The sequence below is a fragment of the Monodon monoceros genome, unplaced genomic scaffold (genome assembly GCF_005190385.1).
Source record: "Monodon monoceros isolate NGI ecotype Baffin Bay Population unplaced genomic scaffold, NGI_Narwhal_1 Super_Scaffold_11, whole genome shotgun sequence".
Taxonomy (NCBI): Eukaryota; Metazoa; Chordata; class Mammalia; order Artiodactyla; family Monodontidae; genus Monodon; species Monodon monoceros.
Genome location: NW_021703767.1, coordinates 49,667,909 through 49,811,166, shown reverse-complemented (window position 1 = coordinate 49,811,166; position 143,258 = coordinate 49,667,909). Strand labels below are relative to the sequence as shown.

At 36.8% G+C, this 143,258-nt stretch overlaps 1 protein-coding gene and 1 pseudogene across 1 annotated transcript; both read right to left on the bottom strand.

Annotated features, from left to right (window-relative positions):
• Nucleotides 1-26,003: 26,003 nt before the first annotated feature.
• On the bottom strand, nt 26,004-30,750 carry LOC114890262 (annotated as a pseudogene).
• Nucleotides 30,751-33,593: 2,843 nt separating this feature from the next.
• On the bottom strand, nt 33,594-72,671 carry ZPLD1 (zona pellucida like domain containing 1). The gene is made up of 10 exons (XM_029215534.1): nt 72,536-72,671; nt 56,588-56,808; nt 53,098-53,279; nt 51,617-51,689; nt 47,115-47,212; nt 44,369-44,449; nt 40,760-40,931; nt 39,594-39,702; nt 34,186-34,215; nt 33,594-33,769 (listed from the first exon to the last, which is right to left on the bottom strand). The coding sequence occupies exons 1-10, from the start codon at nt 72,669-72,671 to the stop codon at nt 33,594-33,596; spliced, it is 1,278 nt and encodes a 425-aa protein (XP_029071367.1).
• Between the last annotated feature and the right edge of the window lie 70,587 nt (nt 72,672-143,258).

Below are 143,258 nucleotides of genomic sequence, written 5' to 3'. Positions count from 1 at the left end.
TAAATGTAAATGGATTAAATGCTCCAACCAAAAGACAAAGACTGGATGAATGGATACAAAAACAAGACCCATATATATGCTGCCTACAAGAGACCTACCTTGGACCTAGGGACACATAAAGACTGAAGTGAGGGGATGGAAAAAGATGTTCCATGCAAGTGGAAATCAAAAGAAAGCCAGCATAGCAATTCTCATATCAGACAAAATAGACTTTAAAATAAAGACTATTACAAGAGTCAAGGAAGGACACATAATGATCAAGCGATCAATCCAAGAAGAAGATATAACAATTGTAAATATTTATACACCCAACATAGGAGCACCTCAATACATAAGTCAAATGCTAACAGCCATAAAGGGGGAATCGACAGTAACACAATAACAGTGGGGGACTATAACACCCCACTTACACCAATGCACAGGTCATCCAGACAGAAAATTAATAAAGAAACACAAGCTTTAAATGACACATTAGACCGGACAGAGTTAACTGATATTTATTAGGACATTCCATCTGCAAGCAGCAGAAAACTTTCTTCTCAAGTGCACATGGAACATTATCTAGGAAAGATCACATCTTGGATCACATAACAAGCCTCAGTTAATTTAAAAAAACTGAAATCATACCAAGCATCTTTGCTGACCACAATGCTATGAGATCAGAAATCAAGATAAAAAACTGTAAAAAACACAAACACATAGAAGTTAAACAATATGTTACTAAATAACCAATGGATCACTGAAGAAATCAAAGAGGAAATCAAAAAATACCTAGAGACAAATAACAAAAATGCAACGATCCAAAAACCTATGGGATGCAGCAAAAGCAATTCTAAGAGGGAAATTTATAGCAATACAATCTTACTTCAAGAAAGAAGAAAAATCTCAAATAAACAACATAACCTTACACCTAAAGCAACTAGAGAAAGAACAAAAACCAGTTAGTAGGAGGAAAGAAATCATAAAGATCAAGAAGAAATAGAAATGAAGAAAACAATAGAAAAGATCAATGACACTAAAAGCTGGTTCTTGGAAAAGATAAACAAAATTGATAAACCTTCAGCCATACTCATCAAGAAAAAAAGGGAAAGGACTCAAATCAATAAAATTAGAAATGAAAAAGGAGAAGTTACAACTGACACCACAGAAACACAAAGTATCATAAGAGACTACTACAAGCACCTATATCCCAATAAAATGGACAACCTAGAAGAAATGGACAAACTATTAGAAAGGTACAACCTTCCAAGACTAAACAAGGAAGAAATAGAAAATATAAACAGACCAATCACAAGTAATGAAATTGAAACTGATTAAAAATCTTCCAACAAACAAAAGTCCAGGACCAGATGGCTTCACAGGTGATTTCTATCAAACATTTAGAGAAGAGTTAACACCTATCCTTCAGAAACTCTTCCAAAAAATTGCAGAGGAAGGAACACTCCCAAACTCATTGTACGAGGCCACCATCACCCTGATACCAAACCCAAACAAAGATATCACAAAAAAAGAAAATTACATGCCAACATCACTGATGAACACAGACAGAAAAATCCTCAACAAAATACTAGCAAACAGAATCCAACAACACATTAAAAGGATCATGCCAAGATCAAGTGGGACTTATCCCAGGAATGCAAGGATTTTTCAATATCCACAAATCAATCAGTGTGATACACCACATCAACAAATTGAAAACTAAAAACCATATGATCATCTCAATAGACGCAGAAGAAACTTTTGACAGAACTCAACACCCATTTATCATAATAACTCTCCAGAAAGTGGGCAAAGAGGGAGCCTACCTCAACAAAATAAAGGTCATATATGACAAACCCACAGCAAACATCATTCTCAATGGTGAAAAATTGAAAGCATTTCTTCTAAGATCAGGAACAAGACAAGGATGTCCACTCTTGCCACTATTATTCAACATAGTTTTTGAAGTCCTAGTCACAGCAATCAGAGAAGAAAAAGAAAATGAATCCAAATTGGAAAAGAAGAAGTAAAACTGTCACTGTTTGCAGATGACATGGTACTATACATAGAAAATCCTAAAGTTGCTACCAGAAACCTACAAGAGCTTATCAATGAATTTGGTAAAGTTGCAGGGCACAAAATTAATACACAGAAATCTCTTGCATTCCTTTACACTAACAATGAAACATCCATAAGCGAAATCAAGGAAACAATCCCATTTACCATCACATCAAAAAGAATAAAATACCTAGGAATAAACCTACCTAAGAAGGTAAGAGACCTGTACTCAGAAAACTATAAGATACTGATGAAAGAAATCAAGGACAACACAAACAGATGGAGAGATATACCATGTTCCTGAATTGGAAAAATCAACATTGTGAAAATGACTATACTACTCCAAGTAATCTACAGATCCAATGCAATCCATATCAAATTACCAATGGTATTTTTCACAGAATCACAACAAAAAATTTTACAATTTGTATGGAAACACAAAAGACCATGAATAGGGCCTCCCTGGTGGGGCAGTGGTTGAGAGTCTGCCTGCCGATGCAGGGGACATGGGTTCGTGCCCTGGTCCGGGAGGATCCCACATGCCGCGGAGCAGCTGGGCCCGTGAGCCATGGCCACTGGGCCTGCGCGTCCGGAGCCTGTGCTCTGCAACAGGAGAGGCCACAACAGTGAGAGGCCCGCGTACACCAAAAAAAAGACCATGAATAGCCAAAGCAATCTCGAGAAAGAAAAATGGAGTAGGTGGAATCAGGCTCCCTGACTTCAGATTATATTACAAAGCTACAGTAATCAAATCAGTATGGTACTGGCACAAAAACTGACATAGATCAATGGAACAGGATAGAAAGTTCAGAGATAAACTCACACACCTATGATCAATTAATCTAAAACAAAGGAGACAAGAATATACAATGGAGAAAGACAGTCTCTTCAATAAGTGGTGCTAGGAATACTGGACAGCTACATGTAAAAGAATGAAATTAGAACACTCCCTAACACCATATAAAAAAATAAACTCAAAGACCTAAATGTAAGACCGGACTGTATAAAAATGTTTTAGAGGAAAACATAGGCAGCAACACTCTGACATAAATCACAGCAAGATCTTTTTCTATCCGCCTCCTAGGGTAATGAAAATAAAATAAACAAATGGGACCTAATTAAACTTCAAAGCTTTTGCACAGCAAAGGAAACCACAAACAAAATGAAAAGACAACCCTCTGAATCGGAAAATATATTTGAAAATGAAGCAACCAACAACGGATTAATCTCCAAAATACACAAACAGCTCATGCAGCTCATGCAGCTCAATATTAAAAAAACAAACAACCCAAACAAAAAATGGGTGGAAGATCTAAATAGACATTTCTCCAAAGAAGACATACAGTTGGCCAAAAAGCACATGAAAAGATGCTCAACATTACTAATTATTAGAGAAATGCAAATCAAAACTACAATGAGGTATCACCTCACACCAGGCAGAATGGCCATCATAAAGAAATCTACAAACAACAAATGCTGGAGAGGGTGTGCAGAAAAGGGAACCCTCTTGCACTGTTGGTGGGAATGTAAACTGGTGCAGCCAATATGGAGAACAGTATGGAGGTTCCCTAAAAAACTAAAAAGAGAGCTACCATATGATCCAGCAATCCCACTCCTGGGCACCTATCCAAAGAAAACCATAATTCGAAAAGATACATTCACCCCAATGTTCATTGCAGCACTATTTACAATAGCCAGGACCTGGAAGCAACCTAAATGTCCATTAACAGAGGAAGATGTGGTACATATATACAATGGAATATAACTGGGCCATAAAAAAGAACAAAATAATGCCATTTGCAGCGACATGGATGGACCTAGAGATTGTCATACTGAGTGAAGTAAGTCAGACAGAGAAAGACAAATATATAATATCGTTTATATGTGGAATTTTTTTTAAAGGTACAAATGAACTAATCTACAAAACAGAAATAGAGTTACGGATATAGATAACAAACTTATGGTTACCAGGAGGTAAGCAGGGGAGGGATAAATTGGAAGATTGGGATTGACATATACACACTACTATGTATAAAACAGATAGCTAATGAGAACCTACTGTATAGCACAGGGAACTCTACTCAATACTCTGTAATGGTCTATATGGGAAAAGAATCTGAAAAATAGTGGATATACGTATAACTGATTCACTTTGTTGTACACCTGAAACTAATACAACATTGCAAATCAACTATACTCTAATAAAAATTAAAAATATATATAAATGTATAAACAAAAACAAAAAAACAATTTTATTCTATAGATCAGCAATTAACATTTGGAATTTAAAATATGAAAAACAATATCAAAATATGAAATATTTGCGGTCATTCCTTTTACTTGAACTATAGATTCAACACAATCCCAAATATAATCCTAATAGGCTCCTTTGGCAGACATTGACAAGTTTATTCTAAAATTAATATAGAACACAGAGACTTAGAATAGAAATAAACAATTTTGAAAAAGAACAAAGTTGAATGACTTATTGGACTTAGTTGACAAAGCTACAGTAATCAGGGAGTGGTTTTAGCATGAAGGTAAGCATACAGATCAAAAAAATACAGTGTCCAATAATAGACCTACACATATAAATCAATTTATTTCAACAAAGGTGCCAGCATAATTTAATAAAATTAATACACTATTAGGAAAATTATATTCATCATTTTCCAAGCAGCAGCAGTTGGAGATGGGAGGTAGAAGAACCCCTCTTACAGACCGACAGATTCTGCCATAAGGACTAAAATAACTGCCAAGAGGTCACAGATAATTGGGCAAGACTGAGATTAGTTTTGCAATCGCCAGCCTTCCTGTACTTGATTCAATTCACTGGGTCACTCTTTCCCTAGATCTGATTTAAAGTAGCATATTAAAGTTTTTCCAACTGACTTGTAGATAATTAGCAGCCAAACTGCAGTTATATTTTTAAAAATACATATATGGGAAGAGCAACATAAAAAGAGGGAGAAATTCTTTTCATTTTAATCAAATGGATTTAGGTTTCACTAATCTACTTCATTGTTTGATAATTGAACTTCCTGGAAGAAAAAAAAAATAATGTACCCATTCATTAGATCTAACCTGCCTCAGTTATGAGTGAAGGCCCCTTAACAGAAAATTGATTTGTTTTATATGATAAATAAGTCCATCTATATATAGAACATATACTTTTGTCAAATACATTATCTCTAATCTAAGTTATTTTTAATTGCACAAGCTCATTTTGGTAGAATCATTTCTTAATGAGACTTGGCTTGAACTGAGTAAGAAAAAAAAATAACTGTATAAATGCCTCATTTGTTCCTGCTCATTTGAATAACAGCCAAAGTAATACTGTCTCAAAGAGATGTTTTTTCCAAATGTGGTTTATGCAGTAGTAAGTTATTATGTTAACACTTCCAGTCATTATTACTACAAAGCTAAATATCACCAAAATCCATTCATTTCTATTTGACACATAGGATATGGGCAAGGTTGGGAGGCCCTACATTGACATATTACATTTCCCTTTATCTCCTCCTCAAGTCCATGCAGTTTAATTTTCATTGCATCAGACTTCGATAGTGTGTCAATTTTTAAAATGCTCTTCTTCCCAAATAACTAAAATACAAAAATAGTGTAAAGAAGGAAAGTTATGTTATTACTGACTGCTTTTTAAATACAAAGGCTGTTATTGCTGACAGATGGATTTTTGTTCTGAAGAGCTTCATCTTCCTCTTCTTTCTCCTGCCAACACAAAATTAAGCTTTGGTAATTAAATATTTCAGTGAATCTGAATTGTGAAAAAAGCCAATTTGGACCTTAGACCATTTAGCATTTACTGCCCATGAGAGATAAAGGTAGATGCTTTAGTCTGAACTATATTAACTGTCTACAAAGCAATTCCAAGATACAATTCTAAATCCTCCAATGTAATTCGTGCCCACTGGATCAGGCAGGAATTCCCTGCTGTATTTATTTATATTATTTCACCAAATATGTAAGCAAAAGCCTTGAACATCTTCATTTTTATTTTCCCCTTTAACTAATTTTATAGGGATCAAATTGAATTTAGTATTCACTGTTCCCATTATTTTACTTTTTTTTTTTTTTTTAGAAATGGGCAGGCTATCATGGAGTAGGGAGAAAACGAAGTACAATGCATAGGAATATATGGAATCCACTGTATACAAAATTTTTTGCATACTGTTGAAATTGAGACATTTTTGAATTGTGTCTCCTGGCTTGCTCTGCCATTATCATCATCACATAAGGGAGATGAGTCATCATTAATGTAACTAACTATTCAAGCGCTAAGGGTGGCAGTAAAGACCTTCCAAGAAAAGGACTCAACTACTGGAGTCACTAAACTCCAAGATTCAAATAACACAAATATGCATTGGCAGAGTAATGTGTACATCACACAGTAGTTTGTACCTTTCTACTGGATTACACTGGCCATTACTTCATATGAATTTCCTAACTAGAGGGAACACATTGTAAGAGAATGCCAGTGGAAATCACATATGTATTTCAGAAAAAAATTCTACCCCAGAGCTTGCTTTTTAAAATGACAAACTAGGACTTCCCTGGTGGCGCAGTGGTTAAGAATCTGCCTGCCAGTGCAGGGAACATGGGTTCAAGCCCTGGTCCAGGAAGATCCCACATGCCGCAGAGCAACCAAGCCCATGCGCCACGACTACTGAGCCTGTGCTCTAGAGCCCACGAGCCACAACTACTGAGCCCACATGCCACAACTACTGAAGCCCACGAACCTAGAGCCTGTGCTCCACAACAAGAGAAGCCACCACAATGAGAAGCCCATGCACCACAACGAAGAGTAGCCCCCACTCACCGCAACTAGAGAAGACCTGCGCGCAGCAACAATGACTCTATGCAGCCAAAAATAAATAAATAGATAAATTTATTTAAAAAATAAAGTGACAAACTACCAGAATCTGAAATCTGTCCTTGCCATGATGATAGAAACCACCACACTGAGATGCTGAAGGGTTCTTCTGTACTGGTGAGACAATCCCCTCAGTTGCCAGTCTTTATAAATGTCTTCTTCTCTCCTCTAATCTGTCTCTGATTCTTCCATCTAGTAAAACTGGAATTGTGCCTGGTTTTGACTGCATTGGGCTTGCTGGGCATTTGAGAAAGCCCTCTCAATTTGAGAGTTCCCTATTACCACCTGGAATAGAACATTATTAATTATAGGTTGCTTATTATGAAGTATATTTTTTCTCCCAGAATTTAATTATCAAAATTGCTTAATCAGCAACCAATATAACATGATGGTTGTTTTATCTTTTATAGCACAATTGAGAGCTCTGGGAATCCATGGATCCTGATGCTTCAAAGGGTTTTGTAAATAGCACCACCTAGGGACTAGGCCACATGCATCATGTCACGTCCAGAGAATTCCTTCAAGGCTGCTCTTTGTTGTACCCAGTATTGGGGTACATTGCTTAATCAATCCTGTGTTACAATGTGGAATGGCTGCTTTTGGCGTTGGGGTCGGGGGAGGGCAGCAAGGATCACCTTCTTATAGGTTAAGAATGAGAAAGTAGCCTTGTCAGAGCAGGAACAGACAGCTATTTGGTACCAGGAGTTAGAATTTGGATATCAGCTGTTTAGAGGGACTGTCTGAGAAAGCTGGCTACCCAACTCCTGGAAGCCTCATGGCCTGTAGGATGCTGTCAAGAGTCCATGGGAAGCTGAGTTTAGATGCAGTCCCTTCCACCAGGAGAGGGGAAATAGGCTCTGGTGTCCCTGCTGCCTTATTGCCCAGGTAACCCACACTGAGCCCGCAGGGACCCCTTTCAGAAAGCCCTGCTCACAGAATGCACATTCTGGTCAGAAGAACAGTCCTAAACAAAGCATTTTATTATGTGGTTTGGGGAAATAAGGCAACAAAGCGCATGTTAATTTCATTTCAAGAGTTGGTTCCAAGACTTACTCATGACTAAACCTTCAATGATAAAAGCAACATTCTGGTAATCCCCAAAACAGACAGGTCCTCAACTACAAATGTTTTACCATCAAAATAATATTGACTTACTACTATCTGCAATATTTACAAAACACAGCAGAAAAATCCATTAAAAGATAATTCTGTCCCCAAAAATACATCCCATTAAATTCTTTAAGAAACGTTGACTACTTTAGAGCAACATGCACTCATTTGAGTTGCCCTTTTGATTCAAGGACCAGAATACTACTTAGTAACAAACTCTTTGCCAGCACCACAGTTGTGACTTAGTCATTTTTTGTTTCATTGTAATTTTCTATTTCTATACTAGTACATGTGTGTCTTTTCACCACTGACAGCTTGAGCAAAGAAAGATGAATTATTTTAGATATGCAGGAATTCTTTGTGGGTATATTGCATACCATTTACTGACATCAGGCAGATTGGAAGATTACTGGTGTAAATGATTTTATGTTTCTCAACACTCATGCATAAGTTCTATTTTATACACATCCATAAGGGAATTTTGAGTCCTACAGGCATTTCCTTTTCTGTGAAAATAATCAATCCAGTAAGGAAATAATTACCACCTAGCCAATTTCTTTTATAAATTTGAAATTGAATTGATAATGTTTTCCAAAGTAAGCATGTATGTCTCATGTCACAAAAAAGGCAAATCATGTCTTTCAAATGGACACATCCAATTTTGAAATAGTATGTACAAAATCTTTCAGAGAGGTAATACAGAAAAAGTGTCAACATATTAGCAGAGTTTATGATGGACGGACAGCCATATTACAAACTATAAATGCATTCTATCTATTTATGTTTGAACCCTTCTGCTCTTAAACCAGCATGTTTCTGTGTCAATACACTGCAGCACAAGGCAGTGCTACATTGATGCAACTGTCTGTTAATGTTCTCAGATTTACTGAGGCATCCTGTTACTGGAGTGATTAGGTTTCATGTACATGATGCCATGGTGTCAGCAATGTTGATGTTGGCTCAGAAGCCATTCAAATTAGCATTGCTCATAGCATTTTTTATATTGTAAGATGTTACTCATAATGGCAATACTGAAGAAAATACTTCTTCCATAGATGACATACAACACCCCCAACTGTCAGAGAAATGATTAAGCAGAGTATAAAGGCAGCATTTGGAAAACAAAGGGATGAAACATTAGGAATTACGCAATCATTTACAAAATTTTGTTCCAAAATTCTTATGTTTATATCTTTATTGCAATTTTAGGCTGTGTTTGCATTACAAAGACATAACTCCTGTGTATGTGTTTTGGTTATTTTTTAACATCTTTATTGGAGTATAATTACTTTACAATGTTGTGTTAGTTTCTGCTGTATAACAAAGTGAATCAGCTATATGTATATATATATCCCCATATCCCCTCCCTCTTGCGTCTCCCTTCTACCCTCTTGCCTTTTGGGAAGTCTGAGGTCTTCTGCCAGCATTTAGTAGGTGTACTGTAGGAGTTGTTCCACATGTAGATGTATTTTTGATGTATTTGTGGGGAGGAAGGTGATCTCCATGTCTTACTCCTCCACCATCTTTACAGTGCCCCCATGTTGGGTTTTATAGAGGCTTCTTTCAGACACTTACATTAGGAATTCAGTTTTGAAATACAAGTCATTCCCAAATTAGGCCGATGTTGTTTATTAAAATGAAATTTGTGCCCAAACCCCCAAATGGCTCTGGTGGTAATTAACCAAAATCAAGTACTGGAATATTGCAATTTTTTAAAACCAAGCTGACAATTAATTTTTAAAAGGAGACAGTCACCCACTACAGATCAAATTTTAATGCATTTACTAAGTCTGCCATCATTTCAAGAGCTTTGTCACAAATCCTATTTTCCTAGTAAAGGAGAACAGTATCACATTGAAAGAAATCTCTTTAGCATGATATTTCTTTGCTGAAACATGTACTCATTTACATTAGCTCTTCAGTTCCAAATGCTCATTGCATTTTATAATATAATCTAATTTTAGTAATCACAGTGTCTCTATAACACTGGTGAGTGGAAATTAGCATTCCCATTTTCCAGCTGAGTAACTGGGAAAAAAAAAAAGGTAACCCTTTTCTAGGGTCACTCAAATGAGAAGGAGCCTAAATACCTAAACAGAATTCATGGCCAAAACACCTGCAATTCCTAGAACACATCACGTGACTCCTTTGAGTTTTTCTTCCATGAACTGTGTGTGAACAAAATCCCACCATTACATAGCACTTAAAGTTTACAGAAAACTTTAACATATATCATTACACATAATCCTCACAACTGTGTGAAGGTGGGTATTTTTATACCATTTTGCTCATGAGAAAAAAATGGAAGCTTGAAAGAGATAAACTGACTTTTCTAGGGTCACAGATATGACAATTGGCAGAGCTGGGCTAGGTCAACTGGATTTCAAAAACAGCATTCTTTCCTCTTCCCCATGACTACAGTTGCCTTGTCCTGAGTCTTCGCTATCTCTGCCTGTAAAAGCGTATTTTACACTTCAAGATCTATCTCAATACCACCTACCACACAAAGCTCCTAATGTTCCAACGTTCCCACAAGAAATCTGTATAAATATCTTACATACAATAATAAGATGTGGCTTATCTCTTTTTCTAGAATGAAGCAGTAAAATGAAAGAACTGGTGAGCCTTGCATATAGCACTTGTTCAAAGGACATAGATTGAACAAATGGATGAATTAATGAATGGTGTCATTAACCAAGGGAAAGAATTTTTTTTTTTTTTTTTTGGTACGCCGGCCTCTCACTGTTGTGGCCTCTCCCGTTGCGGAGCACAGGCTCCGGACACGCAGGCTCAGCGGCCATGGCTCACGGGCCCAGCCACTCCGCGGCATGTGGGATCTTCCCGGACAGGGGCACAAACCCGTGTCCCCTGCATCGGCAGGCGGACTCTCAACCACTGTGCCACCAGGGAAGCCCAAGAATTATTTTTTAATGTTTATATATCAACAGTCATAATAGTTGATAGGATGTTTAGAATATTATCTGCCCTCCCCTCCAGGAAAAAGAATATCTGTGGATCTACTCTGTCCTGAGGAGAGGAGAAGGCAGGCGTGCTCACCTGTGGCAAGGAACAAGGTGGGAACTGAGTCCCAGTGCCAGGTGAGGGTGGTCCAGGATACCTGGCAAGTTCTGAACATTCAAATCTAAGGGAGCAGGCAGGGGTAAATCCTGGATCCTACAAAACTGTATATACTCCTACCATATCAGAAGCTTGGCAACCAAGTATTTTTATGAACCAAGAGATGTTCCTCCTGTCTTCGCAACTTACCCACACAGGGTCCCAGAGCATCTTATACATCTAAATTGTCCTTAGCGTTCACAGTCTCAGTCAGGCAGAAGTTAGGACAGAAGAGGCCTTTCATGCTTGTGATCTCACTAGACCCTAAGGTCTCTGATGGCCAGGACTGTGTCTTGAACACCACTATGTTGCCAGTACAAAGCAAAGTGCCTTTAGGGATACTCAACACCTTTAAAAATAGATAAATAACCAAAGCCCAGATTACCATAGAGGGGGAGGGGTCCCCTGTGGTAAACCAAGTTGTTCTCCTCCCAAAATGCTTTGTGGGAAGAGATTAGCTTAATAATTTTCCCATGGCATCCCCTGGCCCTTCATCTTGAAGAAAGTGAAGCCTTGTTTGTCAGCATGCATACAGTGATCTCTCAGATGCAGACATACATTAACTGAACTCACAAAACTGATAAATAAAACCAGAGTGATAAGTGATTCATTTTAGTATAAAATCTACTTGATTCCGTTTCTCAATTCTAGCTGGCACATTATTTCCCTAAAGACAAAACATATTAGAAGTCCAATTATAATCAAAAGGTTCCTGAACGAGAATACAACTGAAAACTTGTATGTTCATATAAAGCCACCATCTCCTATAAGGAAAGTCTTGACAGAAGGAATAGTCAAAATCATTGGCCAAAGATCTTTTTTCCACTTACCAGACTGTGCCAACATGGATCTAGTCTCCATTTACCTTCCTAAGTCTCCTTTTTCTTTGTCCTGGAGGCTGTTAGTGCCCTCTTGCCATAGATTCATTGTTTTCAATTGGTATTAATATACTTCAATGAGTTATTATCAAGTCTTGGAGACCTAGAAGCTAGTTTGCCTCTTTGGCAGTTTTGTGCGTTTCTCAGCTCAATTGACATTAAAATTTTACTCTGTGAGCAGGGAGGGCAATTAGATTTTCCTCACTTCAAAGTTCCTAAGGGAAGCCCCACTGTATCATGATGTCATAACAACAATTAGATAAAAGAACAACTAATAAGATAAAAAAATGTTTCCCAGCAGGTAGAAAGTCAAACTCACACAATGTCAAGAGAAGCCTAACTGCTCCTGAGCCTTGCCTGAGTAGGTGGTGCTCTCCTGACATCACAGATAAAGCTAGTTGACTCACCCTGCAGGCAGATCCAGTCCACCCAGGTCTGTGATCATAGGCAAAGGAGATCTAAGTTCCTGCCCCACATTATGGGTTTCTGCACCCCTTGTTGTTCAGCTCTCTTTGAACCCTTTCTAGAGTATGAAAACTGGGCATCTCACATTGCTAGACACTGTGTCCCCACGTGCTCTAATATCAGATGCTTGGTGACAAGGGACACAAGCAGCCTGACATGACCCTATAGGGAGGGACCTGGGGGAAAAATACTTTGACCTCACTTTCCTCCCTACTTCTCTCCAACTTCCCTCTATTCTCCTCCTGTCAGTCTCTTAAGGTAAAGATCAAGGTGGAGAAGGATCCAAGAGGCAAATAGAACCTATCTGAAACGGTAGATAAAAACACAAATAAGCAGTGGGACTTTGGACAAGTTCCTTCTCTAGACATCAGTTTCCTTACTTTTAGAAGGAAAATAACAATACCTACAGAATTACTGTAATAAATAAATGAGCTAGTTCACAGAAGAGTGTTTAGCAAAGCACCTGGTATATAGTAAGAGCTTTAACTATGCCTGCTATCATTGCTGCTGGTGTTATTATTATTGCAACCACTACCCCAATCCACTCCTCTGCCCCTTTCACTTTGAACGATCCTGCCAGTTACGCTCCATCTTCCTGAGGCTGGATTCTTGTTCATAAATCCTGGTTCCAGATTCCCCATAGTTGGGGTCCACTAACAATGATCACATCCTTAACTTCCCTGATAAGAACAGCTTTACTAAATTACCCACTGATGAACTGTGCTACACCTGCTGAATATTACAATCTTTTTTATTATAAGGTTAAGTAGGAGGAGTCCCTAGGTTTGGGACTTACCAACCCCATGTCTTTGTCTTAACTGGCTACAGTTGATATAATCATAGCCCAAGATTTAACAAGGACAAGAGTTTTATTTTTAAATCCTTGGTGTTATTCAGAACCATTACCTTATTATTTAAGAGTGACATTTAGAGAATGAAAGGATGCACCATTAGGAATTATGGGTCTGTATACAAATGAACACAAATGCAAACACAAAATGCCTTGGTCACTCCCTGTTTCCTTCCTGAGTCTGTGGTTTATGGGTGAAAGTTTCACTGGCTACAGAAACCATTCTGGAAGGATCATTACCAACTGCATAAAAGTTTGACAGTCAAAACATATTAGGTGATTGTTGGCCATAACTTATTGAAACTATGAGCATAAGTGGAGCAAAACTGAGACCTGAGGATTGTTCTGAGACTGTGTACCAACAATATATTTGAATCCAGTAATTCACTGTTGCCAGCTTAGGATGGCTCTATGAAGCACTTTAAACTCTGTTGCTGGCTAAAATGGTCATTTGATGGGTGAGAGGTTTTTGTTTTATTTTCCAGCAGGTGTATTTGTTTTCTTTCCTTCACAATAAGATTCCACTTTTGCTTTTCTACCCTCAAAGCCATACTCTGCTCAGCTTGGGGTGTTAGTGATATGGAAAATGATTTTATTTTCAGTCTAGGACTGCACCCTCCAAACAAAGCAGAAAGGCTGGCTTTGTTTTCTCAAGGACCAGGAATTTAATAGAAAGCCGAGCTGCCCGTCATAGGGATGAGAAAAGCGTGAACCTGAGAGAAGAAGACATCTATCACTTAAGCTGGGCACCTGAAAGTGCCTAAATGAACATAATTTATACCCCAGGATTTCTCAGCTTGATTTAATTTCTTGTGCTTTAAAAGGCCGGCTTAATGTGATATATTTTCCATGGAAGGTAAAATTACAGAATGGTAATTGGGAGCACATAAATAACAATGTCTATAACAAAGGGTAATCAGAGTATGTGAAATCCTCCAATGCTACTGATTCCTGGCCTAAGGCCTTGCATGTATCTTTGCAAAGCTTCAATGTGTCCCGTGAAATAAACCAAAAAGAAAGAGTAATTATGAATTGTATTGATGCTGTGATTCACAGTAAGATCACATCCTTTGAAAAATGTAAAATGGCATTATAATTTAAAGTTTCTTTAGTGTGTACAAACAACATGGAGGAATATATGAATTTAAGCATTTTTAATCTGGAGAAAAATAGCTATTTCAGCAATCTGTCAGTAACTCAAATGAATTCTGTGGCCCTTGTTTAAGGGTTTTAAGTGGTGAAGTAATCACTCGAAACTAATAGGATTCTCCTGTAAGCATGCAGAAGTGTTGCTCACAGTGTTCTAAAACACAGAATCTAGAGGAGAAATGTTTTCTGTCCCTCATAATGCAGCAGCTAGACACTAATCAGCTGTGTGATCTTGGACCATTCACTTAGCCTATTCTTCAACTGCAAAATAAGAGGTTTGGGTAAGACCATCTTATATTCCCTTATAATTATTAAGTTATAAAATTCTAGGGTACTTATACCTGACTTCCCGTAGAGTGGCAGGACAGCCAAATTAGCTTTTTTTTTTTTTTTGAAGCTATTCTCAATCTCATGCAAACGAAGTTCTAAATTTAACAATTATATGCTGTATTTTTGGTGAACAATTTGGTTGACAATTTCTTTATTAATTACCTAAGTTTTTTCAAAAGCTAAAAAAGAGCTCAAGTGTCTTCTCCATAACCAAAGATGCTCAATTCCAATGCATATACGTCACTATGCTTTGGACCATGTCACCCCAACATCTTTGTTATAGTTGAAAGGCCCCTAAACCAAAGGCACTCAACCTTACAATGACTTACACAGCCTGTGATGTATCCTAGGGTTAAACATCTATTCATTGTAGGTACTCCATGCTGAACCATAATTATCTGTCCTGATTAGATCCCTTCTCCTGAGAAACTTGAATAAAAATAAGAGAGACACAGAAGGTACAGTAGCACAGAAGGAAAGACACATGGAGAGTTTGCAATAAACAGGAGCCATGAGACAGGAGGAACTGTCAGTAAATGAAAGAAGGTACCCTGATGCCAGTTGATAGCAGTAACAGAAGTAGAGAAAGAACTGCAGAAAGTATAAAACTGGGATGGGCATAATTCATTACTAGAATTATTGTTGGACCACTAGAGCAGCTTGAATTCTTACTGAGTTCCAGTTCTCCATGAGGCCTGATTATGTATCTTCTGAGGCTGTTCAACACTTCCTTGACTCCTCTATGTGAATCCAGACCAAAAACTCGTATCGTGAAAAGAAAACTTCATATCTTTCTGCTCCTTGCAACCTGAAAGAGCATAACACAAGTAAGTTTCAATAAGTGAAATAAGTCAGAGAAAGACAAATACTGTATGGTATCACTTATATGTGGAATCTAAAAAAATATAGCAAACTAGTGAATACAACTCAAAAGAAGCAGACTCACAGAGAACAAACTAGTGGTTACCAGAGGGGAGAGGGAACGGGGGAAGGGCAGTTAAGAGGGGGTAGGCTATTAAGAGGTACAAACTATTAGGTATAAAATAAGCTACAAGGATATATTGTACAACACAGGGGATTTAGCCAATATTTTATACCAACTATGAATGGAGTATAACCTTTAAAAACTGACTCATTATATTGTACACCTGTAACATATAATATTGTACATCAACTATACTTCAATAATATATATATATAATGCAAATAAATAAATAAAATCAACCTGTTGTATCTGGTCCAAAATGGGCTTATTCCTGAATATGCAAAAGCCTGGTGTAACTCAGCAACAACAGGCAGAAGGGAGTGACGGTAAAGCCCACATCAGTCCATATTTCAGGTTATAGAAAGCATTTTAGTAAAGGTATAAGAGGTTAAGTAATCTAAAACTGAAAACTAAAAGTTTATATGAGATGAGTATCTATAAATTGCATTTATCCATGCTATTCCTGTTCAGCATTTTCAGGGATATTCACGATTGAGGTTTAATGAAATTATTTTGTAAATGGAGTTTGGCTAATGTTATTATTGCTTTCATGAAAGCCTGGTATCAGCAGTATGGTTTATCATTCCCTACCAGAGAATGTTAGAAGAACTGTATAAATTAAACTGCAGAATGCTTACTCTGTATGCTAGTTGCTGAAGCATTTATCAGCATTCTAATTAGAGTCCTGTTTATGAGGCCGAAAGAGCTCAGGGCCAACTTCTCATGTAGCTCCTGTTGGTGGGCATAGTTTCCAGAAAAGCATGGCTACATCTGGCATGTACCTTGTAGTGCAGGATTGATAAATTTTATTCATTTTATAGCTAGCAGCAATTTTGCAGGCAATATCTTTCTGAAACAGTGGATTCAGTACAAATAGCAATGTAGCTATGATATGGTTGCTCTGTTTTATCAAGTGGAAAACTTTAAAAGGAAAACCTGGGTGATGTGAATATCCCTGTAAACTGTGTTTAATGCACCTTTAAATGAAAGGAGAGGAGTTGGTCACAGAAACAAAAGCACTCAGTACATCTCTCTCCCCAATCTGATGCAAAGCAAGACTCATGTGATATCAGGAGAATGAAAGTCATCATCATAGGGCCATTTCAGGAACCACGGAACTCAGAACAACATTTTGACAAATGGGAAAAAAAAGGCAATGCCTTCTCCACTCCGATTTAGTTTGTCAGTCAGGCAGTCTGCCAACAACAAACTTATTTGTTTTGCCCAGCATAATTGCTAATTTGAGGATGAATGTATTTTCTTTTTCCTTCAGTCCATCTAGTCTTATATTTAAGCTGGGATTTAAAACAGGGGTGATTAAGATCATACATTCCTCACAATAAAAGATGACTAGTTTTTATTGTCCATAAGGTGAGATGCAACTGTAGCTGATGACCAATTTCATTCATGTATTTAGAAAGATGAATGGCTCTGGCTGGATTTTAAAATCCTTAAAGGGACAATGCTATTTATCCAGATAATTACTCTATGAAAGGTACAATGAAAACTTATAACAGTATCTTGCCCACAGCTATCAATACTGTGGTCCCCAAATGACCCTTCCCATTACATCTTCTGCAGAGTTCACAGTGATTTACATGAAGGATCAAAGAAGATTTGAGAAGCCTGAAGCAATCCTCTCAATGTTGCGTAACTGGTAGATGTGGTAAACACTGATGATCCTGCACGTTGGTGGTGTTGGAGGCCAATAAAGTATTTTCTAACTGCATTTTTCTTTTTTTTTTTTTTTTTTTCCCCTGTGGTACGCGGGCCTCTCACTGTTGTGGCCTCTCCCGTTGCGGAGCACAGGCTCCGGACGCGCAGGCTCAGCAGCCATGACTCACGGGCCTAGCCTCTCTGCGGCATGTGGGATCTTCCCGGACCGGGGCACGAACCCGTGTCCCCTGCATCGGCAGGCAGACTCTCAACCACTGCGCCACCAGGGAAGCCCCTAACTGCATTTTTCAATCTTCTCACAAACGTCTCACACAAAAACGTAATTTGGGGCTAAAGAGAACCACAAAATATTGGGGTAGAGATAGGATGCACAAAATGAGGAGAATGGCCATTGATAAAATGCTGTGTTGTTCTGTGATGAATTTTCACCTTACTCTGAATACCAAACTGACCAGGTCAGGCTAATACAAGTCATCATCAAATGGCAAAAAAAATTCAGAGTTATAGAGGGGCTTTTTGTTGTTGCTATATGATGGTGAGGATGGTCAAAGGTCTTAGTAAAACACTTCAGAACAAAGATTCAGTCCACAGTGGAACTTTGGTTTTGGGAGAAACTTTGTTCTCCCTCCATCTTTCATCCATGACCTTTGCCCACCATTTTTATCCTAGTGAATTCCGGTTAAAATAAATATCAAAAGAATGTACAGCCTAAGAGGAGTACATGGAAAAAGAGAAGGAAACATCAAAGCCAATCTCTCTCCCTGCTGGGGGGGCTGGGGGATTTTTTTTAAATTCGGCTGCTGCTCTATCTTTTGTTCCTCTATTCCTTTACTACAACTTAGTATTAGCAAATACATCTATAGAGAAAAAGACAATACTTTTTCTCCTGATTTAGCACCTTCCTTGTGAAAGATGTTCCACAATGTACTGTGGAGGGTTGAGGGAAAAGAGCAACCCAGTCCTTGCCCTCCAGACTTCTCAGATTAAGTTGTAAATGGCAAACTAAGATAAAAGGGTGAACATGAATACAGTCTAGAAAATGGAGAACAGGTTAGGGAGAGGTTGATTCCCACCTGGGAGATCCAAGAAAGCTAAATAAAAAACAACAAACAAATTTTAAGTAGAGCCTCGGAGGATAGGAATTTAAGTAGTCAAAAGAGTAACAGACCATTCAGTACAGAGAGAAAGCATGCAAAAATTTTTTAACCAATATTTATCCAATTAAAGAATTAACTAATATGTATATAATGGAATGTAAATTGGTGCAGCCACTATGGAAAACAGCATGGAGGTTCCTTAAAAAATTTTAAATGTAATTACCATATGATCCAGCTATTCCACTTCTGGGTATTTATTGAAAGAAAATAAAAACACTAACTCAAAAAGATATATGCACCCCCATGTTCACTGAAGCATTATTTACAATAGCCAAGATATGGAAACAACCTAAGTATTCATCAATGAATATAATGTTATATCTCAATTATACCTCAATAAATGTAAATCTTTAAAAATAATTAACTTAATAAAAGTTAACTATTCACATAAGGCAATGTTAGAACAAATTTAGAGGAGGACATCTTCTGAAGTGCTGGCGAGCAGAGTATTAGTAGCATTTTAGGGGAAATGTCTGAAGACAAGGTTATAAAGAGAGACAATGACCCACTTTGGTAGATTGTCGTCCATCACCGCCTATGGGTATAGAAAGTATTTGAGGAAGGGAGTGATCTAAAAAGAAATGCCTTAAAATGTACCTACGGCAGTACTGTTAAGAATGGATTAGTACGTGTAGTGAATTATTATACCAGTTAATAAATTACTATAGTTCTGGTAAGTTTCAGTAAAATATTAAAAATAACCAATAATTCTTTAGTGTGTTAGAATTTACAAAGTTCTTTCACTCTCGCACACATTCTTGTTTGAATACAGACTGATATAGGGCAGAAAGGTAGGACTAAAAATAAAGCACAGATACGAGACAGAGGTTGAACTGAAAGATCTGACTACAGCCTGAATATGGACAATGGGAAAACTATCAAAGGACTTCGGTCTGAATTGAGAGCTATTCACCACCATCACCACCAACAACGTATTGAGGACATCCTAAGTCTTGGATCCTGTGCTAAAAATTTATATTAGATGATCTCATTTAATTCTCACAGTTATACGTGGTCACCCCATTTCACAGATGAGAAAGCTGAGGTTTAGGGAATATTAAGAAGTTTGTCCATCACATAGCTGGCAAGTGGCAGAGCCAAGACTTGTCTGAATCCAAAGCTGTCAACCACTTTAGCTTGTAGTAACTTCCATAATACTGGTCAGTGACAGGCACAGAAGCAAACTCTTTGTTTATATCCGCATGTCCTATGTAAGATATGCAGATCTTATAAAAAACTTAATTTGACTTTTTTTAGGTTATTCATTATTTGATTCAAGAATAAACAGTACTTTCTTTTAAAAATGAGCTGGGAGCCTTGTCAGAATTGATTATAACAGCAACAGATCCCATTTAAAGAAACTGGCAATCTCTTGCCACACTAGATTTTAATTAAAAGGGTGTACAAAAAATGGGAAGCTTTCTGCCAAAATGCTGTAGCATCATAATAGAGTCACCTTCACTCCTGGACATTGTTACACGGAAAATCCTCAAGTGTCAAGGAAAGAAAACCATTTTCCTTTAACCACCTATTCACATATGACAGTATCTGTATTCCCAAAGTTATTATACACAGTCACAAAGTAATTTCCAACATGCCCGACTTTCAGCACTCCTGTATAAACTATTGTGCGGGTTTCTTCTGGAGCCTAACCTAAACCTTTCTGGCCAGTGGGACAACTTAGAAGGTTACTGCTTTAATCCACTATGTGGACTCTGATGGCATGAAGCAATTAATGACTTGTCCAGAAGTACCTGGTGATAGCATCAAGAATAAGAATGAAACTTTCTACTGCTACAACTTTTACAATGTGATTTTTATATAAGTGTATATGTGTACACTTCAGATGGATTCTCTATGATTTTATTCTATGCTGTGCTTGAAATCACAGGCCAGTGAGGATTTATTCTTCTCTATGTATTTCATTTAATTACACAATTACATTCTCTAGAGAGAGGCTGTATTTGAAATGACCTAGGCAAAGGAAGGTTTAAAGGTGGAGAGTCATATTATTATGAGTGTTTACAGTTCCTAGTTAAAATGACAAATCCACTCAGTTACATATATTAAAGAAATGATGAGCATCTTTTTTCACAAAGTAAATATTATCATGTTTCTCATCTTGTCTTTCCTTTGTATGGTGTGTTACTTATTTTATACATAAATTTGTCCTGGAGTAAGAGAGGAAATAAACAGTATGCGTTAAAACGCTTTCTTTCCACAGAAAGAAAGCACTAGCAGCAGGGAAAAGCCTATTTAAAGAGTATTGTCATTTTGGTTGAGCAGGAAATGAATCTGCCACAAAGGGTTGGAACTCACTGTGATAGCATTGAAGGTAATTAAAATCTAATGGTAGAATCTAACCATTTAAATTGCAATTTAAATTGATCAAATAGGATTGAAATCAGAATACCTGACAACCTTAAAATGGGACTATAAGAGATTCACTGTGTGCATGTGAAATGTTTGCTTACTCCGGATTGAAATGAACATAGCATGGATGAAATGAAATAGTTTCTAAATTTATATGACTTTTCAATAGTAGAAAAAGATGGTTGTGAGGATTTGCATCTTACAGTATACAATGATGACAACTGGCATAAAATTAAAAGCTTTCAATTACAAACAAAAGATGATTAGGTATTTTCTGTTTATGAGATCTTATTATTCTAGCATGTATATTTTATTCCATAAAGTCTGAAGATGGGAGTTTTAAAATATCAAATTATATTTATTGCTGGCTTAACCTAAGTCTTCACGGTTAGGCTTAACAGTTACTCTCTCCAAGCACAGACAATTTAAAGTTGCAATGCATATGTTTCCACATGTAATTATACTATTTTTATTAAAATTTTAATATATTAGATTGATGCATGAAGCAGAAAAAATGCCAGTTACATTTCTTATAGGAAATTAATAAAGCACAACAATACAGAATCTAATGGAAGTTTAGAGAGATTACGATTTGCCAAAGTGAATGTCAGTCTCCCAGCTTCTTGTTCAACATTCTTTCTAACATAAAACCAATTTTTACTGCTTTGCATATTACCTGAGACCCTGGGTACAACTTACTTTGTTATTGACCACCAGATGTCCAGTGTTGTTGAGGATATTATGCACTGCAGCTGCATCTGTCAGATTCCATCTTGTTCCAGATGACCAGGGAGAGGGTTTTCAGGCCTCACTGGCCATATAAAATCTAGATCTCTGAACAAGGCTGTGAATTAAAATACACTGAGAGAATAAGTACTAACAATAAAAGACAGATATGGGTTAAATCAACTTTTATTTTCTATTTCAATAGCCTTCTTTTAAATTGAAATTGTTTTCTAATTAAGGATTCTTTTATTGGTTGTATTACATTTATATGTACAGCCCCCCCACTCCTACCCCCACACACTTACATGCATTTTTAAGAACCTTAGTTTCCTGAGAATTTTGTGACTCAAGGAAATGAATGCTTCTCTTATAGTAAAAGGCTCAACCACCACATAGCATAATCACATGACTTGAAGGGAAATCATTATACCAAAGGAAAAAAAGTTCCAACAGAAAGAAGAAAACCTAGGTCTCTGTGCATTAGGTTTACTGAAATTACAGACAAGCAAATGTTCATGAAAGACAGTGTATTTATGTATTTTTCCCATAGAAAAATAATGTTGAAATTGAGAGCTGTGTTCTTGGAAAGAGACTTGGCATAAAAGTAAGGCTAGCTTAGGCCAATGATATCATTTAAAAAAAGCATAAAGTTCTTCCATATATTTAATACTAAAATTCTGCTCAGAGTCCAATAAAATGAGCATAAATATCCTATACACACTGATTATACAAGAGGGCACTCTACTCCATAAAGGCTACACGCTGCACATAAATAAAATTGTGCTATACTATAAATCAAAACTACTTAAAATTAATATGCTAGTTATAATAAAGTTTAAACATTTAATTAACACTATTTTTGCTTGCCTTCTTAGAAATTTTATGATTTGAATGGACTGGGTCACTTAAATTGCTGTCTAGGGAAGTTTGAAATGACTCTTTTTCTCCTCAATAGATTCCCCGTCTTGACCCACATGATCCCGGCTGTAAGATTCTGAGACTGCTCAGCAGACTATAGCGTAAGAGAAGGAAGCATGGTTAAGAATCCACATGCACTGGCTCCCCTGGAGGAGGTCAACCAACTAAAATTAAAAATCAAACCTGGGTCAGACTTAGACATGATCTGGGCTGGTGTAAAATTCCATGGGGAGAAGAGACCCCAAAGAGGAATCTTCCAATACTGGTGACACCTTTGGTCAGGAGCACTGCAGCTCATAATTCTAGTTTATAGCAGGACAGGACCTGGTAGCAACTGATAGGCGTAGAGGCAGAGAAAAGCGCTGTGCAGGCTGTCAGCAAAGTGAAGAACAAGTCAGGGATTAGAACTGAAGTCCAGTCATGAGAGGTGACAAATAACAGGAAAGAGTGCAGCCTGATGGACACACAGATGTCCAGTGAGTTCCCAGAGATCCAGAGGCAATGAGTCTGAGAAGTAGCAAGACAAACATAAGACCCTACCATCATGACCCTGATGGAGAAGGGGTCCCTATTACTGCCAGGTTCCTTGGCTCCAAAATGGATCTGTAGTAACCTGCAGTTCAGCAGCCTGAAACTCTAATGTCATTCAGTGCTCAAAAATCGAGTTCTTGTTTTCAGAGTGTAATCTTGGTGGTAGATAAACATTCTTTCCAACAAATAAATTTGGTAATATACAACACATTTACAGTAGTGTCTAGGGCTTTAAGTTTTTGAAAAAGAGGAAAACCTTCTGAACTTGGTCCTTCTACTTACTTATTTCATACTTGTTAAATAGTTTGTTCTTCTCACTCATCTCATCCTACTAAGAGCATGAAGACTGCTAAAGAAAATACATATAGGAAGCTGGGGGATGTGTTTGGAAAGGAGAAGCAGTAGTCATACTCCTCTACCTTGACTCTATGCTATTTGGGGAGGTGTTTATGGTTTGATTATATGTGTAAGGTCTTGAGGCTTCTCATTTCACTTTTTGGAATCTCATTTACTATCTCATTTTATTTACAACACTCTAACATGGATACAGAAAGAATTATTATTATCCCTGTTTTACAGATTAGGAAACTAACTTGGAGTAGAAGTGGTAAATGAAATCTGTCTTCAAAAATCTGAGGCAGAGATCTACCCGTGCTCAAGTTCTTTCACATAGTAGATCTTCAAACATATTTTCTGAATGAATGGGTGAATAGATGATTTTTTTCCACTAAAGTACTATTTTTAGGGCACAAGTAGGATAAGGAAGAAAAGTGAAGTTACAACAGGGCTGAGGAATGAGGTTAACAGTAATAGCTAACATTAATGGCATGCTTACTCTCTGTCAGTCATTTGAGAAGCACCTTATACTCATTTATTCCTTGGAACAACTTGTGAAGGTAAGTAGTAGTATTTTTCACATTGAACACATGAGGAAAACACAAAATATATTTCAGAGCTGGGATTCAAACCCAGGTATGCTGACCCACAGTCCATGCTCTTAACCTCCCACCACACTATGTAGAAACAAAATTAAGTCAGAAATCACAATGACGGCCAAGAACAGGTGCAACAGTGAGGAAATGAGGATAAGTGGAAGCTCTAATATCTACAAAGTGCCAGGCCTTTCCATAGATTATCCCTAGTCCTCAAATTAACCTGAAAAGTTTGTATGAGAATCTTCACTTCATAGATAAGGAAGCTGAAGTTCAAAGAAGCTAAATGACTTCCTCAAGGTCATACAGCTAAGTGACAACTGATTCAAATCAAGTCTTTTTGATTCCAAAGCACAGGGTCTTCTTCTATATAGAATATTTCTAGAGACCAGATCTACACAATCTAGACCACAGAAATCTTCCATGTCCTGGAGCATTCTCTGTCCTTAAGGAATATGGTACAGAGGAATTCAGGGATGTTCATGTCTTTGACCAAAGAACCATCTTTCTCGATCTGGAACGTTCATCCCTTCACTAAGCATATAAAATACTAAACATAGATAGTAAACAAGGAGAAATGAGGGAGAAAGTACACCACTGCCCAGCCAGGTCAGCTGAATCATCCTTGGTGATCATAAATGATGGATAAGTGTAACCATTTGGGTCAAAGTGCTATACATAATAGAGGATTTCATAATAGAGGTGTACTTCCAGCTCTAGACACTAGGTAGTATGGCTCCTTCTTTCTGTTTGGGGATATACAGATACTTCCATATATCTGTGGTGATCTCTTTTCAGCTTTCTGGAATTGCCTTCAGTCTTATTCCAGAGCAGTGGTTCTCAAACTTTAGCATGCAGCAGAATCAACTGGAGGGCTTGCTAAACAGAAAATAGGGGGCGCCACCCCCAGAGTTTCTGATTGAGTAGATCTGGACTGGGTTCTGAGAAACTGCATTTCTAACAAGTTACTGGGTAAGACTGATGGTGAGGGTCAGGGGATCATACAACCAGGACTAGGGTTCTAGAGTTATTGTAAGTTTCCAATTTATTTCTCTTTACTCCAAACCAATGCCGGCCATAATATATCAGCTCTCAGGAATGAGCAATCTGTTTTACAAACAATGTGCTCAATTCCTTGACTTCAAGGCCCCCAGGAAGCTCTATGTACTGATTTACAGAGCTTCTGCATTTCATAGTCAGTTCCACATTTTCCCAGAGCATAGAAAGCACAAATAAAGATGATATCTAAGATAAAAGTTAAAAACAATAATGCCTATACCTTTGCAATTTATGCACAGGTCCTCAAAACTCAATTTCGTCCTACATGGTTTAGATTCCCCGGGCTAGCCCTGCATAATCGATATAATCTAGAAAGCTTCACCTAATCAATACTGTAGAACGTGTTCATTTTTCTGCCAATATCAGATAGAAATATGGTTTTGCTCACGTTTTACAAGTGAGTTTTTTAAAAAATTATTTTCATAACTTCACTGTGAGCCTTAGACTTCTAGTTGTCAGAGCTCAGTTAGGGAAAGCTGTAACTGTTTCATTTGACAGCTCCTTTGGAACAATTATTTAATGTGAGCATTGTTTAAATGTGAAAGGAGAATGCATATATCTTGGTGTGGTTTTAAAATTTAGCCTCAACATCTTATCTTCCATTTACATTTAAAACAGCACATTATTCTTTGCTTCTTGGCTTCCATTTAGAGTTAGCACAGAGTTCAGATATTGGGGGAAGTCATTTAAACTGAAGAGCGAAAGATAACACATTTTTCTTTCTTCAGATGGGATTAAGAGAATAACCTCTCTTTTTTTTCTTTTTTGGACACCCAAATATCTTTTAAGGGGGGGAGGGGCAGTGGGGGGAGGGTCTCTCACTGCACATCTTGTTCATTGCGGCTGCTTCCTGAGTCCTGCGGCTTCATCACATGCGGCAGCTCGGGTGGGTTGGAGAAGGGCTCAACGCATAGGGCCTCAAATGCTTCATCTGCTCAGAAGGCTAGTCCCACAGTAGCTGGGGCCTGAGGCCCTGATGTCTGGCTGGTGAAGCCACACTCACCCAATGTCTCACCGTCGTCCGGAAGCTTGTCATCCTTGTACAGCCGCTCGCCGCTAGTCCAGCAGCCGCCTGAGGATGTCCTCGACGATGCGCTTCAGCTCGAACACGGTGCTTGACTCCTTGGTGTCCGTGAACATGACGGTCTTGCCAGGAACGCAGCGGCTACTTCTCCCTCTAGACGCTCCAGAGCAGCCGTGCTCCGCCCCCTTCCCAGCAACCCGGGCGCTGGACCCAGCATGACCCGCGCCAGGGCGGCCCCACCCCGCGCCCCCAGGGCTCCGTGATTCTCTTAATCCCATTTAAAGAGAGAAAAGTGTTGGTTTTAAACTGAGGCAAAATGTGATCCCTTTGAACTCTACAGCTGACAATTTAGGAAAAACCACACAGTCTTCAAGGCATTATTTCAAACCCTCTGGGTATGTACAAAGTTACTTACACTGGTTGCCATTTTGAGGAAAGATCCCTTTTTGAGGAAAAAATTTAACTCAAAAGAGTTCATAAATTAGCGTGGGAAAGCTGCTACAACCTTTCTCCTCAAACCTGCAGGAATTCGGACCTTATAGCTGTATTTACAATGGAGTCCTGGCCACCCTTTCCAGGGGATACTGAGTAGGGCATGGAGGGAATACCAAGAGTCTCCAAAGCAATTATCACTGTTCTGATGAGGTGATGGGGTGAGGCGAAAATGCACAGGAAATGGTTATTTGTTTACTTCAAAATATGAGTAGTGTTCAACTAAGGGGGCTAATCTGGAGAATTTCTGTATCTGTTTCATATGCCAGGCAGTGACATTATACTTATTATGTACAAATAGCATTCATTACATGCAGCTTTTGTCAACTCTAAAGGGCAAAGGAAAAACAGATTATTAGTAAAATAAAAAAAAAATAACACTGGTATGTATTTTTTTTCCTCAGGGTGAGAGGGAAAATGCCTGGATGTTGTTTTCAAACATCCCAGCCATCAACTCCAGAGAGCATGGACGAACATAATTTTCACTGATGACAATAATGAAGATGATAATGCTTTTCAGCATTTCCCAGAGCATAAACTCGGTTTAATGTGAGCCTGGCTGTGTGACCATAACGAATGCTAGTGATATGGGAAAAACAAATGCACAAATGAAAAACAGTGAGTCAGATAGCTCATTCATTTCTGTCAGTAGAATCCAGAATTCCCCAAATCTGCTTAGTGTCTGCCATTGTATAATCTTAAGTGCATTGCACACCATTTGCATGTTGAATAAAATGTTAGAATTGCTTTGGAATAAATAAAGCAGTTGCATTCCACTGTCTCTCAGAAAGGTTTAGATTTTTGTTTTCTTCCTACATGCTCATTAGATTAAGTGCAAAGAATTTTTTTTTCAGTAGATGAAGTAAAGTTGAGAATTGATGCAATTATGTCAATAATATAGACAAAACACTTTCCTCAACTTCCAAATTACCAGACCACTAAAATTACTTTCTCATTTAAATTATCTGGATACTTTCTCAAAAAAAAAAAAAAAAAAGGAAAAGAAAAAGGAAAACATTCTAGAGATTAATAGTATAAGAAGATTAATATCAAAACCAATTATTTTTCCTAACTGACCATAGTTAACTTTTCTATCAGTTTCCTTCGTGTCTTTTTTCTGTGTGAGCTCATATTATATATACATTCTGTATTCTGCTTTTTTCTTTTCATGTTATAGCATAAGCATTTTCCATTTGGGTAAAGTCTTTTTATAACTGATTTTAGTGTTTACATATCATTATAGCACAGCAAAGGACCATAATACATCTAAGAATTCTGTATTTGGAAACATTTAAGTGGCATCTAATATTTTTTATTAAAAATAATAGTGATAAACATCCTTGTACATAAATCAATGTATCTCATGTTTTAAAGCTGTGAGTAAATGATGACATGACTTGAGTAACATAGGTTTAAGTCAGATCCTCTGATGATAGCTGGGCACATGGACACCCACAGTACATTTCTGAGACACCTGTGCTGGTAGTGACTAAGTCTGGCAAGTTAAATAATGAGAGAAAGTTTCCTGTGGCAGCTTCCAGGAAATTTCCTTAAACTATTGATGATGTGTGTATGTCCTTTGCCTCTATTTTTGGACCTTTCTCCATTTTGGACCACAAGACAAGGGCTACAGACCAGGGATGGTGAAGTGTGAAATAAGAGAAATTCTCATTATGGATCCATTGACAAACTGGAAAGAAAGCATTAAAGTTTTGATAAATCTTTTAATGAGATAGTGAATCACCTGTGTTCCATATTGTGTTTTTGAGAGTGAGGGTGATGCAAAAACGAATTGTGATTTATCTATATAGAATTTAAGAGAAATCACTGGGTTCAATTCTCTCTCTGCCATCTCATTTTATGAACAACAAAATATATGTTAGCAAAACAATAGCTTTTAAAATAAAATCAGTTCCAATTCCTAAGTGGTAAATAATTTCTAAAGTTAGAAAACTACATGCAAAGGGAGAAATGGCTTCACGACCTGTATAACTTTGAGTCAGAGTTGCGTGAAATTGTCAAACCCAAACTCTCCCAGGATCTTCCAGTGTTAGTTGATTAGCCAAATGAGCAGGATTATTCAGTAATAGATTGTGCTTAGGGCATTGCTAACACAGCTATGCTCCTGATGAAAACTAACCTCAACATTTGATCCAAATTCCCTTTGACTAAACCTCCATATAATGATGTAACTTCTCTTTTCAACATAGAAAATGAAAGGGAAAATTGAGATAATTATGTTGGCAATTTAAGTAAAACAAAAAATATCCAGATACTTGAGGTAAAAGGGAATTGGAGGTTTGAACTATGCAGATAACAATCTGAGTTCTCAATTTCACTTCGCCAAAAATACAAAGCATTTTTTAAATGAAGTTTATTGAACAGAGATTTCCAAATATTGTGTCTAGTACCCAAACCAATTCTCTCCTTGCTATCTCAGCAAAAAGTGGTATTAATCAAGGCAATTTTAGTTCTCCTGTATTATTCAAATTTGTAAAGATAAGGCAAGATATTCTCACAAACATGAAAGTATAACTTATATTTATCCAGTTTCCACTTCCTTTGAGTTTCTGGAGGAGACAAGTCACCATCATGAGAAACATGGGTAACAGCTACCAGAGATTTGTTTTTGTCTTCTACCAATGAACTTATGCCCTCTGAGAAGCTGCCTCTCCTCCCAGGGTTCAACACTTTCCTTGTTGCATTTGCCCCCCTATTATCTCTGCTTTGCTGTTTTATGCTTTTCACTGCTTCTGGCCTGTTGTCATTGCTGATGACATCACTCACTCCACTCCTTGGCCACCCGCCCCCTCAATACCAACCCTGCAGGAGGTAGGTCCAATCAGTACTTTGATGCCAGGCCTGCTTCTGCCCTGTTTCTCATGATAAGGAGAGATAATTCAGCATAATTTCCAAGCACATCACTTCCCACCCACTAATAGCCCTGTCTTTTCTCTGTTTGATCCATATTTTTAGCTAATATGAAAGAGGACCCTCTGCTCACAAGCCCTTACCTCCAGACATTAATTATTTCAAAGTAATTTCAAGAGGAGATTATCAAATTTTGTAATATTTTTATTTATTCATTCCCTTAATATGGCTGGGTTCATTAGGACGTTTTATATTTTAGTAGTGTGACACATAATAATGGTGTGTTTGCAAGTTTACCAGCTGTGATGGTTCATTTTGTGTCAACTTGACTGGGCCACGGGTTGCCCACACATTTGGTCAAACATTATTCTGGGTGTGTCTGTAGGATGTTTCTGGATGAGACCTAACATTTGAATACATGAGTAAAGCAGACTGCCCTCTCTAATGTGAGTGGACCCTATTTATTCAGTTGAAAATCAGAATAGAACAAAAAGTCTAACTCTCCCATGACTACAAGAAATTCCTCCTGCCTGACTGCCTTTCCAACCGGGACACTGGTTTAGTCCTTCCTTTGGACTAGAACTGAAATAAGAGATCTACTGGGGCTTGCGCCTGCTGGCTTTCAGTCTGGAAACACATCACCAGCTCTCCTGTGTCTCCAGCTTGCCCACTGCAGATCTTGGGACTTGTCAGCCTCCATAATAATGAAAGCTAATTCCTTAAAATAAATCTCTTTATATGCATACATCCTATTAGTTCTTTTTCTCTGGGGAACCCTAATACACCAGCCAATCCTGGTACTTATTTTGTTTATTACCCAAGTATATACTTTTCTAAATTACAAATTTGGATTGTTTTGTATTAAATGTCTCCCCAACTCGTAAATAATTGAGGAACTTCATCTTCAAAAGCAATTGATCTATGGTCAGCTTCCTGTTTTCCTTATAAATATAAAATGAAAGCAAATGTGTGCTAGCCTAATAGCCTCTATCATCTTGACAGAAGGCTCTCCATCCTGTTACAGTTCTCTCCTGCCAAGTGCTCTGAGAATCCTTCAAACTACACCTTGTGTGTGTTCACAAATGTCTCCCATATACTTCTTCTCCTGCTCTTTTCTCACTTCTAGAAGTTCACTGCCTTACATTTTCCACAGCTAACAATGCCCCTTCATGGACCATCATGTCTGTGATGCTCCCAAAGCTAAGTGCCAATACTTGAGGACCCAGACTAGTACTCAGTTCTGTAAGATTGGATTCTCCCTGAGCGAGGAAAAGGATTTCTCCTCAACTCTTTGTCGTATTCCAAAACAAGGGGTGGCAGCCAGACCCTGACGGAACTGCCATGAGAGACTATGCAACTCTGGGCAGAAGCTGAGCTCCTGTCTTTCCAGTTTTTACTTTCCCCTCAAAGTTTTAAAAATCGTAGGCTCAGTTTTAGTCAGAGCTCAGACACAAGGTAAAGTACTTCTTTACCCTCAGCTGGTCTCATGAATATGCTCCCAACACAGGGCTGCGGAAGTTCAGTGTGGAGAGGGCAGGCTTCATCTAGCCTAGAGCTACTGCCCTTCCCTGCATTAGGCAGCTTATTTTAAGTTTAACCTTTCTTAATGTTTGTGAAAGTAGGAATAGAATGGTGAGAGTAGGATGGAGATATATCTTAAAAACAAAATAAATTCTTAAAAAATCAGTTTTAAAGATATCACTTACAATTATTTTATTGAACAATGAACAATCATCTTTTACATGTCATCAGACCTTACCCCTGAAATGCAAAAAAACAGTTTGAGGTATTAAAACTGAAGGAATATTTGCACATATTTTGTAAGGTTTTCACGCTATAGTAACTGGAATATTCAGTATAACTAAATACTACATATAACTGCAGGTTTATAAGAACAAAGCTATTTAAAGCAAACCTGATTTGTCTCATTACAGCTTTGGACATCCCACTTATGTTATAAAGGTGGCAAAAAATAATATGAGATTTAAGTTACTTGCAAACTGATACGTGCATTATTCAGTTTTAGAAAATGGTGTATAGAATTTAACGGGTTAATAGCTGAAACAGTAACTATCCCCAAAGCACAAAAATCAAACTGACAAACCAGTTTCAATGATATAATGTACTATCCACAGGATTTAATCCTTGGATCAATGGCAATTCACTTAAAGTATCTGAAATAGATTTACCAGAATATTTCAATACTATCCCTGTACATGGAGGGTCACATAAGTAGCATGGTCCATATTTTTTTCTGTAAGATTTCCCCCTTTAAATCTGTAAATAAATTGCTAACACTGATAAAGTTCAGAATAGTCACTTCAAAGTTATTTTGAAGTAACATGAGGAAGAGGAGATTGGCTTTTTAACTGTTTGTGACTCTGTTATATTGAAGAAATTATCAGGAGACTTTTCAAAACCTATTTCCCTCTGACTGTCTATACCTTGAAAGAGAAAGTTGAGGCAATTATATAGCTAATTAGAGTAATATAAATACTTTCTTCTGAACTATTCAGGCAAATTGGAGAAAAGGTATTTTTTTGATTTGATGATTGATTTAATTATTAACGTCAGAGCATAGACACTTCATTTGAAACAAATCTAAGCTTGCATAGTGATTTGCATGTAGTATAGTAAAATTAAGTCCTGAATAATAGGTCACAAATGTTGAATAACAGTTAGTCTCTACAGCAATTTCTACAGTTATAAACAGCACTTCTAGTAGCTGCACATGCTAGGTTCTGGTGTTTGTCATTGAATTGTTTTATTTGTTCCATTGTGTAGATAGATTGAACAAAGGGAAGCTTGATTTTTTTGGTAAGAATATAAGCTTAAAACTTGGCTTTTTAAAATTTTTTGCAAAACTGATAAAAAATAAAATGCTTCTTGCAGTTCACTATTAAAGGAAAATACTGTTTCTTCCATGGCAATCATGATGCCTTAAAGGAGACACCTGCAAAAGTAGGCCTCCTCCAGACTATATGTTTTGTCTACAGAAGAAATTTGTAAGAAAAGCGACATTTTTTTCACGGAGACTCCAACAAAATTCTGCAAGAACATTTAACCTGTTTCCTCTTTGTTCTAGGGGAAAAAAATGGAACTTAGGTTTTTAAAAACCCACATAGGAACGCTATGCTTGTGTGTGGGGACGATGTCCTCTCCCACAACTACTGTTTGTTTTCCCATGTAATGGTTCCTGAATTAAGAATAATCTTTGCAGTCTGGAAGCACAGCTGCAGTAGCAGCTGAGTGGTTTACTTGGGAGCAGAGGGAACACGTGTTGATGTTCTCACTTGAACCAGGAGAAAACTGATCACAGATTCTTCTATCAAATGAATAATGACCTAGTGTCAGTATCCTTTAGAGGTTAACGACTATTTTTAGTGTTTGCTACACAAATGGATGCTCCCTCCAGGTTAGGATACAATACCCAAGAGTTGTATTTTTGTTTTTCAAATGAATGTTTTCAGACACGGAAATCAGCCAAAAACATAGGAGGTCATAGAATGAGAAATTAAATCTCAGGTGTCCAAATTGGCTGGTCCAATTAAAACCTATCCCCAAGCTGCAATTATCTGGAATAAAACAAAAAGCAACTTTCATTTCAGGACCACATATGCAAATCTAATTGCCATCACAGTGGATTTTAATGCTTAGGGGATAAAATTGCAAAAAATTTATTTTTTTTCCTATGGTCACCTTTTATCTATAAAACCAATAATCAAAAGAAAATTGAAATGAAATGAAATAATGACGGATCCTGTAAGATCTAAGTCCTGAATGTTGTTTGCTTATTTTCAGTATACCCACGGGTGCCATACAAACAGGCCTGACCACAAACGTAAGTGACAAGAGCAATATGATCAAAATTCTCTCACTATTGTCATGCTAACAAGCTACACTGAAGTCTATCAAACCTACAAATATCAAATGCTGGCTGGCATTCAATTCAGATAGAACACTGACTGCAGTCACTGTAGAGCCAGTGAAGCCTTCTCCCGAGAGCAGGGGCCTGTGACAGTCAGTCAAAGACTGGGTTTCGTATGCCGTTCAATACCAAACTGGTGGGTGCTTTCCTGTGTAGAAGGGCCAGTAAGCACAGGAGGAGGGAAAAGCTCATGACTCCCAGAATGACCATTCCTGATATCAGTGCACTGGTGATGGCGTTCAGCTGGAAATGAGGTTCGTTTGGAGAACCTGCAAGTAATAAACACACACAATGGGAAGGTCCAGTATCAGATTTAACTCACCTTATCCCAATTTAAACCTGCAAAGCATCTGTCATCAGTATCTTATAGAATAATGGCATGAGACAGTTATGCTACAATTTATTTGACTATAATTCAATTCAATACCCAAAGGATTGTATGGTTTAGAGGCCTGGTATCCCCCAGGCAGCCAAAAAAAGTCATCTATAAAATGCTCTAAAAATTGACCAACAGGTTGCATACGAGTTCAGAAATCCTCAGTGAACTGTTATTTAAAATATAACAAGCTTGTTAAACCAGAGCTCATTATTTTTAGCTGATTACAGTTTTGTAACTGATCACCAAAAAATACTTAACATTTAAAAAAATTATACTTTAATTTTCAATATATGTTAATTATCTTACCAAGCTGTGAATTGTTGGTTGGAGTCTCATCTGGGGGTAAGAAAAGAAAAAGAAAAGCAATATTGTGTCTCCAAATATTTATCTATGTCTGTTATAATTCTATAATTACTTTTTACTTATATATCCCCTCACCTTCACCCACAAGCTCCCTGGGAAAGGCAATAACAGAAGTCCCGCTAAACCGTCTGCTTTCTCATTTCCTGTTCCATGTGTCCAGGATTTCATCATCTATCTATTCCTCCAAGCCCACACCCTGCCACTGCCCTGGGCATACAAATAAAGTCGTAAAACATACTGTGCTGTATTCTTTCCTGCTGACTTTGCTTCATCATTATCTCTCCAGTCAGGTTAGTGGGGGCAGTAATTGTTAACAGCTATTACATTTTTTAGAGCCCTATAACCTGCCACTTATTATTCTGTTATAGAGAAACATTCATTATTTAGTGCCACTCTATTTTAAGTGATGCCAATTTGCCCATTATAATCTGCAAAAAACATCAAGTTCCAAGAAAATAAATTCGTACTTAATAACTAAATGAAAAGAAAAATCACTCCTGAACTTGAGTTGCAGTTTTATTTGCATCTGTTAAGTAAAAGACTGAAGCCATTGATTTTTCACTTTTCCCTGACAAACATAATAGATGCAATGAACACATTCACTTGGTTTCCCAGTTTTTGTTACCCATTTTGTAATCATATAGCAATTAACCCTTGAGCATACACAATGAGTGGATATTTGTGTTTAAATACATGGGTGTATATGTGCCTGTGAGTGTTTGTTATTTGAACCATAAAATGTGTACAGTTGGCTGTTTGATTCTGGATTATAAATACTATTACAATTAATATGTGTATAATTTCATACAGTTTACAAAGTGCTGTCTCATATGTTATCACATTTAATTCTCATAATTGCCATATGGTTTAGATATTATTGCTACTCCCATTTTACAGATGAAGAAACTTCCATCTGTCATAGCCTCCATGATAAAGTAAACACAGGCTTAAATAAAAGCTCAGTTTCAGAGTCCCTTTTCTAAAATAATATAAACTAGCAAGTGTGGAAATATTTTTAGTAAAAGAGATAAATATCTCAAACTATAAAACTCCAGGATTAATATTTGAAATAATTGATGGGAGAACCTGGTGAGATATTTATAAAACATCTGATGCCATTTCTTTTCAGACATATGGGTCTTGGCAGAAATGATGGTTCTGCTGTTTGACCCTGAAGTATAATGTCCAAAATAAATAGAGCACTCATTCATAGGATTCTTTAGAATGGTGCAGTGCATTGCTATAGGACAAAAAGAAAAAAAAAATACAAATTTTCATTATAAGACATCCTTAGGAAAATCCTAACCTCCAACCAATATGATCCTACAAGGACAATAGCTTCTCATGGAAATAGACGGGATGTATGCACTGTGATTAATTCAACCAAAAGATCTGTGTGCCCCTTTCCCAAAACAAGCTGCCTCGCTGGAACATGGAAGAGAATATATAATGCTATAAAATTCCTTTTTAAAAGTTATTCTTTGCTTAGGAATTACATTTATTTGCTCTTAAAAAAAAAGGTTTCTATTAAAGAATAGAAAGTTTCCTCCTATGTATCCCAAATTAAGCAAAAGTTCTATGATTGTACGCCCCCACTATTTTCTGCAATTTCAGGTTAACAAAAGAAGTCAGAATATCCACTCCTCTCTTACATTACCAAAGCGCTATTGTAAGAACAACATCCCAGCTGTCATCTACAAGGACTTGGCTGTGGACAAAATCTCTGTGTGGGGACAAAGATGCCAAATGAGCCACATCAGCTGCAGGCTCCAGGACTCTGAAAAACTGAAAGCATCCTACCTTTGGTAGATGGCTGAAATCAGAGTGTGTAATATTTGAATATTGTTTGGAATTGTACTCGATACTGAATAAACTTAGAATAAATTTATCTGTTATCTTCTGTTTCTGGTATCCTGCAGTTAGGATCATTGCAATTCAAAGAAAATCAGAGAACTGTCTAGAAAAGGACGTAGTGATTTTTCAGGAGCTTTTTGTCACCACACACTTCTGTTTTTCTCTCACACCGACTTGGTCTTATACACATGTACACTAAAAGAAACCTTATGGAATTCAAACAGATTGGAATTCTAAACTTGGTGAGCTCTTCAAAAAACATATAGCTAGTTGAGGACCCATAGGAGGAAAGTGACAGTAGCGATACCACAGCTATTTAAAAGCCAGAAGTGGAAGATAAATTGTCATTCTCTGCTTTTCTCTCAGATAAGTAGCTGAAATAAATGGAAAAGGTGAACATAAGTGCAAAGATATATGCAGAATGAATATTTTTCCTTTCTAAGCACAATTTTTTTAAGTCTTCAATTTACCTGTGTGGTAAAATGAACCACATATTTCAGGTTGAGAATCTCAAAACTTTTTACTCTCCACTGGGTCATGTTCGTTAATAGTCTATCTCTACAGTTGAATTCTAAGATTCCCCAAGGGCAAAGACTGTGGCCTGTTCTCTATTTTATTCCCAGTTCCTAGCAGAGTGGCTGTCCCTGTAGGAGCTAAATAAATATGCTAGAATGAATTATTCAATGAAACTCAATGACACTAGTTGGACAAGAGGTTGGCTTGAACTTCTCCACATGAATTTTTGTAAAAAAAAAAAAAAATTAGGTACTACTATTTTCCAGTGATTATACCTTTAAATTTCCAGGATTGTACCCCATGATAAGCATTTCCCTACCGAATAGTTTTAGCATTTCAGAGCTTAAAATAAGAACATTTCATGAATTTTGAATTCTGAGCATATGAATATTTTCCTAAGTCAACTAAAAAAAGGATTAACAATGTTGGGTAAAAATAACCACAACAGATTTGACTTCATTAAAGTAAAACAAAACAAGACAGAAGTTCTGAGGTTTAACAACTTATTAAACTTGATCCAAGCCAGATGTCTAGGGGAAGGTGTGGTTCAGTGAGTAAACAGAGCAAAAATTCCAAGTATCAGAGAGCTTTGAAGAGAGCAAATCAAGCCTGAAACTGGACTTGTCTATGAAAATCAGCCATAGGATCTGCAGAGATAAATTCTAGCTGAATTAAGGTAAAAAATAAAGTAAAACTAAGAGAAGAAGGTAGCCCTGGTCATTAAGCTGGACATTAAATTTACATAGAATTTGCCTGTGAATGACTATAGCTTGATTTCTGAGTTGTATTTGTATGGAATTTAAAATTAAAAATTTTTAAGGATATTATAGTAGTATTATGAAATCATTGTAATACATGGTCCTCTAGGCAGTGAGGCCACCATGATATCCAAAAATAAGGACCATTCTACTGCTATTTATCAAAGTTAAAAAACAAAAATCCACAGAGAGTGAGAGAGAAATGAAGGAAGGTTAACCATTATCCTTTGGGGGCTTTACTGGTGGAGAGACCAAGGTGACTAGGAGAGAACCTTAGTGCATTGGGAAATAAATGTCACCTTTGAGGTGGAAACAAGTCGAAATTGGAAAGGAAGAAATCCAGGCATGACATCAGAGGTATTGTTATCAAAGGCATTAGCTCTTTGAGGTTTTAACATATATATTTCGGATGACTAGATGTGATGTGAAAGAAACCTATAAACCTGGATAGCTGGTGAGCTACAGTAGGATTAGAAACTGCTCCTTGGTAATCTTTACTGGGATTTGGAGATCTTAATAATTTTGGTCTGTTTTAAAATTACATTACACTAGTAAATTATTTAAAATTTGTAATATTTAAATTTGATTTCGTCCAGGTAAGAAGGAAGCAAAGAAGTTAAAAAGGAGGAAAAGTCATCTACTCAACGTGGACAGAGAAATGTCACTTTCAAGGTTCTTTTCTTATGGCAAACTGACTCCAGATACGCTCCATAGAAATAAGAATATTTTTTATTGTGCCTACCCCAAAGCATTCCTAATTATTGGCAGCAAGAGCTGAGTTTCCATGCAGTATAATTCTATGAGCTATTTCCGACAGCTAGATAGAGATAAGGACTGGGCCTCTGACAAACCACAAACTAGTCATTTTCAAACCATTCAAAACATACCAAACCCTCAGGGAGTACAGACTAAGTTTGAAATTTTATATTTAATAAATTTCTGTATTATTTAAAGGGTCTCTTAGGCTTTTTAAAAAAGTACTAATATGTGTACACAAACACAAAGGAGTGAATAATTAAAGCAATTGTCTGTATTTTTTAGGTCAAAATGACTTTTGCTTAATCACCTCTTTCAGACAAAACTTTCTTTTCATTGTGGGACAGGAGGTGTGGGAGAAAAGGTAAAGATAATCTAATTGAAACATAATAATAGCCTATGGCTATTATAAAATAGAGAAAAATTATTAGCATATAGTCCAAATCAGAATTCTGCTTTCCCTTTTTAGACAAATTTAGAACCATAGAGTTAGAAAGAATCTGAAAGGCTACTTTTTCAAACCCTTTATTTTAAAAAGAAAGAAAGAAATGTTTGCCCAGAGAAGTGGAGGAAAATCCCAAGTTCCACAGTTTATTAGGACAAAAGTTGGAACTAGAACCAGTTTTTCAGACTTCAGTGTGTGTTGTTTACAATGCATGTCTGTTTTATCCAACTGATTCTGAATATCTCCAGGTTCACGCTTGTAAAGCAGTATCCCTTTGGAGAGTGTGTGTGTATGTGTATATGTATGTGTACGGACATGCATGTACAAATATTTGTATACATGAAAATGTATTGTATAAACAATTGTGTCCATTAGAGTCATGAGCACAAATGAGTGCACTGGTGGGTGTATTTACATACTACTACAATTCAGGATCCTGGGAGGGAGCAAATGGTATTCAAACTAGCAATTTAAGGAGATTTAATAGGACTATTTATAAAGATGGAGGGAGTTGACAAGAGAAAGTCAAGTTACCTAGGCTATAGGTTAAAGGGAGAGTTTCCAGAACTCTTGAGAGTAGTTGAATGGAGAGAGTTGTCTGGTGGGAGCTGTGTGGACTTCACACCCAACCTCTGACAGTGCCACCTATTGGCCAAGTCCAACCAGAAACTACTTGGCAAGGCAGCTAGGGGATGCAGTTCACAGAGACCAGTATTCAAGGTCAGAGAGAGGCTGGGAAGGGCAGAGTGGATCCGGATGGGCAAATGAAACATGTCCAGCACCATATAATTGTGTGTGTGTGTGTGTGTGTGTGTGTGTGAAGGGAAATGTGGTAAAGAATATTTCCCTTAGTAAGTTGAATAAACAGGAAACTACCATGAAATTAAAGTTGTCTAGCAGTTTATCTTGTTTCACAGTTAATTAGTGCTCTTTAAGAATCACTTTGAGTTCTCCTTAGAAGCCAAAGAACAAGCCATTTTGGAACCGTCTATTACTACACACAAAAGGAGGAGCACTCTTACCACTCCGAGTAATGATGGGCCCTGCAGAAAGGACAGCATTTCCAGAAGTGCTCTGGGGGCTCCAGGTGGTCCTCCTCCCCGCATCTCGCCTTTCTCTGTGGTCGCAAATCTAAGGAGTTAAGAAAACAAATGAAATTCTACACCAGCACAAAATTGTTTCTTTATGGCCATTTGGAAAGCAGATTCTCTTAGAAGAGATACCACATGTTTAATTTTATTCATTTACTTCTGTGCATTTATTTAATTACTTTGCATATAACTGCTACAGTATTTCTTATCCTGGCTTGGGCCGCATTTCTTATTTCCTCCCATTGTAATTGTGCATTGCCTCATTAATTTACATAGCTCAATGGCTCCCCTGAAAAAGAGCTGTGTTTATCAAACTTTTCTACTTTTATTTCTCTCAAGGCTTTAATAAATCTTTCCCTGAAATGCTGGTCAGCACAGAGCCAAGGAAATGTGGAATCTCCATTTAACCCCAACCGATATAGTTACTTAGGACTAACGCAACTAATGATTGTGAAGAAATGCATGAATTAGAGCACACATATAAACACATTAAAGCTATCTCAAATCAAAAAACATGACTGCATTTTTCTCAGGTTAATATTGCTGTAACACTAGGGGGCCTACTGTCTAGATATTCTACTCTACTCCAGAGCCCTACTGAAGGACTGGAAGTTCCCTGGTTACTCTGTTTCATGTCTGTGACTTTGACCATCCTTTGGCATGGAATGTCTCTTACACTCTTGATTTTGCCTCTTTGGGGTTCATCTGTCTTCAAAGTCATATCTCTTCCACTGAGCCTCCCAGCCTCTCCTGTTTCATCTCTCTCACAATGATGTATAATGCCTTTTACTACAGCCCATATATATGCCTGCCTTTGCACCATAACATTTTGTCATATTTTATGCCATGATTATCTCATGATCCTAAAGGATAAGCTAACTGAATTCAGAACTCATTCATGCATCTCTGTATTACCAGCATAATGCTTGGCACAAGGCGGCATTCAATAGATCTTTCCTAGATGAATGAAAAAATTGTACTTCAAACTATTTGACCTGATGCATATCCACTTTCTATGTAGAAATTAGTTCCTAACACTTGATAACTTTCAGCTTAGATCAATTCAACAGTTCAGAATAAAGTTGCTAAAAACATACTGGCATAAGGAACGGGCAGTCATCAGCTCTGCAGAGCTTGGTAACACAGTGCAGGAAGACAGTGGACATTTTCTGATTCTTGTGTTTCACGAATCGGAACACTTCAAAGGAAAAGCGGCCCTGCTGGCTCCTGCCGTTTTCAATGACGGTGGTTTGAGGATCTTTGTCACAGCTACACGTTAGAGAATGTGAAAACGATATTATTGGAAAGTACCAACCTACCGTGACTTGTAAATTAATTTCTGCAGTATTAAGAGTACCCTATTACATTAAGAGCTAACAAAATTATGCCATGTTATCAATACTTAATAGGAGAATAAACTAACTCAACAGATATGTAAGTGACCTAGATCACAATATTTAAGCAGACCAGTTTCTGATTATAATATTATTATCAAATTTTAGAGGAATTATACTTTCATATGGTTCAAAAATCCAAACACTATAAAATATATATAGTAAAAAGTCTCTCCCCACATCTCTGCCCTTGTCCATGCTCTCCCATGTCCACACACAAATCTGCCCGTGGTGACCTCACATGTTACTGCAGCCTCACAGGGCATATGCAAATAGAAGCAGAAGCAATACATTCTCAACGTTCCCCCCTTCTTAAACAAATGATAGCACACTCTCTATATTATTTTGTACCTTGCCTTTTTTTTAATTTAACAATGAATCTTAGAGATCTTTCCATATCAATATTTAGAGAGCCTCCTTCATCTTCTTCCACAGTTGTACACTATTTCATCATGCACACGTCAGAGTTTATTTAACCTGTGTCCTATTTATGTACTCTTGCATTATTTTGAATCTTTTGCATTTTTACAAAGTAATAATGAATAGTCTTAATACATCATTTTGAACATGTGCTGGGTTATCTATATATCTGTAGGATCATTCAGCAGATTTTGCCACATCGCCCTCTATAAATATTGTTGCATTTTGTACTGCCCCAGTAATGTATAAAAAAGACTTATTTCCCTCAGAGCTACATCAACAAAGTATATGTATGAAATTCTGGATTATTCCCTATTTGGTAGGAACAATAAACTATCACCATATAATATCAATTCACCTTTTTCTTAGTGTGAATGGATATGTGCATTTTTCATATATATTAGAGCCATTTGTGTTTCTTTATCTGAAAATTGTTTATGTTCTTTGCTCAAATTTTTATTGTACTGTTGGCCTTTTCCTTAAGATTCCTATAAATTCTTGGTTTTTAGGAAGAGTGGTTCCTTCTTTGTTACATAAGTTGTAAATTGTTTTAACTTTGTTGTTTGGCTTTGGACATTCCTCCCAGTGTGTGTGTTTGTGTGTGTGTGTGTGTGTGTGTGTGTGTGTGTGTGTGTGTTTGCACACAGGAATTTTATTTTTACATAATTTTAAATATTTTATTTTATGGCTTCTAGTATGTGAGCTAAACAGGATTTTCCTTACTCCAAATTTCTAAAGATATTCTACATGCTTTCTTCCATCACTTTTAAAGCTGTAGTTTTTACATTTAAATTAATCTATTTAAAGTTTATCATGGTATAATGAGTGAAGTACAGATCCTATGCTATTTTTTTCCTTAAGATTATCTACTATCCAGCACTATTTTTAAAAATCTCTGTCAATCCCACTGATTTGCATGTTACCAAACTCTGTCATATAGTAAATTCCCATGTTTTGGATCTATTTTTCAACTTACTATTCTAACTTTTTGTCTATGTCTCTAGCCTCACATAATATCATACCCCTTTAATAACTTTAGAGCTTCTATTAACTGTAATATCTGGTAGAGCCATACCCTCCTCATTTCGATGTTGATTTCCCCCTTTCTTTGGCATTTTATGGATTTTTTGTTTATCCCTTTTTTCTCGATTCAGTTAGCTTGTGATTCTCTGTTCTTGTAGGTATGCATTTCTCCTGACTGTTTCTGGGATCTATGGCAGTGGGACCCCTCTGCAATCACTTTTCTTCCTTGCTTCTCCTGCCACTTCTTCCCACTCTGCTTCCTGCCAGCCTTTTCCTGCTCTGTTTTGTCTTGATCTTAACTGCTTTTATCAACACTAACACATATTTTGGAATTTCTAGGTTTTCTTTTCCTCCTTATCTCACTGAAAATGGCACTTAGGGGACTTTTTTTAGTTATCCATTTCAGTCTCTATAGTTTCCAAGAAGAAAACTGAAAGAATTAAGCTGAAGCCATAGTCATACCAGAAGTCTGATGATCTTATTCTAGATTATCAATATGTAATCATTATAGAAATTTTGGAAAATAAGAAAAATGTCAAAACAAAATGATCCACAATCTCACTGTGCATAAATAACAAAGGTGAACCTTTTGATGTATTTCCTTATAGTCTTTTCTATCATGTATTACATAAATGAGGTCAACTGTACAATCGTGTATGCTAATTCTTTCATTTCATATTTTAATACATTTAAATTTTAAAGAACCACATATTTCTAAAGATAGAAACATCAAGAAGACAGAAGGAGAAGAGATAAAATAGAACCAACTATTTTTTTCTATTTTATAAATAATTTTATATGATTATTATGTCTGTATGAGCTCTCAACTTACTGGTTCTCCATAATTCACCTACCCATTTCCTTACTGCTGAACATGCAGTCGATTCTCATGTTTTACTATTTTAAATAGTACTGATAGACAAGAAAGTCATAAATATTTTAGAATATGCTTCCCATTTCACAAAAGTAGAACCAAAGGATATGAAATCTTTTAAGGTTTTTTGATACATACTGATATTTTTCCCCAAAAATGTTAACCAAATTAACACTTCCAGCAATAGAATATGAGTGTCAGTTTGATCATACCCTCTGAGTATCATCTTAACGTTGATTAGCCAGTAAAACTTATTCTTCTGGTTTCCCATCATATTACTCCCATCATGTGTCAATAAGTGGCAGTGATCAGAGCCAACTGCATTTTATAAGCATGATGAGAAGCCATTGCTTGGCTTTCAAGTCTGTTCCCCTGTCAGATAAAAATGCTGAAAAGGAACTGAGATGATTGAATGTTTTTATGATCAATGTCCCCTTTCCCCAAATGTAGATTACATTCACTCTATCACTGTCTATTGGGGAATGAAGTTGAAGTTATTGGCTCTGATAAAAAAGGAGTGGTAGGCTGTATTACACTTTCATATTAAATACTGATAAATTAAGAAAAGCAGTTTGGGGTCTAAATTATCTAGCCCATTACTTTAATTTTATTCTCCTTTTGACATACCATGAGACAGTCTAGTTTTGGAAAAATAGTACCCTCTCACCGCCTTTCTCATATTGTCAATAGTACCCTAGCCATGCTTTTCCTAAGACAGTGAAATATTCTCACATGACCTAAACATTAATAAAACATCTTTGATGGAGTAAACTTACTTGTAACTGTCATTCAACAACAGCCTTATCAGCATTTCATGTTGAAAATTGTTCTCCACTTTTATAGTTCCAACTATATAAGGACTAAAAGTTCAAAATGTAAAACTTTAAATTTAAAAGCTATAAAAGTACTCTATAATTTGTTTATCTGACTTAGCTTTTCTATTTTAATTATCTATAGTAGGGTTATTGCTATCAATACAAGACTTAGGCACTTACCTAAGGAAGAGATCATATCGAATATCATCATTTGGGTTCCCTGATGGGGTCGTGTAGCAATAATCCATTAAGACATTCCATCTGCAGGAAGAGGTAAGAATAATCTAGAGTCAGAATCTCCTTTTGGATATTAGTTACTAATCCAAGAGAAGTAGATATTGACAAACATCTTATCCCAGGGAACATAGTTTTATATTATTTGCAGAGACTTCTTGTTTATTAAAATTTTCTCCTAAACTCAAAGTATTTAAAAGTCTGCAACAAATTGCTGTCACACATCAAGAATCACATACAAACAAGAATAAAAATGCCAAGAAGACAAAAAGGGAGAAGGTAAAGTAGAACCAGATTTCTAGAGTGTACTAATCTCTTCAGGATGAAATGTTTAAATAATAATATATGAGAAACCCAAAATAAACTATTTACATGCTACAATTTTTTTATTAGGGCAGAAATGGATCTTTACTTTTGAATTTCCTTTCAATTTTGATCATTCTGAATTTTCTAAGTGTCAAATGAAACTTGATTGATTTTGTTACTTTGCAGAGATGTTTCTGGAGATCGTTTTATATAATTTTGGCCCAGATTCTTATGGGGAGAGTTCTTTGGTTTTTTAATAAACTTTTATTGAATAGTAACACACATAGAAAATACATGAATCATAAGTGTTCACAAAATGACTGCATCTGATTAATCATCTTTCAGATGAAAAACATAGAACATTCTGGTATCCCAAAAGCTCTCCCCATGCCCTCGTCCAGTCACTACCCCTCCTTCTTTATGGGAAGAATTGCTATTTTCCAATTAATGACATAAAGTGGGTGTCACCCTTTAATCCTTGTAATTTGGGGGTTTTTTAGATAAATTTATATATTTATTTATTTATTTTTGGCTGCATTGGGTCTTCATTGCTGCACACGGGCTTTCTTTAGTTCCGGGGATCGGGGGCTCCTCTTTGTTGCGGTGTGCGGGCTTCTCATTGCGGTGGCTTCTCTTGCTGAGGAGCACGGGATCTAGGTGTACGGGCTTCAGTAGTTGCGGTACACGGGCTTCAGTAGTTGTGGCACGCGGGCTCCACAGCTCAGGATCAGTAGTTGTGGAGCACGGGCCCATTTGCTTCACGGCATGTGGGATCTTCCTGGACCAAGGCTCGAACCCGCGACCCCTGCCCCGGCAGGCGGATTCTTAACCATTGCTCCACCAGGGAAGCACCCTTGTAATATGTTATTTCTACTTATTAGCATTTCTTTTTTTTCTAATTTAGGCAAATATGTAAAATATATGTATTTTTACATATAGGCAAACCAAAAAATATAGGCATTACCTTCTAAACAAAAAATTGGAATACATGATTTGATATACAGTTTGACAGGAGGCACAATATTTGAAATCATCCCTCTCTTGGAGAATCTGAGGTCTATGGCTTCAGAAGGCGTGGCAATTGTGGGTGGGTGGGCATTCAGGTGGGAAGAGTAATGTGAACAAAGGTGTGAAAGACCAGAAGGGACTAGGAAGGTCCTGGGTTCATGCGGAGCGTCAGGTGGGAGGGCTGAGATGCGAGCAGCACGGAGACACTGGAAAATCTGGACAGGAGTCTTAGGTGCTGACATTTTTGAGGGAGGAGCAGCAGGATGAAGGAAGGTCACAATCCCCAGTCTGGCAGGGATGTTTTGGGGTGAATGTGCTAGAGAGTGCAGGAGGTGGTTTGAGATGCTGACAGCTGGACCAGAGGGTGGCTGCATGGGTGGAAGAATAATAGGCATAATAGGCGAGGTACTTGGGAAGGAAAACTAAAGAATAAGCTGGGGTGGATTCCTGAGAAGTTTTTTGGACATTTAAGGTGAGGTTATGTCACCTTAATATAGGGTCGAGTTTCCCATTTTGGAAACTGGGAGAACAGTGGTTCCACTGTTATTCTTCTTTTCCTTTAAATACGTGTCTTTTCCCTTGATTAATCTCACCCCTTTCTGACGGCTCTCTTGTTTGGAGTGATAAGGATAGATATCAGACAGAGATGGCACTAGATCAGGGCCAGGAACACTGGGTAGGATTTGAGCTGGCAGAAATAAAATGGAAGGGTGTGTGTGAGGCAAGAGGGTGGTGGTGGAGAGAGAGTCTGGTCAGAGGCAATGGCATAAGCCTTGCTATGTTTGGCAAAAATGCGTAGCCATGGATGGTGAGAGTGAAATGTCTGTACCTGGTTAGGGCAGGAGACGTATTAAAATCCCTAGGGGAGTGGCCTCAGGCCTATGCCCCTAACTACATTTTTTTCTTTTAATTAATTAATTTATTTTAGCTGCATTGGGTCTTCATTGCTGTACACGGGCTTTCTCTATTTGTGGCGAGCGGGGGCTACTCTTCCTTGCTGTGCGCGGGCTTCTCACTGTGGTGGCTTCTCGTTGCAGAGCACGGGCTCTAGGCGTGTGGGCTTCAGTAGTTGTGGCTCATGGGCTCTAGAGCACAGGCTCTGTAGTTGTGGTGCATGGGCTTAATTGCTCTGTGGCACATGGGATCTTCCCGGATTAGGGCTCGAACCTGTGTCCCCTGCACTGGCAGGCGGATTCCCAACCACTGCACCACCAGGGAAGTCCCCCTTAACTACTTCTTTAAGAGCCATTGTTTAGCATTTCTAAATGGAATGGCAATGGCAATACTTTTTTTAAAGTGAATGAGCTAACTTTATGGTTCATGAGGCTTTAGGCAGCCAAAATGTTTTAACCAACAAAAGATAAGGGTTTGAAAATACCTGCCGTCCAGATTAGTGGCTTGTACAGCTGCAAATACTTTGGTTTTCAAAGGTAATCCTATACTCGGGATAATTAACTGCTGACTGTAGGTTGAATCCTAATGATGAAAAAAATAAGCAATTAATCCATCATTGCCTTCCCAACAGCACATTTACTTAAGACAATAATGTCCTATAAAAGAAAAGGGGGCAAATCAACATCAATTTACAGAACCAACTCCACAAAGGACCTAGTTAATCCTCTAGTTTTTGGCAGAACTGTTCTGAAATCATATCCAAGTAACAAATTCATGCATAAATCTTTTTGTGTCCATAGTTTACCATTTATGATGATTAATGTTCAGTGTATTTAAATTATAAGCAATGGTTACTAGTCAGAGGTTAGTATTTAGTTTGTCTAATATTCAGCTATCAATATTCAGTTTACTTAAATTCATATTCCAGTTATTTAAATTATATTAGTGGCTAATATTCAGTTTATTTAAATTATATCTGCTTCAGTTTAAGCCCTTTGCCATTGGAGATGTATGTCTTTACACTTTAAATAATGTGTCTCATTTACCCAAAGTCACTTATCTGGCAATTTGAAATTACCAAAATTTAATAAAAAAACGTAAAAAGAGACCAGTATGGTCTCTGAGTTGCCAAAATGCATGGCCTGGAATTCCTGTACTAGATTACATGGTAAGGACTTATAGAAGGGTGTCTTAGGACTTCATTTCTACCTTTTACCCTTAGTTTAGACCAATTCTGGAGAGTTTATTTATATCACTTCCCAATCTACAGTCGATGAAAGCAGCAAATTAGAAATTGAGAAGTGACAGCTTTAATTTGATAGTAAAGAAAAACAGAAAAAAAATGTGGAATAAAGAAAAAACTTCTCAAAATCTAAGCTGTCAAATCATTTAGCATGGAGGCAAATTGTTTCCCCCAAATTCAGTAACTCTGAAGATAATGCTATTTCATTGAATTTTTTAAATTAAAACAATAATAATTTGGATGCTTCACTTTTGAAAAAGTTGCATTCATGTGGAATATTTCATTCTCAAATAAAGCCTGATAAATGAGGGATTATATGCTGTACTTATTTTCTATATTTCTGTGATAAATGATAATAGCTCCTCTAACCATTTCTGATAGGTAGTATTTTTATTTCGTTATCTTTCTGGCTCCCTTTTCCAACTTCTCCAAGTTATCCACATTTCATTAACTATACAGCTCTTTCATCTTGTATTTGCATCAATATTGCCCAGAAGAATGCTTACTTTTTTTTACAAGTATTATACTACAAAGTCATTTGCAAGTGATATGACTCAGCTGCGGTTTAATCATGACTTATCAAAGTTATTCTTCTAAAAGGTAATCTTTTGATTTTATTTTGTTTAGTTGCCTTTACTCCTGTTAGTACAATATTGTCCCTAAAATCAATTATATTTATTTTACATTTTCTCCTCAACTTTAAAAATAATTCATAATTACCATAACCCAGTTTTAGATTTACTCTGTTTCTTTACCTGCTCAGAAGACATTATTAATTAGGTACAATTCAAATTCACAAGGTCATCTTCACTTTCAGTTTCCACAGAGGAGAAAACTGATCTATTTATACCATGTAAAAATAAGGTCATAGTTCAACTTGAAGTAAACTCCATATATTAAAATCACACAGTCAATAAATGTCATTATTTATAATAAGTAAAATTTTCCTAAGTACATTCACTGAATCCCAGAACACATAGAAATAAACAACTGCACTTTTTCCTACCCAAGTAACTAACTATAGAATAAGAGCAGTAGGTATGTAATATAATTTTCATCATTCCTAAGGGTTAGAAATCACAAACTTTGCAGGTAAAATAGGAAAGTACGGCCCCTAATGGTTGTAAAATAATACTTAGTTTGAAATGCTGCAATAAAATTACATTTGGGTAGCTAAATGTTAGTGTTCCAAACAAATAATAAATATGGTTTGGGATCAATTCGTCAAAGTATACAAAATTTTTTTCAGTATAAATTACTAGTTTTTTAATGTCCTGTAAGATGGCAAAATACTACAATGGTGCCATGTTAAGAAACTAGTTTGGGGCAGTGAAGCTGTCCTGTATGATACAGTAATAATGGATGCATGTCATATACATTTGTCAAAACCCATAGAATATATAATGTGAAGTATTAACCTAAATGTAAACTATGGACCTTACTTAATAATATGTCAGTATTGGTTCATCAATTGTAACAAATATGCCCTATGACCCATAATACAAGGTGCAGATAACAGAGGAAGTTGTATGCAGGCACTGGAGGTCTATAGGAACTCTGTACATTTTTTTTTTTTTTTTTTTTTTTGGCTGTGTTGGGTCTTCATTTCTGTGCGAGGGTTTTCTCTAGTTGTGGAAAGCAGGGGCCACTCTTCATCGCGGTGCGTGGGCCTCTCATTGTCGTGGCCTCTCTTGTTGCGGAGCACAAGCTCCAGACGCGCAGGCTCAGTAATTGTGGCTCACGGGCCCAGTTGCTCCGCGGCATGTGGGATCCTCCCAGACCAGGGCCCGAACCCGTGTTCCCTGCATTGGCAGGTAGACTCTCAACCACTGAGCCACCAGGGAACTCCTCTCTGTACATTTTAGGTCAACTTTTCTGTAAATCTAAAACTGCTCTAACAAAATTAAGTCTGTTAATTTTTAAAACACTAGTTTGTAGGGAAGTGGTTGAATTTTATTAAATAACTGGTTAGTAAAACTTTTAAATTTTAATGTATTAATTCAACCATTAGTAATACTTTCATTGCAAATTGGTTAAAAATGAGAAGGATTGGGCTTCCCTGGTGGCACAGTGGTTGAGAGTCCGCCTGCCGATGCAGGGGTCACGGGTTCGTGCCCTAGTCCGGGAAGATCCCACATGCCGCGGAGCAGCTGGGTCTGTGAGCCATGGCCACTGAGCCTGCGCGTCCGGAGCCTGTGCTCCGCAACGGGAGAGGCCACAACAGTGAGAGGCCCACGTACTGCAAAAAAAAAAAAAAAAAAAAAAAAGGATTTTGGCACTATGTATTCCATGTATATTCTGATATCAATTACCTTTTTACCATAGAATTAAAATCTTAAGGTTATCATCAAATTACAGACTTTTATTTGGCGTTAAGATTCTAGAAACTCTTTGAAGGATTAGGTCTAGTTAGCAACAGGACTATAATACTATCTCTAATGATAAAGGAAAGAGCTCAATAGCAAAGCTCTCTTCAAATCCACACTTCTAAATTTTGATTTTCTGCTTTTCTGCTGAGAGAATAGTTTAATTTCACAGAAAACAGTGGTATCCTTAAATGTCATGTATGTTTTTCACTTTTTTAGGATCAGGAATTCTCATCTTTGTTTCACTCAATTATAACAAATAAGATTGGATCCAAACCATTCATCACAATTCTACCTGAGGGACCTTACACGTATAAATTAAAAGAAAGGTTCCAATTTAAAAGTATTGCTCACAACAATAATAAATATCTGGCCATACTGGGAATGAATACTGGCCCATATTTGCTGAGTATTGTAAAACCAAGTATCTTGGCAGCTTCTCCTTGCAGAAGAAAGTTCAGAAATGACAGAAAGGCAATCTCCATTCCAACACATTTTAATTTGTTGTTTAGAACTCTGTGGTGTCAGACTACAAACTTATAAACATGATTTTTTTAAATGCCTTTGGAAAATGTCCTACTACAATATTTATAGCACATTATATTCAAAGTATAATGCAATGACTTTTAAATCAGTTGCATGAATTATAACTCAGTGCCATGATGACATGAATAATAATGTAAAAATCAGATTCATAATTTACAAAAATGTTGGTTGATAGATTGAAAATTGATATTTAAATCAGGCATTTAACATGTATGAGTAAAAATTTTTAATCAACATGAAAATATCATTGTGAGATTAATGTTAGAGTTATAAATAGAAATTCATGTATTTTTCACATTTTTGCTGCCACTGTCGATATTTAAATGACAAAAGTTTATACAATACTGTGCAGTCAACCCAAATTATTTCAGATGTGACAGAATTGACAACAGCCAAAACCCACATTGAAAATATTAACACATTCATCACCAAGCATCGTGCCTTCAAGTCAAGTATCATTTGGACTTTTCCTATCTTTTTATCACAAATATATTATTTCCAAAATCTTGACCCTGACTATGGCTACACACACACACATACACACATAAATAAATATATATGTATAAATGTAGACAGACACTTGGAGTAACTATGCAGAATCACATTTATAAAATAAAGTTTAAATCATATACCAACTTCTAGAAAATAATGGAGTTTTTAGTATACTTTTATCACTAAGATATATGAAAATGGTGGTAAAGATGAATAAACGTTACCAAAGTATAACAAGGTTAATGTGGCTTTTGGTAGATTTTTATATGAAAGCCATTCTCATAAATGGCTCCTCAGAACAGTGAAAGAGAAGATAACATCCTTCGCCCATCAACTTACGTTATAAAGGAGCAGGTTCAAAGTGCTGACAAATGTACCATTGTTCTCCCTCACAGAAATAGCAGCTGAGGACCTAAAACAGATTGAGGAAAAGGAAGGCATTGATGAGATTTTAAAAGTTTCAGTTATATCTTAATGTTAGATTTAAGGCAAAAAACTCTTGAGTAATCCTGACATACTTTTAACTAGGTCTGTAGTGTGCATACTGTTTAAATTACTGAACAGATAAATAATCAAACAGCAAGAAGGACTAAGTAAAGACAAACTGTTCTTTATGATCTTTTTATTTATAAAGGAACCTTTTTTACATTTTTTATTACTTACATGAAACTTTTGCAGAAAAACCTAATTCCAAAGAAAATTGAATCTGATGCAAATACATTTTCATCAATTCCACTTCAATAGAAGTTTCATGAGATCAGGGACTTTGTTTTACTTTGTTTACTGCTGGAACATTGCATGGCACGTAGCACGTGTATAATATTTATTGAATAAATGAATATATTTCCATGTGCATTGAAGTTCAGGAATGTATTCAGTGGGAAAGTTGAGGGGAGCAGAGTGAAAGACTATGACCTCCTTCCCTCTGCACCTGTATCCTTTTGACTCAAGGCCTTTCTTTTCTTGTTTTCCACATCAAAATCTTGCTTTTGACCAAGTTGTTTGTCATCATTGTGCCATTACATCATCTATGAATATTTTTTACCTGAAGCAAAATGTGTCCTCCACATTCCCTGTGACTGAGATTAAACAATAACTACTTTTGTGATAGAAAACCCTAGAACTGGAGAGGGAAAGTTCTTATTCAATCACCCCATCTTGTCAAAAATATTTCACAAATCCATATGGCTATATTGTAACGTGGATGTATAACTGTCTTGGAGTATGTGCTTTGGGAGTAATGAATGAATACATGACTATAAACAAAAGGCAATGACCGCAGTCCATGTCTGAAGCTCTTTGGCTCTGGGTGACACCACCTTTCCTGGGAAGCATCAGCAACTGTGCAGGTGACACCTCAGCAGGAGGCATGGAGACCTCAGATTCTGGGCAGCAGAGGCCACCAGTGAGAGATACGGCAGAGAATGAAGCTAAACAGACCCCAAAATGCAGTGACTGAATGTTCCACACACTGGAAACAGGACAGGCCCTTCTGGTGCATAAGCACCCAGGGTTCTTGGGTTCTTGGGCAGTTCTAAAGGGAGCTAGGAGAACCCCAGGCAGACATCTGATTAGTTTGAGCCAATTTTAATTGGGGGGAGATTAAAACTGAGCTGTTGATATGCATCATAACAATAACACTTACAGATGGATAGAGGGGTAGATAGGTAGGTAAGTAGATAGATAAGACCTTATATGGTTTCCATGAGATTGAGTTTAGCTATTCTCAACAAATCCTACTATCTTTATAAGTCCCTCAAGGGTAAAAATGACTCAAACCAAAAGACAATATGAGAAAGCAAGAATAAAGTGCGACTTACGAAGCAAGCTGGGTATTATTAACCAGGTATCCCAATGGATAACTGCAACTGAATTTGTAAAGAAGTCCAGGTAGGTAGCTGATGATTGTTGGTGGGTCTGGAGTATCAATATATCCTGAAATATTTCCTATTTGTACTGAAGTTGCATTTCCATAAGCACTGACTCCAGGAATTGTGGATACCTGTTAGAATGGTAGATCAAGCTCAGTTATTAAATAGTTACATGTAAACCTAGGCATTTCATATGCAAAATAAAACATGTAGACAGATCATTTCTAGGGTCTGTTGCAACTATAACATGGCATGGTTTTGAGATTATACACATATAATGCTACTTATAAGTGATCATACGTCTTTTTCTTCTTCCTCTCATAAAGAGGGTGATTTTATTCTTTCTTAATTAGTTTTTATTGGAGTAGAGTTGATTTACAATGTTGTGTTAGTTTCAGGTGTACAGCAAAGTGAATCAGTTATACATATACATATATCCACTCTTTTTTCGATTCTATTCCCATGTAGGTCATTACAGAGTATTGAGTAGAGTTCCCCGTGCTATACAGTAGGTCCTTATTAGTTATCTATTTCATATATAGTAGTGTGTATATGTCAACCCCAGTCTCCCAATTTATCTCCCCCGTTCTCCCCTGGTAACCATAAGTTTGTTTTCTACATCTGTGACTCTATTTTGTAAATAAGCTCATTTGTAGCATTTTTTTAGATTCCACATATAAGCGATATCATATGATATTTGTCTTTCTCTGTCTGACACATATGTGTCTTTTAACTAAATAAAACTTCATATAACCAAAGACACTATACTCATATTTCATAAATAAGAAAGTAGAGAGACTATATGTCACTCGTTGTGCTATAGCAAGTAACTTGAAAACACTCATAGGTAAAGTCCAAATTCCGTGGCATGGCGTAAAAGACCCCTGTTAATCTGATCTTGTTTTCCATGTTAGCTTCACATCTCCAGGCTCCCACTCTTGGTTAATAAAGTCCCAGCCCCAAGGCCCTTGTTGCTCTGGCCTTTTTGCATACTCCTCCTGCCTCCACTCTCCCCTCCTCACCATGACATATCCCACTCCTCCTCTGGATCTCATCTTCCCTGGAAACTTCTCCTGATACACCCCACAGCTTCTATTCATGCAGTCACAGTGCATGAGCAGTCTGACTCAGCACACCCCCATCCATAATCAGAGCTCTTTGTGGGCAGGAGACCCTCCTGGTCTTGTTTGCCTTTGTCCCTTCAGCATAGCTCAGTGACACCAGCATCTTGGGGTCCTCGAGATAAATTCTGAACAAATGAATTAAGGTCACAAATTTTCTTAGGGTCGATCTTCTCAGGGTCTTCCTCTGTGGTACATGGAGATTCTCATCCCCTTCCAGGACAATAGTTCTTAGCTGGGTTGTGGAGGGATCATGAACTCCTAGAATTTATATAAAAATATTGTCCATGTGTATATTTTCCTGGGACTGATTAGCTTTCATTTCTCCAATCCCACTAAAATTTAAGAACCAGCACTTCAGGAATAATCAATAATGTTCTTGACCTTCATAATACAATTAAGCTTCTCCCACCATGTCAAATACAATATGATGCTCAATTAATATTTTTAGCAGATATTATGGAGACCGGTAACATTTAATTTTCAACAATAGAATACACTTTATACATGAACCTAGGAGCACATGGGCAAAGCTGAAGCCATTATCTAGCTGACTCATGAAGAGAACCAAAATCATTATGAATGAAAACATTTTGATTCTAATCCAGATGATTTAGTAGTCTACTTAATTTTTCCCATACAGGACTATCCTTGGAGCAAACTCCAAAGGTGGTGACATCTAAGACAAAAATAAAAAACTGATTCTTCCTCTCTACACATCGCTTGCCTGACTGGCTAGCTAAACGTGCAAATTCTGTCTGCGAAAAAAAATTATATACATATATTTATATATATACACATGATATATATCTCAATTTTTATACCAGAGTAATTCAGCTCTAAAAAGAAAAATGAAGGTACACACACGAACACGTATACACACACACACACACACACACACACACACACACACACACAGGCTTTGTCTGGCATTTCTCCCAAATTGTTTTTCCAGCAGCAGGGTAAGACTGAAGTCAAGAGTAGAAAGCTCCTTGAAGGAGAGGCCTTGGGCGACCGTGGGAGGAGGGGCAGGGCTGCTGCTCTCCACAGGGGCCCCCTCCCTCCACACGGAACCTTGGATGTGTAATAATCAACCTGAATCCCTCTCCCTCACTCTCCCTTAGGCCCACTTCATAACCTCTCTGCACACAACCCAGAGACATGAATAAACGTTTTCAATAAAAAGAGTCAACAATACTCAAGCTGTAGACTTGGAAATGGTCATGGGCACAATATTCTAACTGCCCTCCAGGAAAAGATAAAGGAGATTCAAAGAAATCTCTTTTTCCTGTCTCCTATCTCCCACCACGTCTTAAAAGCCCTGCCCTTAGAATAATCAAGCTTTTCCCCTTAATCCCAAACAATAATTTATCAAGAGGAAAAACTGATCTCTCCTTCTTCACTGGGCTAAGTGGTCATGCTCATTGAATCTTCTTTTTGTCTTTGCTAGGATTAACCAATAAGACTATATTTAAACAAGCAAAAGAAAAAATAGTGCTAAATGAATTTTAGTGTAACACCCCCCAAATCACAATATTTTTACTTCAATTAATTTTAATTCCCAGGAGAGTGAATGCCTCTTTCAATTCTATTTTTGGTGTTAAATGCATGCATAAATAAATGAATAGTGTAGACTAGTGGTTCTCATTCAAGGTGGAAATATTTGAAGTGGTGTTTTGATTTTCACAATGACTGCAGAGAGCATGCTCCTGGGATTTCATGGGTAAGACTGTGTATGATAACATTTTGAAATTCAAAGGACAGTCCCACAGGATGAAGAATTTCACACTGGAAATGCTAACAGCCCTCTTTTACAAAACAGTGGTGTGGATCATTCAGTGGTAAACATGATACCTAGAAGATTCTAAGTTTCTCATTCTATATTTCATCTTTCTTCCTGAATGAGGTCACTAAGAAGCAATAGGCCAAGTGATCCATTGCCAAACTCACTGGAATATAAAAGATACTTCCATAAAACGCATGAGGAACATAGCTAATTATCATTAGATAATTAGATAATTAGATAATAACTGTAGAGACATATTCCTCAGCGTCACTCACACAAAATAATGTTGGTTAGAGTAGCACAGTTAATCTCAGGCCCCTCAACCACCAGCTACAATAAACAGAACCACTATTGGAAAATAAAATTGTATGATTGGGAGCAGAAGCCTCAAACAGGCAAAGGAAAGTTATTTGTTCAGTTTTATTGGAATTTTTTCTCGAAAGATAGATTGGGCTTCTGATTATTTCATGAAATTGGGAGTTTTTTTAGTTATGATCCCCAAAACTAGCACACAATTTCACACTAATCTTACCACTAAATTGTTTCCACAGCCCTCCAAGGTGCTGAGATTGATGATGAAAATGACCACTGCAGGAAAGGTGTTGTTATTGATGAACCCCCTGCAGTGGGAATCCCCATGCCTTCCGTTCAGTGCCAGGTCTGTTTCAGAATAACCGGAGAAAAGTACTGTGCAAAAATTAATCTTCATTGTAATGGCCTGGACCCCACAGTAGACATTGATGTCTCTTTCAGCTGAAATAAAAAATATAAAAAAACAAACAAATCACGAAAGCACAGCATGGGGTCCAAGAATAACTTTACCATCCCCTGAGGTATTTTCATCCCCTTGGTCTGTTTAATTCATTCCTATACTTGAATAAACCATAATCCAACGTGAAAGTATTAGGAAAAATAGTCTTTGATTTAGTTATTTCAGGAGAGATCTTTGAGTGTAGAGATTATAGTGCATCTCTGTTTCCTTGTGCCCGGTACACAGTGGATGCGCATTAAATGTTGATTGGGTAGTGTAAAATGATTGGAGAATTGAGTGGAAAAAATTAGGCCACTGAGGAAATTCAGAAGAGAGTAACTGAATTATTTAGATCACCTGTCTAGAGTAGTGAGCCTCAGTACAAATGATGCATTTTCTCAAGTGTAAGGAAGAAGCAGTTAAAATCCATCCTAAGCCAAATTGTTGAGCACTTTGGTGTTTTGTAACCCATCTTATCCAGGATGTATAAACAAAAGCCATCTATCCAGATTCCATTTTATTTTATTAAATTATGCTAGAGAGGAAGAGAATGAAAACTTATCTGTTGATATTACAGTCAGACATGCAGTCTACCCTAAGAAAAATTTGCCAATGACTATGCCTGAATAAAAGCAATTAACTAGGCATGAAAATGTAAATACACAATTTGCAGTTTTCCGTGATTCCATGAGTTATCAGTGATGGGATCCATTCCAGGTCTATAGAGGTGAGCAGGCACACACACACAAACACACACACACACACCCCACACACAAGATTTTCCTGTCTCTATTTAGTTATTTTCTGCATGTAATGAGGAAAATATATGTAGAAAATGGAGAATTTGGCTGTTGCTAGGTAATTCCCCAGTGTCAGAAGCTTTCAGTTTTATTGGTTTTGGTAACTGTTACAGATTGAATTGTTTCCCTCCCTCCAGAAAAAAAAAAAAAGATACATTGAATCTTAACCCCCAGTACCTCAGAATGTGGTAATTAGTTTAGATGAGGTCATACTGGAGTAGGGTGGGTCTCTAATCCAATATTACTGGTGTTCTTCTAAAAGAAGTATCATGTGAAGAGACAGAGACACAGGAAGAATGCCATGTGAAGACAGAGAATTGGAGTGACACACCTACAAGCCAAGGAACAGCAAAGACTGCCAGCAAACCACCAGAAGCTGGGAAGAGGCCAAGAAGGATTCTGTCCAGAGTCTCAGATGGAGTTTAGTCCTACTGATACCTTGATTTTTAACTTCCAGCCTCCGGAATTGCGAGAAAATAAATTTCTGTTGTTTGAAGTCACTCTGTTTATGCCACATTGTTACAGCAGACTTAGGAAATTAATACAGTAAGCTTACTACTTTTTACCAGTCTTATTTTTTACCACTGAGATAAAGAATCTGAAACATACATCTGGTTTTCAAAGTGTGAAAACAAACAAATAAAAATGGATTAGGCTGTTTGGAGAAATCATCTTGATTGTTCAAAAAAGGAAAAACAAGCATAATAAAATATTTTTTTGGTAAATGATCTAAGTAATATGTAAATGTCATTCATGACTTTTTGGCATAAAGTTAATTTGCTTAAATATATCCGTTCTAATCTATGGGTAAAAGTGTTCAACAGCATATTTCTTTGGAGTGTTTATTCTGCATACTGGCTTTTTGTTGGTAAAGTGAGTCATATTTTGAGGATACGAATCAATCAAAATGGAAATTTCTATATTTGATTATGATTTTAAACTCAATACAAAAAAGAAAAATTTTTTTCATAGCAAAAGATAGAAAGATGGAAAATCTTTTTCATGGCCAAAAGGCAAATATTAGGCTGCTTGGTACGGAAAACTCCAAGCAATATTCCCCTTGTAGGTGGAAAATAAAATGATAACCCACAGATGAAGCATGCTGTGCCAACACAGAAAATAATAAATACCACTTAAAATTGGGAGAATATCTCTATTAGCTTTCAACAACATTAGCTGTTCAAATGCAACTATAATTTTTAAATGATGCTCTTATTAAAATAATAAGTTCATTTTAACAAATGTTTGAATGTTTCAAACATTCAAACTTCAAATTACACCTTAAATCTGGTGATTTTTCTCCATCTTTATGCTGTTCCTTGGTCTATGCCATAATTATATTTTCCCTAGAATATTACATTAACCTCCTAACTGGTTCCTTTATTTCAACTCTTAATGCCCTCTGATTAGTACAGCTGTTAAAATGTGAATCCAATCATGTTACCTCTTTGCGAAGATCTTCAACAGCTATTCATTTCACTCAGGCCAAAAGTCCAAATCTTGAACCAGGTCCTCAAGACTCTGTGATCCACCACCTGCCTACCTCTGCATTCTCATCTCCTCTCTACTATCCCCCTTGCTCCCTACATCTGTTTCATTGAACTCTGTTCAGTTCTTTAAATGTATCACACTGAATCATAGAGGCCAGAATAGTGGTTACCTCTGAAGGAAAACTGTCTAGAATAGGGGAAACAAGGAAAATTTGGAGGATGATAAAATTGTTCTCTATCAATCTGGGTGGTGATAACATGAGTGTATACATACGTTAAAATTTCAAGCCACACCCTTAAAATTGCTGCATCTTATTTTATATGTTATTCCTCAATAAAATACCGTATTTTAAAAAGCCTAATATAGGTTACACATGACCTTCAATCATTTTTCTCCCCTCCGTAGGATGCTTCTCCTATTCCCAATCTTTGTCTGAGGAGCTCCTACTCATCCCTCAGGTCTCGAATTTCATTGTCTTTTTCCCAAAGACTTTCCTGATCCCAAATCTAAATTATGCTACTCTGTCTTATGTTGTCGTATTGACTTGGAATCATATATGTATTTGTATAATTGTCTTCTCAATAAATTGAAAGTCCCAGAAAGCAGGAAGCTATGATATTCATTGATGTACTCCAGTGAGTAATTAATTAATTACTCACATAAAGTATGGGGCAATAGACTGCACTAAGGATGTACAAAGTAGTGGTCCTTTTTCTTAAGTAGATCACAGTCCATAAGAGGAGGTAGATGTGGCCCACATTTACAGAAAAATTGGACAGAGAACCATGGGGTGGCATTGAAAGAGAACCTTACCCAGACCAGTTGATTAGGAACAGCTTCCTGGAGAAGATGCCATTGAACTGAGTTTTGAAGTATTGGTAGGAGTTAGCTACAAAAAGGAGTGGGAAACTTACAGCACAAAGGGGACAGCATGAATGATGACAGAAGTGTGAAATAAATATGCTCAGGCTGGTTAGGAGCTGGACAGTTCATTTGAATTTAAAAAGCAAGGAGGAAATGGTAGGCAATAAGGCCAAGTAGCAAGCACATAGGCAAGATCACAGGAAACCTTCACATAAAAAATCGTCTCCGTAAGGTAGCAAAATGTCTACTTAAATGTGAAATCAAATTCTCAACTACTAGACCGTGCACTAAGAACTCTTTATGCCTGGGAAAATAGAGAATGAGTATCATTGCATTACTTGGCATACCTTAAATGTATGGAAGTTAATACATATCATTAAATATGTTACAAAAGAGGTATCACTCCCTTAACTTAAACCAACTGAAGATTTTAGCTTCCTCACCTTTGTTTGAGAATTAATTGATGCCTATGCTAGCTTAACAATGGCAGTGATTGCTTTGTCCAGACATAGTGCTCTCTTCTGTTTTCTGCTTTATAACTGGAGACTTGTAACCCCTGCAGTGGAACTGAATTTGCTACAAGCTGATCCCACTTGGAGAAATGATAACAAACTAAAGACTTTACAGTGTAAGAAAGGATCTGTTCAAATCCATCCTAACCTAGCTTTCTAAAGACTTTTCACTGTCCCTTCCAAGGAACACATTTTTCCCTGGTTGTAGATACTAAAGACATCTATTCAGCACAACTTTTCCATTTGTGAGGCTTTGAGGGAAACAAAAATGCTACTTCAAGTTGCCAAAGAGCAATTTCTGCCAAAAGTAGAGAAATTTTTTTCAGTTACTGAATAACAGTTGCTCTCAACAACTAATTTTTTTTAGCCTTTTTATTGTCCAATCCCTGGCCTGAATTGTAATATCCCTTTGAACAACACTGCAGTATTAAACAATCCAATGAATACAAGCTAATGACAAAAAATAATCAAGGAATAAACAACTTTAGATGTTTGGTTTCTAGTGTTTTCTGTCTAAAGATACTAAGTATGTCTAAAATGGTAGGCCTGCATACAGAGTTTATGTGCAGTTATGCTGCCAAAAGGGTGATTTTTCCCCTGATATTTAACCAAGCTAAGTTATTCATAGAAAATTTAAAAATTCAGTATTCAATTGAATTCAGATAAAAATAAAGAGATGTTCTGCACTCCTCTTACCTACCAATCAGGCAATGAGTTTGTCTCAGATTTTCTAAAATTATGCAAATTTAAATATCCTGTCACACTAAATATCCTGTCACCATCTATCTCACCATGTACAAAAACATAGCCTGATATGGGGTTCATAGAATATGGTTACCATATAAATGGAGTAAAAAGGGAATGGATCCAATTCTGTATATGTGAATAAAAACATCACTCTACCTACTTATCTCCAAGAAAGTTCCATTCCTAGAACACCTAATATACTTTTCTCTTTAGACATAATTAATGACAATATATTCTCAGCATATGATTCACATATTTAACAAATATATCTATTTTCTTTTTCTCAACAATTCCATACTCAACTGGCTTACATCCAATTGCATCCAGATGAGGCTAATGATTCCTAGTTTTTGATACATGGAATGATTTTTTTCTCATCTCAATACTATTAAGTTTGAGACCTACATTTCCTTTCAGTAGTGTCAGAATATTTAACATGTTCTAATTATTACCTGGATTAATAAGGGCACAGATCAATGCAAGTATTCAAATAATTTGCACACATATATTCTGCAACACAAACACTCCAGAATTGAACTGAACTCAGCACTGCAGTGCAGTGGCTTAAAATGTTCCTTCACTATTGACCTGAAAATGTAAAAATCTGTATGAAAAGCAATTCTGGGTGTCAGTGTAGATTGTAAAAAAAGGGTGGGGTGCACAGGAGTTGAACACACAAAATCAGTGCCATCAGTTTTACACAAGCTAGAGGCTATTTGGTCCTATTTATTTTCAAGATCTAAACTACATGCCACTTCATGTTAACAAAGTATCCAAAAAAAGCATTTGTTTATATACAGAATGTTAGTCTCTGTGCTAAACTCTAAGGATAAAGACATTAACAGGACTCCTTCATTTCAAGGAACTCATGGTTGGGTAAAGGACACAGAGAAAAAAACAGACAATTGCAATGCCGTTGATAATGATATGATAGAGGTTTGAATACCACGTTATATACAACCATGCCTTGGTAGGGCACAGCTGTTTGGAAGGGATTGTTGGGAAGAAATGAAACAGTTCCAACTGGCTAAATTTTATAAGAAATTGATTAGATGATGGCATGAAGAGAAGAGGATGTCAAACTTATGGTCAAGTTTCTAGCATTAGTGACTGGGTGGATTATTCCCTGAGATAAGGAATACAGGAAGGAAAAAGATGATGAGCTCAGTTTTTGAGAGGCTGAGGTACATATGGGACATTCAAGCAGAAATATACAGCAGGTAGTTGGAAATAAGAGTCTAATATTTAGAGGATAGAAAAGAGTAAGAATTTATAAATTTGATAATCACCAATACTCAGTACATCAATTATAAACAATAATAATAGATTAAATACCCATTGAGAGCACTCAGGTAATAGAAATGGGCTGAGAAAAGAAAAACAATTTCTAAGGCTTCCTTTTATAAGACTTCATTTTTCCAATGATATATAGTCATTCTCTTCCACTCTACCCCACACCACATTAACTATGAGTCTACGATATCACCTACATTATACCTGGAAGTGGATATTTGCTTTCCCACTAGATTATGAACTCATTGAAAGCTCTGGGTTTTCCCAGAGTGCCTAACAAACATTCAGCAAGTGTTTATTAAAATATGTTTAATTAAACTCTTTCACAAACAGCATGGATGATTTCTAACTTTTTTTTTTTTTTTTTTCCGGTACGCGGGCCTCTCACTGCCGTGGCCTCTCCCATTGCGGAGCACAGGCTTCGGACGCACAGGCCCAGCGGCCACGGCTCACGGGCCCAGCCGCTCCGCGGGCATGTGGGACCCTCCCGGACCGGGGCACGAACCCGCGTCCCTGCATCGGCAGGGGGACTCCCAACCACCACGCCAACCACTTCCTAAAAAGTTAGGAAGCCCCTAACTTTTTAATATCAACTTTCAAGATTCACAAAGAAAATATGTGCTCAATGATATAGGTTCATCTTGACTGTTCATCCAGAACTCATATTTCCTATCTGTACTCTGCCAACTGCCTGAGATGATTCCTGTTTTCAGACTTTTACAGGAACATCAAAATTCTCTATGTCAGATATTTTCTAATTCAACACACTAAATAATATGAAATTAATAGATTTTTGCTATTTGTTTAGGTATTTAGCTTTTTTAAGTGCATTAGTCTGGCAATTAATTATCTTGCTTTATTATTAATAATAAATTTTTAAAATCATTTCCCCTTAACAGCAAGGGATTTGCTAATCCCTACTGTCATTAATAGCAAGCAAGTGCGTGACAGCCAGTTGGGGTTGGCATAAACACTCTGGTATGTAACAACATAAAGCTGGCAAGACATCATGAGTACCACGCTCCAATCAGCACTTCTTATGAATATGCATTATACAGAATCTTATTAAAATGCAGATTCTGATTCAGTAGATCTGGGATGGGGCCTGATCTTTACATTTCTCACAAGCTCCCAGGTGATGCCAATGTTGCAAGTGAAGGGGAGCAGAATATGCCACCCCAAAATATGCCTCTTTGGCATAAGGATTACCTTAAATTGATTATTTTTAAGAAACAGCAAGGAGTTCCCTAGTGGCGCAGAGGTTAAGACTCTGCACTCCCAATGCAGGGGGCCCAGGTTCAATCCGTAGTCAGGGAAATAGATCCCACATGCATTCTGCAACTAAGAGTTTGCATGTCACAATTAAGCAGCCCTTGTGCCACAACTAAGACCCAGTGCAACAAAATAAATAAATAAATATTTTTTTTAAAAAAAGAAAAAAGAAATGGCAGACATAGGAGAATCCCTGAAACCAAATGGAAGTTACTCTTCTGAAAGAGACATTTACATTTATAAGGGAAATCTCCATTTGTAAGTGCATCTCCTTCTCTGTACCAGGAAGGAAGAGGGGAACTAAACCTCCAGAAACTCTTACAAAGGAGGCTACAGACCTAAATCTGCATTAACAACCATACTCCTGTTTACTGTGATTTACCTGATGACCTCCCATAACTGGCTTCCCCACCACCACCATCTCTTTTGTCTTTAGCTTGAGATGGTATTTAAGGTAGTGGCTTGGGCCATTTCAGGGAGTTACTCCATTTTCCTGGTACAGAAAATATAGGAGTAATCCTATATTCATGGAGTAATCCCTCCATGAATATAGGAGGTTTACATGTTATTAAACTTCTATTTGTTTTTTTCTATTAATCTGTCTTTTGTTATAGGGGGCTTCAGCTAAGAACCTAGAAGGGTAGAGGGAAAATTATCTTTCCTCCCCTACGCAAGTCTCTTAACCAACTGAGTTACTTAGTCATAACTATACATTTTGATTGGGCAGGAAGTAATCCTTAGGTGGGTTCTATCAGGTGGGATTAAGCACTCCCAGCAAACTGTATGATTTATAGGCTTACAACAGGGAGAGTTTTGGATGAAAAAGGGACAGGAAAGAGAGAGAAACAAATTGTAAAGGGCATGGGTGTGTGACTGAGTCCCTTCCTTTTTGAGGAACTAACTGGTTTGAATTACAATGAAAGAGGGTTGTGAAAGGCTTTGTGAGACTGAACCCAAATGAGTCTACTTTAGTGCTCAGGTGGCAATGTGTGAAATAAAATTGGGAAGAGGGTCAGTCTTCTCCTTCCCCACCTCTACCCCATGCTACAAACCATAGCAGTTTAATAACCAGAGGAGCAGGACAGTTACCTCAAATGGCAACTAGACCCTGGGCACTCCTCGAAACAACTGAAAGAGACGTGTGAGGCTGCGTGAGTCTATTGTGAGCAACTGACGGCTCTGTGCAGTTCAGATGCAGGTATTCCCATGAATATGATTGCACCTGGATCCATGGGCTGGTTTATACACACTTAAAGGTAGCATTGGTTTAAAACTGATTGTATGAACCAACACCTATTCAGTATAATAGGAGGAGTCTTTTCTGTATGCTGAAGACTGCGCTGCTTTGTAGTACCACAGAAATCTCACCTGGAAATAAAGGGCACTCATTCCTCAGTATCCATGGGGGATTGATTCCAGGACCACCCTTGGATACCAAAATTTAAAAGAAATCAATGGATGCTGAAATCCCTTACATAAAATGGCATATGCAGTATTTGCATATAACCTATGCACATCTTCCTATATATTTTAAATCATCTTTAGATTACTTATAATACCTAATATGATGTAAATGTTATGTAAATAGCTGTAAATACAATGTAAATGCTATATAAATGTTTGCTGGCATGCAGGAAATTCAAGTTGTGCTTTTTGGAACTTTCTGGAATTTTTTTTCTGAATATTTTCATTGAGGTTGGTTGAATCCACAGATGTGGAACCCATGGATATGGAAGGTCAACTCTAATTTATTTCCTGGACTCCAAGAGATATTCCAAGACTATATAATCTTAGCAGATTATAAAAGTAATTTATATATCATTTTTACTTCTATCTCTATAAAATGAGAGTAGCAATATTTGGCACTACATAAACTTAAAATTGCTTAGAAAACAGATGTTATATTTGTTGTTTTAACACAATTTTTAAAGTTAATTCTCCTCAAGTTTTTATACAATATTGAGCAAGAAGTTTAAAAGGGGTATTGGTAGTTCATCTACCCAAAATACCAGCAGCTGATGGAGAATTTAAAGTGGATTAGGAATTCAGGTTTCCCCTCTGTATTGAACAGGTTCCTCACCACCTCAGTTTTCCCCTTCTGTTTCTCATTAGCAAATGCAAGCTGTTGTCTGCAGGGCTGAAAGAAATGCATACGCAGTCCTCGATAAACTTTGCAGGCTTCTATTCACACTTGCTAGAACTAGAAGAGTTTGGTCATCTTTTTCAAGCAGAAAAAAGCATATAGGTTTTACTTATACAAGTAGAGGAAATGAAAAATCCATGCAATAAAGAACTTTGTTATTAAAATAAAGAAGAACAATTCAGAACTCTGAATTGTTCAGTCACTGAACTTGCTAATTCCTCTTCTCTCCACTGCACTTTATCACTGAAGGTTAATCAGGATGTGATCTGCAATCGCTGTCTCGATCAGTTCTTCTGCCTCATCTGGTGTAGTAATTGCAGTCACAGCTGCAAAGCGAAAGCAGGTGTCCTCTTCACAGCTTGGAGACCAAAACACTACTACTATGTATGAAGGCAGCAGAATTGGCCTTTCCTACCTACACAGAGAGACAGAACGTATTCCCTGGGATAATTATTCCATAATCCACTCTTACTTTGTCTTTGGGCACAGAACAGTGCAATGGTTAAGCAAAGCCTAACACAAAATCAGGCAGCTCATTTTACTTGACCTGCCCATGAAGTGTATCACTGAAATAGGTGATTCTCTATTTTATTTCCTGGGGAAAACTGGTACTCATTGAAATATTAATAAATATTATCAGAGAAAAAATTTCCTTAGTCAAGCTGGTCCTGAAAAAGCTAAACAAATTTTCCTACCATATGATTTTTCAAATTCTTTAATGTAGCAGTTTCCATTGTGATTCTCCATTTACACATAATTTTAAAATTTTAGTTTTATTGAGATACAATTGACATACGGCATTATATAAGTTTAAGGTGACAGCATAATGACTTGACTTACACTTATTGTGAAATGATTACCAAATAAGTTTAATTAATATCCATCATTCATATAGATACAAAAAAAAGGAAAAAAATGTTTTTTTCCTTGTCATGAGAACTTTGAGGATTTACTCTCTTAGCAACTTTTAATATATTTTAAATATAGCATACATCAGTGTTAACTATAATCATCATGTTGTACATTACATCCCCAGTATTTATTTATCTTATAGTGTGAAGTTTGTACCTTTTGACCACTTTGATCCATTCTCCCATGCCCCCACCCCTGCATCTGGTAAGCACAAATCTCTTCTCATTTTCTGAGTTTTGCTTTTGTTTTTTAGATTCCACATATAAATGAGATCGTATAGTATTTGTCTTTCTCTGTATGACATTTCACTTAGCATAATAACATTTGCAGTCCATCCACGTTGTCACAAATGGCAGGATTTCCTTCTTTTTAATAGTTGAATAGTATTCCATTGTGTGTGTGTGTGTGTGTGTGTGTATCTCACAACTTTATCCATTCATCTGTTGATAAACACTTTGGTTGTTTCCATGTCTCAGCTACTGTAAATAATGCTGCAGTGAACATAGGGTACAGATGTCTCTTTGACATAATGATTTTGTTTCCTTTAGATATATACCAAGAAATGGAATTGCTGGATCATACGGTAGTTCATTTTTATTTTTTGAGAAATCTTTAAACTGTTTTCCATAATTGCTGCACCAATTTACATTTCTACCAGCAGTGCACAAGGGTTCCCTTTTCCCACATTCTCACCAGCATTTATCTGTTGTCTTTTTGATGATAGCTATTCTGACAGGTGTAAGGTGATATCTCATTGTGGTTTTAATTTGTATTTCCTTGAGGATTAGTGAGCACCTTTTCATGTGCCTACTGTCCATCTGTATGTCTTCTTTGGAAAAATGTCTATTCATTTGTTTGCCCATTTGTAATTGGATTATTTGGTTTTTGGTATAAATCATTTTTTAAACTTAGTATTCAAGATTCACTTTAAGGCATCATGGTTTGATGGAAAGAGCTCTAGTGTTATATCCCTGACAATTGCTAGCTTTGCAGTATTAGAAAAATTCTAATCCTCAATCTCCATATCATAAAGTAAAAATTAAAAAGTTTTGTAGGTTTATTGTAAGAAATAAAAGAGAGAATTACATAATATGCCTAGCATTCTATACATGGAATTTATTCCTTCTTAGCACTATTTCAAATAGAATACAAAATGACAAGTTATAAAATATTGACTTACGTTTAGTTTCCCATGACTGGTTAGTTCACTATAAAACAATGTCAGGCCACAAAGTTTCTGGTGTCATTAACCTAATCTCTCCTTGATTGTGCCTTTATCATTAAAGACTTCTTTAGAGGCTTGAAAGTTTAGGCTGACCCTTACATATACCGTCTTCCAAAAGAGGGGCTGGTTCCAGAAGGTATCCATTAGTTGCAGAGGCCAAATGCATTTATCTGCATGTTTCACTTTGACCAAATAATTCTTTGGTACTCTAAAAGTCAACTATGGATTGCATTTTATTCTTGGAAGAACATAATTATAATGTCAGTTGGGCATGAGTCTATTCCCTGCTACTAGCTTAGATAGGCAAGAGTTAACTACCTTTAAAATTAAATGGTATCCCTTTAAATTTAAAATGAATTAGGCCATGGTGGTTCCCTTGGCTTAAGGACAAATGGCATGGAAATTAAAGAAAATAGTTCTAATGTCATGAAACAGCAAAGGTCAGGTAGGGTGAGATGATTACTCTCATCATTATTAACATTACTTTGCATTTAGATAGCTCCTCTCCTTTGCCAGACTCATTCTCATTCTAGCCCATTGCTTAGTATCTGAGCAGCTTATGGAGCTCCTAATGACATCAAGGGTGATCCTGATGTGGAAGAGAAGCCACAGGTCAAGAGGGGAGTGAGCAATTAACCTTCAGGCTTTATTTGCTCACTCTGGTCTTTTGCACACAACCTGCAAAAATGGGCTTACTTGAAAAGACTACCCATATAAACTTAAAGCCTCTCATGGAACTTTTGATTTATCTGAATTTTAGGTTTTTTTAATATAAATTTTAAATTGCAACAATGTGTGTGTGTGTGTGTATAAATTTGGAAAGTTTGGATATTTGTTGTCTAAGCCCAAAAGTACTAAAAGTGCTAACATGCGTAAGGACAAATACAAATTAAAAATAAGAGGTTTAATTCTCCCTGTTGAAAATAAAGGAAGAGACCATTTATATCAGAAAACTTGTAAGTACTTTCTCTTCTCCTTGAAATGTATATAAATCCTTTTGAAAATTAGATAGGACTTTTGTCAGCTTTATGATGCAGGGACGTCTTTCTCAAGGACTTGGGAACCATCTCTTAGAAATGTAAGCATCAAGGAAAATAGTATCCTTATCTCACAGTCTGGGGAGGGTGGGATCCTCACTTCCGTGGGAGCCTTGCTCCAAATCACAAAAGTACCACCTTTCATAAAGATATGAGAATTTTATCTTCCCTCTGGAGAAAGCTACTATACTAACACAGATGGTCACCTCAATTACCAGATAAATTCAGGATGAACTATACATGACAAATGGTGCTGTCAAGTCCTCTTACTTGAGAACTAATTATTATTTATTTTGAAAACATGTATGCAATGGGTTGCCTCTGCTTGACTATGTAAAAGAGTAAGATTCCTTTCTGTCTTTGCAAACTTTTAATGAATTGCCTGTGTTGAGCATCACATTCTGGTTTAATGCTTATTCAATGATAAATGTGTTCTCATTTCTACTATCTTTGTGGAAAGAGTTTTTGGGTTGGGAGAAGATTTTGTTTTTAGTTATATTTCCCCAAACGTGACTGTGCTTTTAACTGGAATAATGGATTCAAGAAAGTAATAGAATACCGTCAGCTGTTCTCAATCATAATGCATATGAGACTCATCTTCAGGATTTAAAATACAAATTCCCAGCACCATATTCAGAGATTCTGACACTACATATCTGGGGGAAAGCAGTGAAGTCCACACTGAACAACTATCTCAGGTGATTTTGACGCTGATGGTCAGTGGGCACCATTGTAAATGGAAGTTTTAACATAATTTTAAAATTTTACCATATGAAAAATACTTCCTTTTGCTGTCCTAGTCACTCCTTGGCTTATTTACAGGTTTTATTTACCTTTACAGGTATACTACATCATCAGCTAGTTCCTCTCTGCCGAGCAATCTTCTTACATTCTGGCCTTCTCTTTTATCCATAACAGTGTAAGACTTGACTACCCTTCCCAGGCCCCAGCCAGGCCTCTGGCCCCTCACTCTCTGAGGGCCTCTGCCTTCCACTTCAACCAAGAAGATGAACATAATTAGCATCTCTCTGCCTCTGTCTTCTATTTCTCTTCTCTCCTAAATCAAACAAACAGCTGCCGCTTTTCCAAGGTTAACTCCTCCACCTGTACCTTTGATCGCTTCCATATTTTCTTTCCTCATTACATCAATTATTTCTTTGTTAGTATTCCTAGTCTCTGAATACTTTCCCTTTGCTCATGTAGACTCAGGTGTCTCTAGTCCTCTAATCCAAAAATCTCCGTTCTCATTTAAACTGCTGGCTCAGTTTACTCCTCCCTTTTTTTCACCACCAGGGTTATTTAAATAGTAGTCTATTTCCACAACTTTCCTTTTCCTACCCCTCATTCATTGCTCACTCACTGCACAGGGATTCAACTCTCACACAGCTATTTTTGGTTTCAACCTCTCTCCTCGGACCCAGGTCCATATTTCCTACTTCTGAGTAGAGGCTGCCACTCTACTCTCTAAGAGCACTTCAAAGTCATTATTTTCGACCCCAAACTTCCTTTCTAAAACATGCAAATGCCCTATACTTTTGGCGTCAGTTAACAGTATCAACATCCAGTTATCTAAGTTCAAAACAGCCTCTAGCCTTCTCTTTCTCTCACTTCCCAAGTCAAATCAGTTCTCAAGTTCTGGGGAGTCCACCACAAAATACTGCATCTCTTAATAACTGTCTCCTTCTACTGCTTCCATTGTCACTGCCTTTGTGACATTTCTCTCTGCCTCTAGTCTCTTCTAACTTGATTCTGTCCTTCATACTTTCCCCACCGTCTGCTTTCTGAAACAAAATGTGACCACATCAAATCCTTAAAAAGGTATGTTTAAAAAGATGCAATGGCTCTTCATTGCTTACAAAATGAAGACAAAACACTTTTATTACACAAATAATACAAAAAGTATCCTTGCCAAAACAACTGAACCTGAATTTATTCAAACCTCTAGCTCTCATTAGTTGACAGGTTATACAGGAAAAGAGAAGCATGTTAAATGACACATAAGAGTTACAGTCAACCAGATCCAGAGTGTTGGAATTCTAAGAAACAAATCACCAAATTATTTAAAGAGATAAATGGCATTTTAGAAAAGCAAGGGACTTCTATAAATTAAGACAGACTTAAGAAACACGTCAACAAATGCACCATGTGGATTTAGAGGCAAATTGGCTGAGTATAAGATGATATTGAGTAATTATTGTTAAGTTTATTAGATATACAAGCATAATGACTTTTTTAAGTTCTTTTCACTTATGTATATAATGAAACATGAATAATGAATTTATTTTTAAATATTTCAGAGATGGAGGTAGTAAGAAGGAGAGATAACCAAAATTTATAAATGTTGACAACTGATGAAGCTGTATGATTGCTATGAGTGCTTTTTTACTAATCTCTACTTTTGCATATGTTTGCAATTTTCCATAGTAAAAAAAAAAAAATCCTATCATTTGTGGTATTCAAAATCATTAAGAACCCTGCCTTAACTTATCTTTGTAAACTTGTCTTTGGACATTCCCCATCCTGACCTCCTTATTTTACTAAACCTGTCAAGTACTTTCATACTAGGTCTGGGCTCATGAAGCCATTCCTACATACTCTTGTCTTTATTCTGGAGCAAGCCAGGTTACCTCTCCTCAAATAAATTAGAAACTTCACATCAACTACCTAACTACCTACTGATTGCTCTATGCAGGTGTGTTGTTACTCTGCATGTAAAACATTGCAGAAGGTATTTCAGTTTGCAATACATAAGTAGAAAAGTAGTTTCAGATCATCTAGTTCTTATTTTGTAACTATTGAACTGTGGTTCTATAACTTTAGCTGATATAAAAAGATGACTACTTAAGTGAAACCTTAAATTACCTCTAAAAAGTGCAGATTTTAGGAACCTGTGGGACACGTCCATCAATATGGTCAAAATCTCATGTCTGTCATAATATTGATGGGTTGCTATGAAATGCATTCTGAAGCTGGCGTGCGTACTTTGGTGGTGACCAACATTTCATTGAAATAGTATTTTTTTTGAGTATTGCATGATATTTCACAGTCATTTTCTGAGTATTCTTCCTAAATAAATTTATCAGCCTATAAGGGCAATTTTTAAAGTCTGAATTAATTTATGAGAAAAACATCCCTCAATTAGACAAATTTTGAATGACATTAGCCTCTCCTAATTTTATCAACCATTAGCCAATATTTTTCACATCTGTGAGCAGTTATTATAATAATATAAACTACAATGAACACTTTGTATGTTAATGTGGTTATAAGTTACAACTTCAGAAAAATGTCTTTTGTCATTTGCCATTCGTTAACATCCACTTAATATAGACAGATATCCCCCTCATTTTCCATATGTATTTAAATGATTTACTATTCAAACATAATCGCTCTTTCCAGATACAATTAGAGAAAAGATTGGGTTCAGACTTACCAGGAAATCTACTGTGGAGGTTGGTGTCACAATTGTAGCCATTGAACTGAGCAGACCCTGGAAGCACTCTAATTGTTAGAAGCAAGAGCAACCATATCCGTTCCATTGCAAAACCTAGAAAAGAGTTACTTTTCATGTGGACATCACCAGCCTTCACTCTCACTTGCTGGGAAGACTGAGGCTGATCTCAACTCACTGTTGGATAGGCAGGCTGTCTACATCCATGCAGGCAAAGCTCATTAAAGACCTAAGGATTATCAGAAATAATTATCAACAATGAGGCAGAGATTTTGGCTACAATATTTCAAAATTATTTTTATTCTTTGACTCCAGTTTGCAAGCATGACAAAGCTAGGCTTTTGTAGTAGAAGAACTAAGATATGAATCATAACATTTGCAAAAGAAAGATTTTTATTATAAATAGGAAGAACTCAAACCAAGTATTTAGCAGATTAGAACAGCATAGCTAGGCAGACTGACTGATTTGGAGGCAATGCTACCCTTTAAAGTACCAATATCCATAGTCAGAGGGATTTAACACTCAAGAGTTGATTTTCAGAGAATTCTCAATTCTCTCAATGACCAAATAATATCAAGAAAAATTTCCTCTCAACAAAGGAATTCCAGGATACTACTACTTCTCAAAATCAATGGTTTGTATATCATTTTCCTAGGAAACACAGGAATAAAGCAAAAGGGAGAACAGAAAAATACTACGTGTAGAATGACATCCTGGTTTCTCCAATGGCTGCTCATTGGTGGTTGATAATTGATACAGAAGTATGAAAACCTTGAATTCTTAGGAGAGTGTAATGGAAATTGTCAATGTGTGTTGAACAAATAAATATAAATTGACTTTAATACTTAAACTCCAGTCAGTCTGGTATTTAATTTTTTTTTCCTTTATGGCCTTTTATTGTCCTGATAAAGTTAAAATATCTTCCAGAAGTGCCCAACTTATTCTCAGAGCATAGTTTATGCACTGGAAAAAAATCTTTTGGGTTGGTGGTTTTGGTCTATGTATAAAAAACAAAAAGAAAATAAAACTGCAAATGGCTTATTCAAATAATTTATTGCATTCTTAAAGCTTTGGGCTTGGGGGAAAAAAAATGATGTTTTAGCTGTCCTTAAAGATCTTCCCTTAGATGATCAATCAAGTCTTTAGCAAAAGGAAGGAAATACATCTTGCTTTTGAATCGTGATTTTAGTAGAACATGTTTATGGTGAACAAAGTCACTTTGGTGAGGATGTGGGAAAGGAAAGCATGAGTTTACTCCCCAAAATAGACACAAAAACTATTAATTAAACAGAAGCTTCCTTCCTTACGCACTATAACATACCACTGAGGCACAAACCTAGTCACTTTAGGAAGAACAGCCATGTCTGGTTAGTTCTGATCCGCTAGGACACTCCAGAAACAGAAGACTCACACAAATGGCTGACCCAGACCCTGGGGTCTCTTGGCCATGCCTATGACTTCAATGTCTAGCTCCTCAGGACACTCCAAATAGACGAAGACAGCCTTGCTCTTTTGGAGTCTTTGGAAGACTTTTAGGAAAGACAGCAGCTTGTGTCTGAATGGTACATCCCATCACACACACAGCAATGCAATGCCCCACCGCTTCCTTCTCATGATGGGTCCCATTAACTCCTAGAAGGCACTGGAGACTCTAGACTCACACTGTTGTCTCTCAATCTAGAGAGACAACGGATTCAGAGTCAGGAATTTTCAAGAGTGAGTTATTTTTATTATTCAAAAAGGCTTTCTAGCTTTTATATTGTCTCACAGGAGAAAAATAATGCTTATTGAGTGGATGCTGTACACAAAGAAGGCAGTGTGTTGCCAGATCATTTACCTATAGTCTCTCATTCAAATCCTTATAAACACTGGATGATACTGGAATCACCACTCCATGTACAGAAAAGGAAAAATAAGTCTCAGGATGCTAAAGTGACATGGAAAACAAGTAGGATTAGAATTCAACTCCAGAACTTTCTGATAAGAGCTTGCTGCACAAGCTACCTAAATATCATTTGTTAGTAAATAAATTTCATGTTATTTTGGTTGCCATTTATCATCAGTTGTTTTCTTTAGCTTTTAAAATCGTGTACCCTTTATTAGATCTTTTCATATAAAAATAAACAAATTCTTACATAGTGAATGCAATTTGTTTAATAGATGTATTCAATAATATGGGCATTATGAGGAAGAAAATTATTTTTTAAAAAGGGAGAGGAGGTCCTGATTGTGGAAACAGTGAGAATTATTACTACAGACTAAACTGGACACATCTATGTTTAGCAAAAATGGTTAAGAAACACGTGCTACTTGAAATGGACAACTAATAGCAGTAGTAAAGTCTTTGCTTTACAACATTAGATCAGATCTGAGGTTGTCCAAAAGACATATCTCTACACTTTGAATAAGACTTAGAGCTCTGTCATGGAGATTAAAACTCTTAATAAATATTTTTTTGACAAGAAGAAGGTAGAGGTAGAAGGCAGCTTGCTTTAACAAAAAATCCATTGATTTTGATATCAGCAGATACAGATTCAAATTCCCCCTCAGGCATTCTCTAGATTTAGCATTTGAAAACCAAGATGATGATCATAAGACTTTATAAACTACAAACACGTAAAGAACATAGCACAGTCTGCACATAAGGCACTCTCAATCCCGTGGAGAGGGATGGTGACAGGGTCTGTGCTCCTTTGACTAAGCCACATGCTCTGGAGCTAGACTGCACAATACAAAGGTGTCCCATGGGCTAGTAACAGCCCTGATTAGTTGCATCACATTATTATATTTATGATGTTATTTGTGTTGGTCTGTGTTTTAATATTATGGTACATTAAGCAGGGGAATTTTGAAGGACACCACAACTTTTGTATAGGCAGTATCCACATTCTGATCCCTATAACATTGGCAGTGCTCATGGCATTTTCAAGACTTTGGGAGTCAATGAACTATTTTCTTGTACACTCCCCATCCTCAATCCTATCTCCATCATTTGCTCTGTACATAGAAAACTTGACTATCAACTCACAGTAGTAGCAAGCTTGGAGATGTTACTTGCCACAGTTTCTAGAATTTTTTTCTGAAATGGGAGTGCTTGGGGTTTGGAGACTGTGTTGAGATTCTTTACACTCATTGAAGCATAATGTCTTGTTTGCTCAGACTCCCCAGCTCCTGGGCATGTGCAATTCTAGACATGTGTACTCCAGTCTCTATCCGGCTTAAAAAACTTAGTTGAGCTTCATGTCACAAGGTAGAACCCAGTGTCTGTGGTTTACCCTGGGATGACCTGAAATGCTTGCTGTCCCATTGTGGCTCCAGCAAACTCTGATTAGAGAACCTGAGCAGAAGCATTTCCCATCTTCTCCACCATCACTAAGTGCAGCATCCAATGACCCTACTTTGGTGCTTAACAGTGTTGTACAAGACTGTCTGACATGGTCAATATTACAAAACATTAGTAACACATTCTTAGATAACAATGACCTTGAAGACATGTATCACAAGGTTTTTGTACATCTTTCTTAACTCAGTACCTCCATAAATTTAAATTGATTGTGATAGGGGAGGGAGAGGATTGTATGTATAACATTGAATTTTAAGGAATTCAGAAGTGTTGATTTTAAAGAGACACTTGCATCTCTTAAACTGGTATTGAGGCTCTGTGTTTTATACTGAGCGATACAAAGGAAGTCATATGCTGAGTGACTTACTATCAAATGTCAATATTTCTCATATTAAGTTCCCATTTTAAAATAACTTCTTCTAAAATATGAATTTCTAATTTATTTGCTTAAGATTGAACTTGGAGTCAGAAAAACATAATTTCACTTTTAATTCTCACTCAGTTTTATATAAATTGAGATAGTTCTGTCACACTGTTCTCTAGATTTTATACATTTAATAATCTTTTTTTGACCCTCCTTTTATTAAGATCTGTTAAGTGCCAGATTCTGTGCTATGTTTAATATTCAACTACTAACATAGGTTTAATTTTCACCCATGTTACTAATGTGGAAACTGAAGTCAAGGTTTTTAATTGACTTGCCCAGGGTCACAGACCTAGTAAATGACAGAGAAGAATTCAAAACTAAGCTTGATCTTTGGAATTATTGTAATACTCTGTTCGACTTAATTGGAGTTTGTCAAATAAATCAAATTAATGTCTTGTTAATTTTCAGAAAGTAAATTATATTAATAATGAATTCTTAAAATATGCTTTGAGCTAAGTGCTTCGGATGATTGAGGCAAAATATTTTTAATATCTACATACTTGTCATAACTTTATTTCACTTATTCAGAGTGCATAAAAATATTATTATTTTCACAAATTGATTTAATGATACTGCCAGTGACTGTTAAGGGCTGATTATGCACCAGAATGTTTTTTTAAGCACTTTTCTAACAATATTTTCTAAGTATATTTTCTAACCATGATACAGGTAAATTATTCTCCTTATTCTGAGATGAAAAAACTGAGGCACAGAAATGTTAGGGAATTTGCCCAAGGTTAAACAGATGACCAGTATGAGAATCAAGATTCAATGTATATACCATATGATCCAGAAATCCCACTCCTGGGCATATACCCAGAGAAAACCATAATTCAAAGAGATACATGCACCCCAGTGTTCATTGCAGCACCATGTACAATAGCCAGGTCATGGAAGCCACCTAAATGTCCATCAACAGAGGAATGGATAAAGAAGATGTGGTACATATATACAATGGAATATTACTCAGCCATAAGAAGGAAAAAAATTGTGCCATTTGCAGAGACATGGATGGACCTAGAGACTGTCATATAGCATGAGGTAAGTCAGAAAGAGAAAAACAAATATTGTATATTAATACATATATGTGGAATCTAGAAAAATGCTACAGATGAACCTATTTGCAAAGCAGAAGTAGAGACACAGCCATAGAGAACAAGTGTATGGACACCAAGGGGGGAAAGGCGGGTGAACTGGGAGATTGGAATTGACATATATACAATACTATGTATAAAATAAATAACTAATGAGAACCTACTGTATAGCACAGGGAACTCTACTCAATGCTCTGTGGTGACCTAAATGGGAAGGAAATCCAAAAAAAGAGGGGATATAAGTATACGTATAGCTGATTCACTTTGCGGTACAGCAGAAACTAACACAACATTGTAAAGCAACTATACTCCAATAAAAATTTAAAAAAAAGATTCAACGCACAATGACTCCAGAAACCACCCTCAACTATTATATGGCATTGCCTTCCAGAAAATGACCCTTACAACAGTACCTCAAATGGAAATTTGACGATTACTTGGTAAATTTAATCAATATTGATTTATTCCTACATTCATTTATCAAATATTATTGAATGCTTACACGTGCCTGGTAGTGTCCAGGGGAGCTGAGGTAATGCAATCAGAAAGAATTATTTGCATAGAACTTACATTCTAGTGAAGGAAGTCAGAAGAAAATGAAATCTATAAGTGGAATACAGAGTATATTTACAATTAGTGCTATGGAGAAAAAGTAAAAGGAATGATAGGAAATTCTGGGGCGGAGGAGAGGGAGTTTTGAAATTTTAAATGGTCAGGGATATAAATCAGTCCATATAAATAAAGCTCGGGGGAAAAAAAACAACTTCATTTATGAACTACCACATCTACCTGTGTTTAATTTGTACTGCACTTTTTTTTTTTTCTCTTTAGGCATTTCCCAAATAAAACAGATTTTCAGTGCATAAATTATTCCCTGGGAATAACTTGGACACTTTGAACAGACGCATTAACCTTTTCAGATGAATAAAGTTGGCTCTTAGTACCCAAGAAAAGTAATTTATTAAACAGCACCCCTGTGACATGAGAAAAAGTGAATCTGTTCAAAAGTGCTTTTACCTACTTTCGAGAAATAACTTTTGTAGAAACAATTCATCAAAATTTCATATTTCTTTAATTTTATTACCTTCATATGGGCTACTGTGTATGATACTCTTCTAGTTGGGAAGAAAAATAGAAAATTCAAACCAAAAATCATTTCTTCAAATATTTAATTGTATATAAGACATGCATTTTTTTTAGTAAACTAAAGCAAATTGTTTAATCATACAGATTCGCAAAAATATGGAATGGGCTCTTTGGCATCAGTGATCACCCTAATCCTCTCATTCTCAGCCCTCCTGTGCATTTACCGACCTGCTACTCTGCACAGACTTGCTATCCCCTACAGGGGGCTTAACCTCTTTCCTGGTGCTTCTGTATGACCCACCCAAGCCTGCTTCTCAGAAGAGTTCAGAAACAGTTCATTAAGCTTTAAATGACTGCAAATAGTTTGAAGAGTTCCCAGGGAAGGGGAGGAGAAGAAATGTACGTATTTTAATAGTGATCAAAATTTAAGTTGAAAGAATAAAGCCCTACTTCAGCCTTCAAAGGAACCAATAGGACCCAGGTAAGATCTGGGGCAAAAAGGCACTGAAGTCGTACAGGTAGGCAGCTGTCTTGCTCAGTCAAGTCTCACGGTGTTACATGGTCTTGCCTCTAGAAAAAGGACGTATTAGCTCACCCTCCAAAATGACCAGTTTTACCATGCTGGAGACAATGACTATTTAATGAAGAAATCTGTTTTTTGATCGGGTGTCTACACTGAAGCTCTATGTTCTTTACTTCTGTGTTTGCACTGGGACATTAGAGGCAAATACATATTAAAATGAAAATATAAAACTTTCATCAGAAATATCCATTACTATGTACATACACATTCTTTAACATAGAATGTCCTTGTCTTGCTAAACAAAGAATAAAACACACCGTGTACTTTCAGAATAATGCCTCAAACAGAGAAGGAAACAGGTTTAGTCATCAAGAAAACATTCAGAAATTTTATGACTCTAAAGATATTGATGTATACTATGAGGAAATATGAATGCTAAAGGTTGTTTCTAAGATTAAAACCTACTCCAATTTTCTCTGACACAAAGTGAGTGCTCATTTATTTCCCTTTCCCCACATTTCTCACCTGTCTTTCTGTTGAGGGTTTTCTCAAGTAATCTATAGCATTTAAATGATCTACAGTGTTTAGTTTAGAACAGTTATTCTAGCACCTTAGTTTTTGGGGTACTGACAGATTGAACTAAGTCACTCTAAAAGCTTTTTTTAATAATTTACCACATTCATTTTCAAGATACGTGTACATTTTATTCTTCTGAAGTATCTTTGAAGATATGTTAGTATATTGACTTCCTTCATCCTTTCATGAAGTACAGTGATAACAAATTAATAATAAAGTGATAATTTATTTATCTTAAATGCCCATTTCCCTCTAATTAATTAAACAATTGACTCTTAGTGTGATCATTTCAGAATGAAAATATTTCTCAATAGAGATGACGTACAAAATACATATGAGCTGGCATAGCACAGGAATCAGCCAATCAAAAGAGACACCATGCTGATATATTCTGGCTGGATATCAACCCACCTCCAAAAAAATCAAAGGTTTTTGCATGGGTACCAATAACAATAAAGATAACTTCATACTTTGGTCAACTCTTACCTAAGAACACAAGAGCCCCTTTCTATTAGTACTCCACTATTTGATATTCCTTGGTTAATCCATTCATTTATTTATTCATTCCACAAATTTTTATGAGCAATTTCTAAGTATTAGACTCAGGGCACTCGGAATCAATCCAGTGATGAGCAAAACAAGCATGGTCCTTACCCTTATGGAGTTTAAAAACCAGAGAGAGGAAAAGTCATTAATAATGGCATACATTAAAATATACTTAAATATATATTTGGTAAGTGCTATGAAAGAAAATAAAGAGTGCCTCAGGAAACTATAATACGTATTGACAGGAGGATGTTTCTAACACATTCAGAGGGATAGCATTCTATTGAGCAGTTAGGATCTATAGCTAGCTCATATAGTCAAAATTACCCTGGAAATTCCCTAAATTGCCCATCTCTATGTGGGATTCCTGAGTAATATAACAATATTTTGAATGAGTTTCCTCCTGATCACTTCTGTTGTCCCACAGCTCTTGATCCTTTTAGGAAGATGAAAATAGAACCTATATTAAAAGAAAATTGCCTAATTCTGACTTCCAAACAGCCTTATTTTAACTCAAAGTAGAGAAAATTGCATAAAGATCCATGGTTTTTGACTACTAGAGACCAAGAAGATTTTGGTTCTCAAACATCTGGACTTTAAGAGCCAGAGTTGGAAGACTGAAGAGTTTGGAAGCCTAGAGTTGGTACTAAAGTCCACAGAGAAGGTGTGAGATATGACAGCCATGGTGGACACAGCAAGGGCAGTGATGCTACCTAGACCAAACAGATGATAATTCCCTACTAAGGCCAATTAGGACCACATGATGACAAATGGACAAAATACCCTCATCAATGCCAGGGCAATAAGTATTTTTTTAAGTAGCTAATGTATAGAATAATTACTACTTTTTATTTTATTTACATAATTTTTCCTTTTTTTTTTTCTTTAGTTACTCCAACATCTTAATAGACTGATTCACCCATGTGGCCTATAGGCATATAGGTAGTGTATATAAGTCCATGCCACTCTCTCACTTCGTCCCAGCTTACCCTTCCCCCTCCCCATGTCCTCAAGTCCATTCTCTATGTCTGTGTCTTTATTCCTGTCCTGACCCTAGGTTCTTCAGAAACATTTTTTTTTTTTTTAGATTCCATATGTATGTGTTAGCATACGGTATTTATTTTTCTCTTTCTGACTTACTTCACTCTGTATGACAGACTCTAGGTCCATCCACCTCACTACAAATAACTCAATTTCGTTTCTTTTTATGGCTGAGTAATATTCAATTGTATATATGTGCCACATCTTCTTTATCCATTCATCTGTCGATGGACACTTAGGTTGCTTCCATGTCCTGGCTACTGTAAATAGAGCTGCAATGAACATTGTGGTACATGACTCTTTTTGAATTATGGTTTTCTCACGGTATATGCCCAGTAGTGGGATTGCTGGGTCGTATGGTAGTTCAATTTTTAGTTTTTTAAGGAACCTCCCTACTGTTCTCCATAGTGGCTGTATCAATTTACATTCCCACCAACAGTGCAAGAGGGTACCCTTTTCTCCATACCCTCTCCAGCATTTATTGTTTGTAGATTTTTTGATGATGGCCATTCTGACTGGTGTGAGGTGATACCTCATTGTAGTTTTGATTTGCATTTCTCTAATGATTAGTGATGTTGAGCATCCTTTCATGTGTTTGTTGGCAATCTGTATATCTTCTTTGGAGAAATGTCTATTTAGGTTTTCTGCCCATTTTTGTATTGAAGACGAAAAGACAACCCTCAGAATGGGAGAAAATATTTGTAAATGAAGCAACTGACAAAGGATTAATCTCCAAAATATACAGGCAGCTCATGCGGCTCAATATCAAAAAAAACAAACAACCCAATCTCCTTCATTTATGATTGCTCATTTCCTACCACACTGATCACGTTCTTCATCTTTCTATCCTTGAAACTTCCCAACTTCATACAAATTTAAAGTTCCAGTCCCTGTACTTCTCTTGTCATCAGATTTTCAGCTCTTCTCTCTCTCCTCACATCCAGACCTGTATTTCCAGCCTAAGTATTCCATATAGAAGTCCTATGTGTGTATCTGATACAGTACACACAAACCTTAACTTTTCACCCAATCACATTTTTCTCCTGTATTTTTAGTCCTATGTTTCACTCAGTAACTCCAACTAGAGTTTTAATAGTTATTTGCAATTCTACTGTTCCTACCCCTCACATAGATACCAAAGGCTTCACTCCTGTTATTTGCAACTTTACTGGAATCTTTATTTAAGCTCCTCATCAATTCCTCAATCTGACTCCAAATATTCCCTATTAGTTTACTTTACCTCTTCCTTATCCACCCCCACCTCACACAATATGTGGTCTAGCATATGCTCTTATCACAACTTCCAGAACATGTCATGCTTTTGTTTGTTTTCTTTTTCTCATATGCAGTCTTCTCTGCTCAAATGCTCTTTTTCTCCAGGAATATGGCTCCTTTGTGGAGATTTTTCTGATTCTGGCTCCCTCCTGAATTATTTCCACTTCCAAGTTGCTTCAAACAGATTTGGTAACCTGCTAAGTATTTACAATTTGCTGCCATCTATATTTTGACACTGGCACCAGGTTTAAACTAAAGTCAAGCACATCTTTTGCTCCAGAGCTGCTAATAATCCATGACATAGACTGCTCTTCTTGATTTTTTCAGTTGAAGAAACTGATTCTCCTTGCTTTTTTTTTTCCCCAACTCTAACACTGACCCCTTACCTTTCTAGTAGAAAGGATTTTTTTGTTTGTTTGTATTAATTTTGTGGCTGGAACTCAGGCCTACTTGAAATGTGATAACTGTGCCCACTAAGATTAGGAGAATGGCAAACCTGAATGAGCCAATGGAGTCGTATGAGGCCCCATGGGGTAGGCTGGAGCCACCTGGATTTATTTCTACCCATTCAAACATCTGCTTGTATTATGATAGCTGGTTTTTAGGAGATCAAAGGAGCTGGTGTGGAAATGTTGTTTCTATGACTGTGCAGCACACAAACATTATTTAAATGTTCTCTCAACATGCGCATATATCCAAAGCCCATTGGAGCATCAGACGACAATAGGAGCTGGTACCATGCCCACATTGTTAGCCTTGCTCCATTATGATGGAAATAACCGGCAAGACAGAGACAGATAGCAAGGAAAGAGGTGAGGTGTACTGTGGCACAGGAGACACAGTGCCTGTAACATAATATTTGGATTTCCAAATTTGTCTTGGAAAAGCAAATCAATCTGACCATGGCTCTACAATCTCCATGGCTGCAGGTAATTTGTCAAAAAGCTCCTCTTCTATCTATATGGAGATAGACCTCTACGGCCACATGAGGTCTTAGCATTGAGATTAATCCCCCATGTGTGGAAGGCAGAAATGGGTAAAATAATCAATGTGCATGGCTAGCAGGTTGAATGCCAGAGGCCAAAGGGTAAATGATGCCAGCAAGCAGCAATGCTTCTGGTCATTCTCCTCCCAGGATCCTGTTCCTGAAAGCATATTGTGAGTGTACTTCATGGGATGATTTTTGTAACATTCATTTATCAAATATTTTATACTATTCAAAGGACTTTGATATGTATCCATTTATTTAGAACTTACATCTCTCCCGTAACGTCATAAAGCATTAGAACTGGAAAATTCCTTAGAGATCATTTCTCCAACATCTGCATTTACTAAAACCCAAAGAGATCTTAGATTGCCTAAAATCCTATGAGTAGTTAGTAATACTGGATCCTACACCTGCTGATTTTTCACTCTGTAGCTTCTCCCATAACTCTAAGGAGCCACCTAGGCAAGAATTTGTTCATCAGATTCTTTATCAATTTTTATCATTTATTTGTTTATATAATTACTATTGATAACCATTATTTAATAGTTATTAAACATTATTTACCAATATTACCTTTAAATTCTCACTGCAAACTTATAAGTATTATAATTGTCCCCATTTTACAGGTGAAGAAATTGAAGCACAGCATAGTTAGATAGCTTACTTTAGGCCACTCACCTAGGAGATGGTAGAGACGGCACCTGAACCCAGGTTATCTGGCTACAGAATCTGTGCCCTTAAACCTGCACTATACTATCTCCCTACCATCCCTTTCCATACATGAAACATGAGGAGTTAGGAGAAGGGGGATGAAGAGAATATTGACTATGACTGAATAGTTAACACCAAAGCAACTAAATTTTAAACCAGAGTTATCTTGAAATGGCAGGATTAAGTGTTCCCTGCCATGGACAAAAATCAGTCTCTTGCATAATTTGAGTTCATTTAAAGAGAAAGAACAAATCTTCATTTGAATGTATCCAAGAGGCAAACTAATTTTAAATACAAAACCTTGTACAGAGATATACATTATCCATGAGCTGTTCACAGCCAGGTTTTCTTCTCACAATTGAATAGATTAGTATCTTTGGAGATGAGATCTATATTATCAAGGTTACATTCTCAGATGCTGAGGCCACCATGGACTCGAACACAGTCTTGAGATGTGAAGGGTCCATGTAGATATTATTTTCTCATAGTTTTGTTTTACTTTCTTTCTCCATCCATCCATCTATCTGTTGTTGTGGTGATGGTGATTGTTGAATCATTTGGTATTAAGTTTCAGACATTTTGGCCCTTAATATTTCAGCACACATCTCATAAGAAAAAATGGATCATCTCTACATAACCACAATACCATTACCAAACTTAAGAAAATTACAATTAACTCATAATAGCATCCAATATCAATTCAATATTCAATTTTCCCCAATTCACCAAAAATATATTTTATACCTGTTTTTTTTCCTTAATCTGGGATCCAAAAAAAGAGACCAAGAAGTTAATACAAATAAATGCAAAGGTTTATTCTTTGCATTTAAGGTGTGATAGTCCTTTAGTCTCTTGTAATACAGAAAATTTGAGCACTTTACGTTGGTAAGAATTCTATGGTCCCACCAGACCAAAAGAATGTGGGAAAATGCAAGATTCTGTCAAAATCAGAAATATTTAAAGCTAGATGAAATTCATTCAAATATCTTGAGTCCATAAATACAAAATTTAATCAAATATTAAGAGCTGCATGACTGCGATTACAGAGAGAAAAACTGAGTTAACATGTAACATGAATCTAAAGAACATTAGAAATGTGGATTATATGGTCTGGAAAAGTCATGTGGGCTATAACAATTCTTCTCTAATTTATGAAGTCCTTGTATAGGCTGTAAATAAAGTTATGTTGCATGATGATTACTAATAAGAATCTACCCATTGTCCCAGTCAAAACCTCTGGCTAATAAGCAATTGCAGTTAGCTTAGAAGATAAGTGCTTTCCATCTATCAGCAACTATTAACCCCAGGATTATGTAGGCATAGAAGTGTTAAAGATAATCAAAAACTAGAGAGTCATTTTTCATGTTACAGAATCTATGCATGTTGGTATTCTTAGTAATTCAAATGTGTTAGAGAATTGGACCTACTTAACTAACAGTTTTGTCCTTTTATTTTGATTTGAGATGTGTAACTGAGTAAACAATTTAGACTTTTAAGGTAAAATTGACATGATTATATATATTATTGAGATAGTTAAGAAAATGTAAGATTGAACAAATTTTAAAATCTATTTTTAAGGGCTAGTTAAATAATTTATAGATGGATTATTATAGCAGATAATTAAACTCCTTCAAACATACTAAATTGCCTTTTATAAAAATTTATTATATTCAATTTCCTATTCTGTACGTCAATTAACTACTTGCAGATAAAATCAAATATTTCTCAAAAACCTGTTAAAAATGACTATCATAGTCTGCTTAGACTTACAGATAAATAGTCAGAATTTGAGCTTAAAACCTTCAAAAATAGTTAGGTTTGGTCATTTATAGTTTTAATTTAATGTTGATCCTTAAAAAATTCAGAAGATATTTTTCAATTACTCAAAACAGAACATCAGGAAAACCTCTCACTAAACACAGAGTAAATGGTTATTTTGCTTCAGAAGCCATAATAAAAGCTGAGATAGAATCACACCTTTAAATGCTAAAATCATATACCACACTTTGAGATGCTTACACTCAGAGTTACAGGGGAACTAAGATCAACTGTAGGATATCAGTTTGATGTTGTCTATCTCACGCTTACATAAAGTCATAAATAAATTCATTGACTGGAATAACAGGAAGACTGAACATGCTATTTAAATTAATTGTGTTTCTCTTTTTTGTCCAAGATTACATAGTTGAATTTGTTGATGATAAATGCCAGTTTGATGTAACTTCACTGAATGCACAGAATATGCATTTCTGAATATGTGTTTCTGCCCTCCAAAAGTTTTTAATCAAAAGGCAAACACTTCAGCTTCATAATTACATTATCAACATTAAAACTTCTAGAGGTTAATTTATGGAGAATATGTTTATGACCTTGGGATAATGAGAGATTTCTTAGGAAAAAACATTGTTGTATCATCATAAATTACAGGCTGGGCCTCCCAACAACTTCCTTCTAGAGGCTTACTGAGATATTTTTGTTTTCATGTTGCCCATTAATTCATATAATGTGACATTTATGCAACACACACTAACATACCTTTGAATAAATATAATCACAGGCTTGGGCTCTGGTTCCCATTTCGTCACTAATTGTCTATGGTCTTGGGGAAGTCACATAATGTGCCTTACCCTCAGTTACCTCATGTGTGAAATGAAATGTTTGGCTAGAAATGACTGAGATGACTTCCAGATATAAAGAGCCAGTGAATGCATGATGTTTTAACAACTGTAACAGAATATAGTGATAAATTCCCCAGAGACTTCTTTCTAAAATCACTTCCCTTATCAGAATTTAGGTTTTACTATATCAGGAAGATTTAGAGATCTTCTACTGCTTCTTTAACTCTGTCTATGACAATCAATTAGGTGGCAAATGTTGCATCTAGAACACCCTCATATCTATCTCTTGTCATTTTTATAAGAAATAAAACCTGTAAGAGGTCTCACAGCCTAATCTCAATAGTGTTAAAAAAAAAAATGGCAATAGCCCTTTCACTTTTAGAGCAGCTCTGTCCTTCCACAGACAAAAATGGTAAAATTAAAATTACATGAAAAAATATAAATAAGTTGTTATTGGTTTTATATTTTTATTTATTTCTCCTTGCATCTATATTTGTTTGTTTCTCAAAGGTCTCAAAAGCCTTTAGGAAGCAATAATCACAAAATAAAATAGGCTGCTGGTAATTTATAACAGCACTTTGTTCTGCCTGAAATACATTTTCAAACCTGTTCTCATTATTGTTCATAATTTTTTTTGTCATGTTGAACTATTTGGGGGGATGTAATATTAACCTTCACGACAACACTCTGAGGAATACATTGAAGTGAACAGAGAGCTGCCTTTGTTTTTTAGATGTGGGAATTGATACCAAGTGGTTAAATGTTTTTCCTAGGTAGTGCATGCTTGTAATAGATAATATAAAAGGAGGTAACTAAAAGAAGCTTCCGAAGTAATAATTTCTAATATCTCTAGCTCAGCTATTTGCTAACAACAAAATTGTGTCCACAAAGCACAACACTTCGGGACATAATGAAATGAGATACACACACAAAAGCATTACTCAAGAATTGATGTTGTAGTTGGGGAGAACCTAAAATTTAAATCCTTCTATTTAAACATTTCAATAAGCACCACATTAATTGTTTCTATTTTATGAATTTAAAAGGTTATTCATAGATCACTAGAAGTGATCATTATTTCAAATCCTTACTCTGAAAATCAGTAGTTAAGAGGACAGAATTAAGCATTAATCCTGACTTTCAAGGAGCAGCAGTATTTCTGTTTTAAAAATAACTCATTGAAAAAAAAGTTTGTGTGTGTGTGTAGGAAATATAGAAAAAATATTAAAGATTATGCTATTATTTCAACATCTTGTATATTTGTAATTTATCATAATAAAAACTCAAAATCAGGGGACCTAGTGGTAACTTATTCTGTGATAACTTGAGTAACTCATTTTGCTTCTCTTTGATTTTCTGGTTATCTGTAAAATAAGGACCTACATGATCTAAGTGACTAACTAAAACTGGGTTACAGAAACTTTGAAAAAAGCACGTTTCATCCTTTATCTAGTAGAGTTAGGGGAAAGAGGCAGAAATCAGCCTAACATTTATAGGATGGAAGTCAATGAGGTCAAGATATTGGAGAATGAGAGTTATGAAGGGGAGGAGAGTTATCACTTCTTAAGAAGATAGCTTATGAGCTTTTGTGTTTTAGATGAGATGAACATAATTCTAACAAAGTTATAGTCCTGGTTATATCCAGGGTTAGGAATATAAGACATAATTTTAAACACAACTTTTCAGCTCTCTCTCATAAACCAAAATGGTCTCTGGGATCTGAACCATCAGGCAAGCTCTAGATGGCTGTGGGCCACAGTAGGCAAGGTAAACTGCCCTTACAGTGGATCTCAGACAGAAGTAAATGAGGGGAAGGAGGTGAGCAGAAGGAAGGAGGTGAGCAAAAGAATGTATTATTGTGGATGAGACTGCAGACAGTGTTTCATTATAACTAGTACAGCAGAAACTTTGGCAAATTTAAACATAAATCCTCAGAGTCACGGAGATCCCACCTCTTCAGACTACTTTGGTAAATAGTCTATCAAGAACAGTATGAAAACCAGAGCTCATCATAACATAAATGTCTCTGACCCAAAGAATTACACAAAAGGTGTCACCCAGCAATACATACTTAACTGCTAAGCGAATTTCAATGGGTGTTTAGTTTGGTCCATTCATCGGATGACTCCATGAAAAAGATAAAATATAAATGGTATTTGAAGAAAAGTAGGGATTAGATCTTTCAAAAAGTTAAATAATCTCATTTTCTCCTACATGCAATATTTGAAAATCTATACAAATTAACTGTCTTCACTAAACACAAATCAAAGCAATGGAACAAAGAACAGTTTTGTTTTCAAGCTATCTGCACACCCCTTGAGGGTTTTACTGACCCCCTTAGGAGGATGCTATAACCCACAGGCTGTGCTGAAAATCATGGGTTTAGATTAGAAAAACCTTTTTAAATAACTATTGTGCTAGTATATCAGTTTAGTGGGTCAAGAATAACATTTCTCATGAAATAGAATAGTATGGGATAGTACAGGATGTAATGGAATAGATTATTTTTGTAAAATATTTATGTGCTATACATGTATGGATGGATGTGTGTCTACTAGATCGCAATGTAAAATATCTGACTGTGAGTTATAGTCAAAAGTTTGAAACCCACCAGTTTAGAATAAGGTAGAAACATGGTACATATGGGCTAAATGTCCCTACCCACAAACAAGTTTTGACTGGCCCCACAAAAGAAGCAAGCAAAAGGATAATAATAATATAATCTATGGCTAAAGAACAGGGAGTGGGCCATAGGAAGATCAAACTCCTAGACCTGCTTCATTGCACCACACTCTAGCCACGTGAACCAACTGATCATAGAGATGAGCAGCACAAAATAAGACCATTTAAAAGTATCAATATAAATATCACTGTTCAAAACTTCATGTTCAAATCTCTAGTTATCTCTCTGCTACATGAGTGAGATTCATACAGTCTGTGGATTTTATATAAGAAATCATAGACTACTTCCTTCTTGCTCTGTTACACTATCAGAAAGCTACTCTTTGAAAGTAGGTGTATGCTAAAAAAAATTAAAAGATCATTTTAACTTTTAATGGAAATATGAAGGTGTGTTTAAATTGAAAAAAATCTAAAAAAGAAGTCATTTCAAAGCCAAATAAAAAAATGTGGGGTTAATATTTTGTATCCATGGCAGAGTTGTCTGAGTTAATGTGAGGAGTTTCAAGAAATACAGAAACACAAATCTCTCCCTCCAGCGATTCTAATGAGTAAGTATCCGGGGTTGAGAACCACTGAGACAGAAGAATAAGGTTTTGCTACAGCTGAGATTCCATTTATAGTTGTCTTTTTTTCATTGGTAAGCAGATTTTTTTTTTCTTCACCATGGCTACACAACAAGAGTCTGAAAATAGAACCTCCAAGGAAGGACAATGCTACCTGAATCTACAACATGGCAGCTTCTGTCCACAAGAGTCAGCCAATCAGCAACATAACACACTTATAAAACTACAGAAAATGAGTTAAGGCTAAGTTTTTGTTGCTTTGATATAGTTCTGACAAATAAAGTGAAAGATATTGAATCAGAAGCAAAACATTTATAGGAAAAGAAGTAAGGAATTTTCTTTCCTACTGAAAGACTATATCCTCTTGTGTCTCTTCTCTGGTCAAATGAAGTAGAATTTTACTTTCCCTTAAATAATCATGACACTTCACACCATGGCTGATGAATCCTACAAATAGGCTGCTTCATCTTATGTCCCTGCTCAAAATCTTTCATCATTTCTAACACCTTCCAGGAGAAAACCCAACTCTCCATGACATAGTAAGAAAAAGCTCCCAAGATGAGATTCCTACTTACCCACCCAAACTCCCACCCCAACCTACACACTATACTTTGTATAGTTCCCAAAGATAAGAAGTTATTTTACACATCCATGCCTTTGCTCACTTTACTGACTTTGTCTGGAAAGCTCTTCTTTCCAACTCCACCCTCTCCCTACAGGAACATCTCTCCATTCAGCCTCTCAAGAATCAGCTCAAGCACAGCTCTTCTTTGAAAATATTCCTCTATCAAGACAACTGTTCTTGTTTGTTGAGATATTAAATTGACCACTGTCTCTTCTGTGTTCCCACCAGAGTCTGTGCATCATTCTATAATAACAGTTCAAAAAATGTTTTACACTTAGATCAAGGTTTATCAAAGTCAGCACTACTGACATTTTAGACTGGATAAATTCTTTGCTGTAGGATATTTTTTTTTTTTTGCGCTACACGGGCCTCCCACTGTTGTGGCCTCTCCCATTGTGGAGCACAGGCTCCGGACGCGCAGGCTCAGCGGCCATGGCTCACGGGCCCAGTCATTCCACGGCACGTGGGATCTTCCCGGACCGGGGCACGAACCTGTGTTCCCTGCATTAGCAGGCGGACTCTCAGCCACTGCACCACCAGGGAAGCCCTGCTGTAGGATATTTTAACAGCATTGTAAGATGTTTAATAGCATCCTTGGCTTCTACCCACTATGTGCCAGAAGAACTCCGCCTCAAGTCATGACCACTTCCTATCTCCAGATACTGCCAAATGTCTCCTGCAGTCAAAACCACCCCAGTTGACTAAGATGTGCATCTTTGTTCTCTCCTAATAACCTGTAAGTTTCATGAAAGCAAGAATGTTATTTTCACCTTTGTATTTAGGACTTAGCATAGTGCCAGGTCCACTGTAGATTCTCAAGATAAGGAATGATTATCTTGTTACAAAAGGGATACTAACACACTATCAAAATGTAGAAGATCAAGCATATCGACATCTATCCTGATCATGATAATGCTTTGGTTTTTTTTAAGGATTACATCACTATTGAAATTAAAATTTTCAATATCATCAAAACATCACTTAAAATCCTCAAATCCATCCACCCATCACTAGAAATCATTTGTATTGACTTTTATGTGGTTTTAATACAAATGAAAATGAGATTTGGGGTCTAGAACTTGACTTGAAATTATACCTAGGTATATAAAACTCTTGGAGTAAAAATTGCTTGAATATAATTGGTTAAGTGATTCTGTTTTTCAAAAAATGCTCAGCTAGTATTTTTATGTTCTCTGAATAGCTTTAATTACTTCACTTTTTAAAAAACGTTCAGGGAGTATTTTTATGCCCTGTAAATAATATTTTCAATTTTTAAAATTTTTACAAACTAAACCCCATCAAAGTTAAAAATAGTCCCTTCCTAAGTCTACTTTCACTCCAGTAACATTGATGGAACACATTTCTATGATAGAATTGATAAAGCAAGGAATTTTAGAAGCCAGAAATACATTACTTTAATTTTAAATACTTATTCTAAAGAAGTTCCTAAATAGAATTGCTGTGCCAGAATTCAAATATGTGAGCCCAAATATGCATAATACACAAATACACATAAGTTTTTTAAATGTATATATTCTATGGATAATGATTTAAAATCTCTAGAAGGTTGTTTTAAAAGCTATCAATTATTTTAACTTCTTATATCCAAATTATTGTTAATTACATTTAAAATAGAAAGAAAAGTTAGCCATGAATTCTTTCTAATTCCATAATATATCTTATCTAGAGATAAATTATTTAATTTGAAAGTACAATTCATGTAATGTACAAAAGATTTTCATTAATGATGGTGTGTTCAGAAAGAGACAGTGTGGTTATATGAACTCTGGCTATTTATCAGATAAGCATATTTGAGCAAATATTGTATTTTAAATTCTAACAATTTGACAATAAGTGGTCTTCATTCTTTCTTATTTTCTCTAATGATGTAATTTCATATTAAATGACTATAATGTTATTGAAAGTTTAAAGTCAACCTTATTTTACAGAGAATCTTAACTTTGCAAATAAAGCCACTGACGTTTTCATTTGGTCTCAGTTCCTTTTAACCAAACTAAAAATATCTTGTGTATTCAGCATCTGAATTTTTCATGCTCACAGCAATAGAAATAACAAAACGTCATATTAATCTATCTTTAACGTCATTGTTCTTGAGGCTTAGCAACTGCTTTTTTTCTTCTTCTTCTAAGTTTGGCTCTCTATATTCTAAATGATTTTTGGTCACTTTAAAAAAATCCGTAAATATCCAAGTATATAATTCTGGTTTTTATATTTTTTGAGATACTAGTACGTATAACCCACTGCGAGTTCTAGAAAACTAATACTTTAAACCAGGGCTCAGTAAACTATGGTCTACAGGCTGAATTCTACCTATCACCTATTTTTGTATGGATCATGAGCAAAAGCAGTTTTCACATTTTTTAAATGGTTGCAAAAAGTCAAAAGAAGAATAACATTTCATGAAAAGCCAAAATTATATAAAATTCAAAAATTCCAGTGTCAGGAATTCCCTGGTGGTCTAGTGGTTAGGACTCTGTGTTTCCACTGCAGGGGCACAGGTTCAATCCCTGGTCAGGGAACTAAGATTTTGCAAGCCACTGTGAGGCGTGGCCAAAGAAAACCAAAACCAAAAACCAAAAAATAAACCAAAAAAAGTCCAGTGCCTACAAATGAAATGTTATTGAAACATAGCCACACTCACTTGTGCACGTATTTTTCTAAGGCCACTTTTGAGCTACAATGGCAAACAGAAGTAGTCATTACAGAGACCCAAAAAAACTGAAATATTTACTACCTGCCCTTTACAGAGAAGTTTGCAGACCCTGCTTTAAACAATTAGTATATGGCTATCACACACACAACATGTAAATCTGGTGAATAGGACACAGTCCATTTCTGAGGGGATTTCTTTCAGCCAATATCATTTTCTCAATAATATATTTTTCTATAAACCTTGGTAAAGGCCATTGGTTATTAGCAATAAAATACTTACTATGATACTCTTAAAATATTTGGAAAAGTACTATTGAACTAGTTGAATTGATCATTTACTCTTTTGAGGTGTTCCTTTCTTCACCTCACCATTGAAGTTTTGAGAGTTTGGAATTCCTAAAATTTCCCAGTTGAAATCAAATTAGACATCTAATAACAATCATCAATGACTCTGAATCTGTAAAACTCAGTCTAATGTCTACTTTATCATATCTTAGTAAAGCTGTTATGCCTGGCTCCTAGCTATACCATTTTGTAATGAAGACAAAACACAGCAAACCAGATCAAGTTTAATTTATAGTCTTAACCCAGTTTACATTCCATCTTAAATACAGGAAAAAAAAAAAAAAAGCCCACGAATTTGGTAAATGAACCAAAAAACTGATTTCCTTGCAAGCAAACATTGCTAATAGGTGTTTAAATGATACAAAAGATTATCATTCTCTACCAGTGAACTTAATACTATTCAAGCTTTTGAAAAAGCTACAAAAACATGAATTGTCAGTAATTCTGTTTGATGCCTTAACTAAATAGATAATATTCTGAGCATCTGCTCATGGTTCAAAAGTTACCTTTAGAATAAGATTTCCTAGCAGAAAAATTCAACTTTTTATTGCCTCTGCACATTACTATAGCCCTTCTTTTAAAGGGGGGAAAAAAGCTTTAAAAGTCTTGAAAGGAATGTAGATTTAATATTTTGCATGATTTCGATACTATATTATGTGACTATTAATAACAATAACTATATTTTATTTTGAGGATATTTCTGAAAATCTCTAAAATGAATGGACATAGAGCATATTTCTAGGTTTTTATATTTTGCTAAGCATTATAACAATCAGTGAAGAAAAATCAAAATTCATTTAGGGACATTTAAAAATAAGTAGGAGCAATGGTTCAAATAGTAGTTCTAATATGTGCCTCAGAAGAAAGCTAGTAACTGAAAAATAAAATAATAAAGAGATATTTTCTATTATGTATTAAAAGAAATATTTTAACTAATTTAATTTTAACTATTTTAACTAATTTAACTGAATTAGGTTTTTAACTGAATTCAACTACCAAATTTATTTAAACTGACAGTTTAGAATTGTTTTTCTTTGGCCACTAAAACAAATTATAAGAAGCCAATTTAGAGCAGCAAAATAAATAATGTCACACTCCTGAGAACCAAAAAGATTATTATCTCCAACACATGAACCTAAGAAGTGAGGTCTTTTTCTTAACACCACAAACAACTGGTTTTACCAAAGGCAATCTTGGAAAGAAGGAGCCTTAGAGATCACCCAAGAAATGGAAATCACAACGTTTCCTCTAAGTCATGGATGACTTCTCCCAAGTTGTGTGAGATTCCATGTCAATTCAAACAATACTAGGCTCATCATTAAAATAATATTCATTTAAAAGAAAAATAGATCATAATTATCTTCAATTATCATATAATCTCTGTAATTCGAGATGATGCCATATTCAGCCAGCTTTTCTGGTATGGTAGAACCCTGATAAGAAATCTCAAATATAAATGCCTGTTTGCTTGCACTAATGGAATATTTGTGGGCTGAAGCTGACTGGTGACAGACCGTGGATGGGACTGGAGTCTGGAATACAATGGTGTGGCAAACCTGTACAACATTTGACCTCAAGCTCTATGCTTAGAATTGAAGAAACCGCCCAAAGAGTCAGTTCTTTCTCCAAATCTAATCAAAGTATTTCAGATGGGACTACAATTCACAAAATAAAATTTTGTTTCCAACTTTCTGTTTCCAAATATGGGAAGATGTTTTTCACTTTCTTTTGCTACATTTTAATTGCCAGCCCAACCGTTACCCATCACTGGAACCATACCACCAGAAAAGTTTTACTGGAGGCTGCCTTATGTCGTAAACACGTTATTAAATTAAAATGAATTTTCCATGCTTACTAAAAAGGGAGCATTTGTAGTCACATTAGGTGGCTTCAGTGCTGGGCACTTACCCAAGTCCCTGGTTCTGTGGAGTCAGCTGTCCTCCATGTGCCCGGCTCTGCCGCGTGTGACTGAATGTTGGCCTTACCACACTTTTTCAGAAAAGATTTGATCCTTCAAATGGGAGGTGAGTTGTTCATTATGAGAAGTTAAAAAAAAAACAAACTGGATTTTAGACAAGCAAATGCTTCCACAGGTCCCAGAAGTTTTTGCAAGATTAATCATCACCAACATGAAACTTGAGCTCATCTTTTATAGACTTTTGTTTCCTTCCAACTACATCTCTTTCAATTTTCATTTCATTCCCTTACTCTTTTTTTTTTTCCCTACCTGCTTTTGATCTTCTATTTTACACTGTACAGAAGTCTTGAGTGGTATGTGTGAAGCGAGCCATCGTCAGCCTGCTGGTCTAGAAAAAAATCATAAAGTAAGAAACAAGGCCTGAGATTGGATTGGGAATTAATCTGCATGGTTATCAATGTCCTGTTGTGCTTCATGAAAGATGCCTGGTCTTTTCAATACTACATTTCATGTAGCGATGAAAATGGGATATGGAATATCATCGTGAAAACTAGTTTGATTGGGATAATAATGACTAAGAAGCCATCAATGCGAAAAACCTAACAGGACCCAATTGTGAAGAATGAGCTAGACACTGAACCTGCTTCACAATCTCTGCTTTTGTTTAGAGACTTCCCCCAGGCTTTGGAGCCTTGGAATGGGTTTGGATGTCATCTTTTAAAATGTCAATTTTGTCATTCCACCCCAAAAGCTATTATCATTTCTCATTGAGAAGAAAAGTGGGAAGCTGGGATTTGGGTGCCACAGGGAAAGGTTTTTGAGATACTCTGACCACAGTAAAGCTTTGCTTCATGCACTTCATGCACTACTGTGCTTAGGGATGACTGTGGGGAAGCTTGGAGCCCATTGTATAGATTTATGTTACTCCATCAGCTGTTTAATAATAATTGCTATCCTGAAAAAGGACATTATTTTATCAGTAATACCACTAGCTGATACCTTTATAAAATTTCATTTTATTCAATTGGCTTAGGGTACTTTAACAACATTTAAGTTCTCAATTGCTTCTGTGATAGAGGCAAGTTGCCTATGGCTACTGTGAACTGAGATTAAAATCCAAGAGTTCAGCCTTTTAAGATTTCTAGTAAATCCCCTGAACCAAACTCTTTCCCTAAATGGTAAGTGAATTTAAAGCTAATATAACTACTAAAAAATAATAGACAGAGGCTATTCACATTGCCTTCTATCTCCTGTTTAGTATTGAAAGGGAGTTTGGTACTTTCTACACCAGACAAATTCAGGTTCATGTTTTTCAGGGAAGTGTCAGTTCCATAAACAAGCATAGTTATAATACCATTCTCCTCCTGAGTAAATATGAGATACATGAATCTACCAACTTCTTGAATACCATCAATATAAAACTCTTTGTATTTTCTTGATTAAAAACATAAAAACAATTCTAGGAAACCTCTTTTTAGGCCTTCCTAATAATGCTGACAGAACTGCAGCATCATTCTCCAGAGGCTGTTTTACTCCATAATGAAGCTTTTGAGTGAGATGTTTTCAAGCGATGTTTCAGGTTTTACTTTGAACACATCTCTGCCATGTTCTCCACCATTTTAAAAGTTAAATAAAAATGCAACAGCTTCAAGTAGCAATTAATACATTCTGTCATTTACATAAAAAAATCAGCAGCTTCTATCCTATGAGAAAATGAACATTTCATAAATATTGAATACCATTACACACATACCCTACAAGTTGGTTAGCTAAAAAGAGAGAAATTCCATTAGAGGCTTTCGCAAGGAAAATATAAAATAGTTGAGATAAAGTAACTGACAGTATGAGTTACTACTTTCCTTTAAAAATGTAGTGAACAGCAATTCCACAAACTTCCAAGGGAAAATTGTATCAGCTATTTGAAAACTCTGAGCCCCTTTATTACGAGGATTTCTTGTCTTATAGGCTGTGTGACTTGGTTGAATAGTGATTAGTTGTATATGCAACATATGCTTGTATCAGAGAATAATTTAGCCACATAAAATATTCATCAGTATCTGATAGCATCAGAAGTGGAAATCTGACAGTCATCCTGTCCAGAAAAGGATGTTTCATAATCAGAAGAAGTGACCAGTGCCCTTTAGTACCTAAAAAAGACTGAATTTAGACTAGGAAGGCACCCTGACTTCTGTTTTCTCAAACTAGATGGCTCACTCCCAACTTCCTTTAAAAATCATATAACTAAAACCTCAATGACTGAATTCCTCCAGCTAGAAAAGTGAAAGTAAAAAGCCCTCCTTGTCACAGGGAGCAATAATAGAGCATAGTTAATAAGTCGGTATTTTAGGATCTTGCTTACAGGAGAGTTATGTTCTTTCTGTCATTTAATAAAAGTATCTTTCTGATGTGGGACATGAAGGTGAGATTTTTGACTTTTTATCATTAGAGTCAAACCTAGAATGATGAAGTTGACATTTGCCAGCACTCTGTGTCTTGGGGAAGGGATAAAGGTTGATTTCCACTGTAGTCTCACAGTTGTTTCTCAGTGATGGAACTGCTTCCAGGGCTCAGTCTTTGCCCTCTTCACTTCACTATGTACAACTGCGTCCTGAATGACTCCATCTTATCCAGTTTTATAGCACTTATTTTCTAACATACTGCATAACTTATTTATGTCTTCTGCCTCCAGACACATACCTGAATGTAATCCCTACCATAGGTTCTTCTTGTTCCCTAATGCTTCCCTAGTACTCAGGAGAAAGCCTGGCCCATAAGAGGCACTCGATAATATATTTTGAATAAATGAATGAATGAAGAAAAACAGTAACAAATTACAGAAAATGTATTTGAAAGTGGGGATATAAATATGTTTTTTTCAAAGTTAAAGGAAAAGGCAAATAAGACTAGTTTTAGCATAATTTTCTATTAAAGCAAAGTTTTAGCTTCACAATAAAGAACGGTATTATAAAATAAATATAAGAATTTTGTAGCTCTAAACCTCTGTGCTTGATAAAGTTTGTATCACCCGAATGTTTAGTCTCATTTTCAGAGTTCTTTTAAGATGGACCTGAGCTCAATATATAAAGGATCTCAGAAATATATATATATGTTGATTTTTAAACTTTGATATAATCAGTTAATCCAGCAGCCAGAAACTATTTTTTTAAGATTTATTTATTATTGATTTATTTATGGCTTCATCGGGTCTTAGTTGCAGCATTCAGGATCTTCGCTGAGGCATGCGGGCTCCTCATTGCAGTGCGTGGGCTTCTCTCTAGCTGTGGCATGCAGGCTCCAGAGCGTGTAGGCTCTGTAGTTTGCAGCACAGGGGCTCTCTAGTTGAGGCGCGTGAGCTCAGCAGTTGTGGCGCGTGGGCTTAGTTGTCCCATGGCATGTGGGATTTTAGCTCCCTGACCAGGGATCAAAGCCGCTTCCCCTGCATTGTTAGGCAGATTCTTTATCACTGGCCCACCAGGCAAGTCCCCAGAAAATAGTTTTTGACATCAGAGATTCTCCCCCACAAATTTACTTTACTTTTCATTTTCAGTTGGCATGTAGGCATCTCATAGATGCACCCTAACAGGTTTCTTACTGCAGAGCTACATTGTAGGAGTGTTATAGTTTTTTCAGGCACTAACAAAACCAGTTGTAGCCCATGTATTCTTTTTTTTTTTTGTGGTACGCGGGCCTCTCACTGCTGTGGCCTCTCCCGTTGCGGAGCACAGGCTCCAGACGCGCAGGCTCAGCGGCCATGGCTCACGGGCCCAGCCGCTCCGCGACGTGGGATCTTCCCGGACCAGGGCTCTAACACGTGTCCCCTTCATCGGCAGGCGGACTATCAACAACTGTGCCACCAGGGAAGCCCCCCCATGTATTCTTATACACAAAGAAATTGGCTCTATGTCCTAATGGGATTTCAGGCCATGCAGCATTGTAGACAAATTATAAATACAGATTTAGCCATACTTGAAAGAGGACCCAAACAAGCTTTACGCATAAGTGCAATCGATTTCCCAACTCAACAAGTAATTTAACCAAACATTTCTAATCTCAAGAGTCTAAAAGCCAAATAAATTAGCCTTGCTTCTTGATCAGCATAAATTGTTGGTTGATAAGTTAGCAAGCAGCTACAGGCTACACTAAAATTTTATTGTATTGAATGTATTATTGTACCACAAAAAGGGAAAATGTTATTAGAGGAATGTTGAATTTATTACTTTAAGACCATCAGTGGAAATACTGGTATATTGTTGCTCATATGTCTCAGGATACTTAAACCTCTGTTTGTTTTTTCAGGTATTTTTAGAGATGCTCCTTATATACAATGTACTAACATATTCTAGATGCTTTCAATGAAGAATTCATGGTTATTACAGTATTTATGGTACTACAGCTTCTTGGTAGTTATTTATTTACAGATGAGCAATTCCAGGAACTAGCTTTATTAGGTATCTGGTATTGAATAACTTTAAGAAAGCTTTTAAATCATCCTAGATTTATAAGGCATTTCCTTGTTTCTTAGATTACTTAGGCACATTCATTTCTGGAAATGCCTAATCAAAAGCATTAAATTTAAAATAATTGTAAATTGGAGTGCTGGTGGCTATAAAACTGCAGTTACTGTATCCCCAATACAGCCCGATTTGCCAATAAAAGCACTGAAACTGTGGTTTGTATTTCCAGCAAATCTATGTTGAAAGCCACAAACTAGATAATGGTAGGAAAAATTGTTCTAATCATATCACTATTGTCATAATAAAATGGGCCCATTCTTTTTAAAACCAAGGATTCTAAGAAATTTCTAAGCTAGAAACGTAGGCTACTGCAATCATTTCAACACACATTCGAGGATGGTGGGAGTTTGTTCTGAACTCTTTAGTTAAATTGAGCATCACCTCTTTTCTAAGACAGTAAACAAACTTCAAGGACTACAAGGGCTGGAAGGTAATGTAAATGAGTGATGCAAACTACCTGGTGAAGGGGCACATGGGCACGTTGGGTGAGAAGCTGGAACTGTATCCAATTCCAGGGCACGAAGCAATGGCTACACTCTTTCAGGAGACTTTTGCCATGCAGGAATACATTACTCAACATTGCCAGACATTCCAATTTTTCAAGGAAAGAGTAGATTATTTGAAACTACCCACATTTTATGTGCTGTCTCATGTTTTAAAATCATTTGCACATATTTGGACTGAATTAAATCTTTGAGCTACTAGTTTGCCACGTTGTCTAGAAGTCGTAATAGTCAATGGTATTTTCTTACTAGAAAAAAATGAGACAGTTTCCTGTTAAAATCTTGTTCTTTTAGACAGTACTGCTCAATTAGCCAGTAGTGGCATTTTCCTGAGTCACAGAGTGAATTTCCTATGTCCATTTATACATAATACTGAATGTCCATGAGGCCCAACATCACAGTTTCACGTATATCATATAAAAAGTACCACATCGTGAATGGGAAAAATGGTACGTCCAAAGGTACCGTCTTGATGTTAGTTTTATTATAATCATTTCAAAGTCATAACATCATAGTTACTTTTTTGACACATTCAGGAAGGTATTTTGTGGCTTTATCCTAACAAAACAGAGGATAAGAAATAAAGAACAAAATTAACATTTTCTAGTTTTTCTAATCTATGGTTTTGACCTACAGAAAGATATCAATTATGGATGAAATTACAATGTATATGGAAAAATATTCACTCCCTGAGCTTCATAAATGGAAAAATATTAATCAATTTTTCTCCATCATCATTTTAAAGAAACCTTTTAAATGTTTTACCTTCTAAGCCCTCTCCATACAGCCAACAGTAAATATATATGTAAAATATATATATTTAGAGAGAGAGGGAGAGAGAGAGAGAGAGAGAATATATTATACCGTTGGTTCTGTTTCTTTGGAGAGCCCTAATACAGTAGGCTAATTTTATACATGTTGCTGCTAAATTCCATCTCCCCTATCTTATATATTTACAGATTTTTTTCTCAAAAGTTTTTATTTGTCTGCACTCGAAATGAAGGAATTTATATTTATTCACAATAAACTTTATCTTATTATAGTCAACTCATTATTCTTGGCTGAATGATTCTTTTGGAGGTTTGCCTCTGGGCTCCCATGTATTCACTGTCTGCTCAGATTTATCTCAAATACAGAGGATAGAATCATGCGATAGAATCGTGCTTGCTTCATCAAGGCTAGTTTTTGAAGTCAGATGAATCTAAGATCTGACTTTCTAAGGAAGTGGCCTATACCAGCCATAGCTAATGTGACTGCTGGACACCGTGTTGCTATTGTTTTTCCCAAGCATAAAAAGCTACCTTAATAACTCTTTTGAATCATACTAGACAAATTATAATGCTCAAATTGAATGACACAGTTTATTCTTACCTAGCTTATTAAATTCTCAGGAGAGGCTAAACCCTTTGAATAAGAAATCTTAAGTCAATATTAAATTGAGCCCATGTACCCCAAGGAGATTTAGACCATCTGCTAATTCTGCTGGGCAAAGGCTTTCTTTTCTATTCTCTCAGCTTTGGAGAAGTAGAATCCAATTTGCCTCCAGCTCCCATTTTTTCATCCTATAGTTAAATAGTCTATGTAAAACAAACTTTTGCAACCACCTTGTGTTATCTGAACCCAGTGTGTTCCTTTCTCACGAGAAAATAGATGGGTGTATTAAGGACACTGAAAGAGTGTTCACAAACACAGTTCTTTCTTAGGATCTGGTGTCCTTTAAAAATTATTTCCTAAAACATGTGTTAACCTTTATATAAACAACGATTAGGTCAAATAATTTTCTTTTTGCCAAATAAATATTTTGGAAGGTGAATGTTATTACATTTTGAAATGTCACAGAAATCTATTGGTATTCCCATCTGACCACTCTTCCCACACCCCCTGCCACGCTCTTTCAGAACATAAGCATGTGTAGCAAGCCTTTCATGAATGAGGAATCCATTCAGGACTTAGGTATCTGGGCCAGTTTCCACTCAACAGGTTTCCTATGCACTTGTAGATGCCAAACCGCGACTCTTATGTTTCTCCAAAAGAATTCTTAATAGACAGGAGATTAAACTCTAAGTGGCTTCCTGATTTCACCATTTCTGAAGCCCAGTGTTAGGTTGCTGAAAGTTCACTCCATTTGTACCATCAGGAGCCTAACAGGTTTTAGAAACTGAGTGAGTGAGGTAATATTTTGTGAGTGTGCAGATGAAATATTGGAGTACTTAGCAATCTATTGCATTAAAGGCACATATACATTTTTGATCATCTCTTTATTTTTTGAAAAGAATTCTTCTGTAATATTCTGAGTTTCAGGTTTAACTGAAGAATGTGAGATGAAAATGATTGCAATTTTAATAATAATCTGTATGGTAACATAAAGACAAAGTAAAGAAATGCCTGTATTTGCCCAATACTGATTCTCAACTCCTCTCTGAGCAAATATCTATTCATTATCTGAATATAACAATTAAAATGTCTTCACAGTGGTAAGGCAATGATAAATGTCCAGTCTATAAATGCCAAAAGCCAGATTGCAGGAATGGTTCCACATACTAATGTTCAATCAAATCAATGTACAATCAAGATGAAAAAGGAAACAAAATGCACAGTAAATGGGGAACTCTCCGAATTATCAAACATGAAATTAAACACTAAAATGATTGCCTTTAAGAATATAATCAGTAATCTGGAAAATGAGTTTTATACAGATGTAATGAGTTCCCAAGAATAATTTGTACAATGTCCAATCAATGGTGTTAGGCTTGTATACACCTTGCCTAGTGCCATGTTGGTAGTGATTTTTGTCCTAAGTATTGTCCAACATCTCCTGTGTTCTCTGAGGCATGAGACCACCAAATATCCACATTTGAATCACATGATCATGGAAGGTTATTTGTGAAAATTAATTTTGTTTATTTGTCTATCTGGACCCACAGTTGAGCTCTCACCTTGAAATCAAGAAGTGGCATTGCTGGAATAAACAACTTTGGTAGAGTTGGTTTATAAACACTACTTCAGCAATACATGGAAATCCCATGGGCAAGGGTTATTTACTGATGCTCATCCTAAGTAATTTTCCTGCTTGTCAAGGAGGTATGCCTTCCTTCAGTTTGAAGAAATGCAAGCTATAAAGACTCAGAAGGGTCAGGAAACAAATACTCCATATAGTCTGAAATTAAGGGATCAAATTAATACCTTTGATAATTTACAATGTTTTTAAATTAATTTTATTTTGTATAATTTCTATATTACAAGGGTAATATTCTGGCCAGTGATATATGTGGGTCTGTTTTTGTCAAAAGCCATGTATTCTGTTTACTGGAGACTAACTCCAAAGTCCATTGTACTAGATATTTAGTTAAGAAAATCTCTTAAGGATCAAATGCATTTTTCCCAAGCTCACTATATTATTACATTTGTTTATTTTTTTTTTCAGTCATGGCTGAAGTAAGTGGTTTCTACCTATTTCTAAATTGATTTAAGGGATATTATAAGTAAGAGATGTGGATATAAATAATATCTGCTTTATAATCATGCTAGTATAAAAAACAGTAAAGGACAAGAGTCAAACAGCGAAAGAGGGATTTAGTTCAAGAGTCTATAAAGGAGCATTAACTAAAATATGAACACTATCTTCAATAGTAACTTCACAGAAAATGAAGAACACAGACATTCTTTTTCATACTGCTTCTTATCACGGCTCTTTTAAAAAATTAGCATTGAAAAGAAAAGGTTAAGTGACAGGAATTTTTTCTTTTCTGTAAGTGTCTCAATGGTCTTCTTAGAATTTTTCTTTCTTTCAAGTCATAGAAATCATCCCTGTGCCTGACATTTTTAATTGCCCTCAAATATCAATTCATTACACCTTCCTTTCTAAATGAATACAAATTAATTTAGTGGGTAATGTTTCTATTTAAAAATACTTAGCTTTCCACGCTCCCGTGAATCTGCAGATGGGCATGTGACTACTTCTGGACAAAGAGGTATACGTGACAGCGTTGTCTTCCTAACAGACTGAGCAAACCTAGTCAAGGTATCTTTTGCCCTTTATCTTTTCCCTGTCTCTCTTCCTAGATTGAAGAGTGATATCTAGAAGGGCCATAGCATTTTTTGTAAATATGAGGAGAACGGCCTTGCACTAAGGGTGACAGCATAACAACAACACTAAGGTTGTTGTTATGCTGTCATGTCACCATAACAACAACCCTGGATTACTGTCTGCCTCCAGACTCAATGTTACATGAAAAATAAAGCAAAATAAAAGAATAAAATAAGCACATCAACTGACTTTCTGTGACACAGCTGAACACAACCTTAACACTCAGACTTCCTTTATGTGTCCCTGCCCCACTCTGGTTTAGATGCTCCTCCTTGTTTCCATGTCATCTCCTACAATCCCAAACACAGTATTTTCTGCCTCTCTCTGCATCATAAATTTCAGGAAGACAGAAATCATGTCAATCTTTCAATCAATGATGTCCCTTGAACTTTGCACATGTCTACATAGCACATAGTAGGCACCCAATACATTTGATAAATGGGGAAGTAATAAAGAAATGACTGAATAAGTACAATTCCCACCTCTCTATATCTACTACTAACAAATAATCCAAAACTCTTCTTGTTTTCACTTAGACTATTGTAGTATCTTCCTCATGGTTTTCCCTGCATCCCCCTTGCTCAAAAACGCTCCCATAGCTTCCTATTATATTTATAATTAAATCCAAATCCTTTACACATTCTATGAAGCCTAGTATGATCTGGCTACTCTCTACTGCTCTGAATATACATCTGTTCATTCTCTTCATTATATTCCAACCACAGTGGCTTTCTTTTGGTTACTGAAACATTCCAAGCTCATTCTCACCTTAAGATCTTTATGCCAGATGTTTCATTTCCACAGATGTTCACACAGCCGACTCCTTCTTGCCTTTTAGATCTCAGCTCAGATCACTTCCTCAGAGAGGTCACAGCTGACAACTCAATCTAAAGGAACTCATCAAACGCTCTATCCCATAGCCTTCTTGTGGGGCTGTTGAGAAAATATTTTTGTTTCTGCACAGTAGGGCTTTCTGAGAACATTTTACTGAAACTTCGAACCTCAGCTAAAATGCAACCCTCAGAAGGTAATTTATGATGGAATAAATAATAAGAACTCCAGAGAGATTTACTTCCCAGAGGTATGTGTTTACATTTCAAGGGGAGTTGAGACCCAGGACCATGGAGACATTTCAGAAAGTGAGGACTCAGTATTCTCTCCATTACTTTTCCAAGGAAGCTCTCTCAAAAGAGGAAGGAAAACAGCTGCCCCTCTCTCCTATATCAATGTCCAGATTCATTTTCTTTTGGGGGAAGAGGAGGGCTTACTCACCTACAATTCAGACCCAGTATGTGTAGAGTAACATCTGGCTCTTACTGCTCTGCCCTGGAGGGAGGACGTTGTAGCACAAGGGAAACAACACATTATTATTTACTATAAATAAGTAGTGATAAATCTTCTCTGCTCCAGAAACCTCATATTGGCATTCAGGGTAATATTAATAAATATAGTACAAAAAACCTAATCTCTCCTTTATTCTTTTATAGTTCCTGTCATCCAGTACTGGGTATCCACATCACTCAAGATGGTGCACAAGTTCAGAGTCTTTGTTAGGTTTACAACTCATGCCTGAAAGAGGTCCTAGTAGGAGATCAACAAGTGTTAATGGAATGAATAAATGAATCAGTCAATGAAATGAAAAAAATATCACTGAAATGACAACCTTTTGGAGTACTGGATTGTGTAGCTTTCTACTGATTTGGGTTACAGCAGAGGGGAGATTAAAAATTTTAGAAAAATAATTGTTTGTCTCGGATGACCTGCTAAAGCATAGTATATGTAACATCTTTTGAAAACTGAGGTTTTTATAAATGTCTGAAGTGAAGACATTTTGGTTTTTTTTTTTTTAATGAACTGATTTCCTTACGACTTAGCTACTGGCTGTGTAGTTAATGAGATTTATGTTTATATAAATATTGACTAATTTATATTTTATATAAATATTGAATAAGTTATCTGTATTCTTGCCCAGCTGCACAGCAGTTGAGATGAAAACCCAGCCTTCTCTCAAAAAGCAGCTTTAGCCCTTCCCAAGGCTCTGAACTAGAACAGAATTAATTCCTCAGAGTTCTGCATCATAAGTTAACTGGAAAATTTAAAAGAGTGTGCCTTAGTAACTCTCAATCTCTATCACATGAGTGCTGACAACAATTTGAATTTGAGGAGGACTCCACCTTAATGGCATTTCCAGATGAGTTACTCCCAAAATACATTTGGCAGAGCCTGCAGGGTAGACTTACTAAGCATTATCCACTTGAATATTGAAAGAGATCTTCAGAAAACAATTATTTTCATTTTGATGGAATTGATACTGAGCTCTTACTTCTGATAACACTTGTACAATTTGTTCAAGCTGATCATCTCATTGCAGAAACAAAGCACACATATTGACAGCATAAATATTTGACAAATGTAATTCTTGAAGATTTCGCTCAAAGAAAAAAAAAGGGCTCTGAATTATGGTGGTGGATTCAAGAATGGCTAGAATTAATTAGGCATTCTCTTTAAATTTTAAACATTTTAAACTATGGGTTATAGTAAAAATAATTTCTTCTTTAAGAACTGCTGAATGTAGTAGGTATTTTTAAAATTTTACCATAACAAGTCAGTTGAAATTACCTAGAATTTGAGGAGAAAGTAAGTATAACGTAAACTTCTGAAATCTAAGCTTACCATAAACACCACATTTGATCAACTCTTTAGAGAGGTATCCAATCTAAATCATTATATACAAATGTGTTGCTACTGTGAATAAGGGTGTACAGACTCAAATCCTATTGGGAGGATAAATTAATAGAAGATAAACTGTAATGATAAAATGATAGAAGATAAACTGTAAGTTTGCAACACCCAATGCTTTCAGAAGGGTAAAATCTGGGTAAACAAGGGTTAAAAATTAAATACTGTGTAGTTGTGTCTCTAGCATATTCCATAGAACAGGGCATTCTGATTGGGAGGCATGAGCCTCTAGCCTTCTCAGTAGGTATATTGCTATAGTAAAGCAGGGTGCGTGCCAATCTATTAACAATGTTTCCAAAGATCATCTAAATAATTTTTTTTACCATTTTTATTGGATTATAATTGCTTTACAATGGTGTGTTAGTTTCTGCTTTATAACGAAATGAATCAGTTATACATATACATATATCCCCATATCTCTTCCCTCTTGCATCTCCCTCCCTCCCACCCTCCCTATCCCACCCTTCTAGCTGGTCACAAAGCACCAAGCTGATCTCCCTGTGCTAAGCGACTGCTTCTCAGTAGCTATCTATTTTACATTTCATAGTGAATATATACCCATATATAAACTACCACTCTCCCACTTTCTCCCAGCTTACCCTTCCCCCTCTCTGTGTCCGCAAGTCCATTCTCTAGGAGGTCTGCATCTTTATTCCCATATTGCCCCTAGGTTCTTCAGGACCTTTTTTTTTTTTAGATTCCATACATATGTGTTAGCATATGGTATTTGTTTTTCTCTTTCTGACTTACTTCACTCTGTATGACGGACTCTAGGTCCATCCACCTCACTAAAAATAACTCAATTTCGTTTCTTTTTATGGCTGAGTAATATTTCTTTGTATATGTGTGCCACAACTTCTTTATCCATTCATCTGTCGATGGACACCGAGGTTGCTTCCATGTCCTGGTTACTGTAAACAGAGCTGCAATGAACATTGTGGTACCTGACTCTTTTTGAATTATGGTTTTCTCAGGGTATATGCCCAGTAGTGGGATTGCTGGGTCATATGGTAGTTCTATTTTTAGCTTCTTAAGGAACCTCCATACTGTTCTCCATAGTGGCTGTATCAATTTACATTCCCACCAACAGTGTATGAGGGTTCCCTTTTCTCCATGCCCTCTCCAGCATTTATTGTTTCTAGATTTTTTGATGATGGTCATTCTGACCGGTGTGAGATGATATCTCATTGTAGTTTTGATTTGCATTTCTCTAATAACTAACAATGTTGAGCATTCTTTCATGTGTTTGTTGGCAATCTGTATATCTTCTTTGGAGAAATGTCTGTTTCAGTCTTCTGCCCATTTCTGGATTGGGTTGTTTGTTTTTTTGATGTTGAGCTGCATGAGCTGCTTGTAAATTTTGGAGATTAATCCTTTGCCAGTTGCTTCATATGCAAATATTTTCTCGAAATCTGAGGGTTGTCTTTTCATCTTGGTAATGGTTTCCTTTGCTGTGAAAAGGTTTTGAAGTTTCATTAGGTCCCATTTGTTTATTTTTGTTTTTATTTCCATTTCTCCAGGAGGCGGGTCCAAAAGGATCTTGCTGTGATTTATATCATAGAGTGTTCTGCCTATGTTTTCCTCTAAGAGTTTGATAGTGTCTGGCCTTACATTTAGGTCTTTAATCCATTTTTAGTTTATTTTTGTGTATGGTGTTAGGGAGTGTTCTAATTTAATTCTTTTACATGTAGCTGTCCAGTTTTCCGAGCACCACTTATGGAAGAGGCTATCTTTTCTCCTTGTATATTCTTGCCTCTGTCAAAGATAAGGTGACCATATGTGTGTGGGTTTATCTCTGGGATTTCTATCCTGTTCTATTGATCTATATTTCTGTTTTTGTGCCAGTACCATACAGTCTTGATTACTGTATCTTTGTAGTATAGTCTGAAGTCCAGGAGCCTGATTACTCCAGCTCCATTTGCTTTCTTAAGATTGCTTTGGCTATTTGGGGTCTTTTCTATTTCTATACAAATTGTGAATTTTTTTGTCCTAGTTCTGTGAAAAATGCCAGTGGTAGTTTGATAGGGATTGCACTGCATCTGTAGATTGCTTTGGGTAATAGAGTCATTTTCACAATGCTGATTCTTCCAATCCAAGAACATGGTATATCTCTCCATCTGTTGGTATCATCTTTAATCTCTTTCATCAGTGTCTTATAATTTTCTGCATACAGGTCTTTTGTCTCCTTAGGTAGGTTTATTCCTACGTATTTTATTCCTTTTGTTGCAGGGGTAAATGGGAGTGTTTTCTTAATTTCACTTTCAGATTTTTCATCATTAGTGTATAGGAATGCCAGAGATTTCTGTACATTAATTTTGTATCCTGCAACTTTACCAAATTCATTGATTAGCTCTAGTCGTTTTCTGGTGGCATCTTTAGGATTCTCTATGTATAGTATCATGTCATCTGCAAACAGTGACAGTTTTACTTCTTTTCCGATCTGGATTCCTTTTATTTCTCTTTCTTCTCTAATTGCTGTAGCTAAAACTTCCAAAACTATGTTGACTAATAGTGGTGAGAGTGGGCAACCTTGTCTTGTTCCTGATCTTACTGGAAATGGTTTCAGTTTTTAACCATTGAGGACGATGTTAGCTGTGGGTTTGTCATATATGGCCTTTATTATGTTGAGGTAAGTTCCTTCTGTGTCAACTTTCTGGAGGCCTTTTATCATAAATGGGTGTTGAATTTTCTCAAAAGCTCTCTCTGCATCTATTGAGCTGATCATATGGTTTTTCTCCTTCAATTTGTTAATATGGTGTATCACATTGATTGATTTGTGTATATTGAAGAATCCTTGCATTCCTCGGATAAACTCCACATGATCATGGTGTATGATCCTTTTAATGTGCTGTTGGATTCTGTTTGCTAGTATTTTGTTGAGGATTTTTGCATCTATGTTCATCAGTGATATTGGTCTGTAGTTTTCTTTTTTTGTGATATCTTTGTCTGGTTTTGGTATCAGGGTGATGATGACCTCATAGAATGAGTTTGGGAGTGTTCCTCCCTCTGCTATATTTTGGAAGAGTTTGAAAAGGATAGGTGTTAGCTCTTGTCTAAATGTTTGATAGAATTCGCCTGTGAAGCCATCTGGTCTTGGGTTTTTGTTTGTTGGAAGATTTTTAATCAGTTTCAATTTCATTACTTGTGATTGGTCTGTTCATATTTTCTATTTCTTCCTGGTTCAGTGTTGGAAGGTTGTGCATTTCTAAGAATTCGTCCAGGTTGTCCATTTTATTGGCATAGAGTTGCTTGTAGTAATCTCTCATGATCCTTTGTATTTCTGCAGTGTCAGTTTTTACTTCCCCTTTTTCATTTCTTTTTTTTTTCTCACACACACACTATATATTTTTTTTACAAGAGATAGACTGACACCAAGCACTGTAAATATATGACCACAACAAAAGCAACAATGATTGCAATTACCAAACAATAAACACACTCATATGAGATAATATTTACATTCAGTCCAGTAATCCTCCACTGCAACAGCTCCTTTACTTTGCAGTGAAAATTGATTTGTATATTTTTTGCCTCTGAGTCCTTGTGGGATTTTTTTTAAATTCAAACAGAAAGTCACAAAAATTATAATCATCCTCATCAGTTCACTCAGTCCCATGTAAATAATTTTTTTTATCTTGATCTTTTGTTAGCAGTTTTATGAGTTCATCAGTTTTCCATTAAAGTTCTGAAAATGTTTATTCATTCAGTTCAGCAGCACAGTCAATTACCAGTAACCTGTACTTGTCAGAGTCCTTTACATGAATTCCTTGAAAATGAAACCCTTTTACAGGAACATATTTGCAAAACATCAGAGTACACCCAGAACTGTCTGTAAATGACAAAAGACTTAAAAATGACCACGGTTGAAGATTTGATGAAAGTTCATAATAATGCAATTGACAAGGAAATTTAGTTATTTCTGAGATATACATTTTAAAGTAATAACTAGAATAATGACTTATAACATTATACCAGAACATATAAGATTTTTAGAAATTTCATGTAATGTCTGAAACATTTATATTAACATATTTACATACAAATAACCCAATGTAAGTATAGTATTAGTTGTTTTGTTTGTTTTTTATACTGCAGGTTCTTATTAGTCATCAATTTTATACACATCAGTGTATACATGTCAATCCCAATCGTCCAATTCAGCACACCACCATCCCCACCCCACCGCAGTTTTCCCCCCTTGGTGTCCATATGTCTGTTCTCTACATCTGTGACTCAACTTCTGCCCTGCACACCAGCTCATCTGTACCATTTTTCTAGGTTCCACATACATGCATTAATATACAATATTTGTTTTTCTCTTTCTGACTTACTTCACTCTGTATGACAGTCTCTAGATCCATCCACATCTCAACAAATGACCCAATTTCGTTCCTTTCTATGGCTGAGTAATGTTCCATTGTATATATATACCACATCTTCTTTATCCATTTATCTGTCGATGGGTATTTAGGTTGCTTCCATGACCTGGCTATTGTAAATAGAGCTGCAATGAACATTGGGGTGCATGTGTCTTTTTGAATTATGGTTTTCTCTGGGTATATGCCCAGTAGTGGGATTGCTGGATCATATGGTAAATCTATTTTTAGTTTTTTAAGGAACCTCCATACTGTTCTTCATAGTGGCTGTATCAATTTACATTCCCACCAACAGTGCAAGAGGGTTCACTGTTCTCCGCACCCTCTCCTGCATTTGTTGTTTGCAGATTCTCTGATGATGCCCATGCTAACTGGTATGAGGTGATACCTCACTGTAGTTTTGATTTGCATTTCTCTAATAATTAGTGATGTTGAGCAGCTTTTCAAGTGCTTCTTGGCCATCTGTATGTCTTCTTTGGAGAAATGTCTATTTAGGTCTTCTGCCCATTTTTGGATTGCGTTGTTTCTTTCTTTAATATTGAGCTGAATGAGCTGTTTATATAATTTAGAGATTAATCCTTTGTCCGTTGATTCATTTGCAAATAGTTTTCTCCCCTTCTGAGGGTTGTCTTTTCGTCTTATTTATGGTTTCCTTTGCTGTGCAAAAGCTTTTAAGTTTCATTAGGTCCCATTTGTTTATTTTTGTTTGTATTTCCATTACTATAGGAGGTAGATCAAAAAAGATCTTGCTGGGCTTCCCTGGTGGCACAGTGGTTGAGAGTCCACCTGCCGATGCAGGGGACATGGGTTCGTGTCCCAGTCCGGGAGGATCCCACATGCCGCGGAGCAGCTAGGCCCGTGAGCCATGGCCGCTGAACCTGCGCGTCCAGAGCCTGTGCTCCGCAATGGGACAGGCCACAACAGTGAGAGACCCGTGTACTACAAAAAAAAAAAAAGATCTTGCTATGATTTATGTCAAAGAGTGTTCTTCCTATGTTTTCCTCTAAGAGCTTTATAGTGTCCAGTCTTACATTTAGGTCTCGAATCCATTTTGATTTTATTTTTGTGTATGGTGTTAGGGAGTGTTCTAATTTCATTCTTTTACATGTAGCTGTCCAGTTTTCCCAGCACCACTAACTAAATAGACTGTCTTTTCCCCATTGTTTATCTTTGCATCCTTTGTCATAGATTAGTTGACCATAGGTGTGTGGGTTTATCTCTGGGCTTTCTATCTTGTTCCATTGATCTATGTTTCTGTTTTTGTGCCAGTACCATATTGTCTTCATTACTGTAGCTTTGTAGTATAGTCTGAAGTCAGGGAGTCTGATTCCTCCAGCTCCGTTTTTTTCCCTCAAGACTGCTTTGGCTATTCGTGGTGTTTTGTGTCTCCACACAAATTTTCAGATGATTTGTTCTAGTTCCATAAAAAATGCCATTGGTAATTTGATAGGGATTGCATTGAATCTTTAGATTGCTTTGAGTAGTGTAGTCATTTTCACAATGTTGATTCTTCCTATCCAAGAACATGGTATATCTCTCCATCTGTTGGTATCATCTTTAAATTTCTTTCATCAGTGTCTTATAGTTTTTTGCATACATGTCTTTTGTTCCCCTAGGTAGGTTTATTCCCCAGTATTTTATTCTTTTTGTTGCAATGGTAGATGGCAGTGTTTACATAATTTCTCTTTCACATTTTTCATCATTAGTGTATAGGAATGCCAGAGATTTCTGTGCATTAATTTTGTATCCTGCAACTTTACCAAATTCATTGATTAGCTCTAGTAGTTTTCTGGTAGCATTTTTAGGATTCTCTATGTATAGTGTCATGTCATCTGCAAACAGTGACAGTTTTAGTTCTTCTTTTCCAATTTGTATTCCTTTTATTTCTTTTTCTTCTCTGATTGCCATGGCTAGGACTTCCAAAACTATGTTGAATAATAGTGGTGGGAGTGGACATCCTTGTCTCTTTTCTGATCTTAGAGGAAATGCTCTCAGTTTTTCACCATTGAGAATGATGTTTGCTGTGGGTATATGGCCTTGATTATGTTGAGGAAGGTTACCTCTATGTCCACTTTCTGGAGACTTTTTATCATAAATCGGTGTTGAATTTTGTCAAAAGCTTTTTCTGCATCTATTGAGATGATCATATTGTTTTTATTCTTCAATTTGTTAATATGGTATATCACATTGATTGATTTGCGTATATTGAAGAATGGTTGCATCCCTGGGATAAATCCCACTTGATCATGGTGTATGATCCTTTTAATGTGTTGTTGGATTCTGTTTGCTAGTATTTTGTTGAGGATTTTTCCCTCTATGTTCATCAGTGATATTGGTCTGTAATTTTCTTTTTTTGTAGTATCTTTTTCTGGTTTTGATATCACGGTGATGATGACCTCATAGAATGAGTTTGGGAGAGTTCCTTCCTCTGCAATTTTTTGGAAGAGTTTGAGAAGGATGGGTGTTAGCTCTTCTCTGAATGTTTGATAGAATTCACCTGTGAAGCCATCTGGTCCGTGGTTTTTGTTTGTTGGAAGATTTTTAATCCAGTTTCAATTTCATTACTTGTGATTGGTCCGTTCATATTTTCTGTTTCTTCCTGGTTCAGTCTTGGAAGGTTATACCTTTCTAAGAATTTGTCCATTTCTTCCAGGTTGTCCATTTTATTGGCATAGAGTTGCTTGTACTAGTCTCTTAGGATGCTTTGTATTTCTGTGGTGTCTGTTGTAATTTCTCCTTTTTCATTTCTAATTCTATTGATTTGAGTCCTCTCCCTCTTTTTCTTGATGAGTCTGGCTAATTGTTTATCCATTTTGTTTATCTTCTCAAAGAACCAGCTTTTAGTTTTATTTTTTTTTTGCAATTGTTTTCTTTGATTCTATTTCATTTATTTCTGCTCTGATCTTTATGATTTCTTTTCTTCTGCTAACTTTGGGTTTAGTTTGTTGTAATTTCTCTAGTTGCTTTTGGTGTAATGTTAGGTTGTTTACTTGAGATTTTTCTTGTTCCTTGAAGTAGGCTTGTATACCTATAAACTTCCCTCTTAGAACTGCTTTTGCTGCATCCCATAGGTTTTGGATCATCGTGTTTTCATTGTCATTTGGCTCTAGGTATTTTTTGATTTTGTCTTAGATTTCTTCACTGATGTCTTGGTTATTTAGTTACGTATTGTTTAGCCTCCTCGTGTGTGTGTTTTTTACGTTTTTTTCCCTGTAATTCATTTCTAATCTCATAGTGCTGTGGTCCAAAAAGATGCTTGATATGATTTCAATTTTCTTAAATTTACTGAGGCTTGATTTGTGACCCAAGATATGAGTTATCCTGGAGAATGTCCATGCGTACTTGAGAAGAAAGTGTAATCTGCTGTTTTTGGAGGGAATGTCCTATAAATATCAATTAAATCTATCTGGTCTATTGTGTCATTTAAAGGTTCTGTTTCCTTATTTATTTTCCTTCTGGATGATCTGTCCATTGGTGTAAGTGAGGTGTTAAAATCCCCCACTGTTATTGTGTTACTGTCAATTTCCTCTTTTATAGCTGTTAGCAGTTGCCTTAGGTATTGAGGTGCTCCTATGTTGGGTGCATACATATTTATAATTGTTATATCTTCTTCTTGGATTGATCCCTTGATCATTATGTAGTGTCCTTCATTGTCTCTTGTAACATCCCTTATTTTAAAGTCTCTTTTATCTGATATGAGTATTGCTACTCCAGCTTTCTTTTGATTTCCATTTGCATGGAGTATCTCTTTCCATCCCCTCACTTTCAGTCTGTATGTGTCCCTAGGACTGAAGTGGGTCTCTTGTACACAGCGTATATATGGGTCTTGTTTTTGTATCCATTCAGCAATCCTGTGTCTTTTGGTTGGAGCATTTAATCCATTCACGTTTAAGGTATTTATTGATATGTATGTCCCTACCACCATTTTCTTAATTGTTTTGGATTTGTTTTGTAGGTCCTTTTCTTCTCTTGTGTTTCCCACTTAGAGTAGTTCCTTTAGCATTTGTTGTAGAGCTGGTTTGGTTGTTCTGAATTCTCTTAGCTTTTGCTTGTCTGTAAAGCTTTTGATTTCTCCATCGAATCTGAATGAGATCCTTGCCAGGTAGAGTAATCTTGGCTGTAGGTTCTTCCCTTTCATCACTTTAAGTGTATCATGCACTACCTTCTGGCTTGTAGAGTTTCTGCTGAGAAATCAGCTGTTAACCTTCTCGGAGTTCCCTTATATGTTATTTGTCATTTTTCCCTTGCTGCTTTCAATAATTTTTCTTTTTCTTTAATTTTTGCCAGTTTGATTACCATGTGTCTTGGCGGGTTTCTCCTTGGGTTTATCCTGTATGGGACTCACTGCACTTCCTGGACTTGGGTGGCTATTTCCTTTCCCATGTTAGGTAAGTTTTTGACTATAATCTCTTCAAATATTTTCTCTGGTCCTTTCTCTCTCTCTTCTCCTTCTGGGACCCCTATAATGAGAATGTTGTTGCGTTTAATGTTGTCCCAGAGGTCACTTAGGCTGTCTTCATTTCTTTTCATTCTCTTATCTTTATTCTGTTCCATGGCAATGAATTCTACCACTCTGTCTTCCAGGTCACTTATCCGTTCTTTTGCCTCAGCTATTCTGCTATTGATTCCTTGTAGTGTAGTTTTCATTTCAGTTATTGTATTGTTCATCTCTGTTTGTTTGTTCTTTAATTCTTCTAGGTCTTTGTTAAACATTTCTTGCATCTTCTCGATCTTTGCCTCCATTCTTCTTCCGCTTTCCTGGATCATCTTCACTATCATTATTCTGAATTCTTTTTTTGGAAGGTTGCCTATCTCCACTTCATTTAGTTGTCTTTCTGGGGTTTTATCTTGTTCCTTCATCTGGCACATAGCCCTCTGCCTTTTCATCTTGTCTGTCTTTCTGTGAATGCGGTTTTTGTTCCACAGGCTGCAGGATTGTAGTTCTTCTTGCTTCTGCTGTCTGCCCTCTGGTGGATGAGGCTATCTAAGAGGCTTGATGGGAGGGACTGGTGGTGGGTAGAGCTGACTGTTGCTCTGGTGGGCAGAGCTCAGTAAAACTTTAATCCACTTGACTGTTGATGGGTGGGGCTGGGTTCCCTCCACGTTGGTTGTTTGGCCTGAGGCAACCCAACACTGGAGCCTACCTGGGCTCTTTGGTGGGGCTAATGGCTGACTCTGGGAGGGTTCATGCCAAGGAGTACTTCCCAGAACTTCTGCTGCCAGTGTCCTTGTCCCCACGGTGAAAGAGAGCCACCCCCCACCTCTGCAGGAGACCCTCCAACACTAGCAGGTAGGTCTGGTTCAGTCTCCACTGGGGTCACTGCTCCTTCCCTCCCCTGGGTCCCGATGCGCACAATACTTTGTGTGTGTGACCTCCAAGAGTGGAGTCTCTGTTTCCCCCAGTCCTGTCAAGGTCCTGCAATCAAATCCCACTAGCTTTCAAAGTCTGATTCTCTAGGAATTCCTCCTCCTGTTGCCGGGCCCCCATTTTGGTATGCCCGATGTGGGGTTCACAACCTTCACTCCAGTGGGTGGACTTCTGTGGTATAAGCGTTCTCCAGTCTGTGAGTCACCCACCCAGCAGTTATGGGATTTGATTTTATTGTGATTGCGCCCTTCCTACCATCTCTTTGTGGCTTCTCCTTTGTCTTTGGATGTGGGGTATCTTTTTTGGTGAGTTCCAGTGTCTTCCTTTCGACGACTGTCCAGCAGCTAGTTGTGATTCTGGTGTTCTTGCAAGAGGGAGTGAGAACATGTCCTTCTACTCCGCCACCTTGGTTCCTCCTCCCGTTTTTCATTTCTAATTCTGTTGATTTGAGTCTTCTCCCTTTTTTTCCTTGATGAGTCTGGCTAATGTTTTATCAATTATGTTTATCTTCTCAAAGAACCAGCTTTTAGTTTTACTGATCTTTGCTATTGTTTCCTTCATTTCTTTTTCATTTATTTCTGATATGATCTTTATGATTTCTTCCCTTCTGCCAAATTTGGGTTTTTTTTGTTCTTCTTTCTCTAATTGCTTTAGGTGTAAGGTTAGGTTGTTTATTTGAGACGTTTCTTGTTTCTTAAGGTAGGATTTTATTGCTATAAACTTCCCTCTTAGAACTGCTTTTGCTGCATCCCATAGGTTTTGGCTAGTCATGTTCTCATTGTCATTTGGTTCTAAGAATTTTTTGATTTCATCTTTGATTTCTTCAGTGATCTCTTGGTTATTAAGTAGTGTATTGTTTATTCTCCATGTGTTTGTATTTTTTACAGATTTTTTTCCTGTAATTAATATCTAGTTTCATAGCGCTGTGGTCAGCAAAGATACTTCATACAATTTCAATTTTCTTAAATTTACCAAGGCTTGATTTGTGACCCACGATATGATCTATCTTGGAGAATGTTCCATGAGCACATGAGAAGAAACTGTATTCTGTCATTTTTGGGTGGAATGTCCTATAAATATCAATTAAGTCCGTCTTGTTTAATGTATCATTTAAAGCTTGTGTTTCCTTATTTATTTTCATTTTGGATGATCTGGCCACTGGTGAAAGTGGGGTGTTAAAGTCCCATACTATGACTGTGTTACTGTCATTTTCCCTTTTATGGCTGTTAGTATTTGCCTTATGTACTGGGATGCTCCTATGTTGGGTGCATAAATATTTACAATTGTTATATCTTCTTCTTGGATTGATACCTTGATCATTATGTAGTGTCCTTCTTTGTCTCTTGTAATAGTCTTTGTTTTAAAGTCTATTTTGTCTGCTATGAGAATTGCTACTGCATCTTTCTTTTGATTTCCATTTTCATGGAATATCTTTTTCTATCCCCTCACTTTCCATCTGTATGTGTCCCTAGGTCTGAAGTGGATCTCTTGTAGACAGCATATACACGGGTCTTGTTTTTGTATCCATTCAGCCAGTCTATGTCTTGTGGTTGGAGCATTTAATCCATTTACATTTAAGGTAATTATCAATATGAATGTTCCTATTACCATGTTCTTAACTGTTTTGGGTTTGTTATTGTAGGTCTTTTCCTTATCTTGTGCTTGCTGCCTAGAGAAGTTCCTTTAGCATTGGTTGTAAAGGTGGTTTGGTTGTGCTGAATTCTCTTAGTTTTTGCTTGGCCATAAAGTTTTTAATTTCTCCATCAAATCTGAATGAGATCCTTGCTGGGTAGAGTAATCTTGGTTGTAGTTTTTTCCCTTTCCTTACTTTAAATATGTCCTGTCACTCCCTTCTGGCTTGCAGAGTTTCTGCTGACAGATCAGCTGTTAACCTTATGGGGATTCCCTTGTATGTTATTTGTTGTTTTTCCCTTGCTGCTTTTAATATTTTTTCTTTGTATTTAATTTTTGATAGTTTGATTAATATGTGTCTTGGCGTATTTCTCCTTGAATTTATCCTGTATGGGACTCTCTGTGCTTCCTGGACTTGATTAACTATTTCCTTTCCCATATTAGGGAAGTTTTCAACTATAATCTCTTCAAATATTTTCTCAGTACCTTTCTTTTTCTCTTCTTCTTCTGGGACCCCTATAATTTGAATGTTGGTTCATTTAATATTGTCCCAGAGGTCTCTGAGACTCTCCTCAATTCTTTTCATTCTTTTCTCTTTATTCTGCTCTGCAGTAGTTATTTCTACTATTTTATCTTCCAGGTCACTTATCTGTTCTTCTGCCTCAGTTATTCTGCTATTGATCCCTTCTAGAGAATTTTTAATTTCATTTATTGTGTTGTTCATCATTGTTTGTTTGCTCTTTAGTTCTTCTAGGTCTTTGTTAAACATTTCTTGTATTTTCTCCATTCAATTTCCAAGATTTTGGATCATCTTTACTATCTTTACTATTATTCTGAATTCTTTTTCACATAGACTGCCTACTTCCTCTTCATTTGTTAGGTCTGGTGGGTTTTTACTTTCCTCCTTCATCTGCTGTGTGTTTCTTTGTCTTCTCATTTTGCTTAACTTACTGTGTTTGGGGTCTCCTTTTTGCAGGCTTCAGGTTCGTAGTTCCCGCTGTTTTTGGTGTATGCTCCCAGCGGCTAAGTTTGGTTCAGTGTGTTGTGTAGGCTTCCTGGTGGAGTGGACTAGTGCCTGTGTTTTGGTGGATGAGGCTGGATCTTGTCTTTCTGGTGGGCAGGTCCACATCTGGTGGTGTGTTTTGGGGTGTCTGTGACCTTATGATTTTAGGCAATCTCTCTGCTAATGGGTGGTGTTGTGTTCCTGTCTTGCTAGTTGTTTGGCATAGGGTGTCCAGCACTGTAGCTTGCTGGTCGTTGAGTGAAGCTGGGTCTTGGCACTGAGATGGAGATCTCTGGGAGATTTTTGCCATATGATATTATGTGGAGCTGGGAGGTCTCTGTTGGACCAGTGTCCTGAACTTGGCTCTCCCACCTCAGAGGCACAGCCCTGATGCCTGGCTGGAGCACCATGAGCCTTTTGGGAGGTCTGAGGTCTTCTGCCAGCGTTCAGTAGGTGTTCTGTAGGAGTTGTTCCACATGTAGATGTATTTCTGATGTATTTGTGGGGAGGAAGGTGATCTCCATGTCTTACTCTTCCACCATTTTGAAGCTCCTCTTTCATCTAAATAATTTTTGTCTGAGTTTTTTATACCATCAGATTTCTGAAATAAATATATCTTCTGACAAGAAAGTTCAGTGATACCCCAATATCACTATTTCCAACCACTTAGCAATTCAAAACAGATTAATTTATAGGGTTCTTATAGTTCGGTAGACATGGATCAGTCTTCCAGAGGTTTCCACCTACAGAGAAAAATAAAATCAAGTTCCTGAATCTACAAAACTGAGAAATAAGACTTGGAAAAATAGTGATACCCTAAATATCACTACATTATATGTATAGTTATACTTTATAATTATACTATATACTTTATATACTATACAGTATATAAAGCAATATGGAAAGGGTGATGCTGTTATTAATTTGTAACCCTTACAATGAAAGATGTTTTTGAAAGCCTGAGGCAAGGGTTCGATACATAATTTGCAGGCTCAGTGCAAAGCAAAAATGTGGACTCCTTATACAAAAGAAAGGAAAAAAAGCTTTTTCTGTTCTGCAGTCTCTCACCCTGTCATGGTGATTTCCATTTGCTTTCAACATTCTGCTCCCTTGGGAGTGAGGATACCAGCAGGACAAGTATAGACCCTCACAAGTGTCCTCTCCACGTCCATCCCTAAGTCACCACAGGGAACAGAGGGCAGCAGAAGTCACCGGGTAGAAGTAAGGGAGTGGGTTACTAGACACCCAACCAGGGGAGGTGGGGACATAGGGAGCTGACAGGAGGCAAGACCATGTGTGAGTAGAGGCTCCAAGATCCCCGTGCATGCTCCATCATCCCACTGGGATGATTTTGACTATAAAATACAAATTTAAAGCAAAATTATTAATAATTTTATGATGACCACATTGTGTTAAATCCTAAGCATTGGGCCTTCTGTAACTGCCCTAGTCACAGGCCCATACACCTGGCTCTTCCTAAGGCAGATGTAGTTACACCGCCTCCCTGTCCAGGCCCTGGCTCTGACTTAATCTGCCTCATCTATTTCTATCATCTACAGCCCAGCCTGGCTGCTTTTAGGACTCTGTGCTGATGTGGTCTTGGCAGAGAACCCTGAGCTTTTCTGTTTGCCATTGCTCTGTACCCACTTACCCTCATGAGTTCATATTGCTCTTGCTACAGAAATTTATCTTCCTAATTACTATGTCGCCAATTTCCACAACTCCTCTGAAACCCCATTCAAATGTTTATGCTCCTTTCTGGTCACTAACAGTGGAGGAATGTGGGGTTTGAGAGACCTCTATGACTTAAGTCACATCCAGGCTGAAAAGCAGCTTAGAAAAAATAGCCTCATGGCTCAAATTATCTTCTCCCCCATGTAAGGCCCTTATTTCTGACTATAAAAGACACCACCAAGGAGGACCACACTGTCAGTTATTGGTCAAGCTGGGATGTGCATTCGAACAACTGCATGAGTTACAATAAACTATAAGTGTAAGAGGCCGGGTCTGAGGGGTTAGAGACACTTCATCTGTCTTGATACCTCTTCAATGAAACAGAGTCTAAAATGTCATGTTATTAATTAGTCCAGTTATGACCTTGGACAACTCACTTCATGGACAACTCACTTCATATCTCTCTCATTCTTTATCTGTCAAAAATCAAAAAGTTGAAATTACATTCTCTAAGTCCTAACCAGTTTCAAAAGTATTTAATTCCATGAAAGAAAATAGAAAGGAAAGAAGAAATGTAACCAAAGACCCTTTTCACTAAAAATAGAGCTACCATATGATCCAGCAATCCCACTTTTGGGCATATATCCAGAAAAGATGAAAACTCTAATTTCAAAAGATACATGCACCCCAGTGTTCATTACAGCACTATTTACAATAGCCAAGACATGGAAGCAACCTAAATGTCCATCAACAGATGACTGATAAAGAAGATGTGGTACATATATATAATGGAATATTATGTAGCCATAAAAAGAATGAAATAATGCCATTTGCAGTAACATGGATGGAACCAGAGAATATGTACTAAGTGAAGTAAGTCAGACAGAGAAAGACAAGTATTATATGATATCACTTATATGTGGAATCTAAAAAATAATACAAATTAATTTATTGATAAAACAGAAACAGATTCACAGACATGGAAAACAAACTTTTAGTTACCAAAGGGGAAATGTGGGGGCTGTGTGTAAATTAGGAGTATGGGATTAACAGGTATACACTACTATATATATAACAGATAAACAACGAGGACCTACTGTATAGCACAGGGAACTATATTCAATATCTTATAATAACCTATAATGGAAAAGAATCTAAATATATATATATACAAATCACTTTGCTGTACACCTGAAACTAACACAATACTGTAAATCAATAGAAAACAAAATAACAAACAAAACCAAAAAGGCCTTTTTTAAATAAATCTGAAAATGTATCTTTCAGTATATCTGTTTTTACCTCTAATGTGGCATGGATCCCTGATGTGTCAGTTCAGGTCCTCTGGGAGGAGGTGCTGAGATGAAGTGAGGAGAGCAAGAGGTCCACTGGGCTTGAGGGATAAGGGGTGGGCAGTGCCTGTGAAAAACAAAAGAGGAAGAAGCAGAAGTGAGCAGGAAAAGCTTTCAGGAACAACAAAGATCTGACACTAAGGAAAGGGAAGGAGGGAGAGAGCAGAAATGGGCACTGAAAGCCTCAGAGTGCTACAAACCTGAAAACGTCTTTGGTAACCTGATGGGGAGCTCCAGAGCAAAGACGGCCCTTTGGAGAGTACTCTCATGTAGTGTACAGAGGATCACCCGGGAAGACTGGCCTCATATCAAACACTGAGAGCATTCCTGAGGTCCTGCTGCTGGAGGTGGTTGTCTAACTACAAGTTCTTTCTTGCAGGGAGATTCATGGTGTACAACTCCACGGCTGCACCCCGATCATGTTTATTATAAAAGCAAGCCATGATGTTAAGAAACCCAGGCATTTTTGTCAGATCCCTTCACAGGCTTACATTTCTAGGACTCAGTTCTAGTATTTTTAACGTAATGGGACAGTTGATCATCATTAATGAGTATTGTATAATTAATGAGGATTAAAATAATTTTAAAAAAAAAACGTGTGGAGTAGAGAAACTTAGAGCTAGGAGGAATCAAAAATTATTAGCCCAACCCCTTCATTTGACAAAGAGAAAACTGAGGCCCACTGGGACTAAGCACCCAATGTTACCATCGGGCTAGTTAGTGCCAGGGCAGGAATGGAACCCACACCTTCTCACCCCCAGCCCAGGCCTCTTTTAAAGAAGCTGAACAAGGCAAAAAAAAGAGAAATTTTATTTCACCAACAGTTCAGGCTTTTAAAAAAATATTCAGAATTGGGAACAGATGTTCTGTCACACTGATGGGGCAGACAAGTAAAAGTTTAGAACAGAACTCAGCACCACAAAATCCATATAAGGTGAATCATATTACAGTTGACCCTTGAACAACATAGGTTGAACAGCTTAGGTCCACTTATACACAGATTTATTTTTGATAGTAAATACTACACAATGGATCTGTGGGATCTTGGTTACGGGGAACCAAACCACATATAAGGAGGGCCAACTATAAATTATAGGCGAACTTTCAACTGAACGGAGAGTTGGCAACAAGGCTATCTGATTTAACTTAAACATTTAAGTAACTAAAGTAAACATTCTGCTTCCATGAGGAAGAGATTTCTAACAATGAAAACTGAGAGACCATCTTGATCATTGGACAAGTGTGAATAGGATCAGGGAAGCCAAAAACCTTGAGGAGCTGGGTAAAAGAGAGAGATGTACTCCATCCTCTCCCTGCAAGCCAGAGAATAAGCCAAATGAGTAGGTCTCAATAAGCTATTTATTTAGAGAAATGTACAGTTTATACAGATTATAGGATAAATAAGTATACTTATTTGGGGATCACCATAATACTAAATGCTTTTCTCATAAGTCAACTCCAGTTACAATGTTTGTTATACAGAAAATAGTAATCTATAATCATTATCATTTTCAGGTAAATAATTATTATAGCAAGTGTTACTAGCTTGAAAGACACTGATAACTTCCTAAAAATACCTAAAAATATTTTGTTGTTTGAAGCACTAAGAAAAGTATATATGGCTAAAGCTAAGTGGCCCCTGAGGGAAGGGCTCTGAGACTATTACAGCTTTGACATGGTACCTTCCGTTATATAAAATGTGACCTCGTGTCTCAGAAGACCACTTGGCTGGAGGAGTTCTTCCTACTGGCACACTACTATACTGGGTGCTGTCTCTAGGCAGAAAAGTAGAGAACAACTTTCTTCTATCAAAGCATTTCTAGTTGAAATGGAAATATAGACCTTATATAGGAGATAGCTGAAGGGTTAGTATATCGTGCGCTGTCTTGGCTCTGGTCTCTACTTAGAGCTGTGTCACTGCTTGGATCTAGATCAGCTGAGTTTTGTTGATAGTGGCAGGGAGAAATTCTCCATCATGTTATATCGAATGCTAACAAAAACCCCTGCAGCACAAAAAGCAGGTTTACTATCAACTCACCCTTACCTGAAACATTATCTCAATTCTAACTTTGGTTAACACAAAGTATCTGGCTTTGTTCTCCGGGACAGTTCCCACACCCTCTAGAATTTAGAATTTCTAACTGAAGGCCTGCATGAGGGCAGAGTACTCAGGCAGCCTGTGCTTCAAAAGACTCAAAATGAAAAAGGCACAGTAAAATAAATCAGTTGGACTACTTAGCGGTAAATGTCTCATTTTCTTGTTGTGTTTAACCTTCCTACTGAACGGAACAGTAATGTATATCCTCTCACTGCATTCTTAATAAGGTTATTTACACTGCATATCCAATCAATTTGTGTCCTATGCAATAAATTCTCAGCTCTGAAATGTGTGTGAGAATGCAGACATCATTATTAGAGGAATTAACCTTGTAAACGAGGAGCACCCTTATTGAAACTCTGGATTTTGATTATTCAAGAGTGACACAGGAATACAGGCAGTTTTGTGCAGAATTATAATGATCAGCCTTGCAAATAGCCACTGGCTATGAATAAGCAACTATCTTTTGGCAACAAGTGAAGAATTCTGACTTCATTTTTAAAATATTTCTGTGTTGGTTTGTAATTTCCAATACCAGCAGAAGAAAAAATATTGCATGTATCTCCAATGTATAGAATTAAGGGCTTATTCATCAGTAGTGATTGTACTTTGAACTGGTTGAGCCAAACAAAGCCAGAAGGAGGAAACACAGAGTAGAACTTTTTCAAGCCACAGGACTGCTTATCACCTCTAATATGCCCCAGATATTCTTCTATGTCTCACCTGCCTCTCAACCACATTGATGTCACTTCAACAACCACAGCTAAGACATACCAGGATAAATTAGAATTTTATCAATTTCCTGATTCATTAAGAGGTTAGAAAAATCCAAGGGTAGGGTAAAGCTACTAAGTTGTAGCTCAAAAACAAAGGATCAAAGAAAACGCAAATATTTTCTCACTTAGGTAAAAGCCTGAGACAGATCACTTGGCTTTAATTTCAGTCAGTTTCCAAACACAGGAAAAATCCTGAAGATTAACATGGGACTTGGAGATTCTTCTTCTGCTTCTCCCACCTCCAGTTCATGATAGCTATCTCCTCTTCCTTGTACCTTGAAGAGGCACAAGGGGAGGATATTTCAGAACCTATAATGTAAAAGATATTAAAAAACTTTTAGCTTAGAAGCAAAAGCTCATTCATCTAATGTCCTCTAAGCCCATGTATAAGATCCCACTGCCAGGTCTGAGCATCATCAGGGAGAAGACTGAGGGACCATTTCCCTCTCTTGCATATGAATACCTACAGAATTTATAGCAGCTACAATAACAAATACAAATCCCACTGCTGATCACGGTATAAGTGGAGTTACAAGGGTGTACTTATTTGTGAAAATTGTACAGCTAAGATTTGTGCATTTCAATGTCTTTAAATTATATCTCACAAAAAAGAATTTCAAATACTACAAATAGGGCTTCCCTGGTGGCGCAGTGGTTGAGAGTCTGCCTGTCGATGCAGGGGACACGGGTTCGTGCCCCAGTCCGGGAAGATCCCACATGCCGCAGAGCGGCTGGGCCCGTGAGCCATAGCCGCTGAGCCTGCGCGTCCGGAGCCTGTGCTCCGCAATGGGAGAGGCCACAACAGTGAGAGGCCCGCATACGGCAAAAAAAAAAAAAATACTACAAATAATAATTGCGTAGGGCTGGTGAGTCGGTGGAAGCAAAGATAAAACAAGAATGACTGAATATTGATAATATTTTAAGCTGGGTGATGGACACAGAGGGGCTCATTACACTATTCCATTTATTATGTGTGTGTTTGAAATTTCCCATAATAAAAGGTTAAAAATGTTAATTGTCTCAATTTTATCACCAACTCACAGCCACAACTTTTAGCAATATGAGGATCATGATTAAAATACACTCACATGTTTGACATAAGACAACAGCTTCACACAATCCAACCTGAAGGAAATAGCTTGAGACAATTTTTAAAATTCTGAGTCTTTGCTTGAATAAAGATGGGCATTAAAGAAGCTTGTTCATAATCATCAAATAGTCTATTGCCTCGGGAAGTGAGGGATACTAAATGACCAATTCTGCATTGTCAGAGTTTTTTCAATCTGCAGTGTTGTATTTCTTTATACCACATATGGACTTAGCAAAGTCCCCCGACTACTCACATAGCCTTTATTTATTCTACTATCTCCAACATCCCCTGATTAGAAATATTCAGTTTTTGTACCGTTACACAGCATCGTATTTGACACATCAATATGCAAATACTCGTCTTTCCAAAACTGTTTACTTGATGTTCAAACGTTGGTACCATCCCAAGCAAAGATGAAACTGCTTTATCAGCAGGCATGTTTTCATATTACATAAGAAAGGTTAGTGCTCAATAAATGTGAATTGAATGAATAAATGGTAGAAGAGAGATATTTAAACAATTAAAAGAATTTTATAATGGACTTCAAAGACAGAAGTAAAGAAAAGCAGTAAAATACTTAAGCAGAAGCAAAGCATTTGTAAAGATTTTAAAAATTAAGTTCATCTGAAAGCATTTATGGAGTTATTGTGGGCCAAGAAATGCCACAATATACTGAGGCTTTAAAAAATTACATGTAATAGTCTTTAATCCTAAAAAGGACTATTGGATTAAGAGCTGCTAAGTGAAGCAGTCAATGTCTAGGAAAAAAATTGCCTTTGCTAACAATGTATTTATTATAGAGATAACCTTAGTTTCTTAAGTTTGACTTTGGATAAAGGTGGTTTCAAAAGGTCTAAACTTCAAAACCTAAAATGAGACAAAAAGGTTTGTGGAGTCCAAATCACCCCTTTACTACAGCTTGCATGTCAAATCCTGAGTAGCAACAGCATGAAAACTCAAATAATTCTAACCACTCATAAACAAGGGGCTACATCAATTGTGCTAAGCCTTCTACACAATGACTATCTTTTCATAACAAAGAGTAACAAGACAATGATTACCAATATCAAATGCCCAGCTTAATAAATTAAAATTTACACAAAATCAACTAATTTTGGTAATGTTGTGGCTCATGGTACCTAGATGACTAATCCCTCATTTCAAAGAGCACTGGATACAGTCAATGCTCTCTTCCTAGGAACAGGCCAAAAGTAGTACCTGCAGCCTTTTAAGGTATCTCGTGGAAACAACCTGTCAATCAAACGGACTGAGTGTCCATAATATGCAAAGCTTCCAGAAAAAATCAGAACAAAATCTTCCTAGCAGTGTATGCACTGTTGAAACTGCTAGCTTTGCAGCAGCAAAAGCAAAAACTTGTGCAGGCTTGTCAAATGCTACTGTGCCAGGATATGAAAACATCAATAATGACTGCATCTAGAAATTTAATTTCAGCAGTCTTTTGAGATATATATATATGGATCATATATAAATGGATCACTTCATCGCTCATTACGGAGGAAGTGTACTGAGGAAGTGTAACATATAACCCCAATTTTCTCTTACTGGCAACTTTTTGATGTTTTTTTGCTCCAAGGCTATAGCTTGTTTTCCCCTTAGAGTCAGCTTAACAATGAGCCATAATGGAAATTTTGCCCTAAAAATGTTTAGTCATGGGTTCAGTTGGTTAGAAAACAGCTAATGAAGCCAAGGTCAAGGTTCATCCTGGTATGAGATTCATATCGAAGGAAAATATTCCACACCTGAGATCAGCTCCTGCTAAGGGTAAGTAGCCTCCTGCTGGATGATCATAGGCCAAAGGGATACTGGTTTGAAGAGTGCAGAGAGGCACAGATCCTTTCAGCTGTGTGGACAGTCAGTAAAATAATCATCCTTGCTTTTTGTATTAGAATGAGTGAGTTGCTGAATGAGATTTGGAAATAAGAGAGGCTGCCCTTGAGCACCACATAACCCAAGTGAGAGAAGGAAGACATATAAAAGGGATAAATAATAAACTATAAGGTATAGCATATTTTTAGGACCAAGTAAATGGTGTAGCCAGTAAGTGTGGAAGGAGTGAAGAAAAAGGAAAGACTGCTTTTTTTTGGTGTAGTCAGAAGAAACATGAGGAGGCAACCTCAGTGCTAGCCCTTCTGAACATGCAGAAGGCAGAGGATGGGTGTTCAGTAAATGGAGACTCCTGGCTCATTCCCATAGAGAAGCTTGGGACCCTCCATTCAGGCAAATATACAGCTCAGGCTTTCCAGTGTGCATAGCAGGAGGTCAACTCTTGCTTTTATTCCGTACCACCAAGGCTCTGGCTCATCCTTTAGTTAGTAACAAGGAATACAGGAGGCAGTGTTCAGGAAATAATTCATATCTAGAGACCTGCTAGGGAAAGTGCACATCTAGGAAAATCATCTAAACCAACCAATCCTGAAGGCTTTCTAAGCTCTATCCTTGGATCAAGTTCTTCATAAAGCTACACATTATGAGTATCTTAGCTTAGTCTTTAAAAATTCACTAAATTATGCTTTAAAATTAAACTCTCTGAGTAGAACAGTAGTTACCAAGGGCTGAGTGGGAAAAATGCGGAGATGTTAGTCAAAGGTACAAACCTTCACTTATAAGATGAATAAGTTCTGGGGATCTAATATACAGTGTGATGACTATGGTTAATAATACTATATTGTATGCTTGAAATTTGCTAACAGAATAGATCTTCCACATTCAAACCAAAAAAAACAGTAAATATGTGAGGTGATGGATTTGTTAATTAACTTGATTGAGATAATTATTTCACACTGTATGCATATATCAAATCATCATGTAGTACACCTTAAGTACACACAGCTTTTATTTGTCAATTTTACCTCAATAAAGCTGAACAAAATAAAATTAAATAAAATCAAACTCTCTGTCCTGGCAAAATTTATCAAAATAATCATTCCATACTTTTTGATCTAGTAATTACAATTCATGCAATTATTTTTATAAATAATCTCCTTCGAGTATGTTGATATGCATATGTAGTCATTCGTATTGCAGAGGTATTTTCTTTTTTGTAGTTGGAAAACACTGGGCAGAACCTGAATGCCTACTGGTAGAAGAAAGGTTAACCGAATCAAGTTGCATCCGTATGATAAATATCATGCAGCCATTAACAAAAAGGATGGTGTATGTTTACATATACTGACCTAGAACTAGCAAACTAGGAGCTAATATCTGAATGATGAGAAGGGACTATTCACATGAAGAGCTAGGGTTAGAACATACGAGGGTTGGGTAACAACAAAAGCAAAACAACCTGGGGCAGGATGTGCTGTTCTAAGAAGGTCATCAATGATTGAAGAGAAGTGGATGAGGAAGGGAAAGAATTGAAGATTGAGATCTGAGTGTGAAATGGATCATATATAGCCCTGAAGATCATGGTAGAGAGGTCATGACATTGTACCCTAAATATAATGGGAACCAGTAGAATATTTTAAGCAGATGCCATGGTTTTATGTTTTAAAATAGTCACTGTACCCTCTGTATAGAACTTGAAAGGTATAGGCTACAGTGGAGTAGGAATCTAAAGGTAGGTGGCCACTGCTGCAGCCATGCAAGAAGCTTGTATTGGTGGCAGTACAACCGTAGTAAGTAAATGGTTTGGGGATACATTCCAGAGATAAAATGCCTGTTTCCTCCTCCTTTACATAGTTCTCGTTTTCTTTATTTCTAATGCAATGGTGTTGTTATACACCTGAATTTTATTGTCCCACGTTGCATCCTTTATGAAAGCGGGTGGGACATAAAGTTCTAAAGAAAAGATGTGTGTGTGTGTGTGTGTGTGTGTGCGTGCGTGTAAAGGTAAGACCTAAGTAGCAACAGCATGAATATGCATGTGGAAAGAGCAAAAACCAAGAATCCAACAGGCCTGTCTTCAAACTTGTGCTGTTGAAGATTTTCTTTATATTTAAAAGGGTATGAGCATTAATAGCTATGCTCACAGTGGTCTGAAGACTAAGGGTTATTATTAAAAGTGCACAGTACAATGTCTAGCACATTGAAGATGGTCAGCAATTGCTTGGGATTAAAATGGGGAGGACTTTGGATATCATACCATGGAGAAGATATAGGGATTTTTGAACAGGGGGATCGGGTGCAAAGCAGTGTTTTCAGAAGGCAGTATGTAGGTAGTTTCAGGAGGTAGTATATAAAGGGGAAAGATCAGTTAGCAGATTATTGCATTCTTCACAACATCTATATTAGAAAGAGAAAAAAGAGATCTCATTATCACCATTGACAGACAAAGAAGAGAATGACTCACTTCAGGTCAAACAACAAATCAGGGGCAGAAATGAGTCCAGGCTGGAAAATCACACTTCCTCGTCTAAGTATGATAATTCTCTAGACCCCTGCTGCCTACATTATTCAAATATGGTACGTGAGTCTGACCTTTTTCAAATATTACAGTTTGCTGCAACCTACTAGATAAATAATATACCAAAGATCAGAGAATAGCAAAAATAGTGGTTTCTCCCACGTTTCTAAAATTTTTCCCTTCTTTGAGATTTGTCTCTAATTTCCAATTTTCTTCTAAAATCAAAGCTTTTATTTAAATGGCACCAAACTATTCCTCTTTGCTCCTGCTGGATCTACATGTATATGTGTCTATGTAGCATGTGTGTGTGCATTCACATACACATTTATTTTTAAGGTAAGAGTGATCCATCAACATTAAGTCAACCATGCAGAAGATGCTTCTAAAGAGATATTATCATTTAGTTTACCATATCTTTGGAACAAGTAAAGGTTTTTACAAATACCTCAGAGGAAGTGCTGTAATCAGTAAATGTGAGAATTTAAGAACCTTGCTGTTTAGTGAAAGGGACAGCCTACCCTGTAAAAACAAAACATAAAGTCGTTTAAGATTCTTCAGTTAAAAAAAAAATTGTTATAATTTCATTGAGATCCAGTGCCTATTCAGATCAGGCAACTGTGAGTGATGTAGTATCCAGAATAGGTAGTAGATAATGTCATCTTCTAGATTCACCCAGGAATAAGGAGCAGTAACTCACATGGGCTCCTTGCACCTGTGTTGCCCCAGACCTAGAAACGTACCTTTTGGTATAGAATACAGGGGACTACATAACAAAGACCAAATACCCCTGCTCTTCAAATTTTGAGACTTTTAATCCTTAAAATACTTCATCAGAGCTCACCTACTCACTTCCAAGTTATAATTGAGGGAGGTTCCTAGATTATTTTTGAGCATCAGGACAAGATGACACTCTGATTGACACACTGATTGGAGAGTCTCCTGTCAACCCTCCTTCTGCAAGCACTACTTGCAAAGAAAGGGCCTTATATAAGTATACCCCATAAAAGTCTGCCAACAAATATTACGTTAACTAAAGCAGGAAGAGGAAAGAGAATATTGAGAGGAAAAGAGGGTCTTCCCTCACAGCTGGCCATTGATTGCCCCTGACAAAGACTCTCTCCTTGACCAAAATTTAGTCAGGCTTTTCTGAGCCTTTTTCCTGACATGGCCTTGACTTGGCCTTCCGTGTCCATCCCTGCTAAACCCAGTTTTAGCAAGAACTCTGATAAGTCATTCCTGTATCCTTGATATCTGATCACTCTTCATATCTGATCATGTTCTTATCTCTCATTTTGATATGTGATCACCTTGTCTTCAGCAAGAATCTTATTAAATTGGTTTAGCAAGAATCCCACAACCCTTGATGTCTCCTCTTAGTAATTTTCCCCCTACTGACCCTGCTCCTTCTGGTCTTTGGCTGTAAATCCTCATTTGTCCTTATTGTATTAGGAATTGAGCTCAGTCCCACACTGAAGTCTCTTTTCCCCTATTGTGAAAATAAGGAATAAACTCTGTCTTTACCACCTTTAACTAGTGTCTGACTCTGTTGTTCTTTGACACCACATGGAAGCTCTCCCCATTACAAGCATCTTTACACTTCTTGTAGCACCACTGATTCCTTTGATGATAGTAAAACTAGCACATAGCCGATGGTCAAAATGTGCTTCCTGACTATCACTGAATTGAAGGGGATAAGAATTTTATGCTATGAGAAATGGTAGAAGTTGTTGGAAAGAAAGTAACATATGTATCATTCTTATTTTCTTCCTCTTATCCTTCTCATTAAGTATAATTTCTTACGTCCCTGGCATTGTTGCTAAATACTTTATCTGTATTATTTCACTTAATCCTCACTGCAAAACTATGAGACATAAACTAAGTAATCTGCGTTTTAGGAATGAGGCTGCTGAGGCCTAGTTAGTAAGTGGTGGGGGCAGAACTCTAGTCACTTAAGCCTAGGACACATTTCCTTAACCACTCTGCTCAGAGAAGTTGCCAGGTGGAGAAGTAGAGACCATGTACCCAACCACACAGAGGCTGGAAAGAAGACCACATGTTGATGAATCACCAAGAAGTTTAGTAATAAACTAACTTGTGAGAACAAGAGAGGGGGTGAGGGGTGCAGTGGCTAAAAGCCTAGGCTTTAGAGAGAGAGAGAGAGCACACTCTATGTGAGTGCTACCTCTGCTACCTATTAACCCTGTGATCTTGGGGAAGTTATTTATCTTATCCCAGCCTCATTTTCCTCATCTGGACTGTGTTGTGTTAGCTATTCATATTATTACCGTATTTCCTGGATCCCAAAAGGGCAAGTTTTTGTTTGATGCCTTTAAAAATCAAGATGTATCAAATAATCAATATAAAATAATCTTCTCAGCTGAAAAGCAGAGGAGTAAGATGCAACCCAATTGTTTTGTCCTGAGTATAGGAAACTAGCCTGCCTAAAAGGTGGTTGTTCATTAACTCATTTGAGTTCTTGCACTGGTAGTGTTACATGCAATTGAATTTTCACTGAAATATGTATCTCTAATTGTCACTTAAATGTCTTCAAAAAAGATTACACTATGAGGCAGCTTGAGTATGCAGAAGATTGTCTGTCACATGCAGGTAATGCAATTAGAGACAGAAGACATTGCCAGTGTTTGAGAATAAATCATAAGACTTTTAAAGGCAGTGAAGCATAGCCATGGCTGATTCATACATCATGAGGACTATCTCTGGGGCACCAACATCTGCCTGAAAAAGGTTCCTACTAGGTTTTCAAGAGAAGCTATTAAACTTCCAACAACATATAATTCAATTAAAGAAAAAAAAGGATCTATGAATTAACAAGAAGCAAATACAAACAGAACACCTCAAAATGACAATGTCTATCTCTAAAGAAATTGTGAGTGTGGGTTATGAAAAGCAACATGTCAAAATCAAACTATACAATTTCCAATAGCCTAAAGAAAATCAGAAGAATCTTTAGATTCTGAGTAAGGAAAACTTGGGCTCAAATTTGATTGTCATATTTAAAAAGATAATATTTTATATTGCATTGATTAAGATAAGCAATTAACACATAAAACAAATGTTTGTGTTTTGTACACACCTCCAAGTCTCTTATGAAATTAGTTTTGTCTTACAATAGATGGCATGTTTGAGACAAAGTAATATGATGTTATTATTATGAGTATATAGAGGTGTATTAATTTCCTTATTGCTGTTGTAACAAATTATCACAGAACTGGTTGCTTAAAAACAACACAAATTTATTGTCTTATAATTTTGAAGGTCAGAAGACCAAATGGTTCTTATGGGGCTAAAATCAAGGTATCAGCAGGGCTGCCCTCCTTCTGGAGACTCAGAATCCATTCCTTGATTTTCCAGCCTCTAGAGGCCACCTGCATTCCTGGGCCTATGGCCATTTTCCATCTTTAAAGCCAGCAACTGTATAACTCCAACCTCTGCTTCTACTGTGTGTCTCCTTCTCTGACTCTCCTGCCTCCCTCTGTCCCTTGTAAGGACCCACATGATTACATTGGGCCCACTCAGATATTCCAGAGTAATCACCCTATCTCAAGATCCTTAACCACATCAGATATTCCAGAATAATCCCCCCATCTCAAGATCCTTAACCACATCTGCAAAATTTCTTTTGCTATGTACAGTAACATAGCCATGGGTTCTGGGGATTAGGACATGGACATCTTGGGGGTCCGTGACTCTGCCTAACACAAGAGGTAAGCTGGAGGTAAATTGGGGAGACTTTGTTTATGGTGTTAGGCATTTGGACTTTACACCATAAACAGTAGAGAATCAATGAAGGTTGTCACCTACTTCCTAAGTCCTTCTTTTCTTTACCCCATCGATGTCTTTACCATGATCAATTCTCTGATTGAAGTTTATATTCCATTTCCAATCTCACAGCCCAGGTACTTTTTCTACTGCTGTGTTCTGCATGGATAGATCTTTACCTATCCTCTTCCTTTTAATTATCCTTATTTAGAGTAGTGTTTTGAAAGGGAGCCTCTATCCTCTTAAAAAGGCTTCCTCAAATCAATATTTATCAGATGTGGACATATAAATACCCCATATTCCTTTCAAATTGTACTTTGTAAAAATTTAGAAATCTACAAACACAACACAGAGTCTATTTATTTAGGGAAGGCAGCTCCATGTTTAAAAGAAAGGGTCCAACCACAACATCAGACCCATGCTCAGAAACCTGGAAGACCACATCCTGAGGACTGTGGCCATGATTCTGGTTAATTTTACCAGTCTAATTTTAAAATCACGTCAGAAAGCTCTATGGAGGCTGAGCGTAACTCTTAGCACTGTTAATGACATTGGTGATCAATGGACAACTTTTTTTTTTCATCTTCTTCAAAAATAAAGGAAGGAAATGAAAAATAAAAATCTATGTCAATGAAATTTTAAAGTCTCCAATTTAAACATAAAAGCCAGGAAATGCAACTTAAGTATCTCAAGGGAACATTAGCCTGTTTATATTTCATGTGCTTCATTTTAAGGTATAACACTTAACAGTATAATTAGCAATCAAAAACATTTTCTCTGTGCACTGTGGGTATTTGATGTTATTATGAGATCCTTGATTTTTGCATTTCCTGACTTCTGTGTTTAAATGTATAACCTTAGTGTTTGTGTGCCCTACATTAGTTATTGATGGCTTGTAAATGAAATAGATGCTCTAGCAGGTCTTTTCTACCTCCAACCTCCGTAGATAATTTCTGCACACATTTTATGAACCAATATTACAGAAGCTCTATAAAAACTGTAATGCAAAACAACACAATTCTTGCTGAAATGTATGAGAGTGTTTCTAAAAGGTTTGTCACTTTGTAACAATTACGTTGAATCTTTTTGAAAGGTTGTTATTTGTTTTGCTTCTTTATGTCATCACATCTATTTTATCTTTTGTTGAAAACATATTCAAAAATTAAAGCTCCACAGCAATTTCCAACCGATCAAGGGCTTAACTGCAGTCTTATAAGACCTGCATTACGTTGTTCTCTCTAAAAATCCCTGAGACTCCTGGTAAAGAGTGAGCCAGTACTTAAAAGTATGCTAATTGTGAAAATCATTTCTTTGATATTCATGATTTTCTATTGACACATTTCACTGGCAAATGGCAAAGTGATGGTAGTTTAAATGGCAAAGATATTTCTAATTAAAATTTTTACCAACTCAAATCTATAGCTTTCAAACACAGTAAGTAATTTTATCAAAAAAAAAAAAATCCACAGAACAAATACGATGTGTGGGTATGACTCCACCTCCTTATGTGTCAGGTAAGAAAGATTTCTGCCACATCTACTTTTTCCCAGACAGCTCCCCACCCACTAGCCGCAATTCACCGGAGAAGGTAAGCAGATTTCAAAATCCCAAACTTACATTACTGTCCTGTCTAAAGCCAAATACTATTACACTAAAATACTCTTATTCTTCATAGTACATTGATAAAAGTTTGGATATCAGCAGTCATTGAATATAAAATTGGAGGTGTGATGAAAATGACTAACGTAAGAGCAACTATGAACAAATTATTGTTTGGCCAGATCCTATGATTTTACTGTCACCTTGAGCCCATGGAACAGCACAGCTGCTTAGTATAAGTCTGGGCTGGTAGTTGACTTTGCCATGGTGTCTTAATTTATCAATTCAGTCACCTAAGAAGAAATGCTAAAATTTTTGGTATTATGTGTTCACATTTTCTAGTTCAATTTTGGTCTTAGGAACCTTTAGTTCCAGTATTCAATCATAATATATAATACAAATACAAATGTATACAAATATCCTTCCCCTCAAATTCATATTATTTCAACCTCAGATAAGAAGTTATAGATGTAACAGATGTATGTGTTTGAAAGGAGAGAGAAGAGGGTAGTATGTCTATTTCCAGATTTCCAGCAAATGTTTTCTAAAAATTGCTCAATGATTTACAATTCTGAGGTATATCACACCCCAAATATATTTTCCTGAACTATGGCCTATTGTATCTTAATAGGAAAATCAACACATTTGCACGAGGACACTCAACAAAATGTGCAACTGCTTTTGAAGTTTAACTTAGCTGTGGGAAGAAGGCTATGGCAGGCTCCTTAGAGAAAGGTTTCTGAGAGTTACTAATGTTGCCAAGTTTTTCTTCCAGCACAAAACCAGTGGTACTAATTCACACTAAGTACCTGAAAGAAGGTGGATTGTTATACAGCAGAGGTCATCAAACTTTTTCTGTCAAGTGTCAAACAGTAAATGTTTTAGTCTTTGCAGGCCACATATAGTCTCTGTCACCCATTCTTGGTGTTTTTGTTTGCTTGTTTGTTTTGGATTTTTCTTTTCGATAACACTTTAAAAATGTAGAAACTATGCTTAGCTATGGGCCATGATTTAGTCTGCAGACCAAAGTTTGCCAACCCCTGTTACCGAGGAAATGAACACTGACAAATTTAGGTCCCCACAAGGTTAAGTATAATTCCCTGGTACAGCGATGCTTTGCTGCCTAACAACACTCCCAAATTCAAAAATACAATGGCGATCATTTATGTTGCTCACACATCTACAATTTGTACCCAGCTCAGCAGGGACAGCCACTGCACCACACCACACGACAGTGAGCTAGGGGGGGCTCAGCTGAACTGGAGCATCAACTTCCACAATGGCTCACTCAGGGCTGGTGAGAAGTTTCAGGTTATTGATTCCTTTCCAGTGGGTTTCTCCATGGAGTTGCTTGAATTACCTCCAGCCCAATGACTATGTTCTAAGAGGGAGTGTCCCAAGAGAACTAAGCAAAGCTGTATCACTTTTTACAACTAGCTTCACTGCATCATCTCTGTTGTAGTCACAACAGAGTCAAGGGGAAGGAACATAAACACCCATCTCCTGGTAGGAGGACCATCAAAGAAGGGAATGTGGGACAGGAGACACTGTTGTGGCCCTTTTTGGAATGCACAGTCTCACAGTACCCAAGCAAATTTTTCAAAAAGATATGCTTGTTCTTTGGCACCTGCATATTAAGTTTCCTCTCCTTGCTTCTAGTGTGAAGCAGGCTTAGACAGAGTTAAGTAAATTAAATACACCTTTATAGTCAAGATTAGAGAAGACTTTGAAGTATTTCATAAAACTTTCTGCAAGTCCAACGTATTTAGTTGCAGGATTTAAGTTTGGAAAGTAGACGCCATAAGCTTCTTTCACATGCACACAACAAAAATGGTGGAAGTTCAGCTCTCTGGCTTGTGTGAAATGAGTTAAGGAAGTCAAGAGAGATCAGCATATCAAAAGTGAAGCATGTGTTAAATGGATCCTTTCCCCTTCTGGACGGTTTCCCAAGGAGACTAAAAATTTACTTAATCTGCAACTTAAAACGGACATGGGGTCCCTTTCTGACATTTTTACTTGGGAGTCCAGGATATCACTGGACTTACACGTTTATTATTTGAGATGCTTTTCAATTTTAGCAGCTTAAACCAACCTTTACATTGTTTCACTTTGCAGCAGTCCAATAATCTCTTACATATTGGGATACTGATCTAAACACATGGCTATGAGTGACCAGTAAAGCAGTGTGTGGCAAGGAAAAAAACAGCTCTGGGGTACACCACTGCCCATCTCAGCAATCAATTTACAACACCACGACTTCATTGACTGTTTAGAAATCTATAACCATCGTGAAGACCCATAGCAGCAAACCATGCTCTTCATGTCTGCTGAGCTTTGATTTGATCTTCTCTTGCTCAAGGGGGAGTTGACAGGCTTAATGGAGACATCTACATCATGGTGAATTGTCAGGGTAATCCAAACACCTTAAAAACCTGTTGTCTGCTCTAAATATCTGAACAAGCCAGACTTAACTCAATTGAAACTCTCAAGACATGTTTTTATGGATTTTAAAACACATATGCCCTATTCTCAGCAGATTGTGAGTACACATATGCGTATAAATTGTGGTTGTACGCTATCATAATTTTTCCATTGATAATATGGTAGTGCTAACAAATTTCCTAAATAGGAGGGACTTAAGGCAGAAATCAGGTTGGGGGGGGTAGAAGCTGGGAACCTACTTTGAAGCTACTTAGAACAGAAAGCACACTGTTCTTATATTGTATGTTTATTGCTAGAGCTTAAAATTATCTTTGTGGGAAAACACAGGGTTTTAAAATAGATTGTATATATATTTGGGGTAGCTTGGGAAAGTCTCATGGAGACTTTTGGGACCTAATTCACCACCTCCATCAAGTCATGCCTCGGCATTTCAGGGGAAGAAAAATAATTTTTCTACTACCCTTCTAAGTTCTCACTGGGGCCCCTCTAACAAGAGAAAAACAAGTTTATTAACATGTGTAGCTCATGAATACATAGGAGATCCCTTGGGGGTAAAAATAAATGACTTCTAGAGGTGGCTATGAATTTAGGCTTAAATACCCATCTTAATATGGGGAGGGGAGGAGAGATGTAAGCCTCTGAAGGGTCAATGATTTTTAGGAAAGATGAATGGGCCCTTAGAAAAACAGATTAGAGGTACAATGGTTTGTGACAAAGTTTGGGTGTGGTGTCAACCTCTAGTCTCCTGTTCTGTGATGAGTCAATCCTCCTTGAATGATGAAATTCACCCCCACCTCAGGATGGGATTGATGACAATTGAGTTCCTTTCAGAGCATCTGTCTTTAAGCAAATAAGGGGAATTCAGGGAAAGCATGGGGGTGGCATGTCTTGAACTCCTACAGTCATATTTTGGGCTGGCATATCCTGCCACCTTTCAGCATTAACTCTGAGAACTGATAAACTTGCCAATATAACAAGGAGGGTGTGACAAATTATATATCACTTTGGGCCTGGTTTATAAGCATTCCTTCGGAGGCCTTCCTCAAGTCCAAATTACATTTACATTTTTCAATGTCCAATATGCTATTAACCCTACCATCATCACATAATACAAATAATTCTCAATAATTCTTTCTTCAATCAACATCAGAAAACCATGACATTCAAGATCTCATCTGAGAATACAATCATTAACTTTCAGTTGCATTATCTAAAGGCCTGGCAAGAGAAACGATATCAAAAATGACCACCACCAAAGAATATGCCATCTATCTGATTCTCAGGTTACATATTAAACTCAGTCTTATCTTTGGATCAAGTTATGGAACCAGAAAGCTATATAAATGAACCACGTTAACCTAGACCCAAGCAGAATCACTCTCCCTGAGTTATGTCTCAATATTCAACCCTAAATTTATACCTAGGGTCCAAATGAGAAAGAAACATGAAGCATGCTGCCATGGTACTATAAAATCAAAATAAAATTACTGTCTTTTAGATTATTCAGAGCCTCCTACATTGAAATTTTTTAATAGGAAATACAATGTTTGAGTTTTGATGTGGCTTGAGGTTGGTTGTACATGGCAAGGACATGGTTTAACCTAGAACCTATATTCATTTAAGGTAGTTTAGAGGACTCTGATGGAAAGTAATAGGACCTAAAGCCCCCCTAACAAGAAATAATACATTTCTTTTAGATTTTAGTACCTAAGAGGACTCCTGAGTCAAGATGACAGGCCAACCATACGTGTATATCATTTTTGCCTCTGGAAAATTCACTAAATTAATTGTAAAGAAATAAAGCATAATAACTGAAACTGAATAGTGGCAATATCTCCATTCCAGGGCACATCAAGTCCATTTTCAAGGACCAGTCTTCTTCATTTATTTAATTACCTGCCTGAGCCATACGGGCATTTGGGTGGGCAGCCTGTGTCCACAAGGAAAGAATTACAAAGGGAAGGAAGTGAAACAAAAATGATGACGTAGGAAAAAGAAGTCACTGCCTAGGGAAGTAGGCTTGAAAAGAGAGACAACAGAGGGTAGACATTAGGACTTTCAAACCCCACGACAAGGGTAAGACTTGGGGTTTAAAACAGTAACATTAATTAAAAGTCAAGCTCTCACCTCTCCCTTTTTTTTTCCTTTAAAAAGTTTATTATAGTTTTAAAATTGCAATTCAAAACAAAATTAAAGAACATAGATAAGCAAAATATTGTTTATTTCCTTAAAAGGGATATTTATAGTCTCCTCCCTGCCATACAAAGATAGGCACTGTGAACATCAGGGTTGAGTCCTTTTCTCTATGCATACATGTGTATGTATATACTTTTTCACAAATATAGGATCATATATATTATTTAATAATATGAATTTTTAAAATAAATTTATTTTTATTTATTTACTTTTGGCTACATCGGGTCTTCGTTGCTTTGCATGGGCTTTCGCTAGTTGTGACGAGCGGGGGCTACTCTTCGTTGCACTGCGCGGGCTTCTCATTGTGGTGGCTTCTCGTTGCAGAGCACGGGCTCTAGGCACGTGGGCTTGAGTAGTTGTGGCACATGGGCTCAGTAGTTGTGGCTCTAGAGCACAGGCTTAGTAGTTGTGGCTCACAGGCTTAGTTGCACTGTGGCATGTGGGATCTTCCCGGACCAGGGCTCGAACCCATATCCCCTGCATTGGCAGATGGATTCTTAACCACTGCGCCACCAAGGAAGCCCCAGTAATATGAATTTTTTACTTCACTATTTCTCCTGAATATCTTTCCTATCCTATAATCTCTTAAGAAATTGTATACTGTTCTAGAACATCATTTGTAATGCAAATACATAATTTACTGAACTATCTGTATCACGGGACATTTTGTTGTCTCTGACATGGTGGCTTTTTGTTTTTGTTTTTTTTGAATTCTATTTTATTTATTTTTTATACAGCAGGTTCTTATTAGTCATCAGTTTTATATGCATCAGTGTATACATGTCAATCCCAATTGCCCAATTGATCACACCACAACCCCCACCGCCCCGCCGCTTTCCCTGCTTGGTGTCCATACGTTTGTTCTCTACATCTGTGTCTCAACTTCTGCCCTGCAAACCAGTTCATCTATACCATTTTTCTAGGTTCCATATACATGTGTTATTATACGATATTTGTTTTTCTCTTTCTGACTTACTTCACTCTGGATGACAGTCTCTAGATCCATCCACGTCTCAACAAATCAACCAATTTCGTTCCTTTTTATGGCTGAGTAATATTCCATTGTATACATGTACCATATCTTCTTTATGCATTTGTCTGTCGATGGCCATTTAGATCACTTCCATGACCTGGTTATTGTAAATAGTGCTGCAGTGAACATTGGGGTGCATGTGTCTTTTTGAATTGTGGTTTTCTCAGGGTATATGCCCAGTAGTGGGATTGCTGGATCATATGGTAATTCTATTTTTAGTTTTTTAAGGACCCTCCATACTGTTCTCCACAGTGGCTGTATCAATTTTCAATCCCACCAACAGTGCAAGAAGGTTCCCTTTTCTACACACCGTCTCCAGCATTTGTTGTTTGTAGATTTTCTGATGATGCCCATTCTAACTGGTGTGAGGTGATACCTCATTATAGTTTTGATTTGCATTTCTCTAATAATTAGTGACGTTGAGCAGCTTTTCATGTGCTTCTTGGACATCTGTGTGTCTTCTTTGGAGAAATGTCTATTTAGGTCTTCTGCCCATTTTTGGATTGGGTTGTTTCTTTCTTTAATATTGAGCTGCATGAGCTGTTTATATATTTTGGACATTAATCCTTTGTCCGCTGATTCATTGGCAAATATTTCTCCCATTCTGAGGGTTGTCTTTTTGTCTTGTTTATGGTTTCCTTTGATGTGCAAAAGCTTTTAAGTTTGATTAGGTCCCATTTGTTTATTTTTGTTTTTATTTCCATTACTCTCGGAGGTGGATCAAAAAAGATCTTGCTGTGATTTATGTGAAAGACTGTTCCTCCTATGTTTTTCTCTAAGAGTTTTATAGTGTCTGGTCTTACATTTAGGTCTCGAATCCATTTTGAGTTTATTTTTGTGTATGGTGTTAGGAATTGTTCTAATTTCATTCTTTTACATGTAGTTGTCCAGTTTTCCCAGCACCACTTATTGAAGAGGCTGTCTTTTCTCCATTGTGTATCATTGCCTCCTGTGTCATAGATTAGTTGACCATAGGTGCATGGGTTTATCTCTGGGCTTTCTATCGTGTTCCATTGATCTATGTTTCTGTTTTTGTGCCAGTACC

Excerpts from the sequence above, each read along its gene's own strand:
- ZPLD1 (XM_029215534.1), bottom strand. The coding sequence starts at position 72,671 with ATGAAAAGTAACTCTTTTCTAGGTTTTGCAATGGAACGGATATGGTTG. Across the intron at positions 53,280-56,587 it reads GCTGTGGAAACAATTTAGTG|GTATCCACAATTCCTGGAGT; the intron begins GTAAGATTAGTG and ends CCATTCTAACAG. Across the intron at positions 39,703-40,759 it reads ACTGCCCGTTCCTTATGCCA|ATTTGCGACCACAGAGAAAG; the intron begins GTATGTTTTTAG and ends TTAACTCCTTAG.